Raw genomic sequence first — 124,779 nt, forward strand, 5'->3', positions numbered from 1 at the left:
ATCAAATGCGTTTTTATTCTAGGAACAGAAATTTTGGGCAGTTATCAAACGCGTTCTGATTCTCTAAAACTCATTCGAGAACGGAATCAGAAAAATTCATTTTAATCGGAATCGGTTTTCCGGAACGGAATGATTACCATGCGCAGCCTAAATGTGCTACATCTTTGCACTAAATAATACTGCATATCTATAGTAAATATTCTGCTGCATCTTTGCACTTAATATTCTGCTAGTGTATCTTTCAACCTAAAAACAAATTAAAGAGAAAAGATGAAGCCCTTAATAAAATACTTGGCTTTGCCCACAAACACAGTCACGTCAAGAGTGAAAATACCGTCTTGTTGCAAGTGTAGAATTTGCTACTACGCATAACTCGACTTCCTTCTACGCTCCGTTATAGAATAGGGTATGTTTGTTTCATGAAAAATTAAAGATTTAAAAAATATTTTTCAAAAAACAAACGCTTGTATCTTTTAGAAAAATTAGCCAACAGAAAATATTTTCATTATCGATATCACTTTATGCCTAACTATTCTCACGGTAATGAAAATATTTTGCATTCATTCATTTTTATGAGTGATACAAGCGTTTATTTTTTGAAAAATATTTTTCAAATCTTTGATTTTTCGTGAAACAAACACATCCTAAGAAACCATCAGTTTCCCACTAATAGTTCTCAGACAATGTTCGCATTGCACAGTTTGTTCTCCACCAAAACTATAAACAACAAAGTATTTGCAAAGAATTCGTTGTACAATTTGTCTCTCACCTGGACAAATGTCTTCACTCTAAGTACAACCACTTTTCTCGTGTGTTTATAAATGAGTTTGTCCTTGTTGCTAACTCTTAGGAAAAATACTCAATGGGTATGTTATAAGCTTAATTACAAAAGAGACACAGTCAAAAACGTCTTCAAGAATGCTCATTATCTATTTTTTGGCCCTTTTGGGCTCTCTAACTTTGGTCGATGTTTCTTCAATCCATGGAGTTCTAAATTCGAAGTTGCACTTGGATCATGTTTTATATCCATTAATTCTCTCCAAAAATCTACGTCAAAATTTCATGAAAAATACTTTTTAATTTAAGTTTTGTTATCGTCTACATCCTTTAGTGGTATTTTCCAACAGTAAACGTTTCTTTTAATTAATTGAGGATATAATTTATTTTGTAATATTTGTACGCATATGTGTGTGTGTATATATATATTAATCGCTTTTTCTTACGGTAATTAGCCCCTTAAATATATATAAACTAATTTTGGGGAGAATTGCAAAAAAAAGTCCAAATCTATTGCAATTATGCCAATCTATTGACGTTGCGATTTTTAACAATACTTTAGATTATTTTCATAGTTTTTTATTTTTTCTTTTTCTTTTTTCCCCTAGCTTCTTCTTCCTCTTGCCGATCTCTAATGTCCAGCAACTTGACCACAGACCTGAGAGCCTAATCCCTTGAATTCTCTCAACCTCGTGATCGTAGTTCCCAATTTTCTCACTAGGAAAAGGTCTCTATCAACCTTACTCGCTTTTCGAGATGAGCGAAAAAATCGAATCGATCTTTTTGCCCCCATCGGCTATCCCTTCCCGTCTTCGTTTAGCAGCAAACTCATGGATGGCTTTTATATATGAGCCGAAAAAGGGTAATCCATAGACACCAACCAAACTAGCGAGTTAGCCTTAGGCGAATCTCACCCTTGCTAGTGGTCGAAGGGCCAGCTTCTCTCGAGGCGGGCGAGTTGCCGGCCCTCGCCTCTAGCCGATCATCGAGCGGCGAGAGAAGGAAGAAGAAGACATGGAAGAAAGAAAATAAAGAAAAGGGAAAATAAAAAAATAAAATAAATTATTAAAAAATTAGTAAAATTTGCATTGTTAGTGTTAGCAGCACAATATCATTGATTTTTAGCCAAAATTGATCGGATGAACTAAATTGGCACAAATACAAAAGGTTTAGGATTGAACTTGCACAAATGAAAAATGCTTAGGAGTGAATTGACAAAAGAAAATTAGGACTAAATCCGCACAATTGTTGTAGGTTTATGACTTTTTTGATAATTTTTTTTTCTATTTTTTGTCTGTTAACATTTTTGTTATTGAGGCCCACTTTTTTTACACGGTCAAATATTTTCATTATTGAGATAGTTTAGACTTGTACCAAGGAATCATGAATTTAATTTGGAATTTAGGCTACTAAATGCATCCGAAGAAATTATTCTAGGTTCAAAATTTAGGTATTTTAAATTTTGTTTTATACTCATATTGAAGTTTAGTTTCAACTAAGAATTTCATGAAATTCAATTTCACAATATCAAAAGTTGGCCCATGCTAATCACAATACATAATAAGAAATTGAACATCAAAATTTTGCGAGACGGCTCAAAATAGCCAGGAATTAATAACAAATTGCCAAGAAAAGATTAGAACAATGAATCTTGTGACTAGAGATATGTGAACTTGCCTATTTACTGGTGATTGAGCTATGGGTGAGCAAATCGTATCGACTGGACCGAAACCGGTGATCCGGTTCTCGGTTCTAGAGGACGGCGGTCTGGTTTGCAGTTCTTAAAATTGGAACCGGTAGGGGGGCGGTTCGGTTCCCGGCTCTAGGGGCATAAAACCGGACTGGTTGATTTTTTTTTTAATTTTTAAAAGTAAACCTAAAGTTTCCTGCTTGATGAGGTCTTCAATCTATTGAGTCCAAGGTGGGATAGAATCAATGGAGCAAAGGCCCTTAGACTCTTACCAAGAGAAATTAAGCTGCCGGTATATAGTTGGCTGAAGCAGGAATCAGACATTAGTAGTTTTTATGCTTGAATATTTCTTCTCTAGAATTATCTTGCATATGTTTCTCTGGGTTGCCATTATGTTTACTTCGAACTCCTAGTCCAAAAGCCTAACATGGGAGGAAACATGCACGATTCCATTTTTTTGGCTCGATCATATGTTGACTTTAACGTTGTTCTATTTCATTTTTTTGTCATGTTACCGATTCCTGGCCCTTGGGTCCGGTCCCCGGTTCCAGAAAATGGGAATCGGGACCACCGGTTCGGTTCCTGATTCTTAAGAGGAACCGGACCGAACCGGACCGGGAACCGATTACTCCTAGATTGAGCTAATCACTTTATACTCATCAACCATCTTCTCATTCCAGAAAATTGAAAAAGGAAAAAAAAGAACGACAATAACATTGCAGTTTTTTCTGTTGTGGAAGGGAATATAGACGCCTAAAGTTCACATACCAACACCATGACAAGAGAATATGGTAGAACAACAACGGAAAAGACAATGTTTTCATTCTAAAACAATTGGTTCCCCTCGTGGAAGGAGTGCAGAAGCCTCACTTCCAATTATTAATAAGCATCATCGTAGAATAATTTAATATTAAATTACGCATTTATCTAACAGCTTAAGATGTTAGAAGTTGATGATAGTCCCACAAAATCTTACCCGATATCGGAGCAAGAGATCCTGAATTTAAGTCTTTCCAGACCCCATTTGTATCCTCAATTAAATATTTTCAATGCATGTGATGTCCAATTCTATCTCGGCTTTCTCGACTACTCCACATCTCTGCTTTAACATCAATTGCAATTCCTAATCTCGGCCGAACCCTACTACCCAATCAGCGATTGCAATCCCTTATCAAGCCACTTGTCTCGGCTTATCATAATACGGTCCAGTTCGGTTCGGTTTGTGAACCTAATTTCCGCACTTTTCTTTGAAGTGAATTGAACTCCATAGATCTTCGGTTCACTTTGGTCCTGTCACAGACGATTGAAAAAATGAGTGGTGCTCAGGCCCGAAGTCGAGCTGCTAGATTTTACCTCGTGACCATCACGTAACACCTTGTCAATTCTTAATGATGCTTCTACCTTGATTTCACGTTTAAGAAGGTGAAGACCCGGCAGGTTCCCCCACTTCCGTAACCGTCGTTTTCAGGTGGTAAGTGAGACGTGACGAACATGGCGATGAGATCAAATTGATGATTTGGTGGTTCATTTATATTTTGGGAGAAATTAAAATTAATAATAAGCGGTTCAAACTTTGTTATTATGCTCTCTAATCAGGTCAATTCCATGCGTATGTTATCTTAATGTATGCCCTAGAAAGAACCGGGGAAAGAGCTTCCACTGTTGGAATGATTACAAATCATTGTAGAAAGCAGGAATCCTCTAAAACAGTGATTTCTTCTAAGCATGGCGCAACATCAATTCCTTAGGATCGAAGGAAGAAGCGAAAGACTCGGTAATCAAAGGGAAAGCATGTGCATATGTCATCATTAGTCTCCATCGTTCCAGATAAATGTTGATCAAAGTCATAAATATCTCTAGTTGAATTCTTCAATTGAATAGGACAATGTCGATTATTATCTTTATTTTATTTTTTTTGTGGATAGATTTTTTTTTTTTATAACCTATCATATTGGAGTGATGCTCGTGCTGATTTTCTATAGTTCGAAAACATCATTGGTCAATAATGATGTTTCAGGAAATGAGGTGTCAGAATCTAGAATTGGGGGAGTCGAGTTTTGACCAGGTACACACTTTAGGTTTTTTTTTTTTTTTAAATAGTTGTTGAGATCGACAGACAGTCGATGTCCTGGAAGTTAGTAAAGCCTTCCTTAGTTTCGAAGAATCGAGTTATGTTCATTACTGAATTGGTCTCGAATCAAAAGCACAAAGTATATGCTCTTTAGGACCATATTTCAGATCTCTTTTTTAATTAGTGGAGAAAGGATGCATGCTTTTTAGCTAAATTCAGCAAAACTCGACCGGGGCATTTTCTGTGAGTCCCCGATTCGGTTCTGGTGTGATCATTTCATCCTAGACCAATAGATCTCATTCGATAACCTCTAAAATCTTTATATGGTAACAATAGGTGTAGTAAATCTGATTGAATGCACTAGGGTTGGAGACAGCACCTTTGAATTACCGAAAGCACCGATCTTTTAATTTTTCTTTTGTGATTGCTCTTCGACAAGAATCCGGATAATTTTCCCACCAAACACTATCATGGTGGACACCTGACATGGACATGACGCCGTCTTCGACAGGAAAAATTATTCGGTGGTTAGTAATGACCAGGTCAGCACCCTACTACGCAAAGGGTTGAGCGACCATCTGTCATTGCATGCAGAGGGTCACACGACCCTCTACAGACGCTAGATTGGATCCGTGTGTCCGCCAAGTCAACATACAATTAAAAAGATTAGTCGGATTCGGGGTAACATCGAACATAGACAGAATAAAGGAAGATGCCAGGGGAGGCTATAAGCACAAGCCTTATTCTTCAATACTATTCAAACCAATCACATTGAAGCAAAAGCTTCTAATTCTTCTCCATTACATTAACAAAGAACGGAACCTAACTATAGTAAACAAATCGATAACATATCTCGACAAGTAATCCTCGGCCATTCGAACTCTTTCACATAAGTCGCCAAAGACTTCCGCAAGTTTTAGGCTCTAGATAGCATGGCCACGTCAGCAAACAAAAGAGCTAATGCTTTGTTCTTCTACTTCTTTTTCCCCCTTTCCCATAGTTTACAGCTTGTAGATCGGTCGCATTGCTATGGTTGAGGTAGTCCGACGCGGGGGATCACGTCTTTGAATCGCCTTGGGTAAGCAGATCGGCGGAAGCACGCCAAAGCCGGCCCGGACACCACGCGATCACTAACCCCCCCATAAAAGAAAAAGAAATTCGGGCTTGCTGCGTCTCCTAATTAGACTGACCTTTCTCATAATTAAATCTTCCTTCCAAAGCCAATTTCGCCAGTTTCTAAAGACTAGGCTTAAAGAGACCGAGTCAACTAACGCGTGGAAGCCCAAGAGTCCACCAACCAACCAACCAAGAAAACGAAAATAAAAGGAAGAGAAAAGGCAGGAAAGGAAACTTCATTTTAATTTGAGCCTTTCGTTGTGTAACTCGGTCAATGAAACTGGCCGCCCCAACGGCTCACCCCGACTAACGTCCCTATTGACCTTTCTCCACCACTAACTCTGACACTAACATTTTCGGGTCCATTAACGTGAGTTCCCGTGTAATGATGAAGGTCTTTGCGAGGAAAATTCATGATCCCACGTCTCGAGAAACGACATATTCAAAGCGCCATTCGTGTAAAACAATCTCTATGGGGGTGTAAATCGTGATTAAAGAGGGTAATTCATCGCCAGATTCACTACATAAATGACTTGCCTTTGATAAGATCATCCATGATTCTTACAGGGATCGACTTGTCTCTGTTTAGGTCATCAGAAAGCCCAAACTTTGATCCGATCTTTGGAGATGTAATCCTACGTATTGAGGGTGCCCTTTCGCTAACATACTTGGGCCCTAATGCTACGAGTGGAAGAACGTAAGAAGAACGTACCCTAGTCTTCTCCGATGCTAATTTCCATGCTCTACCCCCAAAGATAAATTAGTAGTTACCACGAGGTTTCCCACAATTCCGGTGTATTTACGAGACGACCAAGACTGAGACCGAGACCAAAAAGTCTAGGAGGATCATTGTCTCAATTGTAAAGTCGAATTCCTTGCTTTTAAAGCATAAAATCAGAAACTTAGTGCACTCGGCGACTTGGGAAATAAGTCGATTCTTTTCTTATCTTCAATCCTTGAACTTGATCGGAAATGGACAGGAAGGTGCCAAACAAGCTTTCTCCTATGTAAGTTCCACTTATCTTTTTGCTCCCCTCAATCCATAAAGAGAGTTAATTGCTTTAGCGTACCTTTAGAGAAGGTGATAGTAATATAAATCTGAAAATTACGGGTCAATGTTAAACCTATGATAAAGGCTGCTTTCTCACTCAATTTTCACCTGCGCTCGAGTAATCGGTTTGAGCATTCACTACTTGGCGCACAAGCATACGGGCGGGAAATTGTCCAACCAGTTTCTACACCTAATGAAATGATATCAATTGAGCTTCAAACTTTTTAATTTTGTCAAATTGCTCTCCAAGATTTTGTGTGAAATGCCAAAATAGTTTTTCCGATAAATTCTCGCCGAAAACCACTGATGTACCGCCACATCGGCTATTTTCGATGTAGATTGACCGTAAGAACTCTATTGAAATTTCGTGCAAAGGTTTAACACTAAATTAGCAGAATTGAAAAATTTTAGGATTGGATTGATAAACGTACCTTTAAGTCTAGGACCGGTTGGATAATTTCGCGGAAGTGGCATATGCATAAAAACAGAACTGACAATGTTCATTTCTCCGTATCGATTGTCGGGTGTTGGACATGTGTTGTCAATGAAAACTGTCGGAAGCAGAGATCGGGGCACAACGCATCCGGACATAAAATCTCGACTTTGGGATCGGCAATCATGAGCTAAAACAATAACTTTTTATTTTTTATTTTTTTAAGTAGAGCCTTGAAGGTTTAATTGGAGCATTCAGTGTCGGCTTTCGATTTCACTTTCGCTTTTATTAGGACTTTAAAGCCGTGGGAGTGACATGAACGGCGAAACAAAACCTCTGAGATGCTGACAAATTTCCTAACGTCCCTATTTTATGTTTCTCAGAAACTGAAAGGGCAACAACAGCAAAAAAAAGCGTCGGCGGTCGGGTGCTCCAAAAAACCAAAACGGAGAAAACTAAAGATTGATGCTTTCGAATTGTGCTAAGCCAGTCATCGACTAGAAGGTATCAAGAGATATCTTGTCATAGCAAAATCTTTCGCCATGCCTTCACAGCAGGCCGGTCCCTCACTAGACAAACAATCTCTTATCTCGACTATGTACCAAAGATTATATGACCACAAAAACTCGGGAATCTTGAATAGCCCCAAAGAATCGTTCCGACGGGCCCGCGTGGGTCGGGTATTGCATCGGGCCTAGAGTTCCTTATTCAACTCCGTCTGTAACTTGAAAATTTTTTAGAATTCCTTTCTACAATAAAGTCGATCGAATTTGGGCGGGTTGGGTGAGAGTTAAATTTCGTTTTTACTCCATAGTAACTTAAACGACTCCATGGTAATTTTCTTTTTTAATTTTTTGGTTGGTCAAGGCTCCTCTATGCTAATTGCCACTTTGGATCCTATCGACTAAAGGGCTTCCACTTGCTTAACCTTTTTCCTTTTCTGTTTTTTTTGTGGCCCCTTTTCCCAAAACAAAAAGAAATAACTAATTGATTCTTTTTTTTTTTTTTCTCAATAGAACTTTAATAAGTCTTTAGGAGGTGCTGACTAAACCTCGATGCTTTAGCAAGAAAGCAAGATATTATCGTACACTCCCTTTTACCACGTCGCATAGCGTGATTGATCGGAATCAATCCGAGTGGAAAATGTCAAGCCTTTGTTGCGAGTCGAGTTAAAGTAAAAAGATCGGAATTTCATAAATAAATAAAAATGCAAAAAAAAAAAAATAATAGTGGAGGGCCAAGCGTAAACAAACTAAAATCCTTCTACTATTTTGATCCGCCAAAAACTGTTATTTTTTTCGATTCGTTCAAGAGTTTTTGCTCGAGATATGCAATCTCGTTCGACAAAATTTTAGAATGTTTCAAATAGTCGAATTTCCCTCCCCCTTTTATTTTTTTTTTTTGGTTGGAAAAATACGATACGATCCAATCATGGCAATTGGAGTTCCCTCCCAAAATTTCCCCGGAGTCTTCTCTTCAATTTCCGTCCGGGTTGCGAATTTGTGAGGTAAGTTGTGAGAAATTCTGTTTTACATGTACAATTACTATCCGTTTTATTTTTATTTTTTGGACCTGTTTTGTTTTATGGCGACAATTTCACTTAGCATAATAATTCCTCGTAATATTTTTTTTTTACGAAAAATATATAATCGATTCTCCTGTTATATTATTTATTTTCTTTTTGTACCCGAAACTCGACCCAGCATTTTGATTAATTAATGGATTTGATGGGTCGCTCCTCTCTCTCTCTCTCTCTCTCTCTCTCTCTCTCGCTATCTAAACTGTTGCTGTGTATGTCTTCTCCTTCGATTCCTCAGAGTCTTTTGCTTCTGGAATTGTACGCGCAACATAAAAGAGAGAGAGAGACACAATCATTTCGCACGGGGGCGCATTTTAGCACTCGGCTCTCCTATGTTGCGCTCTGGTTCGATTCGGGCGGATTCCTTCCCTCGATCGCATTGTCGCTCCTCTCCGACCGGCGAATTCTGATCGGCGAGCCGGAGAAGTCGGTCCCGCCGCTTCCATTCGGGCTTTCCTTTGCGGTTCCTCTGTGGCGGACTCCAGCGGAACCCTAGCGTTCGCCGTCGTCTCCACCCTTCGGTTGCTGGGGCGGCGGTTCGGTTCTTCTCCCGCCGAGTGAAGATGCGATGGATTCTGCGGTTCGCCGCCCTCTTCTCATTCGCGATCGCGATCGTCCTCCTCTCCCCTTCCTTCCAGTCCTCCCCTCCCGCTGAGGCCATCCGCTCCTCCTCCCATCTCAGCGACCGCTTCTCGTTCCGGCGAGCCTCCGCCTTCCGCAATGCCGACGGGTGCCGCTCCGCCAACTCCGGCGAGATCGGCATCTGCGACCCGAGCCTCGTCCACGTGGCGATTACGCTCGACGTCGAGTACCTCCGCGGCTCGGTCGCCGCCGTCCACTCCATCCTGCAGAACGCCCGGTGCCCCGAGGACATCTTCTTCCATTTCCTGGTCTCCGACACGAGCCTCGAGGGCCTGGTTCGTTTCGCCTTCCCTCAGCTGAAGTTCAAGGTGTATTACTTCGATCCGGAGGTCGTGCGCAACCTGATCTCGACATCCGTGAGACAAGCGCTCGAGCAACCGCTCAATTACGCCCGGAATTACTTGGCGAACCTGCTGGAGCCGTGCCTCAGCCGAGTCATCTACCTCGACTCTGACCTCGTCGTGGTGGACGACATTCACAAGCTGTGGTCGACGAGCCTGGGTTCGAGGACGATCGGCGCGCCGGAGTACTGCCACGCCAACTTGTCGAAGTACTTCACCGCGAGGTTCTGGTCGGACGGGCGATTCTACGGTACATTCGCCGGGAGGAGGCCGTGCTACTTCAACACGGGAGTAATGGTGATAGATCTGGCTAGGTGGCGTCGGTTCGAGTACACCAAGCGGATCGAGCGGTGGATGGAGGTCCAGAAGAGCGAGCGGATCTACGAGCTCGGGTCGTTGCCGCCGTTCCTGCTCGTGTTCGCAGGTCACGTGGCGCCGATCGAGCACCGGTGGAACCAGCACGGGCTCGGCGGCGACAACGTGATGGGGAGCTGCCGCGACCTCCATGCCGGCCCGGTGAGCCTCCTGCACTGGTCCGGAAGCGGCAAGCCGTGGTTCAGGCTCGATTCTAGACGGCCGTGCCCGCTGGACGCTCTCTGGGCACCCTATGACTTGTATGGTCACTCCCGTTGAAGGGCCAGAGAGCGATTCTACAGAGGACAGGAAATTCAAACTACTCGCCGGTAAATTTCGACCTGCAAGGAATGATGTTCTTTCGTCACTCCTTTGGTTCTTTGATTTCTCATTCTGCGATTTGTATCTTGTTCCTTCCTTTTTTATTAATTTTGGGTTCTGTTCTTCTACATCCTTTTTTTTTAAAAAAAAACTGGGCTAGGGTAGGATTCGGCTCTGTATTTGTTTCCCCTTATTTTTCTTCCATTTCTCTTTGTTGTATCTACTGGACCAGTCCATCTGTATTCTACCTCTGTAATGCCCTTGGAAATAAAAACAGATAAACAGCCATTGAAGATTGATTTATTTGCCTCTTCGATCTCTCGGGTGTGGGTGTCCAAAGTCCATTGCTTTATTTTTTTGGGGGAGGGCGCTGGGGAATTGATTCCGACTGCCTTAGGTGAATGAATTGTTATGAACTAAATTGAATTCGAAGCTACCTTCTACGGAAGTGAAGAGGAGACCTTGAGATGTCCAATTTGCATATTTCTAGGTACATTAAACTATCGTGGCCGGTGGGTTTGATAGGTGTCATTAGGTGTCAGTTTTGGATGGATCGATTCTTGGGAATTTCCTCATCTTTATTGGTGAGTTTGTGTCCCCTCCCCTCCTTTTGGCTTTCCTTTTTATATTTTCGCACACTCACTGAGTGGGGAGAAGGGATTATTTTAGTAAACCATATCATCATCTTTCTTTGTACTTAAATCCGAGACTACCTTTTTGTGAATGTGGGAGCTCACCTTTTCCTGTGCTTTTTGGCCTAGATTGTTCCGAGAACGGAGAGACAGTAGAAAAGAAAAGCACAGCCAGAGAGAGAGAGAGAGAGAGAGAGAGATAGCGCTTGTAACCCACGTTCCACACCATCCCTCCACTTTTTTGCACACTTCATATGCAATTCCATTTTTTTTTTTTTTGCAATTAGACTTGACCCGCGATTTTAAGTTCGATGATGACTATGATGATGCATGTGGAAGTGTGTGTGGAAAGTGAAACCTGGCAATCAGTGATCTCTCTCTCTCTCTCTCTCTCTCTCACGCTACTGATAAGAGGCAATATACAATTTGTGTGAAACGTGTAGAGGAAGGAGGAGAAGAAAAGCAGCAGCAGCAGCAGCAGAAGAAGAACAAATCAAACGAAATGATGGGGATGGTGGTCGTGAGGTGGGGGGACCCAGATCTCACTCTACTTTGTTCTGCCCCGGGAGCATCCAAAGTAGTAAGTTTTGCACTAGCGTTGATCCAAATGAAGATGTTATTGATGATGGTCAGCGAGAGTCGGGGAAGGTGGGGACCGATTCTCCGTGGTCCGTGGCACCACTCCAACACGTGGCCAGTTGCTCGCGCTGATGCAAGAAGAGGATGCGGATCGACGACTTTGGGCGGACGCGATCGGTCACCTCCATCTCTATCTGGCTCTCTCACACTGTTCCGTGTTTGGTTCGCGTTCTCCATTTCTTTATTAATGGGGTTTTCTTCGGCTTCCTAACACTTCGTTTGGTTTGGCTCCTTCTGCGTGTCCCATCTCTCTCTCTCTCTTTCGCTGTTCAGCTGCTAGGTGTGCTCTTTCTGGGCGAAACGCGATTGTGATAATGATTAGGACCTAGCAACCGACACTGACCCTTGTCGCTAACCCTTTTTCCTCGTTTGTTAAACCAAATATAAGGAGACAGGCCCGCTGTCGCCAGTTATTCTAATCAATGTGCTCATTGCTTTGTTAATCATTGTAATCATCATGGATCGCGTGAACGGGAATGGACCAGAATTCTGGCCACCGCTTCGCTTTGGCCCTCGCAATTCTGGCTACGGATGTATCTTTTGGGATTTTTTTTTACCTCGGTTGAGAGAGGAAGGCCGTTTTAAATTAGACTTTTTGGGTCTTTTACAATTGGACGGTATGAAGGATTGAAAGTGCATAAGGCCTTGTTGATTCATGTCTTCGTGTCGGGATCGTTCAGTTAAATCGTGTCAAAGTTCATTAAATTGATCGCATGGCACAGGACGTTCACATTTAACACGTCTAAGACATAAATTCTTGCATAAACTCGTAAAAAAAAATGTGCGTTAGTGCGTCTTGATGCATCTGGATACGTGGTGCTAACAGGGAAAACATGATAATCTGTTCAGTTAAGTTTGTCTAAACGTGCTAAAGACGGGTCGAAAAGGACAGATCCAAGACCGACACATGTCCCAATTTCATGTATAATTGGGTGGGTCAAATTCTGACAGGAACCCACTGTTAAGTTCAATGAGAACCCGTGAACTCACCATGTATTGCCGCAAATGGGTCTTGCTGAAAATCATCAATCCTGGATGCTTGTATGAACAAGCGCAGCACACCTAATTCGCATCAAAACGTGGTTTAATCACTGATTTGAAAAAAAAAAGGAAAATAGGAGATTTTAATGCCACTCCATGAAGCGACTCTGGCGTGATACACTTAAAAGTTCGATAGCAGGCCCAACATACCTGGTCTAAACCAAGGCAGAGGGAGAGTAGGTACTTCACTTCATGTGGATGTGTGGGTGGACCTCGTTGTTCTTGGTCTGGTCTGGTTTGGTCATTCACAAATTCCTCACCTTTTTTTCTATTCCGCAGTGCGTTGCAGCTTTCCTCGAGTGCTTTTGAGAGGTGGGAATGGTCCACTAACGATGAATTCTACATGACCAGTCCCTGTAGCATCACCCTTTCTGAATTATACATCACAGTGAATGACACCCGGGGATGACTTGCAAAACATATCAATGTCGATAATGATAATGATACTTATCAAGATAAAAGAATGACATTAGAGGAAGTGGGGATTTATGATTGCTGGTTCATTCCAAGAAAGATTTTCCGCAAATTGCAAGGAGTATTTTCGTTTTCACCCACCTAAGAACACAAGAAGGGAAAAACAGAGCACAAGGAGCCACCATGCATTTTCCCCTTGTAACATCGCCAAACTTGGATTTTACCCAATGCATGGACTTACCTAGTTCCCTGCACGCAACAGACAGTCCAAGATTGTGGTCTACGAACGATCTCGTGCTGTGTCGGTGCCCTCAACTAGGCTATTTCCAATAGATTCTGTACCCTCGTTTTCGATTTTGTTTTTGTCCCGTCTCTCTTTGCCAAGAATCTCACTGTTGTCTGTTTGCTCTTGTTTCTGTGTGCGCATTATTACGAAATGCTGTGTTGAAGCACGCTTGTTAAAACGTGGCAAGCACTCTCTGTACTTTCAGTAACCCAACCAATGCACACATAAACCCTCGACAGCTTCGAGTCATGTTTGGGCCATGTGAAGAAAGGAACAGAAGAAGAGGGCAACAAAAGAATAAGCGCACGTGTTGTGGTAAAAGAATACCCCATTCAGCAGCCTCCACAGCAAGAAAGCAGCCAAATATCAAAAGATCTTCCGGGTTGGAATTTCAGGGGGGGGGCATCAAATATTTTCAGGTCCACCGCTATATATTGTTCTCCTTCCTTGTGTACTCTGGGACATCCTTGTATGCGTAGCTACGAACATCATTCGATTACCCACATGGAGGAAGGAGAGAAGGAAAAAGGGAAAAGTGCAAAAGAGTCCGAGAGGAAGTGGCATGAACATGTGGCACATGGGATTTGGATAGCTCCTTTGGACCTTGCTGGAGTCCTTCCTAGTTATGCAGACGATAGGGAGTTCTCTCTTTCTGAAGAACGAAAAAGCTCGGTCTGAACCGTGGAAACTTGATCTCGCTTTTGTTATTGTTTTAGGACTTGATAGATCGGGCATGTCTAATATCGTCTCTACCCTCGTTCCGTCCCGTCGGAGCATCGAGTAGTCCCTGACATAATATTGGGTTGGGACTGATGAAGGTGTTCGTTATGGGTGGCTACCGGTTGTTCCGACCGGCTTGAAAAATCTAGATCCTGCATCGTGATGCACAAGAAAAATTTTGTTGATTGATAAAAGAATCCTGCTTCAACTTAAATGTTTAGCTCACAGTTGCTGTTTGTCTAGCAGAGGCTTTTGGAGTCATGTGTCATGTAATAATATTCACATCCTCGCGGTCTAATAAGTTGCCTGAAGTTGACGATCGAGCACAATAGTGATCCGAGAGAGCACCAGATGCAAATGGCGAAAGTATGCAGTGTCCAATGGTCGTAGGCTTGTTTTGTGCATGTCGTCACACGTTCAGACCCTTATTTGAAACCAGCAACTAACTCTAATTACAGAAAATCAGACCATGCTTTTTTTAAGTGGATGCACTCCTGAAAGACATGACGGTCATGCCGAGTGCCTATAGTTCATGAGGATAGAGTATGTTTATGGCGAAAAGTGTCAAAAAAGTTATAAACCTATTACATTTGTGTCAATTTAGTTTTAAACTTTTTATTGGTACCAATTCAGTCTTAAACCTTTTGCATAGGCGCCAATTCAGTTCTATATTTTTTATTTGTGCCAATTTAGTCCTAAACATTTTGTATTGGTGCCACATCAGTCATAAAACCTTTGCATTCTGTTAATTGAGTCAATCTTGCCAATTTTGGCTGGAAATTCATCGACGTGGACATCGATTGTCATGCGTAGCATAGCTGGCACTAATATAGATATTTTTTAATATTATCTTAATATTTTAAATAATTTTAATAATTTTTTAATGATTTAAAAAAGAGAAAGAAGAAAAAATCAAAATATTTATTTACAAATTATTGAAAATATTAAAAAATATTAAAAAAATATCCACGTTAGTGCTAGCCATACCATGTACGACAACCGATGTTCACATCGGTGAAATTTTCAACCAAAATTAGCCAGATTGACTCGATTAACAAAAATGCAAAAAGTTTAGAACTAAATTGGCACAAATACAAATGATTTAGGATTGAATTGGCATCAATAAAAGGATTATAACTGAATTGACATGATGCCAATAGGCTTAAAATTTTTTTAACACTTTCCCCGATGTTTATGTGCGCTTCATTATAGAACAGACGAGACAAAGAACGATGTGGAACTATGGAAGTCGTGCAGAGGGGAAGTTTCATGAACTCCCTCAATGAATTGCATCCAAAATATAAATGGAATTAGTCAAGATATCAATAGCATTAGCCGCTAGAATAAGTGCCCTTCCACTCTTCCCTTTGTCAGAGCAAATCGGCCTCGAATTCTCTCAAGTAATGTGCCCAATTTCACAACTCCTAATGTTTGTATTGCATCGGTTAAGGTAGAATGGAGGCAATCACTTCTAAGTTCTAAGCCCTTTTTTCTCTCTCCCCCTTCTTGCGAATGTGAATAATATTCTACAGTTAATCTTGGATAAATGTGGAGATCGGCTTGGCTATTCGTCCACCGACTGACCACCGATGAGGATGTTCGTGATATGGTTTCATAAACTCTCCGAGATTATGTCACTTTCCTCTTTCGGTTCAAAGATTTTACTCTCGTGAACTAGATCTAGATATAGCTCTCGGAGTTCCTTACAAGTATTTGATCTATGTTTTTTCAACATATTGATGATGTTGGTGTTCTTGTTGGACGATAGTGATGGGGGATGTAGAACTTAGAGGTGCACTGCAAGTCGTTACAATTAGTGTGGGAGTTCTCAATGTGTGCTCATCACTGAATCTTGTGATTGGCTGCCGAAATTTTATGATGGTAGATTTATTCTTGGAGGATGAGAGCGTGTTTTTAGTTGCACAATTTGCTATGTTATTCGCTTTTTTTTGGGAATTTGAAAGCTTTCTGTGTATCTCTCGAATATTATTCTGATTAATGAATGGAATCTTTCTTTCGACTATATAAACAAGGTAGAATGGATAAAATTGTAAAAAAAGTCTTAAACCTATTACACTTTTGCTAATTCAGTCCTAAACTTTTTGAATTTTGTCAATTGAGTGCTAAACCTATGACTCACTCACTCGGGAGGTAACATCTAGAGAAGATCGCAAACGCGCAAACATCAGCGTCAAACGGAAGCCTCTGGCTCGTTCGAAGCCTGCATGGACAAGCTCATTCATTCGACTTTGGAATCTGTACACAAGACAGGGATGAGTTTTCCCTCCCTCGAGTCTTGACATCCAAGGAGGAGCGGAAGGGCCCATCACAAGTTGGGCCAGGACTAATCGGGCTCAGATATCCAATCTCCTATAGGCCCAGAAAGTTCCTCATGGGCCCAGTGGCAACCAATCGGGCCCATCAAACTTCGGGCCCACTTCGCCGGCAACCCCCCCACCATCTCGATAGGTCAAACCGCTAAACTAAAACTCCGGGAAAGCAGAAGCCGACTCAAAAGACGTAAATGCCCCGAGTACGATTCCGAAATTTCCGGGATTCCACGTGTCGGCATTACGTATTTTGAGAGATTTTAAGATATTTGATTAAATTTTCGGAAAGTCATGGTCAGCACCTGGTCTTTATTTATGACGCGATAATAGATAGATAGTACAGCAAGATTCTTTTTCATTTTCTTTTTATTTTCGGGAGGGGAGGGTGCTTGTTCGTTAAGAATCGATGACACAGTGATTGGGGGAGCTGGAGCTTCTTCATCACTCGCTTAATTTATCGGAATCTCGGGACGCTCGGGAACCGTCAGTGCCGCACAACTTCACTCCAGCACTCCCTCCTCGCAATCTTCTTCTTCTTCGTTCGTCGATGGAGTTCGACATGTGGCGCTTCGACCTCTCTGCTTCCTCCAGGAGCCATCGATCTGCTCGCAAGTCTCGATACGGTAAAGAATGGATCGCTCTCTCTTTGACCTTCGTTTGGTTTCCTTCTTCTCTCTTTGTTTCTGTGGGTCGGCGGGTGGGGATTTCTTGAGGGTTTTTTTCTTGATCTTTGGCGGTGGAATCAGATGCGGCTATCGTCATCGACGAGTTCGATGGAGAGTGCGATTTGGAGGCGTACTATCCGTGCCCTTATTGCTCGGACGATTACGATTTGCTCGAGTTGTGCCTGCATATAGATGAGGAGCATCCCGTGGAAGCTGATTCTGGGGTATGAGCTTGGTTAAAAGTTTTGGGCTTTTTTCGGTTGATGTCGCAGTGTTAGCTACTCTTTTTGCTGAGTCGATTCTGGTTGTGTGTGTGTGTCATAATCTGTGGAGTTCGTTAGGCTCTTTTGGGTTCTTTGATGTTGTCTTGAATTGTATGGCTTATCAATGTTTGAGGCGTCCTTCTTCGGAGGTTTGGGGACGCAATTCGTTTTCTTTCTTTTTGCTAAGCAAGCTAGAATTTCATTTCACTTTGATAACAACTAGCAGAGAGCTACTGCTGCTACAAAGCTCTTATCGAGTTCCAGCTTACAGAAATCAAAGAACATGAAGAATTACTGATCCTGGAGGACCAATGCTCCTGACTCATTCTAGTGGTGACATCAAACCTAATCTTGGCTATGATATTAGGGGCAGAAACAACGTTATTTTCCTAGTGAAATTTCTTGTTTCGAGTGAGCCATAATTGGTACAAACTAAAAAGTTGTATGCCAAGCCAATTTGGCAACCAACACAGCAATTGCAGATCCTTTCGAGTTCAGTGATGCCCATTGACGGTCCTTACTCCAATCACCGATAGGTCTCTCTTGGTTGTATGAACGGATTGAATATAATCCTCCATACACCCCTTGAAATAGAACAATCAAATAGTAGATGATTCATCTGTTTTGATGAATGCGACTCTGCAGGTTTGACGCGGTTACTTCTGTGTAGTAGAGAGACATGATAATATTTGATGAGTCTCAGGCCGGTATTTTAACTTAGCTTGTTGTCCTTTTCTTGCTGTTTCCGATTCTTTCGATACCTCCGATCTTATTAGAGTCACCTTACATGCCACTTTTTCTCATGTTTTTGCAATAGTCCCCGAGGATTTTGCAAGCTCTTCTAGTGCATTCTTTTTCGTCAATGATCATTCTTGAATTATCTCGTTACTCTTGTCAAGGTTTGTCATGCGTTCTGCTGCTATGCTGGTTGCTTTGTTTGTTTTGTTGAGTAACGTCGTAGATCAACTTCATAAATCTAATTGGAAGCTCTACATGACAGATATGTAGTCATAGAACAATACCTACTTGGTCTCCCCCATTTGATGCAATCGTAACACGACATGTGATGACTAATGCTCTTGAGACATGATCGGAGACATTAAAATGGTAGCAATGTATAGCATATGATGACTATTGCTCTTGAGGCATGATCAGAGACATTAAAATGGTAGCAATGTATAGAGTATCATGTGGGTTGTCATTGTGTTGTATCATCTGCAATGGTAGAGGGGGACTGTAGAAGTTCTTCATTGATTTTTTGCCCCCATTCCAAAGAGAACTTTGCACATTGCCTTTTTTGTTTATGGATTTTAACAGGTGTTGTTATAGGATGGAAGTAGGATTCATTGCTGCGTGTTGGTTGATCTAGCTATTGATATACATACGACTTCTTTCTTCTACTTCCTGTCGAGAATTGGTTTTTTTTTTGGGCTAGTTTTGAGAAAGATACCGTGTTCTTTCTCACTAACCATTGGACTGATACTGTAGTTTATCGTCAGCAACATATTCAAATTTTTCTCCAATTAGGGAGAAGATGCTTGTTATGCTCAATGTTTCGTGTAGCTCAGAGGTTCCAGCTTCTGCTTATGCAGGTATGCCCAGTTTGTGCTACAAAGGTGGATACTGACATGGTTGAACACATAACAACAAAGCATAGTGACATTCTGAAGATATCCTTTTTATTGTACACTTTTACACATGTATTTCCTCATACACAATCTTCATTTCTTTAATTTTTGTAATTGTTTTTTGTTTTATTTTCCATCCTTTTATGATATTTCTTCCTCCTTTGGTTTGTTATGACCATGAGTGATGAGTTCCTTGACTTGAGATTACTGGCAACAGAAATTAAATCTCCAAAAAAACGAGTCCTATTCGTCTTTTTCGTCATCTAGAACAGAGTTTGGATCTGTTCCATCTGTTGTGTCTTCCTCCAATGGGCCACCAGATCCATTTTTATCATTTATTTGGAATACGCCTGCTGCATACGAATCTGAAAAAGGACAGTCCACTTCACCATCTGCTTCAGATATTGCAGAGAGAACCCCTGATGAAGCTTTGTCAGAAAGGTATTCCAGACTCTACTCTTTAGACAGTTTGTGTATGCTCCATCTGCAATGTTGCTTGAAATCAGATGTCATCCTGCTTTCTTTTCTTTCTCTATTTTGGAGATGTAATGAAGTGAATTTTCATCAATGTTTAGAAGATTTTAACTCATCTGACTTTGACAAATGGAATGTACAAACATTGTGGGACATCAAACCAGGAATCACTCATGTGCCCTCTCCCCGTGGAACCCTTTGATTTGCTTAAGCTGATAATACAGAGCAACCTCACGGCTGGTTTGATGGAGACTCGTCTTAGGCAAATACCTTGCAATGTTGTAGATCTAACGTTCAGACTAATGATAGCCTTTTACTTGTGGTGTAGAGGACCTACAACCTAGAGGACTAATTTGATGGTTGAGGAGTCCCGTAATCCACCATGGGCAATTCCATAGTTCTCCGTCTCTCAATAGCAGAGTAAGGTTGACAATCTGCAAGTGCAGCACTGATTTAGCAGAACCTTTTCTCCCTACCTGAATCATCCTTAACCCATTCTCATAAAGCTCACCAAGCTAGAGTTACTAGTCAGGGAACTTTCCACTTCCAAATTTGCTTCCAAGGGAATAAGCAATGCTCCTTCCTTGGTTCGCTGTCTGAAGAATCAAAGTAGTACCCGAAGTGAGTCAATTGTCTTGTTAGACGATCGTTAAGATCAATGTCTGTGCTCAATTAAAGGTGCCTGAGAAATTTTGAAAAGGTCTGCAGCACTCCCTCAAAAAGATTGTCAAAGCTGTGAAAGTTCATTCTCCAGGGTCCAGGCTCAAATGTACCAATTGATACCTGCATCGAAGTGGTCCACGCATGCCCACTCACGTGCTCACAGTGGCCAATATAGTGCCTCAAATATGGCACAACACTCTTCCATGAACATTGATTCCACTCCAATATCATTTTATTACCTGAGTGTTTGAGGAATTATCGATCTGGATCGTATAAAAAGTTGTGATGATGGAGCATGACCAGCCTGCATCAATTTGCCCAACGCCTTTTCTGAATATGAGTAGGTTTGGAAATTCTTATGTACAAAAAAGCAGTGAAAAGTTCATTAGTACATGGAAATGTTCATTGCCATGGATGCTTCAACACTCACATAGAGAAAACACTTGCTGAAAGCAGTTGACGCTGCAAACTGTGGTTTTTCAGTGACGGAAATATACGCAGGGGGAGGGAAGGAGAGAGGTAAGTGCAATGAGCAGGGCTGTAGAGTGATAGATGTTGTATAGGAATCCAAAAGGCATGAGGTCAAGTATTAAATTTCTTGTCCTTTCAGGTGGTTATTGAAGGAATAGAAACTTCCTTGTATCATATTCATGCCCTGGGAGAGAATGATAGCTGGGAAAGCATGGTGGAGGTGCTCTTACCATAGGGTAGTTAGATATTAAAGATGCTAACATTCGCACACACTTTACACATAAGCGCCAACATGAAGCAGCAGTCAGGAACTTCATTTGTTGGAAGTCCATTGTCGACGAAGAGATATAGAACTGGAGGATGTTCATATGAAAGAGAATATATTGTCCTGAATGTGTGTGCATCCATTTTCAGCTAGATTTGTCGACTTTCGCCACATATTTATTTTTTTTGGTTGGAACTTTCACGACATATTCTGAAGGTGATTTACGAGAGATGGCCTGCTTAGCGGAAATGAACAGCATGCTGGCTCCATATTCTTCCTATGCTGTCTGGGAAGTTCAATTCACTCTATACTGAAATGTCTCGTATGTTTGTTCTTTTTGCAGGGATATGAATCAATCTCCTATGCTAGAGAAAGACAAAATTGAGAAAGCAGGGAGATGTGAATTTGTACAGGGTTTGGTAATGTCCAGCATACTTGATTTTGACTCATGAGGGGGGTGCTGGGAGCGCTATTCAGAAGCTAACGAAGTCTTGTTTCAATTGGACGAGCTTTTGCCCCTCAAAATGGAAGAGGTTAGCTTAGAAGTTTGCACCTGACGAATTGGAGGAGATTAGTAGTTTATGTAAAGAAGCTCCTGTGTTTTTCATGATGCTAGAGCTTTGTAGATAATGGAGACACTAGGTTTCTACTTTAGCACTCTTTTGCAGTCTTCAAGAACAATATACCCAGCCATTGCTTTATCAGTTTTTGGTTCTCCTTATATCACTTTCCAAGAAATACTGGATTATATATGTACCCTATGGCCAAGGAAACTTATTCAGGCCTTTAGTGTAATAAGTATATATAGGCCACATTTAAAACCATGGTTCAATTTGCCTAAAAACACTACTCAAGGGTGAAGAAAATTTTTTTTTTTTTTGGGGCCCCTGTGAAACCTGTTAGCAGGGCTAACTTTTCTTTTGGTCAACCATCAACCAGTTTTTCACCTGAAATGTGATTTCAGAGCTCTAGAAGTACCCAAGTTATCGTGAGGGGCATGAGTATCATCAATTCTCCATCACCAAGTAATCGAAATGTCAAGACAAGCATGCAACCGTAGTCTACCCCGATCCACTGTTTCATCGTACCCCCCTTTCGGACAACCATTTTATGCAAGGTGGAGGAGAGGCCTTTCATTTAGGCAAGCTTTAAGTTCATGGGCCTCTTCAATGGACAATTAATTAATCGCATTACCCTGGTCGACAAAATTTACGTGAATGGAACAAAGAAAGATGCAAAATATGAAGATATAAAGAATTTGCCTAAATCAATCCGACAAAGTTAACATGATATGAGCAATAAAGGATGCACAAATACGAATCTTGGAAGAATTTGCCTAAAACTAGAAGAAACTAATGTGACTGTGGCCGAAGCTTCCTCAGTAGCCATTTTTTCCTAAGTTTAACATCCAGCGCCATGAATGTCTTAGATTTCATTTCATCCTCTAGGAAATCACAAGCATCCAGTATTAGGTCATCATCCATGTCCGGTAAGGCCTGAACTGCTTCAATTACCTGCTCAATTGGTACTGAGTTCGAGTTCTCATCATCTTTCTTTTTATTGGACAAACAAGCAGCTGCAGTCACCATTTCCGGCTGAATTCTCACGGTCCCCTCACTAGTCTCCTTGAGGCACTTTATATGCGTTCCTATGTTTGATCGGTCTTCATACTGGCGCTTTCTGGAAATGGCCAATTTCGAACCCCTTCTACCTAGGTCTTGTGAATTGTCATCTTGGTCCATACCAGAAATCGATGCAGAAGGGGAGTGTGAAGTCTTCGATGCCTGTTGATATATGACTAGTGCGACTTCATTTGGCTGCTCCACATTTTGACCTAAGAGAAATTCTCTCTCATTGATACTTGGATCGCGGCATATTGTGCACAGATCGTTGTAGTATGGTACAGGTCGAGTCATAAATTGCCGCGCATCAGTGTGTGCCTGCATGCCACCACATTCAAGCTTACCAAAACATGATATGCCTAAATGGAAGTGCAAGGAAGATATCAGAAGCAGGGCAGGCAAGGAAAGGATAGAACTCAGTCAACCAAAAATATGAGGAGCTGATATTGAACGATCAACATCCATTCACTTGACAGATTCAAATGAAAATATAATTCCACAGTATTTAAAGGTATCACACTGCTAAGATCCCAAAAGTAGTTAAACAAGTGATATTGCGCTTAGCAATTCCAAAGCATCTCAACATCAAGAAAATGCTCGAAACCAGAAATTTACAAATTTAAGTGTCTGTCATGCATTCAATATTCAGCACTAGAATCAGCAATAAAGTACACTATGCATACAATCTAACAAAACCGAAGAGAATGGTAGGAAGGCACTATCATGTGATTACTTAAGAGGCTGACATTAGGTGGATGTTTACCTTAATGTAGTCTTGCCAAATGTAATCATCAGCAGTCACCATTTGACGGGAATCATCCCAGGAGAAACCCTCCGTATCAAGTAGATTTTTTATCACGTTGAATTGGCGCCTGAGAGTCTTGTATCGATTTTTCAGGATTTCCACTTCATAACTAAACCCAAATTTTGCATTAAATGATGCAATCATCTCCATCCACGCTTGTTTCAAGAAGAGACCATCAACCTGGTTCCCTTTCTGCACTTGTTCTAACATGAGGTCGATAAAATAACGGTCCATAGTTGGCTGCCAGCAAGTCCTTGAACGACTACCAACACCGGAGCCAACGACATTTGGCTCGTCCTGTGAAGTAGAAATCTCTGCTACTCCTTCAGGAACAGAAATTCTAAAGTCCTCATCAATTGTGATATCAGGGAGAGGATCCGCCCCTTCTTCACCAATACTATCAGGGAGCATTAATGTACCATTGTTAGCTGAATGTGATGATGACTCTGGTGCGTTGTTGCCTGGTTCTTTACATTGAGAAACAACAATAAGTCCAGGCCTACTGAGAAGCAAATGCCCTCATGCTGTACTATGAGAAAATCTTTTGGAGAGGTGGGATTGTCAAAGTACCTTTTTGTTCAAGGGATGAGTTTCCATAAATTCGACAGAGATCTCTGTAGTATGGAATGCTTTTAATTCTGTACGAGCGTGCATCTGGGTGTACCTACAAGGCTGCAAAGCATCAGTGCAAATATCGAAACATAAGAACTTCACAGGTTAATGAAGCTTCATAGTTGCACCTTGATATAGTCGTCCCAAATTTTGTTATCAGCAATCACCATCTTTCGGGTTTCGTCCCAACTGAAACCCCGCTGGTCGAGAAGATTTTTTATTGCCTTGTACAGATTCCTAAGTGATTTGTGGCGATTCTTAAGGACATCTTTCTCGTACTGAAACTTGAATTTTGCATTGAACAGCAGCATCATATGTTTCCATGCTCGTTTGCTGAACAAGTTATCATCAATTTTGTTCCCTTGGCTGACCTGCTCTAGCATAAGGTCAATGAAGTACCGATCCATTTCAGGAGTCCAAATCGTCCTCAGACGTTCAGCGTTACTTTGAGGCCGGATGCCCATGCTAAAGACATCAGGAAATTTGCGACTGTATTGTGAGTAAACACATCGAGACGTTTGAAAGGCACAATCCACCAAAATATGAATTAGTCCTAATCAGTTAATCAGTGCATTACTTTTTATCAGCAAATTGTTAACAACTCAAGCTCAAATATGTAGTTCCCATTCATGCATGCAAGCAAGATGCCATCGATATTGCTGAAGTTCGATTAAGTTCCTTTTTATCCAGCATCAGACAGTTTTCTGTCCCAAGAATCTAATATCTACTCTGCCAAGGACGAGAGCCACAAGTTTAGAATCCCGGTACAGCAAGGCACAAGGAGGAATACAGCAACAATGCAAATCTACTTTGTTTCAAACCACTAATCGATGGTGAAGTCAATCCCAAACATTTCTAGTAGCACCAAGATATGACATGCTGTTCAGTTCTCATTGATGTCAATCTATTATCCTCAATCTTTCGAAAGCACGGTCAGGTGGTTATGAGAGGGAAATAGTCAACTTGGATCGCTCTCCTATCAATTTCAACTTATCACCTGTAGCCCTTGCACCAATCTATAGCCAAAGAGAGAGAGAGAGATAAAGGCAATAACATTCTTAACGAACCACCATAACCATGAAAGCTGAGAATGAGGTCTCTCTCATCTCAGCTCACATTTTTCCGCTTTGAGTGACATTGACAACTCTATAAACAAGGAAGTGTTCTCCTTTAGATCCAAACTTTTCACACTTTCCATGCATTGGACTTTTCAACTTCCACAACAGAAGCACTGCTGGAAACGCAGAAGCCATAAAAAAAACTTCCGACAACCCCAAGAAAAGACCAAAGCCAATCAAACAGTAAGAAGAATGCAGCCTCTTCTGGATAATCGAAACCCACAAGCTAATTTAAAAGCGTGTGCTTGTCAAAAATTGGCCAACTCTCTTGTTCAGAAGTCACTCTGAAAATATGCAAAAAGTTAGCTTATTTAATGCAAAAATCCGATCTTTTCACACAGCAAGAGACAACCCTTTTTCAATACGACCATATCCCAATTTTCAAAAGCCATTTCAAAACGGAAAAGCAAAAACAGAACAGCATCAAGATCACTTCTTTTTCGCATCGATTAACTGTAAAATACACAAAATGGAAGGTCACAGTTACCCACTTAAAAGTCACTCACAGCACTTAAAAAAGATTGATCAACTGAGTACCTCAGTAAACTAGTTATCTTGAGCAATTAATGAAACCGGTAATGGAGGTACACAGAGAATTGCAGTCAGGAGGGGGAGACTATTCCACGTGAGGATTGGGAGGAGTGATAAATCAGGAGAAGGGATGAGGTGCAAGCGTTACCTGGGAGGCGATGGACAAGAACTGGGACGAGTCTGGAGTGCGATATCTTCCTTTCTCGGGAGCAATTTGGAGGGGGATAAATCTGTGCCTGTTCCTGCTCCTGGATAAGGTTGGCACAGCCTCGAGCCATGATAAGATCCTGATCTTTACTAGGGTGAAGGGCACTACTACTTTGGAGTTGCGACTGGAGATGGGCCTGGACTGAGGTCGAGCCTTACTCGTTGTCTAAATCCGCCTATCGCAGGAAGGGAAAATAAAGAACTGCGATAAGATAAGAAGAAAAGATGAATTTCAACCCAATATTCTTATCGGATCAAATTTATGCGCTTGCTTGAGAAGTTTCCCAAGTGGGTCGATTTCTAACTTGGTTTCGACTAAACATAAATTTCAAGGGCACTTTCGATATCTTCAGAGTTTGATTGTCGTGACGAATGGAATCGTCTGTTTACTAAGTCGCTCTCGTTTAGGGAGCCAGCCATCGAGATGGCCGGGGGTGCTGCTTCCGAGGCAGACGAAGGCGGAGGCACGGGGTGGCCGCAAAGGTCCCCCAAGCCATTGCGAAGCGATAAATCTCTCGGTACGGCGGAGGCACACCGTGGGGAGCGAAATAGAGAGGACTCGAGAGAAACAATTTGTAGTCTCGATCGGACCCCAATGTTTTAGACAAGTGAAAGGACCGGGAGCTGTTGGAGAATTTCTCAGGTCTAACTTTAGCCCATAGCAGAAGGGAAGTAAATAAAATCGCTAGCTGGATTGCCAAAGCCCAACGAACAAATAGCCTACCTTATAATTGGGTCACGAATCCCCCGCCTGTTGTGCTTGATTTACTTTGCCATCAATTTTCATACTTGTATTCACTAAACTCTTTCAAGTGAATGGTATCATTTTCTTTTCGACAAAAAAAAAAAAAAAGGAGCAGAAAATTGGAAATAGAGCATATTGGCCCAATTGAGGCCCAAAAGATATCATCTTGGCCCGTGCCTCCCAAAGATGGGCCGACTAAAGAATTCTTCCTTTAAAGCCCAGGGGCTCTGAGCTCTATTTGAAGTTCAACGAGCATCCGCTGATCACAATTTTTTTCCTGGAGCTTACATGACAAATCAGCATTAGCTCTAGCACAAGGCTATATACTCCAGAGGCGCATGCACCACCCTGGTAAGTCAAGCTACTCGAAGAGCATCCGAACTCTTCTTTCGAATCCGAGTCGAGTTCATAAAATACTTCATCTCTCAAGTACAGCGAATCCTCAAAATCCGGGATCTCTGGCACAAGCACGGGTTCAATTTTCGTTCGAGTAAGACTCGAGCAAATTGAGTAATAGAGGCCAGGAGCTCGAGTTCTTTGAAAACTGATTCTGGTCGGGTTTGAGCTTTTCCGCAGTCAGGCCGGATCGAGGGTGAATTGAGCGTTACATCCTTGAATGTTCGAACCGAGTCGAACTCAACTACCGAACCGTGTTGACTCTGTCCGACCCCGAATGCACTGCATCTCCCAACATTACTCCACGAATGAAATATGCTTTGAATCGGTTGCACATTTCACTAGTAAGTCGATGACGTCCATAATTTGAATACTCGTTTAGGGCGCGCTTGGTACCGCTTTTTATTCTTTATTTTTCCGTTATGTTGTTTTCCGGAACGGAAAAAGAACAGAAACATAATTGGAACTGCAAATTGATTTTTTTTTGTTCTCGGGGAACAAATTTATGTTCCGAAATTGTTCGTGGTTACAGAGATATTACCAAACGCACCCTTAGCCAAAGGCCACCAAGAAAAAGGAAAAGAACCCCACGCGGCTTCTTTTGTCTTCTAATCAGACAGGCGAATCGAACATTCACGTCCCTCTGTTGGAGAAACTGTCTGGACCTCTATGTTCAAATAATCAACTGGAAGACTTAGGATTGACCTTTTGAATGTTAATCCTCCAAACGAATTTTAGAAAAAAAAAAAAAAAGGAGGATAAAACTTCCTTGTACCTAAAGCTCCTTGGATTCCTTGGATCACTAAAATCTAGGTCTGGTGTTCCTGCTAAAAAATATTATTGGGAGAAGTCTCCTTTCTGCCTCTAGTCTTTTTGGCGGGGATGCCTTCTCTCTGGAAGGCCAATACACATGTCAAAGGAAACAAGAGAAAAAATATCAAAAAAAGAGAAGCCGACACATTTTTTTCGCAAGAAAATTATTCGAAATGTCCTAAATCTATTGCACTTTCATCAATTTAATCCTAAATCTTTTAATCATGTCGATTGAGTCCTAAACCTTTTCGGATTTTGCAAATTGAATTCATCCGGCCAATTTTGATCGGAAATTGCTGGCATGAATATTGGCATCCTACATGGTATAGTCAAGATCGATGGGGACAATTTTTACTGATATTTTAGTATTTTTTATTTTGATTTTTACTTAATTTTATTCTTTTTTTTTTCTTCGGTATTTTTACAATTGTGGCCAGCAACCATCGCTAGCAACAACAAGGTCCAGCGACTCTCGCCTAGATCCATGCAAGGGCAATGATTCCCTCACCTATTCTGGGCGAGGCCCACCCCTCTTCGACCACAAGCGAGGGCCACGAGCCCCTCGCCTGTGATCAACGAGGGCATCACGACCCTCACTTCGATTTGAGCAAGGGCCCTTACCCGTGGCTTGCGAGAGTCACTAGCCCTCGTTAGTGGCCCGAGATGGTCACACGGCCACAATTGTTAAAAAAAAAAAAGAATAAAAGAATAAATAAAATAAAAATAGAAGAAATATTATAATATCACTAAAATTTATCCACGCCAGCATCGATCGTGCCACGTAGGACTCGCATCCACATTAGCAACTTCGGGGCCGAAATTGGGTAGATGAAGTCAATTGACAAAATCTAAAAAGGTTTAGGACTCAATTGACACAATTAAAAAGTTTTAGACTGAATAGACTTAAATTCAATAAGTTTAGGAGTTTTTAGGACAATTTTTCCCCGAGGCATTGAAATGTCTCGAACTACACAGAGCAAAAAAAGAGCGCAGATTATAATTAGACAAAATAGGTGCGGGAGAGAGCAAATGGACCACATCACAATCTTCATAATAGTGTGGTCGGTTCAAAAGCATGAGAGGAGCCACCAAAAGATGAAAGCAGAGAGTGCTATGCTTTCATGATTCATATGAGAATGTCTGGTTGCCCCACCATTTAATCTATGACAAAGAGAAATTTTTTTTAAAAAAAAAAAATTAAGAACAAAAACAAGTGTATGATGATATTCTTTGCTCTTTCCTTGTTGCTGACTTTATTACCTTTTTCTTGCCTTTAGAAATAAAAATCCAACCAGAACCCTTCACGACAAAGAGCCAACTGGTTTTTGAGCCTCAGGAATTAACAAGTACCAAGTATCTGTGTTTGGTCCCTTTAACAAACTACACCTTTCTTGCAAATAAGGACTGGCTTTCTTTTTCTGTCTGATATTTTTTTCCTCTGAGTTTAGTGGGCTTAAATAGTTGGCACTTTGCACCCAAGAGCTCTTTCTAGGGTTTTTTCACTTTCTGGCCAAAGAATGCCATTATTGCAATCATGAACTCTTTCATCTTTGTCAATGGCTCTGGCCATAGATGTGTTTTCTCTTTGTAGGATAATGTCATGGTTGCACAAAGGATACAAAAACAAAAAAAAGAAGAAGTAATGTTGTCCTTTTTCTCTTCCACTAAAATTATGAAAACCTACATGCACTTGCATATCGAATGATAAACAGGACTTCAATAGCTTCAGCGTTGATGATCACCCCCTGAAAGGCTACAACCTTAACACTAAGTGCTCCTTCTTTTGTGGGTCAATGACCCAATCTTTGCTGTACATTCCGCACTTAAGATCCAGATATGCATAGAAAAGAAATGCAGACTGACATAGGATATGGAAAAGCCATTTCTCATAATGAGTGCAATAAGTGAAGAATTCTTTCCCGGTGAGCATCTTCTTTAATTTCATCCGTGAAAACCCTAGAGATTATTATGGCTGAAGAGACACCACCACCATGGACCTGCACATTGATGCAGTGGAAAGTCATGATACAGCAAAAACAAATGCACTAGGATTCATGAGTATAATCATGTTAAAAGTAGATCGAACACAGCTGTCTTCACTCATAAATTACGAGTGTAAAGGTGAGCACTGACCGTGGAGCCAGTTACTCCAAATGGGTTTGATCTGCCATCGAAGCTCTCAAGTAGCAGATAATCTTCTTCTCATTAGGATTGCAATTATAATACAACAATGGGCCGCTTTTCAGTTCATGGTCGGCGTAATTGGGGTTTCTAATACGACCAATTTTGCTCTAGTTATCGTAATTTGTAGGATGTTAGTTGGCACAATTTTCTCGCAGCAATTTCAGCTGTGAACAGGTATACCAAATTGTGTCCAAAATTTTTCAAGCTACATAAACTGATAAATTTTGTTTAAAAAATTTCACGTCATTGCTGACCGGGTCACGTAGGATTACCGACGTCCATGTCATCAATTTCCAGCCAAAATAGATCGAATCGACTGAATTGACATGAATGCAAAAGATTTAGGAGTGATTTGACACAATTGTAATAGGTTTATGACTTTTTTTTTTATAATTTTCCTAGTATTTATTAGAAAAACTGACGGGATATTTTCATATTTATCTTTATTCATTCGCAAGTATGTCGTCCCACCAAATGAAGGAATAATGATTCTACAACTTGAAGCGGGTGGCATAACCCTGGAATTGTAACTCTCATAGTAGGAGCATCTTCTCCACTCCTGTAATGAAAAGTATCATTAGTCTCCAGGTACCCAATTCTTGTTACCTTCGATTTTGTCAGCAGCACATATTGATCCAACCTCTAACATCATGATTTCGAACCGATATAAAAGAACAAAGAATATGGATATAGGATCGACTTGTCACGACTTACAAAGGGTTAAAAGCGACATCTTTACTTCCTCGCCAAACTTAGACAACGTTACCCAAATTTTTGCAAAAAATACAGAATACGCATCTCAATCCTAGAATCCAGCTCACTCGGCTATAAAGAGGTCGTGTTCTATGTTGCTTACAGCATAGTCCTAGGCATTAAATCAATCACGAAGAGCGTAGCAGCTCAAAATCGGGCGGCACGGCTACAATCGACTTAAAAAGATCGTGGAAATGGAGATTATAGAAAGCCGATGCCCGAGTACGAGCAAGCGTGAGCTCTGTATTGGCGTCTTCCAAAGGGAGTGTTCTGCTGAAGACGATGTCATGAATTTGCGAGTCGTGATTTCCTACGAAGAAGTATGGACGACACAAGGTCGACGGGAAGTTGATTAACAACAAGAAGGCTTAAGTTTTCGATTTAAATCTGAGTAACTTGGAGATATTTCCCAAAGGGGACAGATTGATTGGGGGACACTGTTGAGGACATTGACGCGTAAAGTGTTTCTGATGAACTTCTAGAACATTTGGGTAAGCAGAAACATTAAAGGTTATTCTAAAATTCGACATAACTTTTGGTCAAGCAAGTTATGCGGCACGTAATTCATTCGAGGTTATCTTTGATCTCAGTATCCCTCATTTTTATGGGTGTTGGAGCTATAATCTATTTTAGTCATATTTTTAACATTCGTCGGTATTTGAATTTTAGCTATTTATTTCCGATATAAGATAATTTACGAAACTTCTATATTTGAGGAGTTTATGATTGTTATTTTAATATTAGAAGACAACTCTTTGACATCTTAATCAGGAAAATGATTGCGAGAGAGATTTCCCGAAATTCGCACCTCAATTTTGTTGTCCACGGTTTTTGTTATCGAGTTCACGGCGTCATGCCCGGGCTCCGTCGGTTATCCTCGATGATATGATGAGGAACTAATCTAGTGAAGATTGGTTAGACAAATCGAAGATTTTGAAAATCTCAGTCATCAACTCACATCTAAAAAGAATCCAATTACTAATTCGAATGGTAAGCGTGTTTATCTTTCTCGTTCAATGTGCATATTCGAATCACCGTATTTGGAAAATTTTCCTAAGACCATTCTTGGGAGCACGTATATGTCTGCCTTTGCTAATTATCATGTGTGTGAGAATGAATGATATTATCCATACATTAAGCAGGGATTAGTAAGGTACTTAGGAAGTCTCGGATACCATCGTTACGATGAGGAAAAATCTTCAAAAAGTGGAAAGAAAAACCGAAACAAGTGCGACCCACGCGCTGACGACTTTTCTGTTGAAGAGCGCGCGTCCGGGCACGCGAAGCCGCGAGAGTACGGGCGAACGACAGTACGCCTCCGGGGGTTACGGAGGGCGGAGATGAGATCGGCAAGCCACGTGGCGCTTCCGCATTGGTCTGTTAGATTGAGATACCCAACCGGCTGGGGAGATGGAGAAACTCGACACCCAGCTTTGAGTAAAGAGAGACGGCCGAATACCCGTGAGGTGGGGCCCCGTCCCAGCAGGAAAAGGGAATGCTCCTCAGCGACTTCCCCCGAGCCTCAGGTCCGGGCCCCCTCCGAACCGCGGAATTTGAAATTTTCGAACGTTAAAGCCCCGCATGGGTTCATCCCCTGGCCCAACAGTCGGCAGTTACACCCTTTTGAGTTTCTTATCCCCGTCTTGAGCTCGACCCTTTCACCTACTCTCTCTCTCTCAAGCAAGATAGATATGAGGATTTGCCCTTTTCTTGGAATCCATCCCCATCTAAGTTTGATGGGAAATCTTGATTACAACCGTTAATTACATACTAAACATGGGCTAATATAATTAAAAGAAAAATCAAAGGACACTAAGGAGATTGTAGTACCATAAGTGTTCTATCATGTCGGTAAAACTCCTTTCATGTCATGTGTAGTGAGTTTTTGTTCTTCTTGTCTATGAAAACTGTTACATTCGATATTACTCGAAGTACATTTCTAGTTGCCCAGATTGCTATGCCGATGTCGACACTCCGGTGCTCGTTGATGACTAAATGACGCGAAAGGGAATATGCGTAATAGCATGAATTCGATGTATCGAACAGTTGTGCCAATTTTAATTTTCGAGATGCTGGACTTACCTTAAGAACAATCATACTATAATAGGCTCGTTATTTTTATAGCGATCATCTTTGTACTGACTTCAACAATAGTTGGATTATCTAGTTTTGCAAAGAGAGAAAGATGATAACTCATTTCGGAAGAATGATTTCTTCCTATTATGACATGGAAACGTATGGCTGAGTCAAAATGTAAATCCCGCCTTGCATGCGTGGTGAGCAGTTTCAAGTGGAATTTGTAACCTACCCATCGGAACTTGCTCCGTGTTATTTGGAACCCGAAGTCTACCTTTCATACCTTGGAGCCTGAAACATTCCCGTCACTGATTCCAAAGTCGATTATAGGTTATACCCATGTTCTATCTATACTCTTAATTGAACGATTACGGTGAATTATCTTTTCTAATAACCATCATTTACTACTACAATTCCCTAACCACAACTCTTTTTAAGACATACGAAGAATATGAGATATTAACAAAGTAAAAAGTCTCCATCAACCTTACCAAAAAAAAAAAAATGTCTCCATCATGGATTGTCAAAAATGAAAACTCGAACTAATGATTTCGGATTACGCACTCATCATCGACATCATGGAATACCGCAAGATCACGTTAAAATATAAAACAAGAAAAACACAAAAACTTGTTCCATTTCACCTCTTGGAACTTAGAACCTACTCGTTGAAATAAATTCCCTAATTTTTGAAACCCGAAACCTACCATGCAAACCCTAGAACTTAGAAGCTATCCTGTTTCCGCAAGTTCGGTTCTCCAAGAATCGGCTCACCGTGGAACCATGCTCACCCCCAATGCGTATGTATAACATTGCCTCAAAGCAATTCATCGTATCATTTTGAATAATAGAATATAATTAGGATACTGCGTGCAATTAATTAAGAGAACTTTGAGGGAAGGCCTAGTTATTATTGATCCGGTGAATTTACTAATGCTATTTGTCGTACATAGATGTAATATACGAATTACATCTTTGGATAAGTGGAGAAACTATCTAATTGTACGGATGCCGGTTCGGTCTTAAACTTCTCAAATTGTAAATTTAGTCTTAACCTTTGAGCGAAATTTCAATGTAGTCCTTTCGATTAATTTTTACAAGAAACCGTTGATGTGACGGCATATTAAGTAGGACGACCGGCGCTGACGGAAAATCGTCTTGTCATCAATATCTGATGAAAATTGATTGGAATGACTACATTGGGGATTCCATTCTAATGTTCATCACTAAATTAGTGAAATTGAAAAGTTTACGACTGAATTGATATATTCAAAAGCGATTGAGTAACTTTCCCTTGGATAAGTAGAGTCATATTGTGGGAAGTATGGATTGCATCCTTAATTTCCATGTTCAAGTCCAATGTAAGCTAGAGTACTCGCATTTGTTTATATGTCCAGGAACAATCTGTTGAGATGCTCTTTGGTGGGATGTCCACTTCCCCTGTAGGACTCGACCATCGTTAGAAGAGACAATATGGTCTCAAAAATTAGTAGCACCTCACGAATCTTTCCGAGCAACTGACTTTGATCCGACACTTAACATCCTAGTTTGGATATCATTGAAAAATAGAAATAAAAAAAGCGAAAATCTAGAGAGATTGTGCGCCCTCTTTGTTACTTAGACTAGAAGTCGAATCATGCCTGGAGAAATTTTGGTTCATTCCATGATGAAAAGGACATTATAAAATGAAGGTTTGGTAACTGTTTTTTCCAACTAACACTTTGGCCGATTGAAAATAACACTCTGCCCAACCACTCGGTGGGTTGTTTTCAAGCAACTACTACTACCAGGGTCAAAAGAATAGTGCCTGGCATAATTCGATTACATGGGATTTTGGGATTGCTTGCTTTTGCACTCATCTCTTGCCTAAAAGAGCACCTCATCACATGGTCTGTCTCATAGCTTTCCATGTTGTCTTACTTGCCTTTGAAACATGTCTCAGTAGAGAGGAGGCCTTCGGCTTCTGGTGCAAAATCAGAGGTTCGCACCTTCGCTCATTGAGGTTTCTCATGTAAGAAGAGCTCATCCGCCAAAAGATTTGTTGCCAATTAGACGGATCGACTTTGCAATATGAAATAGTGAAATAGTGTCTCTTCTAAGCATACTTTGGTATTTTGGGTATATCCCAAGACATGAGGTTATGTCTTGTCATACGCAACATGCCTAGGAGTGAACATTATATCCGTCACAAACATATTTAATACGCACATTCGTTGTGACGGATTGGAACGCTGTGTGATTACCTCCTTTATCAGAACCATATTCTTTATCTACTGGGGAGTGAATTTATGCTTCGTGGTCGTGCGGATTAATGGTTTCGTCAATTTTGCAATCTCTAAAATCATTAGTTGTTTTTTCTTTTTCTCAGGTTAATGATCTCTAGATCACCCCTTTTCCCCACATGATCCATTGTAGGCGGAATGTGTTTCATCTTTGACATGAGCATTGCTAAGAAAGAAATTCCTAGAGACAAGTGACTAGGAAGATGATGAAATATATGCTAGGAAGGAGGTCCTGCAATGAATTAGTTTGCAAAAGAAATTAGAGGGAGGAAAAAAAAGAGCCCCCAATTTAAAATTCACTCCCACCAATAAACCCATTCTAAAGTTATCATGTGCAAACGCACAAGGAGAAATGGACAAAGCCACCAAACTTCAAAGACCAATTAATAACCCAAAGTTTGAACTTTTTGAACCGTAAGAGAGGGAGCAGCTCAGGTTTCTCTTTTGAACTCAAACGACAGGTATAACTAATTTTGACAATTGCTGGTACTTAACAAGGTATAGTTGTGTCAAGGAACCCTAGTTACGATTAAGCAACATATCTTTTGGAATTCAGATTAAGTTTCTCAGAAGAACGTCGACGGATTAGTTCTTGTTATACTTTTCTCGATGTCATGGTACTTAATATTGCCTTTTATTTACTTGACCTCAGCGGAAAAAATAAAATAAAATAAAATTCTAGCTGCCACAGTACCCATCCTGCCCCGCACGGGGCACGAGGAGGTGGCCGATGATCCCTGCTCTTGTCCAACTCCCTGAGTCCAAATTTTTGCCACATAAGAGATGTCGTGCCACGTTAATGATCGGAGACGGAAGTGAATTGATCAAATATTCAGTAAAAGTTAGAGAATCACCTTGCACACAAAAAAACAAAAAAAAACAAAAAAGACCAAATCGGGAAATCGATAACTCAAAGTAAGAATATAAAAATAGTGAACGGAAGACAATCATGAACACGAGTTAGTTACATGATCCGTCGTGGTTAATGCGAGAAACAGAATCACTTGCAATTACAATCTCTTTTGCTTCGGTCTGGTTCGGTTTCATACCATAATTTCATTTCCTTTTTGTTTTATTGTCCTTCAAATGGAAGTTATGCAATATGATCCAATTATTCTCTTTCGAAAATCAAAACAATCCAGCAGATGATATACTAAAGGAGTTGAGTAGACAACGGTGATAAAAATGGCAACCCAGAGTCACGCGCGTCGAGCGCGCGTGGTGCGAATCTGCTTTTGGGTAAAGAGAGACCTGAGGCGAAGGGAAGTCGGGAGGTTCGGAACCCCGGAGGTTCGGAATAGGCCCGGGGTCCAGCTCCGGCAGGGGAGAGGGACACCTGGGGCGGATGGAGTGTATAAAGAAGAGAGAGAAGGGCGCAACAGCGAAAAAGAAAGGCAAAAGCTAGAATGGAAGAGGACTGTGACTCTCTGTATTCCTAACAAAGCAACCTCCCACGCTCTCTCACTCCTTCTCCTTCTCCTCCTCCTCTCTCTCTCTAGATCCTCTTCAATCTCTGCTTGCCGAGACCGTCTTCATAGTGAATTCCGCCGAGAATGGTGGCTTGAGAGGTCCGCGATTCTGAAGCGACGACGACTCGGGGAGTTCAGCACGGTCCCTCGCCTTTTTGCCGGGTTGAATCTGTTTCTGTGTTTGGTGTACGGAACATGGCGGCGGCGGAGGGGGCGCTCTCGTTCTCGGCGGCCTCGGTGGTGGAGGACGTGCTCCTCCAACAGCACGGCACGCGGCTCAGAGACGTCGATGTGGAGTCCAGAAGAGCTGAAGAAGCTGGTACGTGATTCACCTCTATGCTTTGCTAGTCAGCACCGAGTTCGTAACCTTCGGGATTCGGCTTGTGTGTGTGTGTGTGGCTCTGGTGATTTGGTGTTTGAATTCTCTGTTTGTTCTCGTTACTTGGATTCGTCGAGGTCCAATTTGAACATGATGTACCCGAGTTTTCTCTTTTCCTGCGAGGTTTCTGGCTCTAGATGAAATTTTCTGGCCGTGACTTTAGCTGCCGGAAAGAAGAATTTGAAAATGTTGCAACCTTGTTTCATGGATGATGATGACAACTAAACTTTATGGCTTGACACATTGGGTGGTTTCTCACTATAACGATCAGATGTCTACCTTCTCTTGTGCGGTCTAGTTTCTCTCTCCGCGTAGCTCGTTTCTCAGATTCTGAGCTTGAGCCTCAGTATCTTTGCCTTCTTGCAAGGAAATTTCAATTTACTACCCTTTTTGTGTCAATGTTTCACTTCCTTGTCATTCCACGTGTTCGGTACGGCAATTGCCATTTTTTACAAAATATGACAGCATTCGAAGTCGCAGTCTCTTGTTTGTGCGATCACCTGAATTTGCGGATCCATCATGGCCGAATGCAACTGGACTTTAGAACTCTCTGTCTCTGTTTACTTTGGCTGAAATCCTCTTGTTGGAGAGCTTAATTTGAGATCCTGATTAATTGTCTTTTGTAGCATCAAGAAGGAATGATGCAGCTGGTTGGCTGAGGAAGATGGTCGGAGTGGTTGCAGCCAGAGACTTACCTGCCGAGCCATCCGAAGAAGAGTTTAGGCTCGGGTTGAGAAGTGGTATTATCCTTTGCAATGTTCTCAATAAGATACAATCTGGGGCGGTACCAAAGGTCTGTTCTGTATTCTCGAATTCCTTCAGAATAGTTCTTTTTTTGCTAAAATTTCTATGGAATGGTTCATGCCATGCAAACTGAATAGACATTAAGCTTCCATGGTCAATGCCAATAAAATGCCTTGCATGAATTTTACTTTGTCTTCAGAGAAGAGTAGAAGGTTATAATAATGCTTTATTTTAACTGACATTAACATCCAACGCTGATCCATAGGTTGTGGAAAGTCCAAGTGATGCTGCTCTAATCCCTGATGGAGCTGCTTTGTCAGCATTTCAATATTTTGAAAATGTCAGGAACTTCCTTGTTGCTGTGCAGGAGATGGGCCTTCCCACTTTTGAAGCATCAGACCTGGAACAGGTACATTTGTTTGGATATATGTTTGGAGACTATCCTTATCACTGTTTGGGTCACGCCAGGAGGGCGGAGGGCCAATTTCCATGAATTAAGGATAAGGGGTTTTATTTCAACTTCAATCTTTGCAGGGAGGAAAGACTTCAAGGATTGTGAATTGTGTTTTGGCACTACAGTCATTTGCTGATTGGAAACAAACTGGCGGAAACGGAGTATGGAAATTTGGCGGCAATGTAAAGCCTACAATTTCATGTAAATCATTTGTTAGGAAAAATTCAGAACCATTCTCAAATTCCTTGTCAAGAACTTCTTCAATGAACGAGAAATCCTTGAATGCTCTAACTTCTGGTATTGACTCGAATAAAATGGTTGGTAAGCTTATCTCTTCTAAATTTAAGTTATTTCCTTCAGCTTCACTGATGACAAAAAACTTAAAACTGCTCTCCTTTATTTAGGCCAACTCCGGTTCATTGAGCATGCTTGTTCGCGCAATTCTTCTGGATAAAAAACCTGAAGAAATTCCGGCGGTAAATGTCTGCTCTCGTCGGTGTCATTTGTTTTAATTTTTTGGAGCTCTTTAAAAAAATTGTAAGACATGTGGAGTGGTCTTCAATTCACTATGTATACAAGTATTTTTATCCTATGTTTGCATGATGGAACACTCTTTACTTGGGTATGGTAGCCCAGGTTTGTAACTTCTTAAGTTACCATTACAGGGATGACACCCCTTGCTACCTTTTCCTATAACCCTTTTGACTTTTTGCATTTGCACAATATTCATTTTATCTTGATGTCGTGAAAGCTGGTTGTAGTGCTACACTTATCAGTTGGAACACTGTCTGAGGATCCAAAAATGCTAGTGAATTACAAGATTACACTACAACTGTACTACTGACTTCACCTTCTTGATGGAAACCAGCAGTGACTTCCACTTCTGCTACTCCTACTAGACGAAGCTCTATAGAGTTGACTCTTCAATCTGTTTCAATCTCCTGCTACATAATTGGTAGATGACTGCAAGCTGCATGCACTAGATAGTCCTATACTGACCTAGTTCCTTTTAGAAAATGTGGAAGAAGGAAACTTCTTCAAGATGGGTCTCTATATGCATTTCTGTTGCTTTGCATCATTAGTTTCTAAGTTTCTACAGTATCTATTTTAAGTGACATGGCTGGAATTTACTTTTGATCTTCTCTCTGATGGCAGTTGGTGGAATCTGTCCTAAGTAAGGTGGTTGAGGAGTTCGAACACCGTATCAATAACCAATTTGAGCTGGTATGTCATTTTGATGTTCATAAGTTTAGCTGATTTTGACTCTTAAACAAGAATTTCACTACATATTCATTTTCTTAAAACAACGAAGTGATTTTCTGTTTCAGTTAAAATTTAGAGTTTCGATAAACTTAGTTTTCTTTCCTTGGAGCTAAAGCGTCCAGTGGAAAGTTCTTGTTGAGCAGCTATGTATTTCAATTTTCTTTTAATACTCTGACTAAGGTTCCTCATTCAGTGATCATTTAATAATTCTATTACTTTTCTGATTTCCCTGTAGAAGAAAAGCACCACAAACGATGTTGCTGTTTCTTTTGGAAACAAGACTCTGGTGAAATCTACTACCAGTGAAAAGGTATTGCTTTCTCATCGCTTGAAACAGATTGCTGAAGGCTAGCATGAGGCAGTTTCAGCAAGCGAGTATCTCTTTCCTTGAATTATCATATCATTATGGAAAGTGTTTGTGCACTGAAGTTTTATTTTATTTTATTTTTGAATGTCTTAGCCTGAAGACAAGAATATGATGTTAAAACAGCAACAGATTTTTTATCAACAACAAAAAGATGTTCAGGTTTGAGTTTTGTTATTTAAATGCATTTTAACTGCTCAATTAGTTGTTTTGCATTATGTCAACTTACTTTTGTCTCTGCGATTTTAGGAATTAAAGCAAGCTCTCTGTACAACAAAAGCTGGCATGCAGTTCATGCAAATGAAAGTCCAAGAAGAGTTCAGCAGCCTCAGTACAGTCTCTATTCCTTATCTTGCCAGACTCCTATCAGCATTTTGCACTTAAAGATATCAGCATTTCGCACTTAAAGATATCAGCATTTCCCACTTATAAAGATACTTCTAGACAGGATCTTTTGTCTGTTTTGACGTTTGAGCTTTCTCGACAGGTTTACATATATATGGCCTTGCCAATGCTGCATCTGGCTATCATAAAGTTCTTGAGGAAAACCGCAAGCTTTACAACCAAGTGATGGATCTCAAAGGTAAGATTTCCAGATTCCCCACCTATTAAGCTTATCCTCGATATTCCCCAAGATAATTAATGAATCATACAGTAATTGGTTTATTGTTTATGTTACTAGGGAATATCAGAGTTTATTGCAGAGTGAGACCCTTCATGCCGGGACAATCAGATTTATTGAGCACTGTCGAGAATATCGAGGACGGGATTATCAGCATCACCACCCCATCTAAACATGGAAAAGGGCGTAGATCATTCAACTTCAACAAAGTCTTTGGGCCATCAGCAACCCAAGGTGGTAAAAAATTATTGTTTTTTTTTTTTTTTTTTTGCATTATGTATGTATACAGCATATATGCCAGACTGACCATGTTTTAATTTCTCCAGCGGAAGTATTTTCTGATACCCAGCCATTGATCCGGTCAGTTCTTGATGGATACAATGTATGCATATTTGCATATGGCCAGACTGGATCTGGAAAGACCTACACCATGGTAAGAAGTTGTAAAATACACTTTCAAGTTTTCTGGCTTTGTAAGTCGACCTTCCTGCTGTCTGTTTGTAATATCTGCTAACTTTGTGACTTCTGCTTCTCTTTTTTGCCTTTTCAGACGGGTCCTAGACAGCTTACGGAGCAAAATCAAGGTGTAAATTATAGGGCCTTGAGTGATTTGTTTTTCCTTGCAGAACAAAGAAAGGATATATTCGTCTATGATGTTTCTGTTCAAATGATCGAGATCTATAATGAGCAAGTGCGGGACCTTCTCGTTTCCGATGGATCAAATAGGAGATATCCTTCATACAAAATTTGTTGTGCTTCATAGAAGGCTTTTAATTTTGTCATCAGTTCCGACAGTTCTAAATTCTGATGAGTGATATTAAGATTAAAAGCTAATTAGACTTGCTTAGTAAACCCGATATTTCCAGCTAATTAGACTTGCTTAGTAAATCTGATATTTCCATTTTATTGAAGCCTTTTCAAAATATATCTGGTGTTCCAATATTGTCAGCTGATGTACACTTCAATATAGCATCTCTCTAACCAGATTGCTCTTAAGTTTTCCTTAGCTATGAAAACATTAGAAATACGAAATAGTTCCCAAACTGGACTCAGTGTACCGGATGCAAGCCTTGTCCCTGTTTCATCAACATTTGATGTAATTGATATCATGAACCTTGGGCATAGAAATCGTGCAGTGGGAGCTACAGCCCTGAATGATCGGAGTAGTCGTTCTCATAGGTGAGATCTGTTTCACTAATGCATATCTTATAGGGCATCCCAGAAGACTCACAATTTCTTCTTTTAATTTGCAGTTGCTTGACTGTACATGTTCAAGGACGAGATCTGACTTCTGGAACCATTCTTCGTGGATGTATGCATCTGGTTGATTTGGCAGGAAGTGAGAGAGTAGACAAATCTGAAGTGACAGGAGAACGGCTAAAAGAGGCACAACACATTAACAAGTCCCTTTCAGCCCTTGGAGATGTGATTTCCTCTCTTGCCCACAAAAACCCTCATGTCCCTTACAGAAATAGCAAGCTCACCCAGCTGCTTCAAGACTCACTCGGTAAACTAGAGCTGACAGTTTTTTCCCCTCACCATTCTTCATATATAAAGGAGCTTGAATAAAAAATAATGCTTCCGAAAGTTATCATGTACTTTGTACTCAATGGTTCTCAAATCTAAATTGAAGAGGTTCTAGTCAAGTTTAATGGAGGAACATTCTTTCTTCAGGAGGGCAGGCAAAGACGTTAATGTTTGTTCACATAAGCCCTGAGCCTGATGCTTTGGGAGAAACAATAAGCACACTTAAGTTTGCTGAGCGAGTTGCAACAGTAGAATTAGGTGCTGCCCGGGTAAACAAAGATAGTGCAGATGTGAAAGACCTCAAGGAACAGGTTGAAATATCTAATCCTCATCCAGTCATCACTTTTCTCGTTATGTCTTTTGGACTTTCAGTGTGGTAATAAACTACAATCATTCAACAGATAGCCAGTCTCAAGGCAGCATTAGCTAGGAAGGAGGAAGAACCAAAGCACATGCCACACCCTGTTTCTGGAAGCTCAGAACGACAGAGAAGGAAAGCAGCAGAATTATCCCCTTTTCATTCTAATCTACAGCATGCAGATGCAATAAGGGATCAAAATAGCTGCCGAAGACCAATGGGAGATGTTGGCAATCTTGAGGTAAACCTGTTTCCCTTATCATTGTTGGATGGGAAGCATAAATTATCTTGTCTCAATATACTTTCTGTAGTAGTACTCATTCCAATAGAAATTAGGCTTAATTCCCAAAAAAACAGCAACTTTTAGGTCCAATGCCAATACTGCCGCAAACTTTTTTTGTCTTGAAAAAAAAACTTCATTATAGTCCCAAATCTGCCCAGCTTCCAATAATTGCCATTAGTTTCCTCAAAACTATGAACATCTGGGCCAGTCAGAGGTTTATTATCGGAATCACGTTTTCATCAACACGTTCACTTTCATATAGACAACAACAGCCACCTAATGTTGATAATTTTGAAGAAACTAATGGTGACTTTTGGACGCGGGGCAGATTTGGGAGTAAGATGAAAGTTGATTTTTCTTTTTTTAAGACAAAAAAAAGTTTGGTACAGAATGGGGATTGAACATAAAAATTGAAGTTCTGCTATTTAGTTAGAATTCATAATGTTTGATGGAACAAATGTTACTTTTTTTGCATACCACGGGAGTTATTTCTGAGTAAGATTGATTAGCATCAGCTGTCTGTGTGGGTGTGTGTGTGTGTGTGTGCATGTATGAACGTGTATTTGCATGCGAGTGCTTTCTGTAAGCCAGGAGCTGAGACCGACATTTGGGTCCTGCAGGTGTTCACAAACTCTGCACTGAAGCACAAGAAACCGAGCTTTGACCTGGACGAACTGTTAGCTAATTCACCTCCTTGGCCTCCGGTTCCAGTCCAAAGTTACAGGGATGAAGAAAAAGAAGTGGGCTCAGGTGAGTGGGTAGACAAAGTCATGGTGAACAAGGAAGATGGTAGCCAAGTTGAGAACACCCTTGGGTGTTGGAGTACAAACAATGGGCACCTAACCGATGGGTTCTGCCAGAAATATCTCCAGGACAGCTCCAAAAATTTTCCCGAGCAAACTTACAGCATGTTCATGGGTAGTAACGGTTTCGATCACACAAATACAGATGATGTGGATGAGCTTGATGCTGCCACCAGTGATTCTTCAGAACCAGATTTGCTCTGGCAATTCAATCACGCCAAATTGAATGGCATCACTAATGGGATTGCATCGAAGGCTAATAGATCCACTTCCAAACCCCGAAAGAACCCAGATATCAGGTACGGTCCATGAATTGTGATTTCTTTGCTTGCGTACTATAGGAACAATCAATGTGCTGTGTTGTTGTGTCTTTGTTAAATAATATAGGAACACATTTCAGAAAATATATACGCCAGATTCAGTATGTGTAGTACCCAGAAAATGAATCTTAGCCCAAAGTAGTCCACAAAATAGGCCTTGCAGCTAGGAGAGTTGGCCTGATATGGCCGTAAGTAATTCTAAGCATCGGTGGAATGCACAGATTCAACGCAAAAAAGTAGATGTCTTTCATTTTGATACTCATTAGCCAATGAGCTACTTCCATCTAAAAGGGTTTACCTTGGCCGGTCCAGCAGGAACTTAAGTTCTAGTGTGGGCCCTTCTCCGTCTCGGAAGTCATCAAATGGGGTCGGTCTTCCTCTGCATCAGAATGGAAAGCAGCAACCTGCCATCGATGGGAAGCGGAAACCTGGTAATAGAAAGTAAATTCTTTGTAACCACGTCATTTCTTATCTAAATTGTTTCATTTCTTCGAACATGGAGGGAGATGGAGAGATTGATGTCGAAAGGAATGTATTCATCGCATGCCTTTCCTTTTTTTTTTTCCTCGGTTTTTGATGTAAAATGTTCATCTTATAGTATAATACAGCAACCGTGCCAGTTGCTTGCATGTGTTTTATTCTTGAACCAAAACTTTGGCACTAATTCAAAATGGCTTCAGTTGATTTCTGCCGTTGTTTAGATTGTGAAGTTACAATTCCTTGGTGTCTTATGTTTAGAAACTAAGCGGTTAAAAATTAAATGGAGTGCTACACTCGGGAAGTTCTATCCGTTACTAAACGAAATATCAAGCCGTCAGCACGTGAACGTTGACCGGCGCCTTGTGCAGGAAGACAACGCGGTGTGGAAGAAAAGCCATCTCAGATGATTGGCGTTTCTCAAAATGTGTTGAATTTGACTCTTCTTGCATCTAGAACCCGTCCTTGTCGTTATCCTGAATCCCACACGTAAATGGCCAGTCGTCATGTACGTACGCCTAGATAAAGGTGCTTATGTGTATGGACACAGAAATATGTTTTTCTTCTCCTAAAGTTCAGTCCTTGGCACGCAATTGAGACGCTATATTCGCAGAAAAGTTCTACTTTCATGAATTTTCTAATCAAATCACTCCCAAATCATCCCCACGACGTCCAGCGGTCTTGTTAAATGAACTTGGTCGAATCTGGCGTGGGAAGATTTGATGAGGAAATTCGTGAGAAATAGAAGAACTTGATTAAGCAGAATCAGATTTTTTATGCTATGTGTACAAGAGCAATTGGTCCGCAAGACTGCCCTTTTCATCATGATGGAACAGCTCACTCGGAGGAATCGAGAATATTATAACAATCAGCCGACAACAAAGGAAAAATAGGTCGTATTTGTAAGAAAAAAAAAAAAAAAAAGGAGGGCAGCCAGAATAGTGACTGGGCAGTTTCGTGGATAACAGTCAACTTGGATTGGTCTCAAGAGTCTTCACTCTCCAAACAGGTTGAGGCCAGCTTAACGCAAAAAACCAGACAACATCTCCTGCTCATCAAAGCTTGGTCCTATAAATCCTTCACCTGGCCATTCCTCTTCATCACGCTCCCTCTCTGGTACAAATTTGAGAAGATGGGTGTGGTCACTTTTGCGCACGAGCTAGAATCCCCGGTCGCTCCGGACCGCCTCTTCAGAGCCTTGATGCTTGATGCGCACACGCTATTCCCTATGCTTATGCCTCAGTACATCCAGAGCATTGACCTTATCCAAGGTGATGGAGGTGTCGGAAGTGTCAAGCAAACCAACTTCTCTCAAGGTTTGCCTCCAAATCCTCCTTCTTTTGCCGATCCCCATGCTGTTGTTTGGAAATAAGAAGGGGGGTTGCCGCCTCTTGCTTTGCTTATGTAGGAAGCTTGCTTAAATATGCGAAGCATCGGATGGACGCGCTGGACGCGGACAACTTCCGCTGCAAGTATACTCTGATCGAAGGGGACATACTCAGCGACGGCCTGAAGTCTGTGGTGTACGAGGTCGAGTTCTTCGATGATGGGAATGGCGGGTCCATCTGTAGGATGACGAGCGACTATTGTTCGGACCGGGACATCGAGTTCAGAGACGAGGACATAGAGGCCGGTAAGGATAGAGCAATGGAGTTGTACAGGGCTGTCGAGGCCTACTTGTTGGCGAATCCTTCTGCTTGCACTTAGTTTTGCTCTCATGGGGACCTTCTCGCTTGTTAGCTCTTGAATGTAGACTTAAATTGGCCCTTATGAGAGACTATAGTGAATTCTGTTGCTGAACCCGAAAGGTCTCTAATTTCGAGGTGGACGACCGAATGTCTGGTTAGACATCCGTGGAACAAATTTGAAACTTGATATTACCAGATTTCAGGTGCTCCCCCCCCTCAAAAAAAAAAAAACCAGTTAGCCCTTGGGATGTTGTTGAAGGAGTATTATCAAATGTCGTTTGCTTGATATAAATTAATATGATGATTGAGAGCAAAGACAAGAGAAAATTTCGAAGCTCACAATCAAGTTAATGGAATTGGCACCAGCAATATGTTTTTTTCATGGATTTCGCACAAACGAAGCGAAACATGCTCAAGGCTTTTATGCCCATTATCAGCCCCGTGCAAAAGACCGGCACCGTCTAGTAGGACTATATTAGATGCTTCCCTTGATGCTCCTATCCAGGTTGCTTATGTGATTCAACGCAACGTTCGGTTCTGGCCACTTGTTAGGGCAAAGTGTCTGGTTGCCATTCACACCGACGAGCGTGACGAGGTCATGTTTAGTTCTTTACTGGCTCTCCATATGACAGATTCGCTATCTAAGAAGCCCGGAAGTCGGTTAGAAATAGGGAGACCAAAGTTTCATAGCATAAATCAGTTCAGTTTTAGACCGAATGTGCCTAAATCCGGATCATCACTTGGTTGGCAATTAAGGGCAAACTGTAAAACTTATGACAGAACCAAGAGAAGGGCTACTGGTGCAGAATGACAGCATCTGGTTTTCTGCAGGGCTGCCTTGGAACCCACATAATGATTTATTCGTCAGCGTTAATTTCCGAAGCGCGAATGGAGCCATTTGCTGAATCTGCGGGGCTATGAAGGAAACATTTAGACACCGGGACGAAGAATTTGCTTGGCTCGTGCAGATACTAGAAGGTAACGCTTTACAGAAAATACTGCTGAAACTTGCATGAAATGGGTCATCGAGAACACACTCCATGAGGTTCTACATGTTAAAAGGAGAAGAAATCAGTGTAATATGGAAGTGACATTGAGCTGCTGTGTGGTAGACGGAGGAATCCTTTAAACCCTTAATGTGCTGTCAATGTCTAGCTACGTAATTCGGTGCCTGAGACTTGTCCATTTGGCTTTGTAATCTGTACAGTTTGGCTCTCTGTTGTTTGACAGCAGCTGAGCTTCTCTTAGGAGGTACAAATGAGGAGTAGCCGGTTGTGAAGACTGAAGAGCTCTCAATGCCCAAATCTCTAGCTACTCCCACATGAATGGTATAATGGAATACTTTGTATAAAAAATAAAAAATTGGTCTGAAGATCATACTTATGTTGACAGGAAAAAAGTATGGACATGAGATGCTATATTATTTTTTAAAACCAGAAATTTTTTCTCCGTTCGAAAGAAAGCCCTAGTTCCCCCACCGAGGGGGCCGGGCAGCAGGAGGAAGAGATATAAAAGTTTGGATGCAAAGTATTTGCCTTTGCAATCATTGCGCATGTAGATGGAAGTACAAATAAAGTCATGAACTTTTCAATTGAATCAATTTAATCCTAAACCTTTTGTATTTGTGCCACTCTAATCCATCCAATAAATTTTGATCGGAAATCATTGACGTAGACGAGACCATATCACATGGGACGACCGGCACCAACGTGGTATATTTTTAGAATTTTTATTTTATCATTTTCCTTTTTATTCATTGTGGCCGGCGAGTCCTCATTGGCCATTGGCAAGGGTCGAGGCCCGCAGCCAAGCCCTCATCAAGGCCAAGAGGGATCGGGTAGAAGGAGGAAGAAATACAAAAGTTTGGATGCGAAGTACTTGTCTTTATAATGACTATACATGTATGGACGGAATTTATACTGTCCAGGACAATATTAAGTATATTTGATCAATTTTTCTTAAAAGTACGTGGAAAGAAATCCAGCATTATCATAATAAAATCATAAAAAGATGTTATTGTGAAGTATAAGCAAAGTCTACCCATTACCGTAGAACTATTTAAATTACAAGAATTCTTACTTATTTATTGAAGATCGTTACCAGTTTTGTTCTATATAATGAGAAAGAAATTACAAGAATGTTATATTTATAAAATCAATATGAAATAAAAGTAATCATATCATTAAGTGGTAATTTTACTAACACAATCCATTCCATGTAAGAATAATCACTTACGTTTTGTAATAATACTAGGAATTGCAAGATTAATACAAATTACTGCCAATAAATGATGCATGATACACAGACGATAGTATTGTAGTTATTGCAATTAAGTTGGTGATTTGAATGAATGATGATTAATTTTTTATTTTGTTTTGGAAGATTATCCAAAAGATAAATTTATAATAAAAAAAGCAATTTTCCTGGGAAATGTAAAATACCTAAACATTTTCTCAGCATCCGTCACCCCCCCGCGCTCTCTTCTGGTTCGCCATTCTCCTCTTCTTTGCTTCTCCATCCTCTTCACATCTGTCGGGAAATTCGTTGACTTCACTCGCCACTGCTCAGGTTCTCTCTCTCTCTCTCTCTCTCGTTGCGGTCATATGAAGATCTCGTACAAGCATATGGTGTGGCGCCGACGCGTGATGCTTTGGTTACAGATTGCGAAATCGAAGAGGACCGGAAATGGCGGCTTACATCGTATCCAGGCGCCTCTCGAGCGGATCAGGGACGCCTCCTTCGCAGCTTGTGGGTGCTTTGCGTTACGCGGCTTGCTGGAGATCGTATTCGACCGCTTTCCGAGAGGAAAGAGACACTTTTGGACCCATTCTTGTTCCCTCGGACAAGTTCGTCTCTTTCACCTTTTGTCTTGCTAGTTCTTATTAACTCTCGAACGATACGATGAAGATGTTGCCTTTTGACTATTGTCTGAAGCGCGTATTTATGTGCGCACGCGAGAATCGATGAAGCAGGGCATGCGCCTGGGCTGCTTTAAGTGTTTGAAAATTGATGGTTGTTGAATTTTCATTAGATTGTGGGGAGCGCAAACGCAAAGATCGCTGCAGAATTTTGACATCGGAGGCGAGCGTGAGCGGATGCCCGAGCCGATTGTTCGAGCTTTCGGCATCCTTAAGAAGTGTGCGGCCAAGGTCGTTTTCTTCAACTGATCCCTTTTCGGTTTTCTGGTGGATTTCATGTCAGGATTAGTTGTGTCGTTGAGTTATGCAAATGAACTTGTCATTTTAGGCCCTGTTTTTGTTGTGTACCGATACCGTCATACCATTGCAATGCTAGTGAGTAGTGAACCACATAGTTACACTTTAGCTTACCGTTTATTCCTCTGCCCCCTTGTATCGAATAGATTAAGTCTTATCTAACTTCGTATCCTATTACCAATCTCGTATTGTCACCATGGCATGAGTTGGAGTGCTTTGAAGCTCTATATTAGTTTATCTTCATAGTAATCCTACACTTTGTCTATTAATTAATGTTCTGAACTTTGAAGCTGTATTATCCGGGAAAATCACTTGAAACTTTTATGAAGCAGGATGTATGATTCAAACTCATACACCTAATTAATTGTCCTCAGCATCGTGCCATTATTTACTTCAAAAACACATTGTAGAAGGTAGTTGATTGTGTCAATGCTATAATTCTCAGGTTAACATGGAATACGGTCTCGATCCTTCCATAGGAAAAGCCATAATGCAAGCATCTCAAGAAGTAGCTGAGGGAAAATTAAATGATCATTTTCCCCTTGTCATATGGCAGACTGGCAGTGGCACTCAAAGTAACATGAATGCCAATGAGGTGAGCGCAATTATACATATACAACAAGGCGTCTAAGGCCTTGTGCTTTTCGGTACAATATGCTAATGCCCATGCGGATTACCACTGAAGTTTTGTTGCCATCTTTCTCGTTTGGGTTGCTAATTCTTTATTCTGGCATCCATTATGCTATTGGGAAGTCCCATTTTGTACGTATCTATCATGGTCTTGTGACAATCCTTATGTAACTCTCAAGTGACGGATCTGGAGTTTTCTTTTTTGGGAAGGGGGATAACGGCGGTTTGATTTGTTATTTCATGTGAATGTGGAAGCAGGATGATGGTAATTGCTAGATGATTTCTTTTCCTAATCATTTATTTTTTTTGAATTTATGGGTTATTGTAGGTGATTGCAAACAGAGCAGCTGAAATTCTTGGCCGTAAGCATGGAGAAAAGTTTGTGCACCCAAATGACCATGTGAACCGATCTCAATCTTCAAATGACACTTTCCCAACTGTAAGCTTTGTTTTCTTCATCACCAGATTACCACTGTCACTTGAGGCAAATTGTTTTCCTTGACCATTTTCTCCCACTTTTTTTAATCCTAAAGGGGATCTGATCCGGGGCATGTAGTGATATAACTCTATATCATTCATAAGAGAATAAAGAACTATGGAGTTTACTGTTAAACAAATGCGTTATTGTATTTCTCATATTATAGGTGATGCATATTGCGGCTGCAATGGAAACAAATTCAAGATTATTGCCAAGTCTTGGGAACTTGCATACTTCACTTCACTCAAAGGTTTGATAATTGTTAAGACCTAAAACACTTTTATCACCATTGTTGAAGTGCTCCCGTAGTAATGCTTTGTGTTTACATTTTTTGGTATTTTCGCTTTAAAGGAAATGGAAATACTCTAGGATAATGCAGTTTTCTTTCTTTCAGCACTGGATGTTTCACCATTCAACATTATTTTAGCCCTTTTGTACATGACACCTTCAATCTTCAAGTAAACTTTATTTTTCTGCTTATTTTACTTGTTACCTTCATTTTGTCTCTTTCAGATTGTCGATGCCAATTCTTTTAAAGAACTTCCAAGTTATGCTCATACATAAGATGTGCTAAGGAGTGATCCATATGCACAATTTCTCATTGTGAAAAATCTTCGTATTTTGTGGATGTGTTTTTTTTTTTGGGTAAGGTTGTATTTTGTGGATGTTTTTGCTTTCTATATTCAATAACCTAAGCAAAATGGGGTATACCCATAGGACAAGCTTCACAAGTTTAATGTTTTTTGACCAAAGAAAAAAAGGTTAAATGTTCGGGCTTATCTGTTATGTAGTGCTTATTCATGTGCAATGACGCTGAGCTTTCTTAAGGCCATGTTGTTTCTTCCTTCAGTGGATTTTCTAATTAATGTGACTAAGCTGAAAGATTCTGTGCACACTCATCGACTGCACTTTTGTCTGTTCACACGCACATTTGTGCATGTGCATTGGGCTATTTGTGTGTTTCACTAATAGTGCTTGCGCCTGTTTTCTCCAGAGGCTTCATTTTCTTAAAATCAGTTAGATCATTTTCATTTTTTCTCCTTAACAGTCCATCGAATTTAAGGATATTGTCAAAATTGGACGAACTCACACTCAAGATGCGACTCCTTTGACTCTGGGGCAAGAGTTTAGTGGCTATTGTACGCAAGTAAGCATTCCTTTCTGCTGTAGTCTAGTGGTAACACAATTTTAAGTTTGCTTTTCAGGAAGCACAGATATTAAGTTCCAAATCCTGCATGCATAGATGTAGTCTGTTATGTATGTACTTGGATGCCAACTTGTTTACTAGCTGGTGGCTCCAAGAGCTTTTATATCTATTGGCAACCAAAAAACGGAAAAATTAGTTGTATATATTTCTGATTATACAAAAGCCTGATATATTATGTGGCAACATAGAGGATGTAATTCATACAGAATGTTTCTATGGCAGGTTAAGTATGGAATTGACCGTGTCAACTGCACTCTACCTCGTATGTACCAGGTTCGTAGGAGCTACATATGTTCTTGCTCTCGATGTTCCTTCTTTTCGAGTTCTGATGGTTGGGGTTTGAGCAGCTTGCACAAGGTGGTACTGCTGTAGGTACCGGTCTGAACACAAAGAAAGGGTAGGTTTATCCTAACATAATTACTTCAATCTCACCTCAATATGTGCCATCCATGATGTAACGGTCATGGCTCTGGTTTGTAGTCCTGATTCTCAGCATATCTCACCTGTTAGCATCCTGCTGATTTGACTATAACTTTAGCAGTTTGGGCTGACTGCCTAAAATGAATATTTTACTGAGTGAGCATGATATGGCCAATCGTAGATAGGTTGTTTGAGGTCGTTTTCTCCCTAGATATGTTTCAAGTTGTCATGCTCTAGTTATTCTCGAACATTATTGACTGGGGGCTTTTCTTCGACGCATCACCAATATTTTACTGAGTGAGCATGATATGGCCAATAGTAGATAGGTTGTTTGAGATCGTTTTCTCCCTAGATATGTTTCAAGTTGTCATGCTCTAGTTATTCTCGGACATTATTGACAGGGGGCTTTTCTTCAACGCATCACCAATTGATGGGACTCTTGTGCAGGTTTGATGTAAAGATAGCTGCAGCAGTAGCTGAGGAAACTAGTTTACCATTTGTCACTGCAGAAAACAAGTTTGAAGCCTTGGTAATGCTTTACTTACCCAAACCTTGTTCTTTACACTTTTTTTCTCTCTTGTTCTCTCTTTCGTGAAGTAGAGAGATAACTAAGTGACGATGTGTGATCTTTCTCTATCAGATAGAAAAAGAAATTTATATCTCCTCTATGTGCTGAGCAGGCTGCACATGATGCTTTTGTGGAGACAAGTGGTGCCCTTAACACAGTAGCTGCTTCTCTCATGAAGATTGCTAATGACATTCGGTTTTTGGGAAGGTCAGTTCACCACCTGAGCTGGAGTTATTACCTTCTATCATTGTCATTCCTTTTCCGCTATTTTTTGTTCAAATTTTTTGTGCTTAATACAGTGGTCCCCGTTGTGGCCTTGGGGAACTTATTCTTCCTGAAAATGAGCCCGGCAGCAGTATTATGCCGGTAATGATGATATCGTAACTATTACCGCAAGTTACAATTGAGACAAGTAGCTTTGGGCTAAGAACCTTAAGTTGACAAGGCTGCTCGACATCACTTCACTAAATCTATTCTATTGCAGGGGAAGGTCAACCCTACCCAATGTGAGGCTCTTACCATGGTCTGTGCACGGGTAAGAGTTTTATTTTCAGTTCCAATCTCTCTCTAGCCAATTAGGGGGTAGTTAATATGCTAGAGTTAAATGTTACTATTTTTGAAGTTACAGAGAGACAGGGAGTGTCCTCTGGTCACTCCACATAAAAGATGACCATCTCTGAAATGAATAATAAATACAACTTGACATCTTTCGCAGGTTATGGGAAATCACGTAGCCGTTACAGTAGGTGGATCAAATGGCCATTTTGAGCTGAATGTTTTCAAGCCAATGATTGCTAGTGGTCTCTTACAAGTGCGCTCCTCATCTTGCACTTTGTCATTGTTGAAAGTGTATATCCTTGATTATGAGCCAAATAATGGAGCAGCAATGCTGCTTTGTGCTACTTGATTGCTATAGCTAGAAGTGGTAGCCGGCCTTGAAATTTCTCAAAATATGTGAAGCATTTAGTTTGATCATGTTTGGAAGTTCTGGAAATTCAATTTACATGAGGATAAATAGGCAAAAGATGGTTTTGCGTACAAACGAAAAAAAACTAGTCTTCAATGATTACACTTAATGAAAACTAGAAAAGTCATTTATTTAATAACATAACGCAGTAACCTTTTACCTGCATTTTTAGCTTCTATAAGTTTGATCAATGGTCAATCTTTCATTATTGTTGTGGCCTATATTTAATACTTGCTACATCACCAAATTGACTCATCTTGCATTGTTGCTCTTTTTTTAACTTGCTTCATCACCAAATTGACTCATCTTTCATTTTTGCTCTTTTTTTTACCTATAGTCACTGAGACTATTGGGGGATGCCTCTTCTTCCTTTGACAAGAATTGTGTCCAAGGAATTCAAGCTAACAAGGAAAGAATTTCAAAGTTACTGCATGAGGTCAGCTGTGCTGTTTTTTGGCAGTATATGGATATAATTTCTGGCTGATTAGAATCTGAAGCTGATTATTTGTTCTTGATGTGGGATGAAATTGTGGGCCTTGCAGTCATTGATGCTTATCACATCCTTGAATCCCGTGAGTGTCTTACCTCCTGATTAATTTTAATTGTGACTTTCAGTATATCTATTCAGAATATTTTTCTATATTAAGAATAGAAATTTTCTTAAAGCAAACGTTCGTACTCTTTCCAGAAAATTGGGTATGATAATGCTGCTGCAGTTGCCAAGAAAGCCCACAAGGAGGGATCCACTTTGAAGGTGATTTCCTTGATTCTATTTTTAGTTATGTTGATTACATTATCTACTTGAATGGAAATCCTTTACAGTCAGCTTGGCTGAGTGTTTATGCTAACAACAAGGTTGTAGGAAAAAAGAAAAGAAGATCAAACTGAACATTTAGGCTTTTCAATATGGTTTAGTTTTGTGGAAACTTATTAAACCTAGTGTGTTATTCGACTCTGATTTGCCAACCAAACCCAAGGTGAACTGTTTCCACATATATTTCTATATTTGGTGTGGTTGTATATTTACATTGTGATTATGTTGTTGTTTTATATCATCGTAGACTTAGAAAATAGAAAGATTAGTTAGATGAAAAGAGTAGGCATTTCTTTGCTTGAATTTGTATGGTGCAAGTACAAACTGTTTATACCAATTTTTCGGAGCTTGGGCTTTAAGGAAAATGAGCCTTAACCAAATGATTCAAATCATCGAGACATCATTACTTTTTATTCCTTTCATAGTTCCTGTCGACTAACACAAAACATTTTAAAATCTGAAGTGGTGAAAATGCAGTTAGTTTAGCATGTCTTTTACTGAATTTTTAATTAAGGCATGAGTTGCATTGCATTTAATAATATCCATTGCTCATGGAGGAATGGAATACTTTGAATGGCTTCGAAGACAGATCCAGTGGGTGTTGTATTTTTTGTTAAGAAGATATGCTTATCACCCAACCTTGGGTTGGTCTAGTGACTAATGGGCCCGAAACTTGTTACCTGACTAGGGGTGGCATATCTATGTCCGGAAATAACACTTTTGTGTAGTCTCGGAAATAGGTGCCATGGGGAACCTCCAAATATGGTGTGGTAAAAACAGTGCAATGTTGCCTGCCATGTATTTGGTCTAGCCTACTTGCTTCTCATTTGGTAAATGTATGAGTTGCTTGATTCTGCCTCAGATTATACCTTTTTTTTCTTTTTCTCAGGAAGCTGCTCTGAAACTTGGAGTCCTCACAAGCGAAGAGTTCGACAATCTTGTTGTGCCTGAGAAAATGATTGGACCATCTGACTGAAAAGAATAGTAGATTCTCAAGACAATCGACATTCTTAGCTGACGGAAGATTAGCTAGTATTCCATTTTTTTTCCCGGCATTTTTGTCTGCCCCTATGAAGGATGAAGGGCTTATGGCATTAAAAACTTTCAGAACATTATTGTTGGGCGGCATTGTATCAATTGGTCTCAAGCTTGTGTGGCATCTCACTAGTGACACTAGCAGTTGATAAGGTTCTCCTCATCTCTGCTTTCCCTTTAGGTTTGTATTATTAACACAAGCAGTCAACAAGGTAATAAGGAGGCCTACAATGAGCATATTGTATCCTAGGAATTTTTTGATGCCTGAATAAAAAGAGAGTTCTTTTTCAACCCTGCGATGGTGATACCCTCATTGGATTGTGGCATCGGTCCGTTTCTTAAATCTCTTTCCCTCTTTGACATAAAAATTATGTTCTGCATGTTAGTCTTCCGAGAGATTGACAGCTCTTTGCTTAGTGGGTTATTCACTTTTGATAAGTTGCACATTGTTTTAGAAGTCTTAGCACTTACAGGTAAATCATAAGCAACCTTAATGTCGTAATTAAAATTTCTTCACAAAACTGTAGGACTATTCTTGTTGAGCACATTTGCCTCACTTAAACATGAGTACCTGTCAAGTTTTAACCTATACCGCAGGTGGCAATTGGCAAAAGTGTTTATTGATTGTACATGTCTTTCCCATCATTTCTTGGGTACAATCATCTTCCGCGACAATACTACTGATGCCTTGTAACTTGGGATTCCCTGTCTTAATTTGGACATTGCGATCACTGATCTATCAGACTGGATGCACGAAATTTGAGGTTAGCTATTTCCTCCTTTGTCGTGCGAGATCAAGCAAGAACCTTGTAGTTCAAACTCGTGGAATCCCACATGGCAGGCAGTAGAAACTCCCTACTTTTAACTCCATAAGCATCATAACTTGCTTTTACTAACCTGTCTTGCATCATCGGGACAGGAAGTGACCATTCGGGCTGGAGCGATAGGACAAAAAGCGGCTCCTAACAAACTTCTAAAATAGCAAGATAAAACTAAACTGAACTATATGCATTAGAGAAGAGTATTGCTGAATTATTGCGTAAAATTTAAAGTAACTCAAAAAGGTACCTTGGATGTAACGATTTAGTTTAGCGTCAACACTTCAAGGCCAAGGATGCTTGGATCGGTAATCTCCTGAAAAGTGCTCACATGGATATAAATGGACCAAAACTACAATTTGACATGATACAGGACCGGCAAAATTAGCGAAGGGGGCCACTCAAACCTTAATTGTGTCCAAATCGGATCAATTGTCAACTAGCTTGTTACTAATGATCCGATAAATAAATAAACCCTTGTCGCAATTGATTACAAGGTTATGTTTTAGTTAAATCGATATGATAGAATTGACCAACAGAAAAATGTTTCACTTGAGATAACTAAGACACTCAGCTTATATAAAGTTGAACTGCGTGTTCATAGCGTAGTGAATCTACACAAATTTTGCGTACGAATTTATCTCATTAAACTTGAAATTGGCCAATGTAGTTTTTTTTTTTTTTTTTCCGAATGGCGAATGGAGTTTACCTAGCTAGAGACATCGCAATATTCCATGTCGATGTATATACCGGACCAAGGTTCATGCAAGTTGAGTATACCGATAGGGACCTTACAGAACTGGCAGCATCAGCAGTTCGAATTGCACAAAAGCCCCCATGGCAGCAAGAGACCACATAATCAATAAAAGATGTGCATAACGACCTCATATGCAGCAATAAAACTGAGAACGAAATACAAGAGACTGAATTAAGAAACGAATTCCAACATGGTTCCTGGATTTTTCATAATCCTCTTCCTTCTACTGTATAATAAAGTAACAACTTCAGAGAAAACAAGGGATAGAGTCAAATCGACAAAATTGATCTAACATGATCACTTGAACCAGCATTGATCCACTAACTTTCACCTACTACACTTCTGCTCATCGTGGATCTCACTTCTTCGCCTTCTTGGCAGCTCTGCATGCCAAAGAAAGGTTTTTTCGGGTCAATATTGAAGGAGAAAACCGGAAAACACAAGTATGCGCAGAAAAAATACACTTACTCAGCAACAGGTGCGGCTGCAGGTGGTGCTTGTTGTTCTCCAGGTCCCTGAACAAATTTAAGAGGAAAACATCAGATTACCATGGAACACTAAACTGCAAATTAAGACAATATATTTTTGTAAAAACAGCTCCAGCAGACCACAGAGGTTGCAAAATATCAATTCAGAATAGAGTAATAGAGAGGCACTACAGTTCTCATCCGACAAGTAACTGAATCTGCTAAAAGTCATTTCATCACTGGACAGCTTTTTTACACCAAAATCACCATTGCTTTGAAACCCACCTGGGCCAATCTTTCCTCCCTCCTTGCATGTTTCCTCTCTCTGCTTGCCTTATTCTTAGCCCTCTTGGCCTCAAACTGGTCAGCTAGGGTTTTCTCTCTTGCTTTCTCAGCCTTGGACTTATGGATGCTTTCCATCAGCACACGCTTGTTCTTAAACACATTACCCTTCACCTTCATGTACATATCATGGTACATGTGCTTGTCAATTTTCTTAGATTCTCTATACTTGCGGAGCAAGCGCCTCAAAACACGCATCCTCCTCATCCAGAGGATTTTGGTTGGCAGCCTAGCCTCCCTTGTACCCTTGCGTTTACCTGGAAGACAACTTTCCTACGTCAAAACAAGAACTATGAAAGTAGAGAGACTTACATTCTGTAAATAATGACTGATTACATAGTCATATTATCAGATGCAAGTTGAAGTTCATTTAAAAATTACCATATCCTGAGTGACGGCCCTTTCTCTTGGCCTCCTTCATTCGGCGAGCACGAGAGCGAGAGTGAATCTTTGTCGGCTTTCTGATGATAAACCCATCCTTGACCAGCTTCCTGATATTTTGCCCTATGCACACAATTCCGCAATATCAATTAAACGAAGTTACTAGAAGCAACAGATTCCACTATAGAAATGATAATTATCATGAGTTCACAACTAAGAGACTCAAGACACCCTTAAGAGAAAAGTAACTAGTACACGTGATGACATGGAAAAAGTACCGCACAAGGAAATGGAACGGCAAAAGTTGAAGTTGTAGGACTTGCTCCAGATTTCACAACAAGAAGCACCGAAACATGAAATTCGATTAATAAGGAAAGGTGGCATTTCCCCATCCTATCAGATGTCAAAATTAACTATCACATAAAAAGAAATTGCGATCATGTAATGGTGGAAACTGTCAATAGGAGAGTAAGATCAAGCTCCGTGAACAAGATTGTATGCTACTTGGGACAAAGACCCATGTCCCAAAGACCTATTCTTGTGGGTCTTCGTCATTTGCATTCCCGAGACACTCCAGGGGCCAAATGTGATTCCACAGCCTATCTCACGCAATTTAATCATCGTCCTAAACAACGCCATCCGAAAAATACCATTTTCCTACACTCAAAAACTTCTTTCTTAGCAAACAACAGGCTCGAGACCTCAGCTAAACTTTGAAGCGGTAACCTCCCATTAATCCATAGCAAGCTGCTGAATTTCCCCTTGTTGAAACAATCGTAAAAGGCCTGATTAGTGGACAAGTTACCACAGTATCACCACCTCACGCCGAACCAGTTCATAGAACGATAACAATCCAATTCGAGAACAGCAACCAAATGACGTCCAGCGAATCGACGGCTAAGTAATATTAAGGCAATTCGATTCCCGACAAGATTCAGCCGCCTTATCCAATTAGCTTTTATATTCCCTTAGCAAATATAATCAGTAAACAAAGCTCGAGACAAATGCATTGCCGCGAAAACCATCAAGAGAGAAGAAGGAAACGGAGAAGGTGAAGAGGCGTACGAGAGTTGGCCATGGAGATCTCGTTGACTTCATTGGGGTCCAGCCACACCTTCCCTCTGCCGCACTTCAGCACGCTGGCGGCGAGACGCTTCTGGAGCTTCAGCGACACCATCTCTCTCTCTCTCTCAGCGGATCTCTCTCGCCCCCTCTGAGCTGCCGCAGTCTAAGATGGAGGTGCAGCGAAGTCTAGGGTTTTATAGTTCGTCCCCCCCGAGATGGCGTTTTGCCCTAGGGCTTGTTTTGGACTCAGGACTGGGGGAAGAGGCTCGATTGCTCGTGTCGGGTTGGGTCTGGATCCGATTTCCTAATCGGGCTTACGTTCATGGGCCTAAACTATGGGCTTTTGATTTCAACCCGATTAGTTTCTGAAGTGGGCTTGAATGGCAATCAGTTCTCGGATTGGGCCCACTATCGTGTATCGCGTCTATTTGATTCAAATGAGAGTATTTACCACGACTAATAAAAAGCGCTGTTCTATGACCTTTTAGCTTCCTTAAATACTAATATTAAACCAAAAAAAAAAAAAGATACAGGTTCTAATATTACCTTTTCGTCCACTATTAAAGATGGAGGTGTCCGGAATACAACAAAGTTAAATCGGATTTTGTATGCTTTATTTTTTTTTAATTAAATAGTTATTTATTGACTTCTGGTCAAAATCTAAATATTGTTCTAATTTTAAGAGATGTTAGGTAATTTATTTTTTTAAATTGTTGTAAGAAAATATTCCAATATCTCTCTAGGTGTGGGTGAAAATATGAAAATAGTAAGGGATATTTGTTTCGGGAAAAAAATCAAGATAAAGGAAAGCACTTTTCGGGAATCATTTGCCCTTTAAAAATTAGGGAATTCGTTGGCCTAACTTTAAGCATACATTTATGTTCTTGAACGTCACGATAAAGGAAAATATTTTCCCTATTGATTAATTATTTTCAGAGAATGAAACGTATGGAACTTCAAAAAATCAATTCATAACAAATTCGAGAGAATTACCAAAAAGAGTTCTAAACTTATTGCAATTGTACCAATTCAATTTTAAACTTTTTTTTTTGTCAATTGAATCATAAACCTTTTATAATTGTGTCAATTCAGCCTTTTTTTTTTTTTTTGCCAAGTGAGTCAAAAACCTTTTTGGCATTCGGTCTATGTGGCTGATCGACATTGACGTGATAATTTTTTTTTTGTAATATTTTTTTTACTTTTTTTTGTTTTTTGGTTAGGACCGACGGGAGGTCGGCTACCGGCCACTAGGTGAAGGTGTGCGAGCCCTCTTCGTCCGCGACCCTCGTAGGCCCTAGGCCCAAAAAAATTATTTAAAATAAAAAATTATATATTATTAAAAAATTATTACATCGATATCGGTCGGTTAAATGAACCGAATTGCCACAATTATAAAAGATTTATGACTCAATTAATAATTAAAAAAAATAGCATAGAACTAAATTGGCATAATTATAATAAATTTATAACCTTTTTGATAATTTTTTCCAAAAAATTCCCATATTCAAACAAACATCCCCGTGGCCTTTGTTCCTTTCCTTCTTCACATAACTGTAATTTTCGAATGTTATTATTTCTTTTAAGTATGGCCTCATTTCAGCTTGTGGTAACGTGGAGCACCAACTGTACGAACATGCAGTACAAACCCAAAAAGACCCGCTCGTACTGCCCGGGACTCCTGAAAAACCAGCTGCGCCCACCGAGACAAACCGGAACCCGCGGCGGTAAGTCGCTAACCGCGGCCACCTCAACTCCTGAAAACCGGCAGCCGCATCTTGTTTCGATTGGCATGAACTTCGATGCACCTAACCTTTAGGTTTCGGACCCCCAACTCGGCCGAATTGACCCTTCTGCCCTTCCTCCATATTATTCTCTGGCTTTTTTTTCTGCCTTTTCTTTTTCTTTTTTAACTGCTCATCTCAGCTGATCAGTAAATAATTAATTGGGTAAAACGTCATTTACCGCTGACTCTGTACTAACGCGTGCTCGCGTTATGACCAATGAAATCCCTTCGAGAGAAATAAGATTAAGCATGCACGACAGCTGCTGGACAATAACAAGAATTTTATTACAAGGTAAAAGGTTAAAATGTTTACAACAGACGAGTTCCCGAATCAACCTCCACGATAATCAATCCCATCCGATCAACACATACAGCCCCCAAAATTACACCCGGATCCATAAACGTAAGAAAAAGAAAAGCGGCATTGAAAGGCAAAACGAGAAAATTAATCTGAGAGACCCCCGAAACGACGCAGTTAAAGAGCTGCCGAAGTCACAGCGGTTACGCCAGCACCGTTGTCTTCGTCGTCGTCGAAGCTCCAGAGCTCCCCGACGACGCTCTCCTGAGCGGGATTCGGCGGCGCGGCAGCCGACTCGCCGTCCAGGTAGGGAATCTGGTAGAACTTCATGTAGCTCTCGAACGCCATGAGCTCCTCCGACAGTTTCTGCACCTCGTTTTCCTCTTCCTTCTCTTTCTTCCCCTCCTCCTCCTCCTTCACCTTCGCTTCGCCGCCGAAATTGGCGCCCGGCGCGGCCGTCGACGATGCGTGCGTCTCCTCCGAACCCGACCAGGAGTTCTCTACGCTGGATATGGCCACGGGCTCGGCGTCGACGGCGTGGATTGGGGTGAAGCCATTCGGGGGAAAATCCCCTGCCTGGTTCAGGTCGTAAGCGAAGGCCAAGTCCAGAGCTTTGGCCGGTCCATTGTTGTTGTTGTTCCAATTGGCTTGATACAGAGGAGGGTAAGTGGGGACTAGGGTGTGCTGGGTCTGGTGAGCCGGGATGGTGGAGAAGGCGTCTTCTTCGTTGGGGAAGTTGACCTTGGCCTTCTTGCCGCGGATCTTACGCGCCTCTCGGTCGTAAGCCCTCGCGGCCTCCTCGGCGGTGTTGAACGTCCCGAGCCAGACGCGGACGCCCTTCCTCGGGTCGCGGATCTCCGCCGCCCACTTGCCCCACGGGCGCTGCCGGATCCCCCGGTACAGATTCTTCCTCGGCTTCTTCGGGGCCTTCTCTTCGCGCGCACCACCTGTTCGACCAAATTCCCTAGTCAGAACCCAACTCGAAGTTTCCCCAATAACCGACCCTAAGAAAACGGAGAAGCAGTACCTGGAGTGGCGGGGGGTGGGGGTGTTTCTGGGAGAGCGATTCGTCGAGGTTGTCGGTGGACTTGAGGAAGAGGGAGTCGGGCCAGATGTCAGAGGCCACACGGCGACCCCTGGAGCGAGGTATGAAGTTAGCGATGACAGCTCCGCCACACATTGTGGAGCTCAACTTTCACGAGAGAACGTACAGCTACAAATACAAACAAACACCGACAGAGGTTTCGGAGATTGTTGCTTGTGGTTTGGAAGGCGAGCAATGGAGGAAGAAGAGGAGGTGTCGAGAATGAAGAGAAGGGTTTAAGGAATGCGGTGGAAAAGGATGTGGGCGGTGGGGTTTTTGTAGGGGAGTGGGGTGTATAGGGGAAGTAGGAACGGAACTTTCCTTGAGTTTCACCTTTTTTCCCCTTTTCTATTTTGGATTTGTACCGTCTCCCTTGGTATTTCGTGGCTGGCAAGGCATTCCAACTTTATTTTCCTCCATCGAGTATACGACATCTTTTCAATAGTTTGCGGGATACACCGATAAATGAGTCACTCGGTCTCGAGTAAGATTTCAAATTTAAATCGTGTCGGGTCTAAGTCTTTGATAAACTTTATTTACTATCTCACGTAAAAAGACCGTTTAACTTCGATAAAAGTAAGTAGTATAACTTTAAACGCAACATTATATATGTGTGTGAGACCCTCTCAATAATGCTCACTAACCGGTATTACTCTAATTGCCTGTTCTCATCTTACCGTTGTTATCAAAGAGAGACTATTCAATGTGCCCAGCTTTGAGAGGGGTCAAATTTCGCGGAGGAGGCAATAGGAGTCCTTTAAGGGAAATGGTGGTTTATTTCCTTCATGCCACGAATGAAGTATTTTTCCAACATAAAATAGACAATGGAAAAATCTTATCAATGTTTGACTTTTATTCATTTTCTTTCACTTAAATGTAGCATATTACAGATCTGTCCGACTAGTAGCTTAGTAGACGGAACTTGGCTTGGCAAATTGGGATGGGGTGGGACATGGATAGTATAGACTTTGTTCGATCCCGCCAATAAGAGAATAATGAAAATATCCATGCCTCCAAGTTCACATCAATTAAAATTGGCTCACTTCGTCTTTTCCCTTCAATTTCACATGAATAAAAATTAGGTTGATAGCCAGTAAGGTATTGATATAGGTAGCTAGAGAGATCACTCTTTCTCTTGTAGTCTTGGGTAAATTTTATTGGGAGCGCATTTGAAGGGCGGAATCATGAACGCACCGAGCCTCTATAGGGTGTGCATACTTAAGATCTCTCATGAAAATGCACTACTCGACATCGGCGGAATCTGATCTTGAAATTACCTAACAGCTAAAACAAAAAATGATAATAAGTTCATAAAAAATAAATCCAGGAGAAAACTTATTTTCACTTTCACTTTTCTAGCTTCACCTGGCAATATTTTTTTTTAAAGTACTTCACTTACCTATTATCGCGCCAAATGATCCTTAACCCTAATGCTTCAAGTTGGTGCCAAGGAGGGACAAACAGAGATTGGCTCTTTTGCGCCTGTTAATGTGTTGAAAATTGAGCACGTGATAATTCCATGCAAGCCGGATTTGCACGGCGCCAAGCCAGCGATGGAATTTCGGTTCGAATGGGACAAAAATATCGGGCCGGCTCTAATAATCACGATAATTTTTTTCTTTTTGGCAAAATAAGAATACGCAAGTTGAAAACATAACCAATAACAACAAAAAAGAATTCAAGTACGATTGACTGATGAGCTTCTCGTGGGACCATGTCAAATGAGGATGCCAACCTCGGAAGTCGGAACAGTCAGCAGTTGAGCATATCTCGTTCTCCGCCGCGTGAACCGTGACGTCATTCATGACATAAGTGACTACAAAATTCAGACACGAGAAATTACAATGGATAATTCTCCAGCTAATAATATTAATATTGCAGGAACAGCTTCAAGTAATTGTCTGATTGGAGGCTGAGGAAGTTTTCATTTACTGGGCTGACCTAAAGCTATCATCAATCACTTCATGCATCTCAAACAATCTTGGGGTTGAATTTTGAAAATTTACATTTACGACTACCACGTTTCTTCATATCTTACTGTGGTCGCGGCGCACTTAAGATACAAATATCTCGTACATTAGCACAATTGCCCGATTAATTTCCGCAAGATTTTACAAAATAGATAATTATTAATACGTCCAACTTAAAAGTTCTAAGTTGTCGAATATACATCGTCCATTGTAAGTCCATATATAACCAAAGTCGGACTACAGTGTAGAATGGTTAGTCATGAGTGGTGTGAAGAAATTAGCTCTAGCACCACACTTTACATCCAACCTATGGCGGGCTTTCAATACGCTTGTTCCAAGACTCGAATGTCGTAGTAAGATAGTTAATTATGGATTTGTGCAACTAATCATATTTATTTTTATTTGCAATTATTTCAATTGTTCGTTCCTTTAGCTAATCAAACCTTCGTCTCATCTTTTTTTTAAGGAAAAAATATTCATGTTGTCCTCGATAAATTCATTTCATCATTGATATTAGAACCCAATCATCAATTTCATGCTCCTTTCTTGGCACGGGATCGTTCGGCGATATCAAAGCACAAGGATTCCAAAGTTTGCCCAGGGTTGATGGTTAATCGAGGAGCAATAATTTCCATGGTCAAGTCAACATCCGAAGAGAGCAAATTTCGAGCGAGCTAACTTCGTATCAAGAGACTTTCGACCAAAAAAAAAAAAAAAAAAAAAACTTCATATTGAGAGCCGCCACGTAAGCATTTTCTCCCTTCAAGGTCTAAAATGAACTGAAAGTGGATAGGTCGAGAAACCTGTTGGCTAAAAAGGTATTTTTTAGCAACTAGGTTAATGAAATTTGATCGGTAAATTTGGTCCTTAAAGTTCGTTCGGCTGTGGAATGCGTTTTCGATTTCTCTTCTTTCCTCGTCCAGCTTTCGCGCACCAAGTGGATTAACGGGAATCTAAATCATATATCCGTATGGAGGGGCAAAATGGTACTTCCATAACGCCGCCAAATTGCGCACCCGACAACTTGCACTGAGAAAAGTCAAAGTAACAAAAAAGGCGGCGCATTCAACCATTTCGGAGATTTCAATATTTGAATTTTGAGATCAATAATCGTACTTCCAAAACACCAAGTCGGTCCTCTGGTGGTATCATTGAACTCGATAATTGAGATTGTCCGAAACGTCGGGGTTTTTTAAGGACGCGAAACACCTCCCAATAATTACGCGTGCTTGCAATCTCTTAGGTTGAATACGGTAACACTTAAAAAAAAATTGTTTTTATTCTCAAAGTATTTTCAGAATACTTTAAAAATAGAGACGCGTATAATAAAAAAGTATTTTCAAAGTGTTTCGAAAATATTTTTGAGAAGCATAAATACTTTTAGAGCAGAAACAAAAAATAAAAAAAAACTTGCTTCTTTATTTCTAGAACAGTTTTTAAAAACATATTTGGAATATTTTTTAGGAATAGTTGGAAAAAATGTTGTTTTTTAACACATTTTCTTCTCTTTTGTTTTTGCACACCTGGTTTTTTATTATTTTATTTTAAAAAATTAATTAAGAATACCAAAATAATTCATAAAATTACAAAATCAACCTTGGAAGCTTTGTCCTATCCTTACAAACCAATTTTGAACAAAAAAATTATTTTTCGTAATTTTTGACATTTTTCGGATTTATTTTAATTATAAAAATAGCCGAAAATAAGGAAAAATAGTATTCATGATCAGAAAAATGAGCAAAAATAGTCCATATTTTTATTTTAATTCCCTTTTGATTTTGGCCTCTTAAATTTTTAAAAATTCAGTTTGGGACCACATGCTTCTTCATTGAACATAATCCTAAATTGACTAAAAATTTTCATTTAAAATCATTTTAGCCAAAATTGTTTAGTTTTAGTGTCATGACATGAGACTTTGATACCTTGTATCTCATTTCAGTCCTCATGTTTGAAAAAATTGCACAATTGGACTAAAAGGACCTAAATGCACAAATATATTCCATTTTAGTCCCCGGTTTCACTCAAAGTGCAATTAATATTTTTTTAGGGGTCCCCATTTAAAGGTAATCATATTTTTAACTACTTGGGAACATTTACGTGTGACTCATAATTGTAATTTTTCATATCTATAGAAAACATATTTGATGTTCTCGTTGTCCAATTCCAATTCGTTTTCTCTTTCAGTTTTTTATTTTTATTTTTTATAGTTGATCTTGTCCATGTTGTAATTTGATAAATCGTGCATAAATTACTGATACATATATTGGTCTAATTTGATTTAGTAAATTGAACAAATGAGATTCAATTTGATTTAGTAAGTTAAAAAGATAAACACATCTTAATTTTAATATGGATAGTCCCCTAAATTAAATAAAAAAATTAGGGACATTTTTTTTTCCAGTTACTAAGCGCGTTTCTTTTCTTTTTTTTTTTGTTCAGAGAACAGAAATTTTATGTAGTTATCAAACGCGTTTCTGTTCCAAAAAATCGTTGCGTAAAACAGAAACGAGAAAAAGTGTTTCTGTTCCAAAAGTTATTCCGGAAGCATAAATGTTACCATACGCAGCCTTAAACTCTCTCGCTCGATTGTGAACTTCACACGTGGGAGTCCACATACATGCACAAACTCATATTAAAAATGTCTGAGGCACAGCGTGGAACGCAAGATGTTTAAAAGGTTCGATTAAAAAATATAAATTTTAAAAATAATTGACATTAATTTCTTTTTATTTTTTTAGTTTATGGTCTGGCGCAAGCCTGTCACACTTGAAGAACTAAAGAGTTCAAACCAAAGAAGGTCAAGTTCAAAGGGAAAAAAAACCAGCGAGCACATCGTAAGTTGAACTGGTGGGCATGCTCATGTCTATGTCCATTCCAAGTTGGCCGACTAGCGAAAAATTCTATAATAATAAGGGGAAGAATCTAGGATGATTTGACGACAATCTTTACGTCCGGATCGTCTGATCTCAGTTTGCTCGATGTGGCGTGGTACGCAATCGTCGCAAGCCACACCCCTATCGGAGGTTTTTACGCGGACCCGAATGAGATGACAATTCTATTAATCTCTTGAATTTTAATTTGATAAAGGTGTAACGTTAATTATAATCTTTTTGTGAGCATAATTATATCTCCGAAACGAACCTTTTATTTCAATGCACCACCTGACATCCTCCTCTAAGCCCCGAACTTTCGACCAAACGTGCCGTATCGTCATTTCGGTGATCGGTATTAATAGCCAAAATTAGGTGGAATGAACATGGGACGAAATAATTAATTTTTTTTCTTAATAAGCTTATATTGGATCTCTGCTAGTAACAAACATGTAAAATTGGGTTGGGTTTGTTTAGGCATCACTCAACCTTAAATGAAAAGCTGAGGAAGAAAATGACACTCTTGGTATCCAAGGATCGGTTTTCTCCTTATTAAGAATCCCTCGTTAACAAATGCACTCATTGAACAATTAAGAAATGATTTTACGTATTTGCTCGATGTTTCTAGATCCGATCGACTCAGTTAAATGTTCAAGGACGATATCGCGCACATCGGACAAAAGATTTGCGGATAAGCATTTGCCGCTTTCCCGATCTGAAATTATCAATGTAAGTTCGGTGTGGCCGGAGTCATCCGATAATTGCCAAAGTGAAACAAAACAAAGCTGTTCAAAGAAAAATTCACTTAATATGAATGGTCTTTATTCACTCCCATGGGTTTTGACCGCATACACCCTCATGGGAAAATCATAAAAAATTCATAAATCTTTTTTTTTTTTTTGCAAAAAAATTCATAAATCTATTTCAATTGTGCTAATTCAGACGTAAATTTTTTTATTTTTTTGCCAACTTAGTCTTAAACATTTTGCATTTGTGTCAATTTAGTCTATCCGACTAATTTCTTTTTTCTTACTTCCAACCGGTCGTCGAGGTCCGGCAACCGGCTAGAGGCGAGGCCTCGTTGGCCTCTGGCAAAGCTTGCCCCCACCGGCTACTATCGAGGGCAAGCCTCGCCTGTAGAAGTTTGTTTTCTCTTGTATGCTAAAAATTCGTTTATTTAACACCGACTTGATTCTTAGTGGAATCTCCACCCATTTCTAGTCACGAAGAATATTATTTGGCGGCGTCCTGGTAAGATTTAGGAAACTTTTGCTCCTAAATAACAAAATTACTCAATCTTTTCTTATCCAGTCCTTTTTCTTCCCTCATTCATACTGGATACGATGCTGTAAAAAGAATTTTCGGACTACTCGACCCTTGATTTGATAGTTAGTTCGGGGACAAAGAATTATAAAAAAAGTTTTAAATATATTGTAATTGTGCAAATTCAATTCTAAATTTTTTTCTTTCGCCAATTTAGTCCATCCAGATAATTATAACCAGAAATCGCTAACATGGTTCGGTCGGCGTTGACATGAATAATTTTGGATATTATTTCAATATGTTTTTTTTTATTTCTTTTTTCCTTTCTTTCTTCCTCCTCCAGTTAGTCGTTGGACCTCGGCTACAGGCTAGAGGCAAGCGTCGGCAAATTGGAATTGTGGATTGACGTCGTGGATGCCATTGACGACCTTGGATCATTTGGTGGTCGTTCAAGGGTTTGTGACCTCGATCCAAGGTCGCCACAACCACATCCGCGTTGTCGAGGCCGGTATATATGTATCCTGCTGGGAAGTAACTTTCTTCTTTTGCTATTCTTGACCTAGTCCACTTTTTGAAGTTATTTTCCTTCTCTATTTTTCTTTTCACGGTCAAATACCCCCCAATTCCACCGTCGAGTCCAACATGAGAAAATTATCAAAGCCAATTCAAACGCAAAAGGTGACTTCCTCGTTCCGAATCAGTTTCATGTACCAAATAATTCAATCGGGTCCGATGCAGACTTAAACTCGAGACGTATTTCATGTTGGAGTTGGCCTCTCCAGATTTATTTTTTGGCACATGTGTATAAATTTGGGTCTTTAAAGGGAAGTAAGTTGATGTGAGCAGAGGTGTGTCGTGTGTGCAAAGTGGCAATGCTAACAATCTCATTCTCAAGTGTGAGTTCTAGTGTTAGGTTTGCTCTCTCTTAAGGCCGACGGTATTCTGAAAAAAAAAAAAAAAAAAAAAGAAAGGCCGACAAACCTGAATTGAGATTTTTGCCGTGTTGCTGTGAGTGGTTTGAGGTTAGAGTTTTCTAGGAGCTTTTTTTTTTCTCCTCAACAAGGGTTAAGTCTTTTAATCATCTTCAAATATTATGATAATTAAGGGTTGAAGATGGTTAAACTGTGAAAAAGACGAATTTATATATATATATATATATATATATATATATATATCTATCATCCAAATGTGTTTATAAATGTGACACGATGGATTATAAATATTTATTTTAATGGGCTTATTTTGCCGGAAATGGTCGACGAAAGATCTTTCACCAAAGCAAAGAATCTTCGACTTTTTAAGAGTGGTTTTTGATTCTGTGGCAATTTAGACAAGAAACCAATTGGCGGTATCACAAATTAAATCAGAATAAAACAAAAAGTGATAACTGGTAAGGAATGCTGATAAATAATTGATAAATTGCGAGTAAATTGGATAAGTTGTGTTGATTCTTGGATCCTTTTTTTACAGAAGCCCTTCGGGCATTTATAACCGGGTACACAAACAATAACCGTCAATAGTGGTTACTAGTTTCTATCCATAATTGCCCAAATTTTTTGGGATAAGATCAATATCTCAAAAGCTGTTAATGTAACAACTCGGTTCGACAAAGTCGGGGAGTGGTTATTGAGGCTAGAGGGCTTGGATAAGGAGTGGCTACTGGCATGCTTATAGGATGGCGCAAGACCATAAATCAATTGAACTGTGCATTAAATAGGGGGAGAGCAAACTCACGGATGCGCATTTTGATGTAACAACAATGCTTAGCTTTGGAACTTTAAAGTTAAGCGTGCTCAGGTGAGAGTACTTTCAAAATGGGTGACCTCTAGGCAAGGTGCCCGCATGTAGGCCAAAGAACAAAATCGTGAGGCTCGGTATGGGACGGATCAAAGCAGATAATATCTCAATGACCAGGATGGGTGACCTCTTGAGAAGATGCCCATATGTACGCCAAAGAATAAAATCGCGAGTCTCGATATGGAACAAGCCAAAACGGACAATGTCCTCAGTGAGTTAATCCGGGAGGTCACAATTGATCACTGACTCTCGTGTTTTCCCCAGTAACTTCTTGGTGTTAGGCACCGAACGTTTCGTTACGTGGCGATTCCTGATATTTACCGAATATCCTTCGTCTGTCGTAGCTACGCTACCCCTCTTATCCTTCAACTTGTGTTGGATTCGTGGGTCAGTCCACTGATGACGTCTAATGGGCTCTACGGGCCCATTACGGCCCAACCATGCCATTTTCGGGTGTCAACAGGGCTACATTCAAAGTATCTAATAGAAGTCCATCACTTTCTCTATAAATTCGATTCGTGTGATTGTCTATATAAACATCAGAGGAGTGATTGAGCCGTATCCCCCTCTCGTTTCATGCTGGAAATCATACGACTTACTTGTCGGACCCGGTTTTGCAACCCACTTGGGTGGCAGCGGGCGATTCCGCAAGCAAATCCACTCGAGAATTCTATCTTTTGAAGAAATAGATTAAAAAAAAATGGAAATACAAAAAAAAAAAAGGGAAGAAAAAATCCCAATGACGAAAAGTACATCACCGAAAGAATCGCCAATTTTCTATGGAGAAATCATCTGCTAAAGCTTCTAATAGATGAGTGATTGTAAATAAGATCGCCATTGATATAGAACGATTGAAAACATAGGATTAAGCATATTAGTTGGGAGGCAAGAGCCAAACTCGAGTCCATTGTTCCTAGTCTCGTGACATCCCCGGCGGACTCGAATTCTCGATGTCTGGTCGAGGACCTCAACGCCCTGAAACTCGGGTCCGAACCTTAAGACTAAACCCAAGATCCTAGCCAAGCCTTGGGGACCAGCACGAATTCGGACCATGGCTCTTGGGATCCCCAATGCTTGAATGCTAGTCCTCGATGGTCGGACTCGGGGTCGCGACATCTGGACCTGAGACCTCGCGGTCCGTCCCAGGTCGTTGGGGGCAAACCTAAGACCGCCGAGAAGCGGCTTGTAGACCCTAGTCCTTTATTCGAAAAGGTTTAGGACCCTAGTCCTTTATTAATGTTGCAAGAAAGGGCAAACAATGCTGAAAGAAGAGGGCATGCATCGAGAGAAAAGGAAGTAACAACGATAAATGTTTATGAGAAAAATACATGACACCATCCATTAAATTAGTTAATGAGCAACCAAGTATGGAGAAGGACCGTATAACGCTGGGATCCGGCCATTCAATGTTAGTTTGAGAGATATAATAGCGTAAGACTTAGCATCTAATTATGCATCACTAACAAAGCTATCAATTTTAACCCCACTCCTTTTTGTTTCTTGAAAATGTTTTGCCAGTCCAATAGAAAACCTAAGGTTAAATTTCGGGATGATATCCTCTTTAAAAAGAACCGGCGACCATTTTTCAAGATATGATTAGGTATCACACTTGGACTTGAAACTTTACGCTTGAGTATGAAAACCCCAACGATAGTTCTCCGATCCTTGGCATTCGAGAGTAGGTCTCCGGCGCCCGGACGCTAGACCTTGATGCCTTGTGCTTGGATCTCCGGCACCCACGCACAAGTCCATCGTGGCCAAACTTAGGACTCCGGTACCGAGCTCGAATCCCCAACACCTGGGCCCAAGTCTGCGATGGCCATGCTTGGGTCCATCGAAAGCCGGGGTCCTTGACTTTGGTGCCCGCGCTTAGGTCCATCAAGGCTGTGCCCGAGACACAGGTGCCCATTCCCCAATCCCCGGTGCCCGGTTCGAAGTCCATCGGGGCCGGGACTCAAGTGCCCATACTTGGTTTCCCGACGGCCCATGTGCAAGTTACTAGCGTCCGAATAACGCATGTTTGTTTAGTAGAGCAAAATTAGAATTTTTCATATTAAATACGTAAATCATTTTCCAGTTCATTTTCAGGTATTAACCAAACATATGAAAATATCATTATTTTCCTTTAAAATAACTTCTTGGAAGATAATTTTTAAAAACTATTATATTTTTCGCGAAACAACCGCACCGTAAATCAAATAAGCAGGCGAGCGTCAGATGAACTTCCTTTTCCCAACCAACCGGGAAGAATGCACGTGAAGATCACGTGAGGACCAACCGCGCATATTCACGTGATTCTTCGATGGAGAGTAACTTGTTCAAACGCATGCAAAATGTTCTGAATCTGATCATCTTCATAAATTTAAGCACGAGAAGAGAGGATCATTCCTCTCTTCTCAAAGCAACAGATGCGTACAAGAAGACACGTCCGCTTCAACCTCCGAGAGATGCTGCGCTACTTAATTACCAACTCCCACCTCTCCATCCAACTAACCGGGAACGAGAACACAACACACACGAGCATCCGATCATGGAGTCGCGTGAAGGCAGAGAAACTCGGGATCGGAAGAGAACGGCACACCTAAGAGTCGGCGGCAGCGATGGCGGTGATGGGGGCGGCGTTAGGATTGAAGGGGTTCTTGTGTGGGGAGGAACTCTGGCGATTGCGAGCCTGATGGCCCTCTTCACGATCAGAGTGAAGAAGAGGGACTCGAGCCGGTGCCCGTGTGGACCCGGGAAGCTTAAGATCAAGGCGACTGAAGAAGGAGGAGGAGGAGAAGGTGACGAAAACGGAGGCCTTCTTGTCGTTCTTCAGGATCAGAGTTCTCCTACGGGTCCTCTTACTCCGCGTAACTCCTCATGGTGAGCCTCGGAATTGGAATTTTGCTTTTCCCTTTCCTTTTTTCGCTGTCGTGATTCTACGACATATTCGATGGTTGATCACTTGATCTGCAGTTGCATAGGCGGAAGCTATGGTGGATCCTCGACAACGGATTTAGCTCACTTGGATTGCTGTGATTCTGCGTCGGGTCAGAGTTTGACGTCGGTGAGATATCATTCCTGCTCATTTAGAAACTTTTGGAAACGTGTGATACGTAACGGAAGAACAATCTGGTGGGAAAAACACAAAAGCTTTCTTTTTTGGATTCATATCTGCATCTGTTCCTTATTAAAGCAATGCTCAAGTAGAATTCAATGGAGAAACAAGTGCAAAGTAGACGTACTTTGTGTAGTCATTTGTTTCTCTTTCTGAGCTTTGAGTCGCGATTTCTCGATCATAATGAAATCATCGAATCGATCTGATTCAGGAGGAAAAGCCTGCTGCTTTTGAGACGGATGAGGAGAAAGAGCCTCATCAAGAGACTGTCTTTTCTGAAGGTGCAAAAACAGAGAGCGTCGCGTCCTTTAGTGATTATTCCGTGGTCGAAGATGGTTCGCCGCCGCCAGCTATGCAAGATCCCGCTCTAGCCACTGATGACTGGAATGAAGAGACGGAAAACCATCTCAAGAAGCAAATTATTCATGCATCGAGTGAGGTCGATGAATTCGATCATGTAGCTGATGAAGCGCTGAAGGCGGAAGTAGTTGAATCGGCAGATTCTGTCGAAGAAGAAGAAGAAGAAGAAGGCAGCGGCGATGATGAACAAGCGGAAGAAGTCGAGGGAAGCTCGGAAGAATCAGGGGACTCTAGTCCTGAATTGAATGCTGACGCGATATGGACATGGGAAATGATCGATGAGGCAGTGAAGACAATTACTGAGGATCGTGCAGACGTGACCAAGATCAACAAGCAAGAGAACGATTCCATCATCCACGAGGAAGGGGAGGAAGATGAAGTTGGAGATGATACTAGTGAAAACCCTGCAGACTTAACAGCTTTACACGAGAATGGATTGGGCTTGGAGGAGCCTGTCGCGGGGAATCATTGGACAACACGCTTCCTGAGGCCGCCGATCTGGATTTGGTATGTCCTGCTGCTGTTGATCTTGCTGTCATTCCTAGTTCACAGTAGCAGCATCAGGAGTTTCGCGATGAATAGACGTGACCTCGCCATTAAATGAAGTTCTCACAGTCGCAGATCAGTCGGGAGGATTTGAGACTTCTTTTAATTCAAGCATTCCAATCTTTTGCTCTGTCTTAAGAATCATCTTAAACTGTGTTAGAACTCGGTCCTAACTCCTGCTGAATACTGAACTCGATGGGGGACGACAATGAAAACATGGGGAAAATATTGCACAACAGAAGGTTAAACATATCATTCATATCCTTCTTTTACATTAGTTTTCGAACATCGATATTCTCGCAGCAATCCATTTATTCAAATTCCTCAAGAGGCGCTCTCACAGATGCCGCATCCCCAGGAAGCACCCGATGAAGTTTTTCTCTCTCATTTTCTTTTCCTCACTATTTAGGTGAACCTAGTCGACGTTTGTGGCCGAACATGGCATCTATATAGGGTTATCCATTGTAATTTGATTTACTGTTATGGGCTTCGCAAGTATAAAACCAGACTACTCCCGTGACTTCGAAAGCGAAGATAACCACTCATAACTTGCACATTCCCATCTTCTCTAGCTATTATCTGATGCCTCCGGAGGCATGACGAAGTCAGGGGTCGCGGCATGCTCCAGGCTTCAGCATAATCTCCACCTACTTGGAAAAAGGGTAAGAGCTCGACACATTTCAACCGATACATTACTCTGTTGCACAAGCAAAAACTAGAGTTGCGATTGTACTAGGATGCAAAATATCTGAGAACTCCAAGAAAGTACTATGGTGGGTCGCCTCAGTTGGATTTCCAACTTAAAATATGTAAAGACCAATTGGGTGAATTGAGAACATAAGCTAAAAGGAAGGTAGAAATAAGAGAGCAAAGCTAGGACACGTCGGCAAAAGAATAGAACGTCAAAATGTTGAATGAAAAAATTGGACTATATTCCATAAAATTGTGTAACCTTTGTATAGATGTCTCTCTGTCTCTCCCAAGTACCTTTACAGGTGTATACCTCCTTAACCCTATAGCTCTTCTTATTTACAATCCCCTGGAACCAGACTATTTTCTACATGCTACTGCCACCTTATTGTGCTCAGCCAGCGCAACAAATGAGAAACTGGCGAATTACAAAATTACAAGAGAGACTAGAATTTCCATTTTTCGAGGACAAAACTTTACGCCCAAAGCTCCAATTGCTCGGTGAACTAGTTAACTTCACACGTCTATTGATTCGTTAGCATTCAAGAAATTGATGGGCATCAACTGAATACGGCCAACTGCAACCAGTAGACCATCCCAACACCCCGAGGATTAGATCTATGCTCGAGCAAGCATTGACCTGAGGAACAAGCAATCAAGTCAAGGATATGACACATTCACCACATAAAAGAGGTCAAACTATAGAGAATAAAGAGGAATGATGCAATATCATACCAGGCCCTCGATATTTGATTCGACATGAAACATCATGACAGCCATACCCCTACCTCTATCGATCTCAGCCTGCTTATAACAGGAAGGTTATAAATTGCAAATGACATTGTTAACTAGAATCTGACCGAATCTCAAAATCTTACCACACAAGAACATATGGTAACGCCCACAGCTGACAATGCTGTTGTAACCTCGGCCATCATGCCTGTGAATTTTATATAGTAAGATTAGACATTTTCCCCCATCCAAGGTTTAACTGTTAAGGGTCTCTACCCACCACCAGAATAAGCACAAAAATGAGATACTGGAAAAATCTGAAGTATAGCATTTGTTTTGTTCAGAATAACTGCTTCCATATTAACCAGTTCCCTATTATAAGCAGCTTCCTCGGTCCATGATTTCCAAGTCAGTATCAACTGATTGTCTATTTGTATCTGAATCCTCTTTACACACGAACACACACAGAGGAAGCTGCTTATTGAGTGTTACTACAGTCCTTAATAAAACCAAAGCAAACGTCAACCACTAAGGTCTAGCCAAAAAATAGAACTACTGGAAATGATGGTTACACCAGAGAAAGAAAACTACCTCTACGATCTATGCATACCACGCAAAACCATTGGATGGAGTGCCCTTCTAGATTGTGCCAAGAGGCAATCTTGCCAGCCTGCCAACTTTCTAAGCCAGGCAAGACTTCCTTGTATAAAGGTATGTTGGCTTGTATCATCTTGGCAACACCATTTCCTTGAAATAATGACTCGCCTTTACCCATCAAACTGACATGCTGAACATGCTTGTGATGCTTTCCGTTCACTTTGGGGATCCCGTCACCACCACTTCCAAGGTGGACAACATCTTTATTACAGCCTGATGAAGGCATTCCCATTACACTCATGAGAAGCCTGTCCCATATAGGCTTGTTCTCCTTGGGATGCTTGGAAACACCCCCTTTGTCAGAATCAGCAATGAAATCGTTCAGAGTATCCGCTGTCATTTCAGCAGCAGAAAGCGCAGCTTGCTCCCTTAAGAACTAAACAAAAACTCATTTTAGATCACAGGACAAAGGCAATAAACATATCCCTACAAGCTCAATCCAAATGGCAGCCATGCCTACATAAATGTATACGCATATGCATACCTTCATAATCTTGTGTCTGGCACTATGTGTCTTTGCATGCTGCAACCACTGCTTGTGCCTCTGGAAAGCAGATTTGCTGGAGAGAGCCTAGCAAAGTAAGAAAATGACGTTTCATTGAACAGACTTTTGATACTCAAATACTTCAAAAAGACCAACTAGCCCATTATGACAAGAAACTAAGAGCATATGCCACATTTAGGTAATAGTTAGCATAGAGCTGAAAGGATTGATTATGGAGCATGGCGTACTGGGCAACCTGTACCAGTATAATAAAACTTTTACAGAATAACTGATCCGTCAAAATTTTCCCTGTTCAATAGGTGGCAGCCTCAAGGTAAATTTTTTCAGAGCTGAGTTTACTGACAGTTTATCTCTTCATACAGAGCATACATCCTCAAAAGGAAAACTATAAAAAAATTCTGTTTCTCCATGCAGGATTAAGAGTACTTACATTATAAGTAATTATCTCCACAACTTCAGCATTTGCAAGTACACGTGAAGGAGAAACAAGATTTCCATTCACCTGCCGAGGGCACATGTATTTAACAGACTCATTTATTAATCAATAGCAAAATTCAAAAACATCCCACAGCAACAGCATACCATGACTTTACCTTTGCAGCCACCATCTTGTTGCCTATTTCAGTATGGATCATATACGCATAGTCAATAACAGTTGCACCTCTAGGCAGATTTTTAATCTGTGAAGAGCAATAATACAAAATTCAGGGCCTCAAGCAAGGCAAATATAACATAGTAACCAATCAGACTTCTCACCTCCCCTCTAGGTGTAAACACAAAAACTCGACTCCCTAGCAGATCTCTGGTAACAGTGTCAACAAATTCTCTCGAGCTCATGTTGCCTACAAATTCTTCTTGCCATTCTCTTATAGCATTAAGCCAACCAATCTGAAAAAGAAAAAGAAACACTTCATTTGCACGCTTAGCATCACCATGTGGAAGCTTCAAGAGTCTACCTGATAGATACCCAAAGAACAACAGCTACCCAAATAAGGAAGGGAACTGGAAACACCATCTCATACCCTCAGTGCGATGTTTGCATTGTTGAGACAGACAGCCTTCCCTCTTGATCCTCTACTGGTAGGCATCACACGTCCGACTAGGCCAGTGACAAACCCTCTTCCACTGTAGTGAGCAGCAATGCCCCTATTTGCTATGAGATCCATCTCTTCAGTTCGAATCTGGAAATACAACATTTACTCAGCCTGTAATGTATGGACTTGCAGCAAACTAATAGGCCAAATAAATGAATCAACAAATTCACTAGACTATCTTCCAGGGACTACGAATCAGAAAAAAGGAAAAGCAAACGTGAACTTGTTTACTGAACAAAACAAACCACACGAAACTTTTGAAAAATCTTAAAAATGGGTAAATAGAAAATGAAGGCGACAGGAGCAAGCCATTCGGTGAACCATACCGTACCTGAACTTCTAATCGGAACATGCTTTCATACAAAAATGGAATGACGGTAGTATGGAGGCTTTGATAGCCGTTAGGTTTTGGAGTTGCAATATAGTCTTTCATCTGTGACAAATAAAAAACCATAAACAACAAATGTGTAACGACTAACAAAAGTATAATCTTGAAAGAAGGAAAAGCTACTCACAGCTCGAGGGATGGGGGTCCAGATTCCATGGACCACACCAAGAACATGATAGCAGATCTGCAAAGGCACAGCCATGAGAATGAGGTATTTGCACCATAAAAAAAGGGGTATCAAGATCCCCCAGTTTACAACATGGGAGGAGAGAGAATTGCCTGTTGTGGACTACATAGAGGCCCGACTCCAACACATGGCTTCGGTTTTATGATGATGCGGAGCTGTTTATGACAGAAGAACAAACACACAGGAAAAGCAGAATCAGAAGCAACTTGTAATAGCTGTTTCATTTCTATATCAAACATATAATCTCACAAACCTGAGCTATTTGATTGATCTCGTAGATTGAACCTTTAGATTTCAGCACAGACTTATATATACTGCATACAAACAATGAAAATTTTTACAAGAGACTCCTGCCAAGAATTATCCATACTTATCAGTGAAAGTATGAAAACACACCAATGTAGACAAGCACATAAAGTGAACAAAATTATAAGTGCTTGTCATAAGACCTTGAGTCCATTGGAAGCAAAAATGCACAGATTCCTTAAGGATGGCATTTTTGCTGTCCTGGGCCGTCTCGCTATAGTGGCGTGCCGGCACTTAAGGGGGCCACTCATGCTCCAGCAAACATAAAAATGTGGCAGGTTGCGGGCCGGCAGCCCTTCGAAAAAGCACTAACAGGTAATGCCATGCTTGTGCTGGTGCTAGTTCAGAAGCCATGCTTTACAATAAATAAGTTCGTTATCACTAGAGAGATCTCACTGTTTTCAAGAGAACTGAAATATGAGAATTAAGATTTAGGTTCTGCTTGTCTCGCAGAAAATAAACTGCTTGAAAATATTTTCTTCTTTTTCCAGCATCGCTTAGGAAAATGAGTCCACAGAAAATCTATGCCTTGAATTGAAAGAATGACTTCCTCTTTGAAAATCAGGAATTATATACCAAAATACAACTTGATCTCTACCACTATCAGACCATCCTGGGTGCCCAACTGACTGACGCGAGATCCCCACACCCTGATATAGGTCCCGACAGGCTAGACCCTGGACCCCAAAAGCCCAGACCCTGATCTCCAGCAGTCCGGACAAAGGTTAGCATCGATCCAGACCAAAGTCCTTGCACCCCGAGCCCGTGTTTCCGTTGCCCAAACCATTGCCTGGTCTAAGGTACACTGCACCTCATACCTATGTCCTTGGAGCTTTAATCAAGTCTTTTTTTCAAAAATGTTCTATAATTTTCCAGTAACAAATTTCAGAAAAAGACTTCCATCTTTCTTGAAAGGGACAATCAAACACAAAAAAATTGAACCATCTTTCCAGAAAATAACTTCCTTCGAAAATAATTTCCAGGAAAGTTCTTCTTACGTAAATCACACAGAGCCGTGGCTTATAAATAATAAGAAGATTTAATACATAAATTGTATACAAGAGAATATGAAAGTGTTTGAATAAGAGATTACATTTGTAAGAGTTGTTTGAGAATTTGAAATGCCTAAGAACTAAGCTAATATCCTAAGGAACCGCAACTCTAGAAGGTGGGCTCACAGGCTGGCTCGCGTGGGGTGGTAAAGGGCCTTGCTGGCGAGCCCATACATGACCAATTGTGGGCCTCGCCATTTTTGGAAAGCAGCACACAGCTCCAGTGCAGCCCCTTATGTAGCATAGTAGCCCAACCCATTTGCCATCAATTACACTACCCACCATAGCCATTTGAAATCGGATGCTCTTGCTCAGAGGTTCCCTCGCCATGATATTTTATTACTTTATGAACTAGATTGCCAACTTGGCAACCAAATAACTAAATCTCCCTAATCAAGCGTACGATAGGGAATAAGACTAATGCTAAACTTTTCTTGAACTACGTACTGTGACACAACCTTAAAAATGATATTAGGATCAGAATTGAAAGCAATCTCTCGGACAACAATAAACTCCACTCCATAGTCTACAAGCAACAAACCCACTTGAACGCAATACTGGGCAATGCATGCTATATTACGCAAAAACCACCCACAACATATAATGCAGTAACTACTGTACTAATCAGAAAGCACTGCGAAAATAAGCAAAGATAAACCGTCTGACAAGTACATCACATGACTAGAGTCTTAATACCTTGCAAGACAATGGCTTCAAAAAAAAATCCAGCAACACCACCAAACAAGACATATAAAACAGAATGAGAATCGGGGCTTCACCTGTAGGGCTCCTTACATGCAGAGCGAACTTCAGTTTTCACTGTCATAAGATCTAGAAACTGATCATCCTCTATCTTCTTCATCAAAATTTTGTTTGCCTGAAAATTGATAGAGGGAATGATACGATATTCTCCGAAAGAACTCAGGTAACGACTAAACTAGTTTTCAGTACTCAACTCCCAACTGCTGGTCAGTATGGGAAGCTTAGTGAGAAGCAAAATAACACTCTATCTATATTTTGTCAAGCAAGATCTCATCACCTCTACGAGCTCCTTCTCATGTTCCTTGTACAGGTCCGAAATCCTTTGTTTGATCTTAGCATAATCTTCAGCATTTGTGTACATAAAGGACAGATTTTCTAGCTCAGACTGCAATAGTAATCAACAAACATCAGAATTCTAGATGACATTGCCAAAAGGAAAAAGAAAATCTTAAAGACCTGAAACTCTCCATATAAGTTAAAGGACAGCAATGAAATACCAAATCGCACTTGCTTTTAGGACTTGTCATTAGTACTTGGTAGCTATGAAATCTACTATAAAACCTACAAATACTACATATATTGAGTAACGACAAGGTCTTGAAGAAAAATTATCCCATCCTGAACTATTAAAAAAGTTTCCCAGAGATTCATATATCTATAAAACGAAAATAACAAGTATCAGAATCTATACTCTGTGTACTTTTGCTCGCAACTCCCAAATCTAAAGACAAAAATGATGTAAATACTAGGACAGATACCATGCATATGACACTCATCTAAGTCAGTAACAGAGAAAAGTTGATTCGCGGATCCAACCAGAATAAGAGAAGGTAAGAGGCTATAACTGCAAGTGCTAGTGTAACGGGAAAACTAGAAAGATGCTCGTTAGATTGCATCAATAACAAACATCTCTAAAGCGTGTATAGGGAACACGTTTTAAAACTGGAGTCCAATGTTTCTGAAAAGTATGTAATCTATCAGGAGCGCCATACTTAAAGGCAAGAGCAATAAAAACAAACCCAAAGCACAAATGAAGCCTCATTTACCTTGATTTGATACATGCCAAGCAGCTTTGCCAAAGGAGCGAAAACCTGCAAAGTTTCCAAGGCAATGCTGGACTGCAAGTACAACAATAACGTGAGAAATGTCTGATAAGCAGTCAATATTATGCAAGTCTTACTCAAACAAAACCTACCTGCTTATGAGGAGGCATGTGTGATAGTGTCCGCATGTTGTGTAGTCTGTCAGCTAACTTGACAATAATGACACGAACCTGCAAAAGTGATAGCTTATTTGCCATGTGGCTTAATTACAAATAATAATTAGCTAGGACTATGATAAAAGATCACCTCCGCTGTCATAGCCAAGAACATTTGCCGCAGGTCATCAGCCTTAACATCTTGGGCTTCACTGTTTTCATTCTTACATTTCAGCTTTCCCAATTTCGACACCTAAGATAACATGGACAACTATTGGATACGGATGGATGCCAAGCAACTAATGAGCTGTTTTAAGGGAAATTCCATTGATGATAGAAAATGAATGCAATTAATTACTGTTGTCAAATGTATGGGGCACCTTTGTCTCCCCTTCAACAATGTGGCGCACAGTAGCACCAAATTCATCTTCTATCCTTTCAAAGGTAACGACGTTCGTATCCTCCACAGTGTCATGGAGCAAACCAGCCGCAATAGACTCCCAGTCTAACTCCTGAAAACATTTAAATTTTGAATATAATAAAAGTATAGGTTACCATGGCAATCTTTAGAAGCTTGTCCACAACTCACAAGTTCTCCTAGAATTCGTGCCACTTCAACAGGATGAATGATAAATGGTTCTCCACTGCGTCTTTTCTGGCCATCATGAGCCTTGAAAGCCAGCTGTACACAACAGAAGACACCGCATGTCTTTAACCACTATTTCAATGTTAATATACGACAAACAAACCAAAGTTCTGGAAGAGACAAAGGCTTACCTTAAGAGCATTGTGGACCAATTCCATCTCTTTTGGTGAAAGATACGAAATAGTTGGCTTTAAATACTGAGGCAAGGCATAAAACAAATTATAGAAGCACTTAACTTAAACTCTATTTTCCAGCAGTAGAAATGCTTCCAGATTCAACTACATAGTTCCTACCTCCCACAAACTTTCAGGAGAAGTGTCACTGAAGGTATCTGAGCAGCCTGATGAAGAACAACAAGAACGCCATTTTGCAAATGCAACATAAGATGGTCTAGAAAGTCTTCCAAAGATTAAAATATCGGGAATATCGGAGAAGTAACAATCCCCTGCATAGAGGGCTTCATATTTCTGGAGAAAGAACAAACACAAAGTAGCATCGTAAGTTTTCATGCCTGCATCTGGTTAAACAAGCAACTATAACATGAATGCTCAATACGCCATACTACCATGATAAGACATAACCCAGCAAAAGTGAATGAAGCATTTACAGGTGCCTTATGCAGGGTGGGAGAGGGGATGTAAAAGAGGGAAAAAATTAAAAATATTCAGAAAACGCTCCCTATAAGATTTCTCTTTTTGATATGCAATTAAGGGGAAGGGAGAAACCTAAAAGGCAGGTAAAAATTCAAGTGAAGACCTTTTGCATCTCGGAAAGAATGGATTACCGCTATGGCCTTAATTCTTTGTTCCAGAATCCAGAAGTAACTCTAGTTTTTATTTCCTTTAGATATACGTAGTTTCGTCATACGTATAGCTTGTATTGATATTCTAGGTTTTCTTTTTGTCACAATGAAGGGGAAACCACTATCCATTCTGGTACTTAGGTCAAGTAAACCCACTCATGGTAGGTAATTGACCCCAAGGTAAGACCGGGGATGGGCAGTGAGGACCCAAACCCTTCCCCTCAAAGATGAAGAGATGATACCCAAGACACCAAGCCACAATCCCATGCCAATGTTCTCGATCGACAATAGAACTATGGGTTAGATCCGGATGTCAGAAAAAATTAGTTAACCCCAAAATCTAGTCTCTTTCACTTTCCTAAACAAATCTACCACTAGCCCTCGAATTCTTATCATATGATATTTGGAGGATATATTTGGTCAGGAATATATATCGTCCTTAATACCACAACGTTTCTACATTGGACAGACCAGAAAGTGGTATACTGCGTGATAACGAGATCATGTGACTTGCCTTTTCCTATATGATGACATTGCAATTTGTTGATAGAAATGATTTTTTTCTCCAGGTTTTCCACATGATGCAATGTATTTCAATACTCATAAGCTCAAAACTGCACATTATGCAAGCTAAAATACTTTTTACCTGCCAGAAACACTAAAAAACCCTGAAAAAGGGGGAAAAGCTTTTTCATACTTATTTTACAATGTGTTATTTAGACACTTCATGTCCCCCATATGGTCATGCCAACTTGTTAAGGAGTTAAACATGACCTCAAACATTAAAGGTGTGCATAACCCAATAAATCATCCGGAAAGGAATGTGAAGCAAATAAATGAGTATGAGACCCATCATGTGCGTGATTGCAATCATATGCCCATTCAGGCCAAGTTGTCATATCAAGCACTTCAGAAACCTTTAAGCTGAAATCCTTCTTTTCGAGAAAGAAATTCACACAGTAATTATGTAGGTGGAACTTTAAAGCGTTGATCATAGGAACTTTAACTAGGTTCATAAAAAAACTACAACAGAGAAACAGAAAACTGAAACGAACAAATCAATGGCAAAACTTCTGGAACATTATCCGAAGCGGATTAGTAATGCACAAAATCCTTCAGGCTTGGAAAATACAAAACCTATAGCACCATCAGCATAAACACTTACAGATTTTCCCCGATTCCGCCTCCCAATCCGCACAATAGAGGATGATGAACATTGAGGAGGATGTGCTGTGCTCGCAAGGAAGCCCGACAGGACCCGCGGGGCTTTCCAAGCACAGGAGAGAGCATTGCAGTCATATCTCTCCCTCACATCTCCTTTTGCCAACTTACATATATTCACACACTCCACTGACACTGCAAATTCCCAAAGAAAAAATTTCATTCAAATGCCACAGAAAGACATCAATTCGTCAACGAACGAAACAAAGTAGCAGAGTCCAAAATTAGCTCCGCCAAACAGATAATTCTCTCAGCAATGCGGGACATATTGCTCATGCCTAGCTTAGCATCAAAGAATCAAACCATAACGTGTTCACCTATCAAAAAGATCCGAAATTGCGACTCTTCAGCTCTCAAAAACCAACAGAACCACTCCAAAATCATCAATCCCCTCCGTACACAAATTCACGGTATTAAAAAAAAAAAAAACCGAAATGGGGCGGAAGGAAATCATGATACGTACCAGACATTGAAGAAGCGGAAGCCATGTCTACGAAGCAGCATCCGAACGGACGAACCTCGGGGGAGAATCGAACATGAGGGTGGGCAAAATCGATAGCGCAAAGCCCCAAAGGAAAAAAAGGCAGAAAATATAGCTGAAACAATCGAAGGAAAAGCTCGAGATATCCGAAGCAGCGACGGAGGAGGAGCTCGCCAAGATGCGGAGTCACAGATTGAGGTGCCGAACTCGGATTCTGCGAGTGAAGAACAAGTTCGAATTCCGGAGAGGGGAGAGAGTTGGATTTGAGACGAAGGAGTGAGTGAAAGAGATGATACACAGAGCGAGAGGGGGGCTGGGGGGATTGGGCTTAGCCTGCGCCACACAAATGCCAGACGAAGATATTATTTTATTTCTCTCTCTGATGTGTTTATGCATGAGAAATATATAGACAAAAAAATTTAGAAAATAAAATGCTTATCTTTCTTTTTTATTTTCTGTTTGATGATTTTTTCTGCATGAGCAATAAATTGGCAAAATACCATAGTATGTAAATTTTTGGCTCGGCTATTTTTCACGAATGCACGTAAACTTATATCGTCACATGCATCGGACTTGTGAGTAGAGGGTACGAGAACCATCTTGAAATCATCTTGAATTGGATATTATCAATCAAATACAAAATTCGTCACATCTGAATCGCTTAGTAAATTTGATGACATATTTTCTTCTTTTGTTTAATAGATAAATTGTCTTTTGAGGGTATTGTGATGGTTTGAAGGCCAACGAAAATTTCACGATAGGAAGTAAATTATTGCGAGGTGTACATCATCCTAATAAGTAGCGGGAACAAGGATGACCCTAAATTTCCTCTAACGAGGTTTTATCATTTGGATTCGAGATTTGCCAAGTTCCAATTAAGTGCTTCAATCCCTCGGTTCAATTTTGGGAAAATATAACATTTGAATTTTTTTTTTTCTCTTTTTGTTGAACAGAAAATTTGTCTTTTTATAAATAAAAAAAAATGTGATGTGATGTTTGACGTCGACAAAGATTTTTCGCCCGGGACGGCCTGAGCCTGGCTGACTATGATGCCATGTCTAAATTTGCTGGATTTATTGCCATAATTGATTGATTCGTGATTTTTTGGTAACAAATCCCGTGATTTAGATTTCCTTGCCATGTGTCTCATTTATCTTTCCTTACACGAGATTGCCAATTCGACTTGCTATTTTTTCTCGAAGTATTCTTATCTAAGTAGATTCAAAGCTTCATTTATTTCGCGAAAAGTAAATAATTAGAAAATTATTTTTTAAAATAATTGTCTATATCACTTACAAATAAGAACGCACAAAAAAAAAATCGCCATCCACGAAAATCTCTAGACATAGATTGTTGTCAATAGAGAAAATATTTTTCATTAGCTAATTACTCCAAGCAATATAAATTATTACATTTTTTAAATATGTTTATAAGTTATTTATTTATTACGAAATAATCGGAGCCTAAAATGAAATTCTTGAATAACGAGAATTTTGGCATTTGAACGAATTTCGATTAACGCACGTGATCACAATCCGAAGTAAGTATTCATCCTTCGTTATCGGCCGATGTGCTGAGGAAGGGCCCATAACTAATGGAGGCGTAGCCAACGAAATCGAGGCAAATTGAGGAATTCACCTACCACGTCGCTGGTGTTTGCTTGTCAAATAAAATGAAAGGACATAAGTGTAGGTGCGCTAAGCTTCTTGAAAATGATCTCTGTCATCCTCTCTTCTTCTTCTTTTCCAACCATGCGCCTATGAGTTTGGTAGTTTTCGTCGTGCATTGATTGTCTTTTTTCTTTCTTTATTAACCCCGAAAACCTTCTTTGCATGTGTGCGACTGGTTCGTAATTTTCTAGCTATCATAGTTGGCTCGTTACACCACGTCAATCATACAGTCGACATGCAAGACATGATAAAATTAAATATAAAACGGAATACATATTGGATAAATTAATCCCTATATGGGATAAACGTGGACAGGATATGTATCACCCTCATCTCTCTTCTTTGTCCCCTCTGCCCACTCATGGCCGCCACCCACCAAGCTCCATCTCGTTGCCATCAACAAGGCTCGCCGTGGTGACTAGCTCGACTTAATCTCAACCTCGGAGGAGCTCCATAGTCAGATCCGGAGCACCGGTCGTCGTCCCTATGTACGTTGTTATCCCCTTTCATAGCCAGATTTGGGGCAACATCTGTCATTCCCCTATGTCACACGCACTTAAGAATACCTTCGTTTCGTGAAAAATAAGTGGCTAAATTTATTTCATCACTGTGCACGCACAATCGGGCACTATGGTGCATTGACGTGGGAGCAATATATAGTACAGTACCTATGTCTCAGGAAGTTCAAACATTAAAGCTATTGCTTAATTATATGTTTAATTGCACATCGATCACGTCAAGATCCATTGTCCCTTTGTCGTCCGTCAATGAGAAGCTTCACGTGAATGATGCCAATTGGAATAGTCTAACTCTTTCCCCAGATCTCCCAACGTGTCCTGCAGTTTGCATAATAACAAAAAGGACTAGAAGAGGACTAGAAGAGGGATTAAATTAAGTTTAGCAAAAAGTTGGGTAGATGAAATTGTGAGGGAGCAGTGCTCTTTTGTTCTTGAAGATTTGCAAGTAGAATGGAATCTGCTCGTGGGAGAGATGCTCTTGCTTTCAATTTTGGCTGCTGCACTAGGAATATACCTTTGCCAAGGGATAGCATCTACAATTTTCGTTTGCTTTGAACCTCAAATTATCTCTTTTTTGATCAAAACCCCATTATTTTTTCAGAGACTAGTTAGTCAGTCCATGCAAGAAATTGGGTGATGAAGGGCTCAACTCTGAAGTTCTGATATTTTGGTTTATCGAAATACGTGAAGTAAATATATGTTACGTGACGGAGCATTTAACTAGAAAGACGGGTTGCGATCCTCTATATTTTGAAGGGCAAATTTAACTCTTAAAATACTTGACACATTTATTTTTAATGATGGAAAATGAGATCCATCCTCCTTTTTTTTTGGTCCTTTTTTCTTTTCTATTTTTGTTCTTCCTCTTTTTGCCTTATTCTTCGCCAATCCGAAACTCAAGTGCTACACAAGAGCAGCCACCGCTCACCGCCGGCCTCCGTCTCTCTCAAGTTGCGATATAAGCAAACAACCCTAGATCGAAGCTGAAAGGGTTCAGTGATGTCGAATCCAAGGTCACCGTGAAGGTCGCAAGCTCCTTATCTATAAGATGTCACAGAGATGTTGTATTTAATAATTGCGAATTTTATTAAGCTATTCCTATTATCTAAAAAGAAAACACGTGAACGTTATATTTGATTCTGTAAATATGAGATTCAGTAACCATACTTCCGCCATGTAAATGATTCATAGCAGGTTAATAGTTAATTAATCAAAGAAAAGACATAAAAGAAGTTTAAAGTTGAAGTATTTCAACCTGGGTATAACATTTGTTCTACATGTATGTAATTCGGTTCCCTCCAAAAGAACGAGTATTTCTCCGTAAATTAAATAATCGTGCGGCAGACGGAAGTTTTGCCAAAAATCATTTACGTTCGTGTATTATATACAAAAGTACGAGTATTTCACTAATAGAGCTCCCACTCTCTCTTTGCATGAATTAACTATAGCTTCTCGTATTAAAACGCTTCGTACCTATATTACAGATATGTATTACAGTATCTCAATCAGTAATACTTGATAAATTCAGTTCTCAATATGATTCTATTAGAACATCAAAAAGTTTTGTAGCACAAATTGAGGGCCAAAGTTCACTATATGAAGAATGGAAGCTGTTTAATTTTTTCTAATTAAGTTGTCATCATCTGCGGGCAAATAATTTGATTTTTCTTAACATATGCAATCTTTTTACCATACAACAAAGTCCTGACATCAAAAGTTGGGTCAAACCAAAAAAAAAAAAAAATTGAAGTTGTATTTTTCACTTTTCAATGAATTACCAGATTGGTTTCCCATAACCCTACCAAGAAGTTACCAATCACGACATGAAACAGATGATTCTACGTCACAGTTTCTTTTTCAGATCAGTGAATAAATTCATAGTATGGAGTCAGAGAAGATGTCTTCAGACACGAAGAGGAAGAATATAATCCCACGGACAGCATCTACTGTCAACATCTGCAGCTACTCTATCTACATGAGCGCTCACTCAAGGCACACATGGATTCATGCGGCGGTAAGCTCCGGAGAACTTTCCGTTTTCAACCTTGTTCCTTTTGTATTCATCGACGGGGAAAACTGCAAGAGGCAAGCTGGAGCTTTGCCCTCTTAATTATGTACTCTTCACAGAGGCAATGGTTTATATCCATCGCTAATCTCGACACAATCACAGAGACAACAAACTACAGACACGCGGGCGGGTTCTGCGTGCCGATGAAGATAGGCTTAGCGTTCGTGCACAACGACGTCATGTTCTTGTTCCTCAGCGGCGGCCCGGCGTAGGACAAGTTGATGTTGGACAGCTCGACGAGGTCGCACGGGTTTAAGGAGCTGCACTCCAGCAAGACCGCCACGTCCGAGACTGAGGTGCCTCTGATGTTCTTGAAGTGCACATCGCTCACCCTCACACTCGATGGCTGATATCCGAATAGAAGACGCACGTCAGTTGAATAACGAGAAAGAACAGGGAGGGCAGGAATTATTGATGGGAGAGGTTAATTACCAGTGTGGCCTTGTGGAAGCCGTAATTCTGGTCGATGATGATCGGGTTCTTCACGTTATTCAGGACAACGTCTTCAAAGATGATGTCCGTAGCGTGAAGCTGCTTGTTTCCTGGGAAGGACTTGATTCGGAGGCCATTCGTGGTGTTCGTCAACGTGGCGTTCCACACACGCACGCCGATCACGTCCTTTTCCCCTGGATACTTGCCGAGGCTGCCGATACTGGCGGTGAATCCATGTCACGTTAGACTCGACAATTTAGACATTCGTGAAGTAGGGATGTATTTGGAGGATTTCATTCATAAACCTCCACTTACGTAACCAGCCTTTTCAGTAAGCCCTAGTTTGATTATCCATCTTATTAGAATACTCTTCTCCAAATAAAAATCCCATTTGGACATGAGGCCATATGATTAATGGGTTTATGCTGTTTCCACGTAAACCCATTTTTAGTCTTTGATAATTTGGGCCGCCGCGAGTACCCTGAAATTGAATTCGACGCTCAGTTACCTGATGCCATGCCCAGGGCCGCAGGTGATGTCGGTGATGGAAACGTTAGTGGCGCCTTGGATGATTCCAATGCAATCGTCACCGGTCGCAATGGCGCTGTGCGAGATGTTGATGTGGTCGGAACTGCTCAAATGGATCCCATCTGTGTTCGGGCTATTTCCAGGAGCCGATATGTTGAGATTGACGCCGGTGAAGTTCTGTGAGAAAGTTAGGGAGAAGTGGAAGCCCTTGCTGTTCAGTGAAGTCACCCCATCCACGAGGATGTTTTTCACTTTGTTAAACTTGAGCGACTGCACGTAAGAGAAGCAAAAAAACAGTTGGTGATCAGGGTTAGCGATGCTTGAGACACAAGTTATCATAAAAATCCTGCACCTATGTTAAAATTTAAGACTTGCAGCGACTGAAAATGGTTATAAGATAATTTAACTTACCACGGGGAGATGTTGGCAAGCACTGTTGCGCTTGCAATCGTTGTATTGCCATGCAGCCGGGCCTTGCCCATCGAAAATTCCTCCCTTGAGAACCAAGCCGTCGATCAACTCAAACCAGAACCACCCATCGTCGGAGTATTCGGTGATATCAGTGCTCGCTTTTATGGTACCCTTGACTTCGATAGTGATTGGGCTCAAACCCTGGCAAGGACCCTGAAACACCACCGGTCCGGACACGAATGTCCCCGTAGGGAACACCAGTTTGGCCGGTCCGCTATTGTTGCAAGCTGCGTTCCATGCCTTTACAAATGCCTGCGCGAGCGTAAATATGTCGAGTTCTTTTAGTTGCAGTCTATCAATGGGTAATGTGATGCAGGGAAGGCATCAGTGTTGACTATCATTGGACATTAGCAAGTCTAACACCAGACTATCAAAACAGGCTTTCATTCGCACGGTGATCGATAATTCAGGCGAAAACTGCACTTTCTCGACCTATAGAAAGCATGAGAAATTAACCCTATTTATATTCCAAGCGAGATGTTCCGATCAGCTCACCAATGCGTTGTCGGTCTGCCCATCAGCCTTTGCGCCGTATGTAGTGACGTCGAAAACCGTAGCACCGGTGTCAACAAGGCCACGGCGGGTGGCCCTGAGAGCACCGTAAATGGGGCCTCGAGACTCGCCTCCGGCCACCAAACAAGCAAGCAACGCCAGCCCTAGTGTCATGGCTTTGCCAGTGATAATTCCTCCTGAGGTGGCCATTATAAGCTTGATGGGCGCCTGTACTCCAGTTTTCTTCTCACCTCTCCTAGAAAACTGGAAATGTACAAACCTGAGAATTCTTTGTCTGTTTGATGAAAATCGATACGAGGTTTCATGTTTTTATAACCTCGTTGTTTATGTTTTTTTTTTTTTTTTCTGTTACGGCTAGTTCTGGCACTCATTTTCCACCAGAAAAAACGATCAATGACTATCTGTCCGAGTTTGACCCATAAAAAAAAAGCTGTCTTTCTGAGGAATTGTGTATCTATCTTCAAACTTCTATCCCACCATATTTAGCAGTTCAGATATGAATGGATTAATTAATTCATAACCACCGTTTTCTAAATAGGTAAAAAGATGAACTAAAAACTTAATTAAAGCACAAAACCAGTTCTGCCATTGATCTTGTTTCTACTCTCACTCGATGGCTCTCTTCAGTTTCCTAAGTTCAATTTAATTTACTCTTCATCAACAGAGTAAATGACTCGACTCACATTCACTTGCATGCCATGTCTTTGCATATTCGATGGCGCGATTGATCATTTTGCGTCTGTTGGAGCATGGTTCCATTTTGAATTTGGATCTCCTCCAGAAGTTTCGCTGGATCAGTCTCGTTCCACGCTTGGAACTTCGCCAGATTGTAACAATTCCAACCTGAATGATAATGAAGGTTTTCTTTTTTTTTGACCGAATCTTGTCGTGATCATTCACTCTAACACATTTATTCCATACCGAAAACACGAAAAAGAAAAGGTTAGCTTGAGATATCTAAGAGAATCTGGCGTTGCTATCAAGAATGCTGTTCCTTTTAATTCGTGCGGACAGGAGCATGTACAAAGCTCCTTTCCTTTCTGTAAAACTTTATACTAGCGTTGGCCGATTCATGTGATACGCGCAACCACCGGTGGAGAACAAATTCCAAGTTGGCCTGCGTTTCTTGTTGTTTGATTTCGTTTATCGCTGTCCTGGGTTTGGCATTTGATGCATGCTAATGAGATACCCGTCCCGCGACACTCTTGGATAACTGTCATGCGTACGTATATCAAGTGACCATACTTAACCAGATAACTATTTATTCTCCACGTCCTGCTACAATCTTGTTTTCTAACTTGGATAACTATCACGGCTCCAAAAATGCACGTCCGGCGACATTCTCAGGGAACACCAAACGATTACTTGGTATCCATTCAAGAGAAGAGAATTAGGCATAAAAAACAAAACACTAATTAGAATGAAGAGAAGATGCTCGCTTTGCAAGCTCGATCAAGGAGTTCCTGATTTTCTTTTGGATTTCTTGTGACCTTCCTTGAGAATTAATTATTACACGCGTCGGATGTATCCTGGTTTAACTTATCCGACCCTTCGAATCTGATGGATCCATTCTGATGCATCATTAATATGTTTTTCATCTTCCCATCTCGTGGAACTCTCCATTAACATTCGACAAGGCATCATGTCTGCAACTCCATAAACTGTGGTGGATAAAAAGCGCAATATAAAATTTTTGAAAAAAAAAAAAAAGCTCAGGAGATAACAAATCAGATTAGAAAATCCCCCAGAAAGTGTCTTAAGTGATAAAAGCTAGACACTCGTTACTAAACCACTTGGCCAATTACATTGAACATTATTACATAGTATATAACCTTATTAAGATGTGTTACCACACTTGATCACTATACAATTACATTGGAGCTTCTTAAGACATTCAAAGTGCGATAACCCTTTAAGTAAAAGCTACTGATGCTAATCCCAGGTCTGCAGCAACTCTTAGGACTAGCTATATAGAGTTATACATACTGTCCCTAAGGCAGATACACGATATGTAGTTCATACATAGTTGAACCGTAGCTAATGGAGCTTGGGAAAGCGCGGCGGCGGCACTGGTGGCGAGAACTTCTTGCCACGAAAGTCCACCATAAGAATGCCGCCGAACGCCTTAGCCGCCTCAAAGCAGTCCATGGGTTTCTGGGGAGGGGCTTGAGGAATCAGGGGTTGCCTGATCATCTTCTTCGCCATGCCCTCTTCTAACATGGCGAAGGCTTCCTCTGCAACTTTGGCGAGTTCGCGCGAATGAGCCATGATAAATGCTCCGATGCTTCAGCGCCAAACTAGCCACCTAGTGAGTGATCTATCTGTGAGGCTGAGTGCTTTGTGCTTCTGTGTGGTGAAGAACCAAACCCCTCCCATGGCCCCTTTTTATACTTCCAACTTCTCTGGAAGAATGCAATAATTCAAAAAGTAAAAGGTAAGGAAGGTGATGAAGAAACTGAAGAGATAAAGAGATATGCATTGGCTTTACCTTTCGGTGGCAAGCAACGTTTAGCAGAACAGATTCGTCGATATCTTATCTGGTCTTCTTTATGCGTTTAACGGATCAAGACATGTCTCTTCTGATCTTGAGGGTCTCGTGCATGACCAAAAATATGGGCAATGTGACCACACGATCTTTGTTTGTGGAGGGAATATAGGGGCAAGATCCACTTCCTAGCAATTGGGTCGGGTTTGGACGAGTTCAGGTTTGGGTCAGCACCGGTCCGTGTCGTAAATCAAATCATTGAAGCCATGTCGGATCCTCTTTTAATCGGGTTGATCGTTTGTTGAATCACTAACTGGAAAATTTACTCTCTCTAGCTTCTAAACGAGTGATCGAACATTTACGATAGTTTCTAAATAACTGCATAACTAATTTGCTAAACACGTAATAGCAACAATTAACTAGAAATTTAATAACTCACTATCCATATAATTAAAATTAAAATTAAAATAAAGATTTTGAGCAAAACAGACTCAAACCATATTTCGGTAAGGAGCGTCATAGAAACTAATATTGTACCAAGTGCTATAATATTTGACCAATTCTAAAAATACTACAATTTGCTAGTATTTGCTTACTAAGAGACAATCTTAAGTAGTTCTTTAAGCAAGTAGATCCAATTTGAGCACCCAACAAAAAACAGTTACATCACTTAGCAAGCAAATTTATTGGATGAGTTCTAGCAAACCTAGCATTATTTAAATTATTTTTCGAGCCATTCACCTGATATACTAATGTGTAAAAATTACAATTTTTTTTTTTGGATATCAAGCATTACGATTGACAAGACTGAATATTACATGACTTCGACTATTCCAAACTTCCTACCACGATTCAAGCATCTTGGTCATGTCGGTTTTTTTTTTTTTTTTTTTTGTGGTCGAATGGTCATGTTTGGTTGACTCGACCCAATACGAAAGTTTTTGGGTCTAGGTTGGGTGGACTCGCTTTTTTTGTGGGTCGAAAGAGAAATCATACCTAATTTTCAGAACGAGTTTAGGCGGATTCTCGGGTTCAGGCTCATTTTTGCAGGATTTAATGAGCACCATCCAACAAGAACAATGCAAAAAAGTGAAAATGGTGAGTGAGGGAGAAGAAAGAATTTGCGGGCATCTCAGTTTAGAGCTAGCTTTAAGCAATCCAAACCCACGTGAAATCTGGTACATGAAGCCGTTACTCAGTCAAAAAGGAATCTCACTCTTGAAATGGGAATTTATTTGAGGATCCCTTGTCAAGAAACTAAACGAGACCTAAAAAGAATGAAAAAAAGGCCGTTCTTTTTTCCCTGAATTAAAAAAAAATTCAACTAAGGATCTGAAATAAACCTTGTTTTAAAAAAGAGCATGAGTGGACATATCAATTTCAAATAAGGGTCTAATCTCGCCGGCCAAAAGGCATTTTAGTCCTTTAGTTTTTCTAAATTTATTTCTTAATGTTTTCATTTCCTTGTTTTATTCTTTTTACTTTTCCCTCTTTCCTCCTCTGGACTCAAGCGAGTGTGAGAGTTGCCCTCACCCACCCAACCTAGGCAAGGGCAAACCTCGCATAAGACCGGCGACCTCCACCTACTATCGACGAGGCCTGTCGATGGACAGGGTGGGAAGAGGGAAAAAGAACAAAAAAAGAAAAAGAACAAAGAAAAGAAAAGTGAAAAGAAATTAACACACACACATATACTTTGAGTGTTTGTTACTATAATACTACTTCTCCGACAATCGGAATAGTCATATGCTAGCTGGCCAGCCAAAAGTCCTTATTTGAGATAATTTGGCCACTTCAGGCTCTTATTGAAATAAGATTCACTTCAAGCCTTTATTTGATAAAATTATGGCACTTTGGGCCCTAATTTAAAAAAATTTTAAAAATATATATTGAAATGACATGGCATTCCATGTCATAATCTTTGCATAATTACCATTTAGCTAGCAATTTTCATTTATAAAAAAAAATTTACATGACATGGTGCTCGATTCAATAAAATGATCACATTAAGTAAATTTCAAAAAGTTGAGACACTTAATTATAAGAAATTATATGCTAAATTGAACATCGAGCAAATGTACATGTACTTTCGATGTTATCACCCCAATTGAAAGTAGGCTTGATCGAAACTAGTTTCGAAAGTCCAGGGTATTCACAAATTAGAGGTATAGTGGCTGCTTGAAATATTGAAAATTTTCTAGCCAAGCATGGAAAATAATAGAACCTTATACACAAATTTGGGCACATCGATAACTAGATAATCACAAATAAATCGATCCGACCATTCATATTTACGAGACATATCAAAGATGTGCAATCGCATGGCTTGGTTCGAGGGTGGATTAACGGAACGGGAGACATACTTAGGGTCTGTTTGGTAACGTTTCTATTTCAAAAAAGTGATTATGATTAGAATCAATTTTTTTTTTATTTTGTTCACTAGATGAGTTTTAAAGAATCAGAACACGTTTGGTAATTGTATAAAATTTCTATTCCCCGAACAAAAACACGTTTGGTAACTGCACGAAGTTTCTGTTCTAGGAAATAATTTCTCTTCCCAATTTATCATTTAAATTAAATAATTATATAATCGCATTTGATGACTTTCCTCGGACCCCACAATTGTGATCCTCTTGCACCATGATATCTTTTTGGCCAAAATAGAGATTCTTTAGATTTATTCCTTAGAAGGATAATACACTAAAATTATTATTTTCCCATGTTTCTCTTGAGGCTATGCATGTGTCAAGGATAAGAGGTGACTTCGATTATCTTTTATTGCTCGGAATGAATAAAATCCATATCTGCCACCTAGTTTTACTCTTGGATACCATGCGGATGATCAATGATGCAGTATGGTACTCCGACAACAAATAAAAATCAAAAGGAAAAATCAACAAAAACAGGATTGGCCAATTGAATGGACCAATTTCCTACTTTTTGAGATTTTTTGGAAATTTTGAGAATTTTTGGAGCAATTTTCCCATGAGGGGCAAAATTGTCGTTTGGGATAAATCAAAAGGCAACATCATAAAAAATAGAATTGGCCAGCTAAAATGACCCATCTCCTAATTTTTGAGATTTTTTTGGAATTTTTGGAATTTTTTCTGATTTTTTTTATGAATTTTCCGTTTCTTGGAATTTTTAATCATTTTAATCATTTTCTTATTTTTTTTATTAATTTTTCAATTTGTTATTAAAAAAGAATATCCGGACCGGGTCGGGTTGACTCGGCCCACGCTTCGCAGGCGTCCGATAAAAGTGAAAGAAAACTATTGTTACCTTTTTTATTTTCACAAGTGTTCTTTTTTTTTTTTTTTTGTCCAAAAGTGTTTTCAAAAGCAGAATCAAAGTCATTTGCGTTACCAAATATATTTCCGATTCATTTTTGTTTCAAAAAATAGAAACAGAGGAATAGAAACGTTACCAAGCATGCCTACCCTTAGCATGTTTTAGGGATAGCGTGCTCGATAGCATAGCCACTCTTGAATCAGGTGGATCCATCCACGCGAGTCCCGCCAGCACCAGAACCGGCCAAGATTTCTTAATGGGCCGGGCCCAATGGCCCAAAATGGCCCAAGTGAATTTCAATCTTGGGATCTAGTTCTCTCTCATAATGCTCGAGGATAGCTAAAGGAATAAGGGACAATGCTGCGCATATTCTCTTTCTCTGCCTTTTTTCTTGATGGGCTCCATGAAGCGCACTTCGTCTTCTCAGCTTTGAGGAATAAACTCAAATCTGGATAAAGGAAGATCGTGTCGTGTCGGATAGGGATGATGTCGCTATCGAAGTTTTAACGTTCCGGTCTTCCAAGACTTTCCTAACCAAACCAGCATCTGACCTTCTATTCCGCACGATCACGTCCATCGTGTATTTACAGTTTCGTCTTTCTTAACCAAACGGACGTCAGAATTAGTCACATAAACGCAATGAAATAAAGAATAAAAATATAAAAAAAATTATGACGCGAGATTTATCTAGATTCGCACTTAAATTATAGTTACATCCAGCATATGATTCTACTATAATTAATACTTCCTACACTCCTATTACAACTTTCAATCACAAAAGGAAAATATTATATATAAGCCATTAATTAGCTATTCGGAGGTTCAAATCCAAACAATCAATAAAGTACGGACACAAATAATAAAAGCTCTTTGATGGCTTGAGAATGTTGCCTCCGCGACTTCCGTTGCCTGCTCATCGAAGAGCGGGACCCTCGTGCCTTTTTGTTGATGGGAAGTATGAATTACTTGCGAAATGCATGGTCATTTTATATCTGCTGTTGTACGAAGAAATTGTCTATCATTGGATAACAGTTAAGCATGTGGGAGACATTTTCTGCTAAATCGAAATCCAAATCGACTCAAAATTACCCCTCCTAGAGAACTTTTGAGTAAACTCAGATCGATTGAATCGGAAATGATTCTTCCGCTATGGCTACTTATCTTTGGACAGCTAATGCTAAAGGTTTTACCGAACTTTGTCTTGATTGGATGCCTATGGTTGGAGTGGAGCTTTCCTCTTTTTGGAGTGGGGAAAGGATGTTCTCCTTGGATGCACTTTTCCACATGAACTTCAAAAAGTTTAGATGAACGACCCTCGTTTGATCCGACAAAACGCATTGCTTTGTAAAAGAATCCGGATGGTTTTTGCTAATACGTTTCCAAGTAATTGGTGATTTTTCATTCTCCATATTCTCTATAGTTTCAAGGTTTGAAAATGTTGTCATCAAGAAAAATAGCACGTGACCCGTGCAAATTCAAGTCGCGAGCCAATAAAAGAGATCTCTTTCAAAGGATACAGTGCATCTCACGCGTGCCATATCCATGTCTTAACGATATTAACATGATTTGGTTAACGGATGCTCTTGAATCGAGTACGAAATATAACTGGACAGTTTCTCGGCTCGCCGTGTTCATAAGGCTTAAACCTTTTGATGAATTGATGACGAAATAGTTAAAGTTAGTTTGTAGATTGAAGAGCAAATCAAAATGTTATCCAGTGTCCATTCGTGAACCTTGCACATCGCGGGGGCTTCTTCATGCAATGGGGCTGCCCTACCTATTATTTTATGCAAGTGCAACCCTGAAGTACTCGATAAATGAGACAAATGTATGTATGTATGTAAGATAAGTAGATATAGATATTAAAATCAGACCATAGGTTGCGGATAAGATGAGATTTATTAGGTGCATTCATGTCCACGGACGCATCTCCGAGTCTATCATGAGCCACCCAGGTGGGGACTTGTCGTCTTTCATGCATTCAAAAGTGAAATGATAATCGGTGGATTCTCGATTTTGTACTAAGTTTTTATTTGACTTTAATCTTGAGAAATGGTAGATCATAGTGAGTCTTGGATCTCCCATGGTAAGTAATTCACATTCTCAATATTTAAAGAAACTCCCATATATAGTTGCATCCACTTGAAATGGCCATATTGATCTGTGAACATCATTAAAGGTGTATATATGAAAATGAAATTATAAATTCGGCGCCCGTAAAATGCCCACGCGAATCTCATAAATTATCCCCCTTTCCAAATATGCAAGGAAAAACTCGCGTGTATTTTGAGGAAATGACCTGAAAGAAAGAAAGAAAGAAAGAAAAAGAGAAAGACTCGAAGAGCTTTTCAGTTGTATAGAGCAAAATTACTGGGAAGAGGGCATTAATAGACTCGGGCTAGGGAGATTATGGTAGACTTGATCATGGATGAGACGACTCGTAACCCGCACGAACCAAACGAGGTTGGAAGACTGATTTGGCACACCCAAATAAGGGCATCCGAGTACCAAACTTGATCCGACCCGATCTAGTTCTAGGCAGGCCCGCCTAGCCCGAAAAATATATTTTATATTTTCTTCCATTGGATGGGCGGGCTAAGACACCAAGTCAGGGCCTGTCACAAGCATAAGGATAAGGGTGACACTAAACAAATTCATGATGCGGACAAACCATTAAAACCGGACAAAGTCCTAGACTCCTTGTCATTGGACAATAAGGTAGCACACAGAACGCTCACATCATGGAACGATGTGCTGGAATGGACTATGGTTGAATTAGAAAGCAAGGCTTCATTATGCAAAGAAGCGGATAATATCAACTAGTAAGAATTCATTTGGCAACAGATTAAAATAAGCAAAAGGTAAATAGGATGATTACCATAGGAATAAAATAGATAACGGTGTTAAAAGGATGGTATCGATGTTCAATCAAGTGAGAGAAGCAAGTCAGCCACAATTTGCTTATTCAATCTCCCCGTTTGCTTCCGTGATTTGTTTAATATGTATTCGGCGGTTTAGAAAACTTGTATATGAGCTTAAGTATGGTTAGTACGTATGGCTTAGGGCCGTCAAATAGGTGGATAGGATCAAATTTGGATTGGGTTGAAAATGATCAACCCGAATTGACCCATTTCATGCTATACAAATTAATGACCACCTAAGTAGACTCGTACTCGACTTATACACGACTTGATCTGTTTACTAAAATATTTCATCTTTAATCCACCATATGAAAATACGTATCCTCATAGTTTACCGACTTTAAGCTCTTCATGTAAATATGTCATTTGAGTGAAATTGAAGTTTCAACTATAAGATGCTAGATTATAGGCTTTCAACATTGCATAGAATTTTAAATTTTTTGTGTTGATTCACAATGAAGAATAAGAGGAAGTCGGTACTCGTAATGAATTTACAAATTATAGTAATAAATAACGATGGAGGAATTGAAATAATTTAAGATATTGAAAAAAATTATTTATGCTGACCGTGGATTGTAATGACCAAACTAAAATAGAATATGAAATAAACATCAAAATCGTAATGCAAAATGCAATTGAGGAAAGATTTACTCCAATAACCGACTTAAGGAGTTGACGGGATTGAATATAAATAAAAAAAAAATAATGGGGAGTAAAGAAGCCGTCTTGATTATTTCAATAAGAATATAGTCGGGCCCATCTTGAGGGCACATGACAACTTCTCTGAACTTGGAATGGTCTGATGAGTCTACTATTTTTCATAGAAGGAGAAGAGAGAGTCATAAAGGTGGGTTGGGTTTAGATAAATTGTGAACCCACATAACATCCATATATTTTTAGGTTTTTGCAATTTTAAACCTATTTATATCTTATTTACAAAACGTAATTGACCCATATAGTGACAACCCATATAACGACTCGTTCCATCAAATATGTGTTAGAATAAGGATCTACCCATGGCGACAAATCTAATATGGCTGCTGATACGGGCACCTCAAGTTTTGGATTTACATGTTTCATTTGATAAATTTAAGGTTTCAGATTTTTTTTTTTCATTCTTTGATTAAGTTAACTTAGGGTTTTCGTTTTGTACGGAGTATCTTATTTTGTTGTTTCCATTATCTTGAGTTTTAGATTTGTAAACGTATCCCATCTTTGATTGTAAGATGTTGTAATAACTCTTAGCGCTAAGTTATACGTATAGAAATATGCACTTCACCTTCATTTAAATTATTTGTCTCTTGATATAAGATGGAAAACGAATATATTTCTCTTTGTGCATTTCATGCGTGTGCTCCTTATTATTAATTTCTCTCTTTGTGCATTTAACGGCTGTTAGTGGTTTGAAAGCATCTCAACAGAACGTGAATCAATAAATCACTGAAATGCTGCGGACTATGAACACAATGGCGAACCGATTTGTTGCCTTAGATCTGGAGAGAAACCCGAGCTTGGACGAAGAAGGATGGTCGCCATGGAAGGCGTGGATTTACCCGGAAGCAAATCAACTATCCAACGTATGAGATTTGTCTAAGGCGGGGAATTTATCTTCCATTGCTTGCCTCCCAAGAGGATCGATGCTAACTTCTCGATATGGGCGAGGTTCCCGAAAGGAGAGTAATCGATGAAGACGAAGAGCGATATCGTCTTTAGATATCAGTCAGAAAGTGAACCCAAAGATAATACGTTCTTCTTTCGACCAAGAACCTGAAAAAAAATAAAATTTGTGAGGTAATTATTCCATATATTCGTCTCAATTATTAATCTCGAGGATCTCATCGTGAAGCTACAGGATAAGGAAACCCAGAAGCGCCAACCGCCAAGTGTCCCCTGTTTTCTCTGTTATCTCTGTCTCTTTCCTCTTGCCTGGTTTCTCCTTTTCCCAATCAATCACGCCCATCTCTCTCTCTACCCCACTCACAGGGAGTCCATTGCACCAAGACGGTGCCCCCCATCTTTTGTCTACTAGCTCCGTCCTCCGAAGCAGACGTCGCCATTAGCAGAGTTCCGCCACGAGTCCAAGCCCGCCACTACTTATTCCCTCCTCCTCTCTCGTCGCCCGACGCTTCCCAATTCACACACTCCCACGCACTTCCTTCGAAACCCAGATACGCACGTGCATATACCTCTCTCCCGTCGTTAGCAAAGCTCGATCCATCGCCGCGCTTCACTTGGAGAGTTCTTGTGTCTCTGCTCCGTTCGTTGTATCAGTTTTAGGAAGGTTCGAGGGCGGCTGGCTGTCTTCGGGAACGCGGGTTGGTTCTCTCATGGCGGCTCCGAAACTGGGTCGAATTCCGAGCATCAGAGAGCGGGTCGAGGACACTCTCTCCGGCCACAGAAACGAGCTCGTCTCGCTTCTCTCCAGGTTTTCCCCTTCCTCTCTTTTGTACAATTTAGTTTTGTTGGTTTCCTCTCGCTCGGAGCTTGTTTCGCCTTGAACTCGGTTGTGTTTGGTTACGGTGACATCACGACACGAGAGGAGATTAAACTCGGTAAAGGGGAAACCTTTTCAACTTTTGAGGTTGATTCGAGGTTTTGGTTCTTCTGCTCCTCTGTTTCCTTGGGACCAAGAAACAGCGAGAGCGACGCTGCTTTCTTGTCGGAAAATCAGATCTTCATTGGCTCAGAGATAGACCTTTTCCGCTTATTTTAAGAACGATGGTGGAATTTCCGAGGATCGATAAGAGTTTGTAACGTATTTTGTTCGTGAAGGTATGTGGCTCAGGGGAAGGGGATTTTGCAGCCGCATCATTTGCTGGACGAGCTCGAGAACATCATCTCCGAGGACGAAGGGAAAAACTCTCTTATCGATGGCCCCTTCAGCGAGGTCTTGAAATCCGCACAGGTAAGTCTATTCTCTCCTGTTTATTCCGGTGAAGATTGTAATTGAACTTACTAATTTTGGTGTATTTCTGTTTCCAAGATTTGATTTTTTCCGATTCTTGAGAAAGAATAATCAAAAGCTGATTGTTGGCTTTCTAAGAGATCTTGTCTGATTGTGGAATGAGGCATTGTTCTTCACTGCGGTCATTTGATAAGTCTTGAGAGGCTATATAACGAGTGCCTTGTAACTAGCCATCAATGTTCGTGTATGATTTGGAAACCACGTTGAGTATTGTGACTGCAGAGTCGATCTAAATGTGAAACATGAGAAATGGAAAACAGCATTCTCGTAGAACCTTTTCTCAGTGGCAACTAAAAAAATGATCTTTACACAGAAGACATTGAATTTCTTTCTTATGTGGTTCTCATTACAGAAGATGGTTTAGAACTTTCATGACGACTCCAAACACCAAAGCCTTTTGAACTTTCATCTTTTGCATGTCCCTGGTGCCTGCTTCTCTCCTTTTAGGCGGTGTTAGGATTATGCCAAAACCTTTTCAAGTGTGTTTTGCTTATTTCACATTAATTCTTTTTGCTATGAGAGCTCATTTCTAATGAACATGTCAACACTGAGTACTGGAACACTTCCTTCTGGTTAGTAGTGGATGAACCAACCGAAGACCATACCTGGAAATCGGTTGTTTTCAGACCTCTTGAGATCTGAAATCTTTATTGTTTTGCCCTTTGGGACTCTTTTTTTTTTTTTTTTTTCGATCGATGATTACTTTTGCTTTTGTTTTCTCCATTGCATTCTTAATGGATAACATACGTGATGCTGATGGTAGGAAGCCATAGTCTTGCCTCCTTTCGTGGCTATAGCAGTTCGTCCAAGGCCTGGTGTCTGGGAATATATCCGCGTTAATGTCTACGAACTGAGTGTAGAGCAACTGACTGTTTCAGAGTATCTCGGGTTCAAGGAAGAACTTGTGGATGGCAAGTAAGCATCTCGTATTTTCCTTATAAACATAAACGCATACAACTGAGCTCTTGGGATTGAATGGTGAATCTGATTTTTTTAACTTATTTCTTCCTCATATTTAATAGGCCTGAAGACAGTTTTGTTCTTGAGCTTGATTTTGAGCCATTCAATGCAAGTTTTCCCCGTCCAAATCGGTCTTCATCCATTGGAAATGGTGTTCAATTTCTCAATCGTCATCTCTCATCGATTATGTTCCGCAACAAAGACTGTTTGGAGCCATTACTTGATTTTCTTCGGGCACACAAGTATAAAGGACACGTAAGTCCAAAAGAGATAACTTTGTTGAAATGTAATTATCTGCTGTGGTGATAATAGTACTAATCAGTATTTAGCCCTATTACGGCGATTGAGACAGGTTGCAGATGTACAATCACAGTCATCGCCCATTCCTTTTCTTCTCCCAATTGGAGTCTCAATACTTTGTCTTGCTATATGTTCAATGATCCCCTTTGATTATGCTTGCTGTGCAGACACTGATGCTGAATGATAGAGTAGAGAGTATCTCGAGGCTTCAGTCTTCTTTGGCTAAAGCAGAAGATTGTCTTTCCAAGCTGTCACCTGACGCACCATACTCTGAATTTGAATATGTGTACACTCCTTGACATGATTCTCTTGTTGATATAAATAAAGTTGGCAGAAATACCTTTAAATTCTAATGCTACGGATCTTGCCTTCTCCACTCTAAATTTATGCAGGTTACAAGGTATGGGATTTGAGAGAGGGTGGGGTGATAATGCAGCGAGGGTACTGGAAATGATGCATCTGCTGTTGGATATACTTCAGGCTCCTGATCCCTCTACTCTAGAAACATTTCTTGGGAGGGTACCTATGGTGTTTAACGTTGTCATTTTGTCTCCGCATGGATACTTTGGGCAAGCAAATGTGTTGGGTTTACCTGACACTGGTGGCCAGGTGATTGTTTGTTCATCTTGGTAAATAGAGCTTGTAGTTTATTTCAGTCGCGAGTGCAAGAGTGCTTAGCGATCTTGTAAGTTACTCTGCATTTGCTCATGTATGTATGAATAAAGACAAATCAGTATTTTCTTTAATTGTTATAAGGAGCATCTTTCTTTAAAGTTATCCAGTTGGTCGTCTTGAATTTGTAGGTTGTTTACATACTGGATCAAGTTCGTGCCTTGGAGAATGAAATGATACTGAGGATACAGAAGCAGGGGCTGGATATAGCTCCCAAAATCCTTATTGTAAGTTTGTTTAGATGAATATTATAAATTGAGTGGTTCATCCTTTGCTCTTTACGGATGTTTTTCTGTGTTTACCAGGTTACTAGGCTAATACCTGATTCAAAGGGAACAACATGTAATCAGCGGCTTGAAAGAGTTAGTGGAACAGAACATAGCTATATCTTGCGAGTTCCTTTCAGATCTGATCAAGGAATTCTGCGTAAATGGATCTCTCGGTTTGATGTGTGGCCTTATCTGGAGATGTTTGCCATGGTAAATTTTGCAGGATTACTTGGATACTTCTCCATGTTCGCAACCAATAGCAATCTGCTTTCTCTCAGTTTCTCCCTTCCAATTACCTGACTGTACATTTCGACGATCTTTCCATGGCAAGATTTGGCATCTCTATATGTTCAGCTGATTGTTGGCTAACTGGTAGTTCATTCAGATAACATGGACTTTATTAAAGTACAATTTCCATTGCAGAGCTGCCAACTAAGTCCTGCATTAATGTATCTCTTTAATTATTGCAGAACTGTGTACTACATGTATATTATACCCCCGATTGTATTCCATGCTTATTTGATTGACCATTTGAATATTTAGTCACTGACTCCCTGCTATGGTCGTCACTGGTGCTGTTTCTCATCCTTCCATAATTTAAAAAAAAAAAAAAAACCCTTGACTATTATTTAGACGGTCATACTCTTAGTAAATCATGTGATAGAACAAAATGCTATTCTTTCAGCAATTGGGTGTGCCTGGGTGGCACCATTTATGATTATCTGAATCCGAGATAATGAATTGGTTTGATTAGAAATGGAAGGTTTTTCAACGGCCCCTGTTAATGGTTGTTTGATTTTGAACAGGATGCAGCAAATGAAATTACAGCTGAATTACAAGGCTTTCCTGATTTTATAATTGGGAACTATAGTGATGGTAATCTTGTTGCTTCATTATTGGCTTATAAAATGGGGGTCACGCAGGTTAGCAGTTTTCCCAATTCCTTCTTTATTTTAGCTACTTCTGCCGTCATACTAGTCTCTTCGAACTTTAATTGTTAACGCATTTTATGTTTGCAGTGCACCATAGCACATGCTTTGGAGAAGACAAAATATCCGGACTCTGACATATACTGGAAAAAGTTCGATGAGAAGTACCACTTTTCATGTCAATTTACTGCTGATTTACTAGCCATGAATAATGCGGACTTTATCATCACCAGCACATACCAAGAGATTGCAGGAACGTAAGTTCTCCTTTTCCCAAATACGAGAATTGTTCATTGTAGATTGGTTACATTACTTACATATCTCTTAAGATTGCCCGGGTTGGTAGGCTAGTCGAGGTGCGCAAAAGTTGGTCTGGATATCACTATAATGGCAAAAAAAGAAAAAAAATTGGAAAGGCTGAATGTGATCATGCATGTTGTATGCTTACCACATTGTTATCAGATATTTGATAAATACGAATACGTTGCTTCTGAATGTGATCAATTTGCATAGCTATGTGCATGCTGATTAAGGCTGAAAAACACCTATAACATAGAAGTTTCAGAAAATTGATATGATTGAAGTTTTAAAATGTTAATCCCTACAGATACTTGTGATCTTAAGATTAAGCAACCTAAAACTCTGAAAATCCAATTCATTATCAACTGAAAGTGCTTCATAAGTTGATCTTCTTAAGAGGAAGAATAATTATTAATCAAATTATATTAAATTATCCAATCAAGGAAAAAAGGTGCAAGAATTAGATAAGGAGAGATAGGATCGACACAAGGACAAACACTTGCCATTCGTTGGTTATTAGGAGCATCCCGAAAATGTCTGGGTTAAGCCAGTTCCTTATCTTAATGGATGGTCTAGGTAGATCTGTCCTAAGCCCTCGTTCATCATCTCCTTTCATTGTCTAATCTCCATGCCTTTGGTTTTTAAATGGAAAATTTTCCTGAGCAACAGGAATAGGACTATCGAGATTATTAATGTTGGACATGCAAATTCCAGATTGAGGCACCTTAGTTTCATATATATTTTAGGCAACAGGACGAATCCTGTTAGAAACGTCTATTTTAATTGGAGATTGAACATATTCAGTTGCAGTTTGCATCCAAATTTAGCTGAGCATGTAAAGCGTTCTATTCTTTCTGGGAGAAATGGAACCCCATAAACATATTTCCCAAGTCGTAACTCGCGAGAATATTGTAATTCCTTAAGGTATCCCCGGATTTGTAAGAAGGCTCTCATTCTATGGTAGTGAAAGAATGAGATCTCCACAATAATATTTTATATGGTTCATAAGTCTTTCAATATGTGGACATCGAGTGTTTGCAAAAATTTTGTCAGCTTTGAACTATTGTTACAATAAATGTATGATTTAAGCAGTTGACAATAGTGTCATGGGTCAGGCTGCATGGAAATGTCTTTGGTGGTGAACTGATACCAGCATACAACAGAGAAATCTGTAACTTTTATTGGGAAGTATTAGCAGAATTCCACGTAAAGGTGGTTTTGACTTAAAGAATCTGCAGTGGTTTTCATTCTCAGTTACATGTTGGACTATATTTTTCTAAGTTAGGTGGTTATAGTGATTGTGCATTTGCGAATTGGAATTGTTAAATTACGTTTGGACACTTGGATTTCCTAGATTTTTTGCTGTCTTGCTTTCTGCATTATTTCTAATAACTTTGCTCCTCCCTCAGGAAGAATACTGTTGGGCAGTATGAGAGCCACACTGCTTTCACTCTTCCAGGGCAGTACAGAGTTGTTCATGGAATTGACGTTTTTGATCCGAAGTTCAACATTGTCTCTCCTGGGGCAGATATGTGCATCTATTTCCCTTACTCTGAAAAGAAAAAGAGGCTCACAGCTTTGCATGGATCAATAGAAAAACTGTTATTTGATCCTGAACAAAATGATGAGCACGTGTGAGTGTTATTTATGTTCTTAATTTATCTTTTAACCTGAAGCCTTTTGCCCTCTTTATTAAATCAAGATAATTGCAGTCGCATTAGAAATCCTATAACTCAACGACATGTGTGATTGTTAATTTGAGAAAATATATACATTTTGGTCATAGCGAGCTATGTTATTCTAAGAAAATATCTATTTTCTCAAAATAAATTTGAGTAATCAGAGTATAAAAGCCCAGTTCCATGCCTCGATGTCAGGAGTCGATAAATCATTTGCAATCTCGACGTTAGGTTCTGCACTTTCATTTTTGAATATCTTCACCGTGGTTGAATTGCTAGATAAATGCGACCTCACTTTTTATGGTAATAGAAAAATGGTAGCCAGAAGTTTTTTTTCTATCGCCTTTATTGACAAAAGAAATATAATGGGTCGCTAATTACATTACTTGATTGAATTGCTGCAGAGGATCATTGTCTGATCGGTCCAAGCCCATGATCTTTTCCATGGCAAGGCTGGACAAAGTGAAGAATATGTCAGGGTTGGTTGAATGCTATGCTAAGAATTCAAGATTGAGGGAACTAGCCAATCTTGTAGTGGTGGCTGGTTACATTAATGTGAAGAAGTCCAAGGACAGAGAAGAGATAGGAGAAATCGAAAAGATGCATGAACTGATGAAGAAATACAATTTGGATGGTCAATTTCGTTGGATAGCGGCCCAAACAAATCGGGCACGTAACGGAGAGCTTTATCGCTATATAGCAGACACAAAAGGTGTTTTTGTTCAGGTGGATTCTGAACTTGCACAATGTGCGACAAACATTTAATCTCATGTATTATACCGATGCTTCATTTAGACCAACCCTTTCGCTTCTAACTCTTCTTCCTGTTTGTAGCCGGCTTTCTACGAAGCTTTTGGACTTACGGTTGTTGAGGCTATGACGTGTGGCCTTCCAACATTTGCCACGTGTCATGGTGGTCCAGCAGAGATAATTGAACACGGTGTATCGGGGTTTCATATTGATCCGTATCATCCTGACCAGGCTGCCACAGTACTGGCAGATTTCTTTGGGCGATGTAAAGACGACCCAAGTCACTGGAATAAAATCTCTGATGCTGGGCTTCAGAGGATCTATGAAAGGTTAGGAGACTAGTAGCTGCTGATATAAGTGTGTGTTTATCTGAATCACGAATCATTCTGGGATGTGTCAAATTTTAGTAGACACATACTTTCTGAAGTAACTGTTTCGGACATGCATTCTCTGATGCTTAATTACATGACTTTACACTATAGGTACACCTGGAAGATTTATTCAGAGAGGCTGATGACACTGGCGGGGGTTTATGGCTTCTGGAAGTATGTTTCAAAGCTCGAGAGGCGCGAGACCCGGCGATATCTTGAGATGTTCTACATTCTTAAATTCCGGAAATTGGTAAGTTGCCGGGAGACAATGCTCGTCATACATGAAATTTTGCCACCATTTTAATTTAGTATCATTCTCATAGTTAAATCTTTTGGTGTAAATGAGGGTCCTGAGCTGATTTGCATGTATCTCGAATAACAACGGTATATACAGGTAATTTAACGCTGAAATGCAATGAGGCAGATAGATGATATAATTTTTGGCGAACAAAACTGTAAAAATTATAGTTGGCACCTGGCTGTAGGTTCTGAAAACTGAGATATTATATCTATCACATACTGAAACTCTCGGTCTCATCCCACCTCGCTTTGTCAAAACTGATCTAGGAACATCTAAGCGTTACTTCCATTAACAATCCAACAACAGATTGCTTTTATCTCTATTAGTTTAACATCACATTCAGAAATGGTCCTGTCCTGTCTGAGTATTTTGTGCTCCACCCTTTTGCCATCTAGCTTTTCTCTTTGCATAATTTGCCAGTTTTGCTGGATAATTTTGTTCTGATGCCAGGCTTTGATTAGATAAAATTTCTAAATGAGGTATCACTAATTCCCTCCGACTACCATTTTTGTTGTCAATGTGAAGATTCGATAGAATTAGTCTCAATATAGCTTAGCGACAATATCTTGCATTAGTTATGCTAAGGTGGAAAATGGAAACCCCACTAATGATTGAAGGTTTTGTTTTTCAATAGGCAAATTGTCATTCCCTCTTGCTGTAGGTTGAACATAATTCAAATTTTCAGGAAAACTAAGGAATCTGTGTCTCAGTTGCTGTGCCTATCAGTTCCTTAGTATTAGAATGATGAGTATGAGGTTAAATCTTGCTCTGGGAAGAAAGACTGAGAAGAATGGATAAGTTCCCGCCATGCCGTAATGCTTTACGTGCTATTGTTTCAGGTGAAAACTGTTCCCTTGGCAACCGACGAACCACATTAATCTGGTGGCATCGTCAAAGTACAAAAAGCTCGAGAGGGTTGGTTGTCACTCTCCGAGATGTAAATATTGCTGTCTTTCGCTCTGATGGGGGAGCATGAGCATATGCTGTGTTGAAATAATCGAGGGCCAGGTTTCTCGCTTTTCACACGACTATGTCAATAAAATAGTTTCTGCAGCGAGGTTTGTCATTATGGTCGTGAGTGAAGAGCGGTTCCTCGACCTTGTGACATTAATGTGTAGGGATCACGGAGTTGCGATCCTAAGATGCTGAATTGCCTTATCTGTAATGAGGTGAAATGTAAAATGATCTTGGGACTAAGTAACCTCTAATAAAATTCTCAATCACCCCAAAATGGGTCTCCCGTGTCACTTGAGTTTGCATGCTGTGCTCTTATCTTATGCTTATGCTTAATTCGGGAACATCGTACCGAAATTCGTCAAACTTTGTGTACGGAATGTAATCGACTCCTACGTCTTTTTAAAAAGGTTCAATTAAGGTTTAAAGATATAATCAAATTTTAAAATTATCCATTAAAATCGATTAAAAGGTTTAAGATGGAATTTACATAAATTTGTGAAATGTGGTGAGGTTCGGTTGACACGTGTCAGGAGAATTCTTGGTCCGAGAGAGTGGGGAATGTCTGTGGGGCACTGGATTGGTCTGCTGGACCATGTGCATGATCGACTGTTAATTAATTAGCCCTGACGCTTTACTGTTGCACCTGTAAAAAGCAGCAGCTTTTTTGACCAACTCGAAATGAGAATGGCATAAGACTGGTCACGTGCTCGACTCCCTCCGTCCCTTTCACTTTTCATCGGTCAATTACTCGTTATTCTCGAAAACATTACACATATACATACATATATATGTAGATATAATATTTGTTTTTCCCGAGGAAAATTACCATACTACCCTGTCTCCTTAAAATTTATCAGCTACCTTGCCTTGGATGCTCCGAGCTTGAGTTTCTCCTCTTCTCCCATCCGTTTTGCCAGTTCCTATGTCACATTGGAAAAATTTTGCCTTCTTGGAATTTCCCTCCCCTGTTCAAATGTCTTGAGCGGGCGAGGGAGCGAAGGCGTCTCCATTTTGCAAGTTCGACGCCTTAACCAGTCTATCTCCCCCAAAACAATTTAAACGTCGTATGCTGTGCTGTTCAGTATCGGTATTTTGCTTTCCAAGTGCTCCCAACGAGACTTGCACTCATAAATTACAAGAAAGTAAACAAACTTTCCCGCCGTGTTTTGACAAGGCCATCAGCGCATGAATCAAATACAGAGTTTCTTCCTCCTCGCTCTAATCTTATGACGACAGAAATTCAGTTACGTTAGTTATGTCAGGAAGTATAATTTTGGCCTAGGGTATGGCCATGTGTTGAGGCACTAGAGGACATGATTGCGAGTTCCAAAAAACTCCAAGAGTAACAAACCCTCTGGACAAAAAACAGAGCAGTTCCATCCATTCAAGAACCAAGTCATCCCTCATTAAACGAGACAGAGTCGCGTTCCTGGCACGAAACTTGGACTCATAGGACACTGCGTAACGACAAGCGACACGACACAGCATCATTTTCCTCATGTGATAGATCTAAAAACCACCTATCTACACCTTCACGACTGGTGTCTTTCACATGCTAGGAGGCTCGGACTCGACCCATTTCTTTTCGGGCGCCGTCTCTTCAACCCCGTCGCACCTTTCTAGGACTCTAATCTCGACTTCCAAACTTAGAACACAGCAGAAAGGGAAAAAGAAAAGAAAAGAGAAATCGAAAAGCAATGTCTTGGGCCTCGCCTCGAGCTTCAGAGCTGCCCGAACGAGTGGGCTAGATAAGCCAGCGTGCCGACCAGGGGCGCGTTCATGTAGGTACATGGCTCGGACTGCTCGTAATCGGACCGTTGATCTGGGAACCGGTCGTGCTGGTCCGGGCCGCCCACTATAGCCCCCACAAGGATGTTCGGATTGGGCGACTGCGAGTTCATGAAGCTGAAGCCCGAGGAGCACTGGATCTTCGCCGGGTGGGAAGCAACGGAAGGGAGGGACGATCCCCGGTGGTGGACCCTCTGCGGATACCGCGGGCCGTAGCCCACCATGTAGGACATTCTCAAAGGGTTGTCCCCAAGTAGATAGTCCACCTATAAATATGACACATGATTTCGAGCATGTTGATTACCCGGTTCACGGAAAAGTTCTATAAAATCGAAAACTACAAGAGAAATATGAAGTCATCCATTCATTTGTTTACTCATTTTGCTTTTTTGACCTGTTTCTTGGCGATGCTGCGGAGTCTGCTCGGAGTGATGGGGGTGCCTCCACAATCGACGAACCTGCGGGCCGAGGTTAAGTACTTGGCGTAGGTCACGAGCAAGAAGGAGGTGGAGGTCACATACTGCATGTTGGCATCGCTCATCTTGAACAGAAGACCGCCTGTACATGTGTTCACAAGTGTCCAAAATCTTCATGACTTAGCCGTTACGGATAAGTGCCAAAATTATGATTTTAAGAGAGACAGAGTGTGTGTCACCTGGGGTGTATTGGGCGGAAGAAGCCCCCGGTATGACGGAGCAGATGAAGTTATCTGCGTGGCCCTTGTAGTCATGGAGGGACTGCACATTCTGCACCAAGAAAGACTGGAAAAGCCACATCGAAAATAAGAAATCGGTCGAGGAGCCGAAAACCTGTAAAATCACCTCACGAAGACGGTGGAGGGACGATAAACCCACAAAGCGGAAATAGTCCCGAGATACACTCACCTTGGACAGCAGGATTCTAGCACCGGCATGCTTGTTGTCCCAACCAAAGGTGTTGTCATATTCAGCAGCTCCAAGGGTCTGTCCGTTCACTTCAATGTAGTAGAGAAAAGTTGGGTTCTTTGTGGCCTTATGCAGCCAAGCAGCTCCCCACAACAACTCATCCTGCCCCATTTTTTTTTTTTTCGTTTTTGCAAAACACCAAAACTTTGTTATAGTTGGTTGAACATGTCAATCATCTGATCAGTTATTTGGCATTGCTTGTAGAACTGCAAAAGGAAAAAAATGTAATCTTTCTACTTGGTGGTGCCAAATGGAGCAAAGGAATGTGAAAAAATTCACCTGGTAGCCGGAGAAAGAGCAATAGAAGGGGCACACAACATTTTTCAGCCCATTGCTGTACGATCCTCTGTACTTATCAGCAAACTGGAAAACCTGGTGGATTTGAAATTTTCCAGCGGAATGATTAAAGATGTAACTATCCAACATTTTCATGCTATAACCTAAACTTGTCCCATCATTTCAACTTTAAGATTGGGATTAATGGATTCATTACTTACCCTGATGGCCCTCATGACCAAGAGCTTGGAGTAAGAGGGGTCACTCCTCCTGAAGACCAAGGAGGCAGCGGCAAGAGCAGCAGCTGTTTCACCGGCCACATCAGAGCCAGGGTTGCTCCTGTCTATCTTGTACACACTCCTTGGAGTGTCCATGTCCTCTGGTCTCTCCCAACATGAGTGGTCCTTATAAGCATCACCCACCTTAACAAGCACGAAAACGAGGTCAGAAAACCCAAAATGCATCAGCCCCTCTTATCTGTTTCTTTTTTGGGCCCTCTCCATCTGAAAAAACCCACCAAAACCCGTTGAAAGCAGATGATGCAGATGCGTAATAGCAGCAAAATGCACTTTTTTTTTCACTCGATCCCTCCATTATAGCACATTCAACTTCTTTCACTCGAGTATCACCCCAAAACAAAAAATGTTGAGTGCAGAAGAAAAGAAGAGAATGCCGGACAGACCTGAACGTAGATGGTGTCCGGATGAGCAGTGGCTTTGAGGAGATAGTCAGTGGCCCAGCGAATGGCGTCCTTGGCATGCCCTAACTCTCCCTTCAGCAACCCACCAAACTCAATCACACTCCATGAGAGCATAGTGGTGGTGAACGCCATTGGGAACCCAAATTTCACATTGTCCCCTGCATCATAGTATCCTCCCACCAAATCCACCTGCATATTTTTCCCCACCCACACATACACCAAAATGAGCAAAACCAACTTGACATTTCCTTTCTTGTTCACACAACAAGCTGGGAAAGAGCAAAAAGTAAGAGAAACCAACACAGCAGCGACACAGCACCGAAGAAAAGATGCGATCTTTAAAGGACATACATTGGCAGCAGCCCCATCTGAGAGGCCAGAGTCTCTCCTCCAAGTGACCCTCTGGCTGCGAGGGAGCCTCCCAGATCTCTGGCCTTCAAAGAAGAGGATGGACTTGGTGAGAGCATCCCTGTAGTTGTGGCTGGCGAAGCGAGGATGGTGTTGGTGGCGGTGCTTCAAGGGGAAATAGGCATTGCAGAGGAACAGAGAAGCAGAGAAGCAAGAAAGTAGCAGGAGCAGAGTGAAAGAGGAGTGAAGGAAGCAGAGAGCCATTGAAGGAGGACAAAAAACATAAAAGAAAGGAACAAAAATCAGAGAAGCCCCAAAACAACCAACCAACGAACAACCTGCAAGAGTGCACAGAGCAACCACCTCCAATATTTATAAAGTGAGGAAGAAAAGCTGCTTCAATATAACTTCCTGCTTGGTTTACAGAGCAAACAATAATTAAGGCCACATTCTCCAACAGGGTCTTTGGTCTTCAGTTAAATGGAACTTTTTTTTTAAATTACCCTATTAAAAAAGATTATAGGGGGGAAGTTCAGAATCTGTCACGGATGAAGGCGAAAGATGCCATTTTTAAATGATTTTTTTTCTTTTTGGCCAATGCCCGTCTGTATAGTGCGGAAAAAAAGCGTGTCTAGGGTTTGCCCTTTGCCCCAGAGAGAATGGCATTCCAAGGGACATTAATTGCAGAGCAGGAGCTAAGCGGCTGTCACGTGGGAATTCATGTTTTATTCGTGCCGATGTAATAATGAACAATGTGAGAGGTCTAAAGAACAGTCCTCAATGAAAAGTAATGTAAGTTGAACAAAACCAAATGGCACCTTAGACCTTCTTTTATAATTTTTTTTTGATAGGATGCGCTTGTGTCAAAATATTTATTTTCATTACCGTTCGGCCATCTATCACCTCATTTCGCTAAAGCAATATTGCAAGCACTTGTGGAACGGAGCGGGAGGGAATAGAGGCTTAAGATAATTGCACAACGGTCTTCAATCTTGTTGACGGCACCGAGGAAGACTGGCGTCTATAGAATGTATCACTTGCATGAACATTTACTAGAGTTTCCCTTTCTAGTGCCTTCCTTACTTGCTCTCTCCTCGAAGCAAGTAAAGGATAGGGAAACTCTAGTAATGTTTTGTACAACTAACAGAGTATGTTCGTCACGTTAGTCACACAATACTATTGGGAAAGCCAATCTTAACGCTTCTGCAATTAGGAAATGCAATAGAGGATCTTCTTATGATTCCAGCCTGATTTATCGCCTAAAACATGCTAGGACCATCCTCTTTTTCAGCAAAGAAGAAGAGAATTGCTCTCCACTTTATCTCCGAACTCAAAATGAAAAGAAGCAAAGCGGCTCAATAATGACGGGAAAAGAAAATAAAAACAGGAGGTGAAATATTGGTGGTAGAAAAAAGCTGGTAAATAAGGAAAGAACAAAAGATACATCGCCATAAGCTCTTGACATGGTGGTGTGTCGGAGACAAGTTGGTCAACACAGAGATGGGCTCGATGCTGGGAAAATCTCGCGGTGATCGAGGAAAGCTACGGACTTATTCGCTACATACACTCCATGGTCCGTCCCTCGAAGTCCTCTCGGAATGGAGCTCTATTTTGTCAATGCGTATGGGATGAAGGAACTTCGTCGTCACCCTTGCAAAATCACAACTTTGCGACTGCATTTGTAGAAGGGAAGGAATCAGAGTCTGCGTACATTTTCTAGACCACGGCGAAATGAAATGATTCGAATGAAATCCGATGGTCATTGTTGTCTCCCAAGAGATCCCATTTCCTTGATGCTTAGCTGAACAAAGGGGAATCGATCGCTCGTAACTAGGGTTTGGTATAATGTGTCCTTGTGCTCTTATCGTTCATGTTGTTCCAAACAAAGCATGGGCTATAAGAAATTTTCGGGGATTTTAGTCATATCATGTCCTATTCAGACTTTACTTCCTGGCGATCAAACACAAGTACAGTAACACTCTCCTATGTCAATCAGGTCTGAGGGAAAAATAAAGAAGAATATCCAACAAGCTTAGTGCACTTTAATGAAGGCCCAACAAAGATAAAGGCGTCCGGTAATTTCCCCCTGACATTCCTCAAATCACTCCAACATAACTTTGAAACTTGCTACTCTTACTGTGAAATCTTCTCAATGATTAGACATGGGTGCGATGCAGGAGAGGCTCATGGCGAAAGTGCTGCGGTTGGTCCTGTAAGGGGAGCAAAGAGGACCCGAGTCGTGTCTATGAAAAAAGGAGGAGGGGGCCCAAGAGCGTTAAAAGCAACGCCAAGAAAACATGGTAGGAACTGCATGATTGAAGGCACGGTATCATAATGCCATGCTTGAAACAAAAGAGGGCTCGGATTAAATCGCGATTTATAAAATAACGTGAGGCGGAGGAGAAGATGGCTTTTTTGGGTCAGAGCCAAAGGTTGATGGCGATGATGGCGATGGCTGTGTGGGCTGACGCTCATATGGGCATGTGACCTTTCTGATGGCGCGGCACATGCACAAGAGCAAATGCACATGGTCCTTCTTCTTCTTCCTCCTCCTCCCCCATCCTCTGTTAACCTGTTGCGCACAGAAGAGAGAGAGAGAGAGAGAGATTCATTCATCAAAATGGAATGAAAACAACAACAAAAAGCTGACAACTCGACCTGGCGATGCAAGAGAAGCGGCCACAATTCCATTTTGATTCGGGCTAGCTTGCATGTGGTGCCATCTAATACTAATGGGAGAGTATGATCGAAGTAATATTCGAGCGACTGAAGAGTCAGTCAATGCAAGACCAAACTGGAAATTTTTCCAGCTCAAAGTTTGACTTATTTAGTGAAGAAGCTCATGTACTTCCACTTGAGGTAAGCTTAAATTATGGCTAAAATTAAGATAGAGCTTGAAATGAGGCTCCAGACGAGCGATGATTCTCTTTAGTACTATGATCTATTAAGAAATCCCATTATTTTTCTTTTATCAGTTAAGTAGAAATAGTCCGAACTTGGTCATGGACCAACCGGTCGAGAAAACACGATGTCTCGGCTAGGATGATTGGTGAAGCTGGTAGTTCGCGGGTAGTTCTGCAATCATTTGGTGCGGTGAGTTGCTGTGGTTGTAAAGAAGAGAAGGGTGTCGTTCAGAAGATTCATTACTAGGTTTCACTTTGTTCATGCGGCGCTGGGCGAGGCTCGGCATTCATTTCGCGATGTCCGAGGAAAGCGCGTGCCCGTGATTTGCGTTCTTTCCTAAAGGAGGGAATCCTATGTGAGCTTTGTGAATAGGTTCAGTTGAAGTCCAAAACGGAGGCGCGACATTGACCCTTACTTCAATTGTCCGCTCTGAGCCCTTGGGCGGAACCGATTCAGTTCATGAGTCAAAAACATGTGCCGTCTATCCCCTACCCGATACTTCATCTCTTTTGCTAGGGCGGGGCCGGAGATCCTTTGGCCCCGGGGGCCTAGCCTCCGGGCTGAGCAGGCTTTTACCAAAAATTGGCCCAGCTCGAGAATCTTGGGCCTGAGACTTTTGGCCCAAGGACCCGGCCCGAGCCAAAGCAATGTCCGATCCGGGCCGGAGCTAGAATTGACAGTGAAGCCAAGAATGACGTGCGGAGGGTGGCTATGTCACACGGACACGCCCCCCGAAAGCCTTTTTCGCCTGTCCAACACGGGCTGACACGCGCCTGACGAGACATGATCAGACACCCCATCAAAGCTTGTCCAAACTTCCGACACGCGATTAATAAATAGAACACGCTTAGACTCACGAGTCCAAAAGCTAATTTAGGCAAATCTTATACTTTGATACCAAAATCTCCCATGGGCCTTCGCGATGGCCCATTGAGCCCATCTAGATCATTGTTTTGTACCGACAACTGAGCCGCCACTGTATAGGACTCTTTCCTTTTCCTTCTCTACTTATGGGCCGATGTGGAAGTTGTGCTGGTCTTGATCCTAATAACAGCCCCGATCTCGTTTTTCCCTTGGGGATGTCTTTTGCAAGGAACACGCCGGCAAATCCAGGAGAAGATTTCGCTCCTGAAGCATCTGCTGAAACTATACGGGCATGAGGTTTTCTATTTAGAACTAACGTGGCATTCAGACGTTGTTAGGGTGTGTCATCAGCATATTTTGCTTCACTCTTAACCTAAAGAAATAATAACAGATAACAATGTGAAACAGAACAAGAAATCCACGCATGGACATGGACAGTTGCACTTCTTTATTTTTAGTGTAAATTCATTCTAGGGGTCTTTTCATTATTTATTTATTTGTGAAATCATAGAAATGATAATTTATCATGTACATATAAAAATATATATATTTAATATATAACGTGTCCCAGCTTGTTGATTCTCTATTTTTTGAGCAATCACGTGCCTGCTTGTCGTATCATGTCGTGTCTCGTGTTCCGTGTCGTATTGGTGCAACATAGGTGGGTGGCCAATAGAAGTGACAGAAGTAGAATGCTTCTCAATAACACTGACAATATACATGTATTTCTTAATTCAAAATGACACGAGTATTAATTCCACTTATAAAATTATGGCACAAGCTTGCTATTAAATTTGAAATTTCATTGGTCATAAAATTTTCAAAGGCATTAATTCCACTTACAAAATTTTGAGGGGAAGAAGAAATGGGAAAATCTAAAAAAAAGAGTCTTTTGAGCAATGGAGCTCAAGTCAAAGAGTCTTTTAAATTACACTTAAATGCGCAGCCCTAATTGTCAGATATCCAACATCTTGCAGTTAAATATGGGATAAGAATGTGACTTTATGAAAGAACTAAATCAGATTTGATCTGGTATATCCAATAAATGAACTTGTGTCAACATATAACATAACAAGTCCTTTGATAATCCCTACAAATAGCTATCTCCATAGGAAAACTTCGTGAACCCCATCTTCATGATAAGAAAAATGAATTGTGCATTATCAATCTCTTCCCTTTTCTTGATCTTTTATCTTATTTTGCCCGTGTCCAATCCACACAGGACATTGTTCGAGACACCTGCAAGAAGCTTGCAGACAGCGACCCCGACTATAACTTCGGCTTTTGCGTGAATTCTCTTGGGTCGGACCCCAGAGAGCCACAAGGCGGATCTCGAGAGACTAGGGTTGATCGGGCTCAAGCTGTTACAAGGCAACTTGACGGACACGACCAAGCACATTGAGCAATTACTGAAGCAAAAATTGGGACAACACCTACTCGTAGCTCTCTCGCTCTGTTCGAATGCTTGCTCTTTGATTGTGGGTATAGACATGATCCCAACTTACAAGGAGAAGCGTTACTACAATGTGAACACTTGGGTGTATCGAGTATGGATTAATGAAATTTTATGCGACACTCAATGATCGAAGAAGAAAGGCGTCGTTCCACTTTTGACAAAGCGTGATGATGACATTTTCCAATTGTCTACCATCGTATCTGGTATTATAGGTATTTTAAGAGGGAGGAGAGCATAAGGGTTGTAATGAAGAGCACATTAGCCAATAAATTAGTGCATTGTCAATGAATCTCCATGAGTTCTCCAAATCCAATACTCTCTCTTTCTTGCTAATGGAATGTCCTCCCCCGAGTCTCTCGCCAAATCTCAAGTACCGTAATAAGGCTCATTTCCATAAATCAACAATTGAAACTCATTGTGGCACCGCAAGGTATAGGGTAGATTATTCAAACCGGATCCTATGGCTCAAGTTATCTTTCATTTAGCTTCGGTCTGTTTGGCGAAAAATGAATGATTTGAAAAATATTTTTCTAAAAATAACTCTTATCGCTTGAAATAATTAGTCAATGAATATAAATTTCATTACCGATAACAATTTATGTCGAATTTTCAAAGCAATGGACATACATATCACAGGGAAAGTCCATGCCTTTAAGTCCGTTATTTCTTCGTTTAGAAATTGAACATGTTCCATAAAGCGAACTCTTTTGAAAAATTCATGAAGAAACTAATGTAATTTAAATCACCCAAGCATTCGATTCATATAACACAATGAGATCAGATGAAAAGATTAATAATGCTTATTGAAGCACAATGGCATGACATTTATATGATCGAATTGAGGAACACGATTGATCTGTATCTCTTAGTTGCATGTACTTCATGCATATTTATATGGTTGTAAATTCTAGTATATTTATGCCGAATTAGATGTCTCATTAAATGATTTAGATGAGAGATAATTAAGCAGCACAATCGGAAAGAAAAAGAGCTAGGCTAAGTTTTCTAATTAAAGCAAACAAGGTTAGATAACTTTTAGCACAACTCATTCTTCAGAGAACCGGATCATGAATTCCACAAGATGTAACACAAAATAAATAACGACATTCTAGTGACGAAATGAGCTGGCACATTGATAAGTCGAATTGTTCTATACGATCACATTTCAAAATGATACAATCCACTAGATTGAGCATGCGATTTAACTCAGGAAAATTATTTAAAAAGTCCTAAACTTATTGCAATTGTGCCAATTCATTTCACAACAAATTCTCGTTGCATAACATAACAACCACGTTTGTCTTTTGCCGCGTAACTGGCACAACAGCCATGATAGCCTATTGCCACGTAGCTTGCACAATAGCCACAATGACATACAACAGTCACGTAAGTGAACATGTTAGCTTGTTTCCATGTAACCTGTATGCTTCAGCCATTTCTCTCTTTAGCACGTTGAATCACTTCATGGATCAATGCAAGCATTTTCATTTTTTTTTTTTCAAATTACAGTTGACTTCTTCTACGTCACTTTGAGTTTAGAGATGTCAAAGATAATTATGATATTTCCCATATGCCAGTTATACTTGTCGTTCATTTTAGTGTTCTATGATACGTAAATTCAAATAGCTGAAATAAATATCTAGCTAGTTAGAACTGACAAAAGTAACACATTTCTTTGATGACACTGAGAATACACTCTATTTCTTAGTTCTAAACGACACTATTGCTATTTGTTAAATCGAACCATATTTTTCTGACAAAAAAATAACCATAATTTAGGTATTGTAAAACTTATGCAACTTTTGAAGGCACTAATAGCTTTTGTAACCATGATATCAGAGGGATCGCTATTGATGGCAATGTGCCAATGACATATGGCTGCTATTAAATTTGCAATTTTTTTTTTAGTCGAAAAATTTGCAATTTCATCGGTCATAAAAGTTTCAAAGGCATTAACTGCACTTAACAAAATTTTGAGGGGAAGAAGAAATGGGAAAACCTAAATAAAAGTGTCTTTTGTGCATTGAAGCCGGAGACTAAGATAATTTAAATATCTGCCAATAAGAATCAAAACTAATTCAGCCTGGTATATGCAATAAATGTACTTGAGTCAATATATGACATACTTAGTCCTTCGATAATCGGTACAAATAGCTATCTTCATAAGAAAACTTAGTGAAAATCTCTCATCTTCATGATAAGAAAAATGAATCGTGCATTCTCTGTCTCTTCCATCTTCTCGATCCTTTTCCTTATCTTCCACCGTGTCCAATCCGCAAGGGATATTGTTCGAGACACCTGTAAGGAGCTTGCCGCCAGCAATCCTGCGCATAACTTCGACTTCTGCGTGAATTCTCTTGGGTCAGACCACATGAGGCGGATCTCGAGGGGCTAGGGCTGATCGGGCTCTAGCTGTTACAAGCCAACTTGACGGACACGAACAAGTACATTAAGCAACTACTGAAGTGGAAATTGGAACAGGGCCAACTCAAAGCTCTCTCGCGATGCTTAGATGCTTACTCGTCGAGCGAGGGCAAATACATGATCCCTACTTACAAGGAGAAGCGTTGACTCGGCGTGTTCCTTTGGGCGTCTCAAGTGTTTATGAACGAAGAAATATGCCACATTGAAGAATCGAAGACGAAGAAAGGCATTTTGACGAAGGGTAATGCTGACATTAATCAATTGTCTAACATCGTAGGTAGTGTTGTTGATATCTTAGATGGGGAGAATAATGGATGGAATGAAGTGCAAATTAGCTAATAAATTAATGAGTGGTCAATGAATTTCCACGAATTCTTTGAGTCTTCCTTATTTATCCAATAATCTCTCTTTCTTGCTAATGGAATGTCCTTCCCTCGCGTCTCTCGAAAAACCTCAACTACCGGAATAAGGCTCATTTTCATAAATCACAATTGAAATTCATTGTGGCACCACGAGATAAGGGGTAGATTATCCATACGGCATCCTACGGCTTAAGTTATCTTTCCTTTAGGCCCCGCTTGTTTTGATAAAAATGAATAAATTTGAAAATATTTTTCTAAACATGATCCCATGTATCGCTTGAAATAATTAGTAAATGGAACAATAATGATTACCGATAACAATTTATGTCTCGGCATTTTTGTAGACGATGAAAATAATTTATGTTTATTTATTTTTGAAAATGGTGGAAGTGATCGTTTTTTGGAAAATGTTTGCAAAATCATTCATTTTTCATGAAATAAATGAACTGTTAAAAATAGAAAAAAAAATGATAGAATGAAGCTAAATTCCTGTATGATTATTAAGTATAGAAGTTGCATTCCTAGGTTTGAAAGTTGTAAGTGTCAATCTCCTTCTATCTTCTAACAAGTGCATGGATTGGTTATATTTGATTCAACGAATAGAGTCTTTCCGCTTCCCACTTGACCACTATTAGAATTAGATACATAAATTCTGCATCTTGTTAATGAACCTGAAGCAATATATATGACAAGAGTCTTGAAACTATACTCAATGATATAATGTTCAATTGTCAAAGCAATGGTCATACATATCATGGGAGGAAAAGTCCGTGCCTCTAACATCTTCATTTATGTCTCGAAAAATAAATGATTTGAAAAATAATTTTCGAAAAATAATTGCTTGTATTGCATCAAATAATTAGTCGGTGAAAATTATTTTTATTGTCGACAATAATTTATGTCTAAACATATTAATGGAAGATGAAAATACTTTTCCTTTATTTATTTCTGTAAGTGATATAAGCGATCATTTTAAGAAAATATTTTTCTAATTATTCATTTTTCGATAAACAAACAGAGCCTAAAAATTAGTTATTTCTTTGTTAAAAAATCGAACAAGTTCCATAAAGGAAACTCTTTTGAAAAACCCAGGAATAAAGTAATGTAATTGAAATCTCCCAATCAGTAATTCAATGATTCATATAATACAATAAGGCTGCGTTTGATCGTCGGGATTTCCGATCGGTAGAGGATTGGATAGGATAGGATAAGAAATTCAGGGATTTGGTCATATCATATCCACTGTTTGATGAATTGCGGATTTAAAGTCGGATATTCTCATATCCTATCTTATCCCGCGTTTGGTAGAAACCGTATATCAATATAAATGACATATATGCCCCTACGTGATGCTCATGAAATATTTTGATCTTATTACTGTAAAAATAGCGTTCTCATACACAAATAAACTTGAAAATATGCACATTTTATTAGATTTTCAAACCTCTTAGAAAAATAAATAAAAAAATGAAAATAAAAACAAATAAGACAAGAAAGTTGTCATTATCGCCTTCATGTTTACCCCGTGAACTTGAAGCCTTTTCCATACACAATCAAGCAGAGGTTGCAATCTATGGAAAATAGAGCGCCCATTCGGAGGAAACCTTTTCATGTGTAATAGCACAAGATCCTTTAGAATAATGAACAACTCGTGACTGAAAGATGATCTCATTAAATCATCGGAAAATCGGTAGAGAACTCGTGCACCGACAATTGCTTCTTAACCCGCAAAAGCCCTAAACCGACTACGACACCATCTGATTCCTTAAACCAAAAAATGAAAATTATAAACCCAAACTACTGAAAAAAATTGCAGAAGTAAGCTGTAGACGATTATGGATGAATACATAACTTCGCAAATTGCTGAAGCAAGCTGTAAACGTGAAAAAAAATTGCAAAAGCAAGCTGTAGACGATCATGGATGAATACATACCTTCACAAATTGTAGAAGCAAGTTGTGAACGTGAAAAAAAATTGTAAAAGCAAGCTGTAGCGTGGGTGAAGGAGTGCGTGAATGAAAGGGTAGGGTTTCTAAAAATTAGCTTTTATATGACGGATAAGAGAAATCCTATCCTACCTTATCCTACCCCCTCCCCTCGGATTTTTTTATCCAGATTATATCACCTCTATATCCGACATTATACTATCTGGGATACCTATCAAACACAGGATAGGATAAAACATATCCTATCCCGAGTTCTATACGGACGACCAAACGCAACCTAAGATCATATGAAGAGATTAATCATGCTTATCGAAGCATAATGGCATGACATAGATATGAATGAATTCATGAACATGATTGATCTGCATCTCTCGGTTACATGTGATTCATGCATCTTCATATGATTATAAATTCTGATATATTTGTATCAAAATATATATCTCATTGAAAGATTTAGATGAGAGATAATTAAGCAATGTGACCGGAAAGAAATACTTGGGCTAAGTTTTCTAGTGGAAGTGAAAAAGGTTATATACTTTGTGTTTGGCGGAAAACAAATGATCTACAATATTTTTTTTATAAAAATGATCGCTTGAAATAATCAAACCAAATACGATTTTTTTTTATTATCGAGAACAATTTACATCAAAACAATTTCGTGGGTTATGAAATTAATTTTCATTCATCGATTTTTGTGAGCAATA

At 40.3% G+C, this 124,779-nt stretch overlaps 13 protein-coding genes and 1 long non-coding RNA gene across 24 annotated transcripts; 8 read left to right on the plus strand and 6 right to left on the minus strand.

Moving 5' to 3' along the window:
• Positions 1–8,915: 8,915 nt before the first annotated feature.
• On the plus strand, positions 8,916–12,089 carry LOC115750158 (probable galacturonosyltransferase-like 7). Of its 4 annotated transcripts, none has more exons than XM_030687341.2 (2): positions 8,916–10,383; positions 11,347–12,089. In XM_030687341.2, exon 1 carries the CDS (start codon positions 9,281–9,283, stop codon positions 10,331–10,333), a length of 1,053 nt encoding a protein of 350 aa, XP_030543201.1. In that variant the 5' UTR covers positions 8,916–9,280; the 3' UTR covers positions 10,334–10,383; positions 11,347–12,089. The 4 variants fall into 4 exon arrangements, with proteins under 4 accessions (XP_030543201.1, XP_048130636.1, XP_030543199.1 ...); XM_048274679.1 differs by having other exon boundaries at positions 11,444–12,089; XM_030687339.2 differs by having other exon boundaries at positions 11,451–12,089.
• A 4,722-nt stretch (positions 12,090–16,811) lies between these two features.
• LOC115750160 (protein DEHYDRATION-INDUCED 19 homolog 5) lies at positions 16,812–21,540 on the plus strand. The gene is made up of 5 exons (XM_030687343.2): positions 16,812–17,060; positions 17,184–17,326; positions 18,958–19,035; positions 19,202–19,434; positions 21,210–21,540. Exons 1-5 carry the CDS (start codon positions 16,985–16,987, stop codon positions 21,316–21,318), a joined length of 639 nt encoding a protein of 212 aa, XP_030543203.1. The 5' UTR covers positions 16,812–16,984; the 3' UTR covers positions 21,319–21,540.
• A 571-nt stretch (positions 21,541–22,111) lies between these two features.
• Positions 22,112–25,852, minus strand: LOC115750221 (L10-interacting MYB domain-containing protein). Of its 4 annotated transcripts, none has more exons than XM_030687431.2 (5): positions 25,703–25,852; positions 24,034–24,370; positions 23,864–23,957; positions 23,252–23,760; positions 22,112–22,806 (listed from the first exon to the last, which is right to left on the minus strand). In XM_030687431.2, the coding sequence occupies exons 2-5, from the start codon at positions 24,367–24,369 to the stop codon at positions 22,219–22,221; spliced, it is 1,527 nt and encodes a 508-aa protein (XP_030543291.1). In that variant the 5' UTR covers position 24,370; positions 25,703–25,852; the 3' UTR covers positions 22,112–22,218. The 4 variants fall into 4 exon arrangements, with proteins under 4 accessions (XP_030543291.1, XP_030543293.1, XP_030543292.1 ...); XM_030687433.2 differs by having other exon boundaries at positions 24,034–24,374; positions 25,578–25,709; XM_030687432.2 differs by lacking the exon at positions 25,703–25,852 and adding an exon at positions 25,561–25,692.
• A 10,540-nt stretch (positions 25,853–36,392) lies between these two features.
• LOC115750187 (kinesin-like protein KIN-14I) lies at positions 36,393–44,232 on the plus strand. Of its 4 annotated transcripts, none has more exons than XM_030687369.2 (19): positions 36,393–36,798; positions 37,485–37,651; positions 37,868–38,011; positions 38,137–38,373; positions 38,461–38,532; positions 39,212–39,280; positions 39,555–39,629; positions 39,780–39,845; positions 39,933–40,014; positions 40,171–40,266; positions 40,366–40,539; positions 40,632–40,738; positions 40,856–41,034; positions 41,323–41,484; positions 41,559–41,812; positions 41,980–42,143; positions 42,234–42,431; positions 43,094–43,575; positions 43,888–44,232. In XM_030687369.2, the coding sequence occupies exons 1-19, from the start codon at positions 36,675–36,677 to the stop codon at positions 44,039–44,041; spliced, it is 3,006 nt and encodes a 1,001-aa protein (XP_030543229.1). In that variant the 5' UTR covers positions 36,393–36,674; the 3' UTR covers positions 44,042–44,232. The 4 variants fall into 4 exon arrangements, with proteins under 4 accessions (XP_030543229.1, XP_030543231.1, XP_030543232.1 ...); XM_030687371.2 differs by having other exon boundaries at positions 43,909–44,232; XM_030687372.2 differs by having other exon boundaries at positions 43,912–44,232.
• An 854-nt stretch (positions 44,233–45,086) lies between these two features.
• Positions 45,087–45,974, plus strand: LOC115750203 (major allergen Pru ar 1-like). Its single transcript, XM_030687395.2, has 2 exons — positions 45,087–45,389; positions 45,482–45,974. Exons 1-2 carry the CDS (start codon positions 45,206–45,208, stop codon positions 45,778–45,780), a joined length of 483 nt encoding a protein of 160 aa, XP_030543255.1. The 5' UTR covers positions 45,087–45,205; the 3' UTR covers positions 45,781–45,974.
• Positions 45,975–48,199: 2,225 nt separating this feature from the next.
• LOC115750152 (fumarate hydratase 1, mitochondrial) lies at positions 48,200–55,386 on the plus strand. The gene is made up of 18 exons (XM_030687331.2): positions 48,200–48,329; positions 48,422–48,607; positions 48,793–48,910; positions 49,422–49,571; positions 49,935–50,045; positions 50,251–50,334; positions 51,133–51,231; positions 51,514–51,564; positions 51,639–51,688; positions 52,159–52,240; positions 52,392–52,486; positions 52,579–52,645; positions 52,764–52,814; positions 52,995–53,090; positions 53,584–53,682; positions 53,789–53,818; positions 53,935–54,000; positions 54,950–55,386. Exons 2-18 carry the CDS (start codon positions 48,447–48,449, stop codon positions 55,034–55,036), a joined length of 1,497 nt encoding a protein of 498 aa, XP_030543191.1. The 5' UTR covers positions 48,200–48,329; positions 48,422–48,446; the 3' UTR covers positions 55,037–55,386.
• A 1,455-nt stretch (positions 55,387–56,841) lies between these two features.
• LOC115750155 (60S ribosomal protein L19-1) lies at positions 56,842–59,105 on the minus strand. Of its 2 annotated transcripts, none has more exons than XM_030687334.2 (5): positions 58,926–59,105; positions 57,861–57,983; positions 57,423–57,736; positions 57,139–57,185; positions 56,842–57,053 (listed from the first exon to the last, which is right to left on the minus strand). In XM_030687334.2, exons 1-5 carry the CDS (start codon positions 59,035–59,037, stop codon positions 57,029–57,031), a joined length of 621 nt encoding a protein of 206 aa, XP_030543194.1. In that variant the 5' UTR covers positions 59,038–59,105; the 3' UTR covers positions 56,842–57,028. The 2 variants fall into 2 exon arrangements, with proteins under 2 accessions (XP_030543194.1, XP_048136427.1); XM_048280470.1 differs by having other exon boundaries at positions 57,133–57,185; positions 58,926–59,104.
• A 1,864-nt stretch (positions 59,106–60,969) lies between these two features.
• LOC115750154 (ethylene-responsive transcription factor ERF071) lies at positions 60,970–62,369 on the minus strand. The gene is made up of 2 exons (XM_048279233.1): positions 62,021–62,369; positions 60,970–61,953 (listed from the first exon to the last, which is right to left on the minus strand). The coding sequence occupies exons 1-2, from the start codon at positions 62,184–62,186 to the stop codon at positions 61,184–61,186; spliced, it is 936 nt and encodes a 311-aa protein (XP_048135190.1). The 5' UTR covers positions 62,187–62,369; the 3' UTR covers positions 60,970–61,183.
• Positions 62,370–69,963: 7,594 nt separating this feature from the next.
• Positions 69,964–77,001, plus strand: LOC125315679. Its single transcript, XR_007198969.1, has 3 exons — positions 69,964–69,975; positions 74,836–74,846; positions 76,763–77,001. It is a non-coding gene; the product is annotated as an uncharacterized LOC125315679 (long non-coding RNA).
• LOC115750153 lies at positions 72,375–74,551 on the plus strand. The gene is made up of 3 exons (XM_030687332.2): positions 72,375–72,852; positions 72,946–73,036; positions 73,299–74,551. Exons 1-3 carry the CDS (start codon positions 72,521–72,523, stop codon positions 74,049–74,051), a joined length of 1,176 nt encoding a protein of 391 aa, XP_030543192.1. The 5' UTR covers positions 72,375–72,520; the 3' UTR covers positions 74,052–74,551.
• On the minus strand, positions 74,904–85,010 carry LOC115750149 (putative GTP diphosphokinase RSH1, chloroplastic). Its single transcript, XM_030687327.2, has 24 exons — positions 84,697–85,010; positions 84,178–84,368; positions 82,504–82,677; positions 82,342–82,407; positions 82,154–82,246; positions 81,945–82,076; positions 81,716–81,817; positions 81,562–81,639; positions 81,413–81,484; positions 80,644–80,751; positions 80,384–80,481; positions 78,500–78,560; positions 78,339–78,401; positions 78,187–78,243; positions 78,003–78,104; positions 77,600–77,758; positions 77,334–77,465; positions 77,171–77,257; positions 77,008–77,079; positions 76,557–76,643; positions 76,007–76,448; positions 75,562–75,623; positions 75,419–75,487; positions 74,904–75,323 (listed from the first exon to the last, which is right to left on the minus strand). Exons 1-24 carry the CDS (start codon positions 84,719–84,721, stop codon positions 75,219–75,221), a joined length of 2,637 nt encoding a protein of 878 aa, XP_030543187.1. The 5' UTR covers positions 84,722–85,010; the 3' UTR covers positions 74,904–75,218.
• Positions 85,011–89,082: 4,072 nt separating this feature from the next.
• On the minus strand, positions 89,083–91,103 carry LOC115750175 (exopolygalacturonase-like). The gene is made up of 5 exons (XM_030687359.1): positions 90,897–91,103; positions 90,342–90,653; positions 89,911–90,200; positions 89,403–89,622; positions 89,083–89,316 (listed from the first exon to the last, which is right to left on the minus strand). Exons 1-5 carry the CDS (start codon positions 91,101–91,103, stop codon positions 89,083–89,085), a joined length of 1,263 nt encoding a protein of 420 aa, XP_030543219.1.
• A 10,518-nt stretch (positions 91,104–101,621) lies between these two features.
• LOC115750150 (sucrose synthase 2) lies at positions 101,622–110,160 on the plus strand. The gene is made up of 15 exons (XM_030687328.2): positions 101,622–102,036; positions 102,384–102,516; positions 103,340–103,491; positions 103,599–103,791; positions 104,004–104,122; positions 104,229–104,445; positions 104,640–104,735; positions 104,814–104,987; positions 105,584–105,700; positions 105,797–105,963; positions 107,416–107,640; positions 108,090–108,411; positions 108,520–108,764; positions 108,918–109,056; positions 109,947–110,160. The coding sequence occupies exons 1-15, from the start codon at positions 101,939–101,941 to the stop codon at positions 109,983–109,985; spliced, it is 2,436 nt and encodes an 811-aa protein (XP_030543188.1). The 5' UTR covers positions 101,622–101,938; the 3' UTR covers positions 109,986–110,160.
• A 1,198-nt stretch (positions 110,161–111,358) lies between these two features.
• On the minus strand, positions 111,359–114,566 carry LOC115750151 (endoglucanase 17). Its single transcript, XM_030687330.2, has 8 exons — positions 114,124–114,566; positions 113,755–113,961; positions 113,294–113,494; positions 113,076–113,168; positions 112,737–112,898; positions 112,508–112,613; positions 112,247–112,410; positions 111,359–112,118 (listed from the first exon to the last, which is right to left on the minus strand). Exons 1-8 carry the CDS (start codon positions 114,382–114,384, stop codon positions 111,786–111,788), a joined length of 1,527 nt encoding a protein of 508 aa, XP_030543190.1. The 5' UTR covers positions 114,385–114,566; the 3' UTR covers positions 111,359–111,785.
• Between the last annotated feature and the right edge of the window lie 10,213 nt (positions 114,567–124,779).

This window comes from Rhodamnia argentea, chromosome 1, assembly GCF_020921035.1.
Source record: "Rhodamnia argentea isolate NSW1041297 chromosome 1, ASM2092103v1, whole genome shotgun sequence".
Lineage (NCBI taxonomy): Eukaryota > Viridiplantae > Streptophyta > Magnoliopsida > Myrtales > Myrtaceae > Rhodamnia > Rhodamnia argentea.

Excerpts from the sequence above, each read along its gene's own strand:
- LOC115750158 (XM_030687341.2), top strand. The coding sequence starts at position 9,281 with ATGCGATGGATTCTGCGGTTCGCCGCCCTCTTCTCATTCGCGATCGCG.
- LOC115750160 (XM_030687343.2), top strand. The coding sequence starts at position 16,985 with ATGGAGTTCGACATGTGGCGCTTCGACCTCTCTGCTTCCTCCAGGAGC. Across the intron at positions 17,327-18,957 it reads CCGTGGAAGCTGATTCTGGG|GTATGCCCAGTTTGTGCTAC; the intron begins GTATGAGCTTGG and ends CTGCTTATGCAG. Across the intron at positions 19,036-19,201 it reads AGCATAGTGACATTCTGAAG|TGGCAACAGAAATTAAATCT; the intron begins ATATCCTTTTTA and ends ACTTGAGATTAC.
- LOC115750221 (XM_030687431.2), bottom strand. The coding sequence starts at position 24,369 with ATGGGCATCCGGCCTCAAAGTAACGCTGAACGTCTGAGGACGATTTGG. Across the intron at positions 23,958-24,033 it reads TTTGGGACGACTATATCAAG|GTACACCCAGATGCACGCTC; the intron begins GTGCAACTATGA and ends GCAGCCTTGTAG. Across the intron at positions 22,807-23,251 it reads TTTGGCAAGACTACATTAAG|GCACACACTGATGCGCGGCA; the intron begins GTAAACATCCAC and ends GGTGGCATGCAG.
- LOC115750187 (XM_030687369.2), top strand. The coding sequence starts at position 36,675 with ATGGCGGCGGCGGAGGGGGCGCTCTCGTTCTCGGCGGCCTCGGTGGTG. Across the intron at positions 38,012-38,136 it reads AAGCATCAGACCTGGAACAG|GGAGGAAAGACTTCAAGGAT; the intron begins GTACATTTGTTT and ends CAATCTTTGCAG. Across the intron at positions 38,533-39,211 it reads AACCTGAAGAAATTCCGGCG|TTGGTGGAATCTGTCCTAAG; the intron begins GTAAATGTCTGC and ends CTCTGATGGCAG.
- LOC115750203 (XM_030687395.2), top strand. The coding sequence starts at position 45,206 with ATGGGTGTGGTCACTTTTGCGCACGAGCTAGAATCCCCGGTCGCTCCG. Across the intron at positions 45,390-45,481 it reads GCAAACCAACTTCTCTCAAG|GAAGCTTGCTTAAATATGCG; the intron begins GTTTGCCTCCAA and ends TTGCTTATGTAG.
- LOC115750152 (XM_030687331.2), top strand. The coding sequence starts at position 48,447 with ATGGCGGCTTACATCGTATCCAGGCGCCTCTCGAGCGGATCAGGGACG. Across the intron at positions 50,046-50,250 it reads CAAATGACACTTTCCCAACT|GTGATGCATATTGCGGCTGC; the intron begins GTAAGCTTTGTT and ends CTCATATTATAG. Across the intron at positions 50,335-51,132 it reads ATACTTCACTTCACTCAAAG|TCCATCGAATTTAAGGATAT; the intron begins GTTTGATAATTG and ends TCTCCTTAACAG.
- LOC115750155 (XM_030687334.2), bottom strand. The coding sequence starts at position 59,037 with ATGGTGTCGCTGAAGCTCCAGAAGCGTCTCGCCGCCAGCGTGCTGAAG. Across the intron at positions 57,984-58,925 it reads GATCTCCATGGCCAACTCTC|GGCAAAATATCAGGAAGCTG; the intron begins GTACGCCTCTTC and ends TTGTGTGCATAG. Across the intron at positions 57,186-57,422 it reads GGGAGGAAAGATTGGCCCAG|GGACCTGGAGAACAACAAGC; the intron begins GTGGGTTTCAAA and ends AAATTTGTTCAG.
- LOC115750154 (XM_048279233.1), bottom strand. The coding sequence starts at position 62,186 with ATGTGTGGCGGAGCTGTCATCGCTAACTTCATACCTCGCTCCAGGGGT. Across the intron at positions 61,954-62,020 it reads ACTCCAGGTACTGCTTCTCC|GTGGTGCGCGCGAAGAGAAG; the intron begins GTTTTCTTAGGG and ends TTGGTCGAACAG.
- LOC115750153 (XM_030687332.2), top strand. The coding sequence starts at position 72,521 with ATGGAGTCGCGTGAAGGCAGAGAAACTCGGGATCGGAAGAGAACGGCA. Across the intron at positions 72,853-72,945 it reads ACTCCGCGTAACTCCTCATG|TTGCATAGGCGGAAGCTATG; the intron begins GTGAGCCTCGGA and ends CTTGATCTGCAG. Across the intron at positions 73,037-73,298 it reads CGGGTCAGAGTTTGACGTCG|GAGGAAAAGCCTGCTGCTTT; the intron begins GTGAGATATCAT and ends GATCTGATTCAG.
- LOC115750149 (XM_030687327.2), bottom strand. The coding sequence starts at position 84,721 with ATGGCTTCCGCTTCTTCAATGTCTG. Across the intron at positions 81,640-81,715 it reads TCTTGGCTATGACAGCGGAG|GTTCGTGTCATTATTGTCAA; the intron begins GTGATCTTTTAT and ends TCACTTTTGCAG. Across the intron at positions 76,644-77,007 it reads TGGAGATAATTACTTATAAT|GCTCTCTCCAGCAAATCTGC; the intron begins GTAAGTACTCTT and ends TTACTTTGCTAG.
- LOC115750175 (XM_030687359.1), bottom strand. The coding sequence starts at position 91,103 with ATGGCCACCTCAGGAGGAATTATCACTGGCAAAGCCATGACACTAGGG. Across the intron at positions 90,654-90,896 it reads GGCAGACCGACAACGCATTG|GCATTTGTAAAGGCATGGAA; the intron begins GTGAGCTGATCG and ends ACGCTCGCGCAG. Across the intron at positions 90,201-90,341 it reads CTTGCCAACATCTCCCCGTG|TCGCTCAAGTTTAACAAAGT; the intron begins GTAAGTTAAATT and ends TCTTACGTGCAG.
- LOC115750150 (XM_030687328.2), top strand. The coding sequence starts at position 101,939 with ATGGCGGCTCCGAAACTGGGTCGAATTCCGAGCATCAGAGAGCGGGTC. Across the intron at positions 102,517-103,339 it reads AGGTCTTGAAATCCGCACAG|GAAGCCATAGTCTTGCCTCC; the intron begins GTAAGTCTATTC and ends TGCTGATGGTAG. Across the intron at positions 107,641-108,089 it reads GAACAAAATGATGAGCACGT|AGGATCATTGTCTGATCGGT; the intron begins GTGAGTGTTATT and ends GAATTGCTGCAG.
- LOC115750151 (XM_030687330.2), bottom strand. The coding sequence starts at position 114,384 with ATGGCTCTCTGCTTCCTTCACTCCTCTTTCACTCTGCTCCTGCTACTT. Across the intron at positions 113,169-113,293 it reads TGGTCATGAGGGCCATCAGG|GTTTTCCAGTTTGCTGATAA; the intron begins GTAAGTAATGAA and ends CAAATCCACCAG. Across the intron at positions 112,899-113,075 it reads GCTCTTTCTCCGGCTACCAG|GATGAGTTGTTGTGGGGAGC; the intron begins GTGAATTTTTTC and ends AAAATGGGGCAG.